We start from the raw sequence: 144,179 nt of genomic DNA, 5'->3' as shown, positions 1-144,179 counted from the left end.
AAGAAATCATAGTTCCATTGAAATCAGCAGTTACACTCATTGTACTCCAGTGAGGACAGGATTTCAGAATGTGTATTGGTAAGGGCCTGTCCTTGGCTTCTCTTAAATGGTTCCTCTTGCAGAAATTGTCTTTTATGTCCTAGGTGGAGAGGATCTTAAACATAATTTCAGTTTATTATTGCTCAGTGTTCTGCTGGGGAGTAAATCTAACCAATTTATGTAATGACAAGGTCTCAAACACCAAAACATGATTGGAACACAATCTTCAAGAAGTTAAAGGAAAGAAAAACCGAGCATCTAGGAGGCTCAGTGATACAAATCCTTTTCCTGATACAGTTGAATACTGTGTAATCAGTGTCAGAACCAAAACTTTTGCCATTCACTTTTGTGAAAAACTGCAAAGGGCCCTGGGTTTTCTAGTGTTTCTCTTGCTGGAGCCCCGTGCTCCACATCCTGAGCCAGAATTTTGCTTGGCTCACCTGGAAGTCTCATGCCTAAATTGATCTACAGGCTCATTCTTCAGCAGGGTCTGGCTTTAGGGAACACGGCTCTCTCTGGGCAGCTTGGAAAATGACTGCGTCTCCTCCCTGCTTTTCACAGCTGGCACTAGATGGTGCTGCGGCACCGGGCTTCGCTTCGGAACACTCCGGCAGCGTCAGCCTGCTGCTCTCTCCAACGCATCCATCTCACACTGAAACATGGGGACAGCAGAAAGACCCTTTTCTAATTCTAAACATGAGCAGTTTTGTGCAGGGTCTGTTCCAAACCTGGACATCGTTCAGCCCAATCTACTTGTTTCCTTTTCTTTTGGAAATAGCTCTGCTCTTCCTGTAATTCCTTGGTCCATGTGGAGTATGTGACAGGCATCAGAGACCTGCGGTTACTGGTAACCACAGTATCCCATTAATCTGTTCCTGTAATTCCCCATCTCCCTCCCTGCTCCGTATATGCTCCCATTTCTTAACTTAAATTTTCAAAACCCCTTTAAACCTGCTTTAAACAGATCTGCTTAAAGCAATTTGCTGTATTTTTCAATTAAAAAATGGATTGGATAGGTTCAAAAGAAAGAAATCAATAATCTCCAGCACAGAAGACAATGAAGGCAGGCTTTTCAGTACAACACAGACAGTGCTGTACAAGGGCCATGTAGAGAGACTCTTGAAGCATCTCCCATTTTGCTGCCTAAGTGCTTGAGATTTGTCTTGAAATGCTTCTGCTGCTCTCTTCCCAAGTCTGCTTGGAGCCAATTCTGATGACCACATGAATGAGGGTAGAGGCCTTTATTTGAATCCCTTCTATTCCCTGCCTCCCACCATATGATTTCTGCTGGTGTGAAATACCAGGCTTCAACGTTGTAGTGAGATGCTGTTGTAGGAGAGATGTCGACTTGTGTTTGGTTCAGACCAACATGGTCATAGAGGTTTTCCTCATGCAGGTCGATGTGACCCTGGATCCAGCTGGTGAAGGAGGAGAGACATATTAAGGGTTTATGTGGTGCTGTTGTGAGCCTTCTGCTGGGAGCATGGCTAAACCTCTCCCCGATGATATCTGGCTCCTGGTCTGGCTCTGGGCATGGGGTTAGGCCAGCCTGTTCTCCCCAGGAGACTCCTGGAAGTAGGCAGTGGGCAGCTGTGGGGGAGGAAACAGCTGTTTGAGGTCTGGCAAGATCTCTCCAGTCTGTATCTCAGTAGACTTACTGCAGCTATGGATAAATTAAAGGATGATGATGCATAACAGAGTCTGAGAAGACCATTCTCTGCTCCTGTTCAATCCAAGGATGAGGTTGAGCCCTGGAGAAGGGGCTGTAGTATCCAATGTACCTAAGAATCTAAAGCAGTGGGTGACAAACCTGATCTTCAGCTGTCCGTTTGGGTTTCTTCAAGGCTTTGCTTTTGTGTGTGTAATCCAAATATGTCTATACCTCCAGCAAAAAAAGCATGCAGAATGAGAAATGTAGAGTTTAGGTGATTTGAATCTGTCTCTACTCCAGATCCAGGGGAAATGTGAAAGCTCAGCTGGAGATGAGAGGGATCTCTAGGCCCGATTCCTTCCTCCAAATTTGTTTCCTCAGTCCTTGAAATTTTACATCCATTTAGGGTGAAACTTTGCAAAACATAGTGTAGGTGTCTGTTGTAGCTCTAAAATATCAGTCAACATGAGAGTATTTTCTCATTACTCCTGACTGAGGTCCCACATGATGTTAGTTAAAATGGATAGAAAAGAGCCATTGAAATGGTCTCAGCACAGAAGTTTGGTAAAATGTATTGCACTATGACCATTATATTAAAGAGGAGGAAAAAAAATGGAAAATTTTCTATGACAGAGACTGTGTGTGAGCTTGAGGTGCCCCCAGAATTACTCAGGCAAAATTCAGCTGAACTGTATATTTCAAAACCTGAGACAGGAGAAAGAATGGCACAGATTAGTCTCTCATTTGTAGGAAAATAGTTAAAATGACAACAAAGACAAGAAAACCTACATTTCAATTTCAATACATCTGTTTGAATTATGGCTATTTGGTACTTTTGAGAATAAATTGCATTTGAAATGGAATCTTTCTAATGACTTGTCTTTCAGGCAGGTATTGTGCACACCTTTTTAATGCATCTTACATGTTTGGAGGGGGGAAGAAAAAAGATGAATTATGAAGAAGTTAAGAGGAAAATAATTTCAGGAGGTAATGGATGAGCTCTGTCTGGAAGATTAATCAAGGCAGTTGCAAGAGAGTGCCAAAAGCATAACTGAAGTAGAACTAAATATCTGATTGTAATTAAAACTTTAGCCTTCTAATGGCTCCATGAAAGATATTTTAATAAACGTGAAATGCACTTTCTAAATGGCACGCTAACTTTTAATGACTTGGGTGTTTTGTTTGATTAGTAACCTGGACTGTTAAATTAAAGCCAACTGCAAATGCATGATAAAATATTGATGGTTTCAGGCAAATGAATTGGGGGAGTTATGCTTGACAGATTTTTGGTATCATTAAGGATTTTAACTGGTGGAAAATATATATTGCTGGTGCTTAAAGATAGTTAAAGAGGATCTCATCATTTATATGCCCTAGTTTTAATTTTGCAGTAATAATGGGAAAAAAAATCTGAATTATTCACAGATGGTTGGTCAAGAGAGGTCACTTAATTTAAAAAGTGTTATTTTAATTACACCTGTTTCTCATTTCTGGCATAGAAAATTAAATATTTGGTGGTATTTGGTTATTTCTTTTATTCTTAGAGTGCCTGGCTCTTTCTTGAGGCTTCTGTGTGTTTTGTGTGTGTGTTAAAGAAGGGAGAGTGACATGGTAGAAAGAATTTTATTGTTTCCAGTATAAGCAGCTTTATTGGAAGTTAATTAAATTAAAAAAAACATAATGGTGTTTGCAGGTTCAGAAATAACACATGGGATTTCCAAAGGAAATGGGGATGATCCCAGAACTCAGCCTCTTTTAAAAACAGATTTATTGTATTATCAAATTTCAGCAGCCTTTCTGATATCTTCACATAACTGCAGAAGAGAGTTGGAGGATTGTGGGGAAACTGCTGGAAGTTTACCTGGCTCCTATTAGTTTGCATCAGCTACGAACAGGTTCTTACACCTGAGATGTGCTCTGCTTTTATTGTAACGCCTTAGACTTTACACAGACTTCATTTCTATGAACTCTGTGTTCAGGTACTGTACTCTACTCTTCATGCAAAGAACAGAGATCAAAATAAGGCACAGCACCCAGAGCAGGGTAAATAGAGCAGCTCTTCAGAGTAGTTCTAATAGGTGAGATTTTGCTGCAGAGGAAGGGAGCACAGTATCTTTTGCAGTCATGTGCCAGAGTGGCAACTGGAGTGAAATCATACTTCCTCTGAACTCAAAGGATGCCTGGTCAGGGATTTTCTTAGGACTGGGTGTTTCCTAAAGCTCTGCATCACTTTTACATCTTCTGGTCTCCTTCCCTCATTCTGGTTTCTGCTCCCCATGCACAGGCAGCTGCTGGCTGTGCTTTGGCTGTTTCCATGGCACTGTTCTTCTGGCCCTAGGAACCTCTCAGGCTCTATGGCAGAACCTCTACCTCATTTTCTGCTTCTGAGTTTCCTCTTATAGGCAGTGGCCTACAGCAAAGAAGCAGGAGGCAAAAGACAAGTCTTTGGATGGCTGAAAGTGGACCTAGAATCAAGAAAATATTAAGGGAGAGATTTGGTGAGACTTTGGCCAAATGTGAGTACCTCAGTGGGATCTCATGGAAGAGTAACTGTCCCTCTGGCTTCCCAGGGATCCCAGACCTGGGTTAGGACCAAATTCAGTCCCTGATGAGAGAGAGAGAAGGTGGGAACACAGCAGGTACTGTCCCCTTCTGAGGAGTGTTGGGGGTGTTGGGAAGACATTCAAAGAGAAATGGTGCTGCCATCTAAACCAGAATGTGCAGTCATGGGAGTATTTGAGATGTCTTAAAATGCTACATGGAAGTAGTGGGGAAATACCACAGCTGAGGTACTACTTGGAAGCTCCAGGGCTAAAATGTTTGAACCTACATGTGGGAAGCAGGAACTTGCCACAAACTTTAGGTAATGTCTAATGGCCACATAGTCCTAGGCAGAGCGCCATGAACTGGTTTGCAGTCTTTTGGCCAATATAGTTTGTCCTGTAGAGGAAGGACTTGTTAGTTACTGAGGGGAAAAAAGTCGTCATATACACTGAAAGAAAGCCTTGGAGACACTGACTGCTGCTGCGTATCTGATGACAGCTAGTTACCTGCTGCTGGTATCAGTTGCTATTAGAGAAGCCTCCAGACTGCAAAACCATGATGGTAGTTCTTCTGAATTTCATGTTATGTTCCACTTGCTTTGTATCTCCATGGACATTAGACATCACCCAATACACCAGACACCTCATATTAATTTTATGCCTGTGAATATTTCAACCAGAGCATTTCCAAAATTCAGTACCTTGGATTGCACACTCATCAGGCCCATCTTCTCATTGAATCATGTGCAATACTGAGCACACTATTGGTGCACAACTGACAAATTCTAAGTCCCTGGAAACTCCCATTTGTCAGAGAAAAATGTATCCCTGTTCAATAAAAGATTCCATCCCTCTTTTGCTGTTTGCGGCTCTCTCAGATTTATATATACAGCTGATGATGAGCCATTCAGTTTGATGGGTGTGATGTGTCTTTTCAGTTGGATGGGATGACCACAAATGTTATTAAATTCCACCAGTCTGCTGATGGAAGACAAAATCTGTTCCCATACAATATCAGTAGTACCAGTGTAGGAGATAATGCAATATTTATTTATGTACAGGAGGCCGTAGATAAATTTCCCATATTGTGAGCCTTGCAGAATGCTGAACGCTCATAAATGATGTACCAACTTTGTCCTGGCAGAACTGGCAGATATAAACATGATGATGTTTCTGACTGGCTCAGTTTTACTGTCGTCCAAATGGCTTAGTATATAATGTAAAAGCACGTCTGAGTCAGTGAATGCCCATTTTTGAGTGTAGCCAGATGGATTTCTACTGTGCAGGCCCTTGTTTGATGTCTAAATTTGTCTCCCACACACTCTCTGTATCAGCATGCTTGGAAGGAAACCTTGGTTTAAGCTGGTTATGGAGGCTCCATGCTTGCGTTTACAAATTTTCTGACGTTCAGCCAAAATTCTGGCTTTATTCCTCACCAGGTGGAGAGAAATACACTTTAAAATTTATTTCTCTAGAAAACACAGACTAAGTGGGGAGTGGAGTTTCTACTCTTTGGTTTCAGCTTGTAGGTGGTGTAGGCAGTGTGGCCTTCTCTTATTTCTTTGCATCAGGGAGGTGGGTTTCTCCAGCTCTTCTCTTTGAGTAGCTCATCTGGAATTTTTTAAAACTACCCATGCAACTTTTTTGTTACTAGGTATGTACCCACCTCCCTCTCAACGATGATGGAGACCCTTAGATCCAGTTGGGAGGAAGCTGAGATGTTTCAGGGTCAAGCAAGGATATCATCAGAGCAACCTTTGAGGAACTTTTGAACCTCTCAAGCTAAGGGAAATGAAATTCACAGATGGGATTATTAAACTCAGTGTTTTTTTCTAAAGTGCCATATTGAAATGTTGATAGGATTTAAAATCCATTATGTCTATCCTGAGTAGTTCTTGCCCTGTTCTTTTAGCCATACTTTTCTTTTTCTAGATCCCCCTGCCTTTCCTTTCACCCAATTATATTTTCTTTCCGTTTTCCTTTCTGTGCTAAATCCATTTGTTACGGATGAGGAAAAGAACATGGTAAAGTTACCTGTCCTGACTCATCCTCCTAAGCATTGGGTTTTCTTTTCTGCCTGGTCAGGAGTGTCTGTCCGCACTATCATGTATTTTTCTCAGTTTCTGGAAAAGCAGAAGGAAATAGGCCCTCATTCGGTCACATCATAATACACCTGAGATGGTTATAGGATATGGTGCCAGTATTGTTAATATTTTGCTTTGTTGAGTATTTCATTCAGTCTCCCACTTCACTATGGAATTTGTGTAAATTTCTGATTGTGATCTTTTATCCATTTTTCCTGTTTCTCTCACCTATTCCTAGCATATGTTTCTTTCCAGTTAGGTTTCTCTTCATTTTCAAATGGCTGAATATTTTCCCTTTTAGTTCTAATATTTTTTCACTTCTCCTTCTTTGGCTTTTCTCTTTCTCTTTCTTTTATTTCCTGTGTCCTGACTACTCTTTGCCAATGTGTTTCATCAGCTTGGCCTTGCTTGTTATCATATAGATGCTGCAGTTCACTCTTCCTGTTCTCCAAAGTCCTTCCACACTTACTTTGCTGCTGAATACATTTTCATTCCCTCTGCATCCTTGGCATAAGAGGATTTGATCAGGCCCTGCAGCCTTTATCTCAAAGATAAAGAAATGGCTGGAGCGGGGCTGAGTGGTAGGAGGTGAAGGTGGATCAAAGATCTCATCTGAGCCTGGGGGAGGTTTTGGGGAGTCCCAGCCTCTGTGAACAGGGACCTGCAAGGAGAGATGCCAGGATTGACTGTGCTGGGTATGACATGGGGAGCTGAATCCCCTGCCTTTCTTTAGCTCTTGCTGCCTAGGGACACCCAAGCATGCCAAAACAGGGCAAGAGTGCTGTATTTTAATATCATGTAAGTGATGGTGATGTGATAAGCATCACATCTGTTCATTTTGTTTTTCCCAGACTAGAAATTCTGCCAAGACTTAGAGCCAGGAACCCAAGTCTAAGTAGTGATGGGATCTTCCCTGTTAGTGCTTTTTAACCAACATAGTTTGGGTGTGTTAGCACAAATCGTCACTGTCCTTCCTGGGTTGCATTGATGCACTGATAGACCCTGTATTACTTTCCAGGCTAATCAGTGCCCAAGGTAATATAAATATTGTATAAATATAAATATTGGTGACTTGGTATACCTTATGAACCCTGTTTTGCAATCTGAGGCTACTCTTTTGCTTTCATTTGGTAGGACTGTGAAGCCTCAACTAAATAGCTCATCTCAAGTCTCTGCCAGAACCTTTTTGCATTACAAAGCCGAAGGGAAATTCACGAAACACATGAACAAAAGATGTTATAATGGTGGCTATTCTCATGGTGAGACTATTCCTAAGAGACAATATCATTCATCACATTTCCAAAATGGCCACCAAATTTTGATATGTACCACTGGGTTGTGAAGATTGAAATTAGAGGAGACCTGTTACCCACCTTGCCCAGTGGCAGCCACTTACCTACAGAAATTGAAGATTGCTTCTGCCAGTGAAAACATCTGGAGACAGTGAGAGGGCAATATCTGAGGCCAGAAAAGAGCCTATAATGACAGCTAATGAAGCCAGAAAGAGACTTCTTCAATGAGCTGTAACCTCCTGTCACCCCAGTCCATGTTGCGTGACTAGAACTAGAAAATATACTTTGGTATCTTGTCAAAACTGCTCTGTAATGTTTGGACTGAAGCTGCTTTGAAGGTGCGATCCTTTGTGGGATTTTTTTTGTTAAAATAGAATGAAAAATGTTCTGTCACGTTCCAGGTTACAAACTGTAGCTGGAGTAATAAAAGGTCACTTTGCCATTCAGCATCCATTTCCTATTCCTTTGAAGTCCAGCATTTACTAGCAAGTAAACCACGATACTTCAAAAGTTTCACAGCAGTGTGGTGAGGCAGAGACATAAGTACATGAGTAAAATAACTGATTATCTGGTACTGCTTTTGCTGCTAAGCTAAATAGAGCCTACCCTGGTTTTCTCCACATCTGTGCTCTGTGCACTCTTCAAAGTTGTCTCTGGCTGCCTGCACTGTATCTTTTAAACAAGGGTAAGTATCTTTGAAGTGTGTGGAGAGGGAAAAAGCACCTTCTTTCGACATCTCCTTTGCTCTGCTGTTTCATTTGCTTGGGGGAATTAGAAAATATTTTAACACCTATTCTTTGTCTCCTTCCTCTTTTCCCCTCTCTTTCCACAACTTTTCATATTGTGAAAAGAGAGGAAATACCTAGGAAAAGGTGTTCGCTGTCCACAAGCAGAAGAAAAGGCTACATGAGACTGTAGTGTTTCTTAAAAGGTAATTTCTTTTGCCAAGCTCCCCTTGCAATCAAATAGAATCATATGGAAACAAACAAGCAAACCAGCTTTCTGTGGTTACAGCCAGGAAGGAAAATGTTATTAAAATGATTGCAGAGCCTTTTCTCGGGGATTAATTTTATGCACCGTGCCATAATGTGAGGCCAGCCCTGTGCTGAGGACGATGCAACCCGTGGGCTGCAGGGGGCAATACAGCACAACTCAAGCTGGTCTGTCAGCCCTTTAAATAACTGTTCCTGACAACAAAGGCCAAAATTGTGCACACGGTTTGGGGACTGTCAGGCTATATTCTAGCGGAAGGATCAGTCTCCTTTGTGCTCTGATTATGTATTGTGCAAAACCCCCTTCATCAGCTGCTCCTGCGTGTCCTTTGGGTGCACTGGAGTTGCCTGTTTTCTCACCAGCAGTTTGTTATTTGGGTGGAGAACTTGTACTGGTGCCGACGTGCTGCTTTAGAGACTGTCTGTCCTGCCGAGCTCCTGGCCAGTGCTCCCGTGCCGTGTCATCAGGAGGCTTGGTTGTCTGGGATTTTGTTTCCTCTAGTCACAGCCGAAATGGAAGGTATTTGGCAAATGAACTTACAGTAAGCACAATTGCTCGAAACAGTTGTGTTGGGTCCCAAAGAGTGGTCAAAGCCTATTGGTACAGTGGGACACTGGTGCAAGGGTAAAGGTGTGAGAACTGGTGAGGAGAAGTGGGGGAGCAGCTCTGACAGCATTTGGTTTTTCTGTTTTAGCCCCTGCCACACTTGATGCAAGACAGTGGAGAAGTGTCTTCTCCAGTTTTGCAATGGGATGATTTAGTAGTGCTCTGCGACAAAGTGGCTGTGTCAAAGGCAGGGCAGCCATCTGTGCTAGTTTCAGATGGGGTGGAGTTAACTTTCTTCACAGTGGCTGGTATGGGGCTGTGTTTTGGATTTGTGCTGAACACAGGGTTGATAATATAGAGATGTTTTTGTTTTTGCTAAGCAGGGCTTACACAGAGCCAAGGCCTTTTCTGCCATGCTGGCAAGGGGGCTGGGGGTACATGGCAGGCTGGGAGGAGACACAGCTGGGACAGGTGACACAAACTGACCAAATGGATATTCCAAAACATAAAACATCATGCTCACTATATAAAATGAGGGGAAGAAGGAGGAAGGGAGAGACATTTGGAGTGACGCGATTTGGCTTCCCAAGTCACCGTTATGTGTGATGGGGCCCTGCTCTCCTGGAGATGGCTGAACATCTGCCTGCCCACACCTGTGGGAAGTAGTGAATAAATTCCTTGTTTTCCTTTGCTTGTCTGCATAGTTTTTAGTCTTCTGTTAAACTGTCTTTATCTCAATCCACAAGTTTCCTAGCTTTTACCCTGCCAATTCTCTCCCCAGTCTTGCTGGCAGGGGAGTGAGAAGGTGGCTGCACAGGGCTTGGTTGCTGTATGGGGTTAAACCATGACACTATCCCAGTGCTCTCCAGAGACTGAAATAGAATTAGGGCAGGAGACTTGCTGAGATCCTCCTCATCTAATTCCCTTGTACAAGCTTGTTGAGAGCCTTCTCACTTGTTCAGTTTCTGCATCTGCATGAGGATTGCAGGCAGCTTTCTCCTGAGCTGTTGCCCATCTGCTGCCTCTGGGCCACCCTGCCTCTGATATCCACTGATCCCCATCTCCTTGTCAAAGGATGTTTGTTGTTGCAGGCCCTGGCTTACTGCTGCTTGGTTAATGTGCTGTACCATGTGAGCACTGCCAGTGGAAAAGCGTGGTGGTCATGCTGCTGCTTTCTCTCCTGCTCACAGCACAGAGCAGCCAGCAAGATGGTTTGGTGCCTGGCAGGATGCACAGGAAAGTCAGCAGTTCAGGGAGAGAGGGAAAGCTAAAAAAGGGACTTTGGACAGAGGCAGTAGGCTCATCCTGATGGCTCTGGCTCCTCAACCTCTGCAGCGTGGGTCACTGGGCCATGCTGGAGAGAGCCTGGCTGGGCTTTGGTCCTGAGTCATGGGCTGCTTTCCACAGAGGGACCACTGGGGTCGGCCACGATCGCCTGCAGCTGGCCTGTGCGATTTCCCCTGGCAGCATGGTCCTTGGGTTATTTGTTTCGCTTGCCTTTGCTCCTGAGTGCTGCAGATGTTTCTGGTGAGTGCTGGGCACACATCTCACCATCACTCCTGCTGGTGGACACAACCAAACGTGGTCAGATTTTAATTGTCCATAGAAGTCCCTGCCCAGTCTTTGTATTTCCTAACAGTGACATGTGAAAAGCCCTCCATGAGACTAAAAAGCCTTTCTGATGGCAGTGGAGAGAATGTTGGTAAATAGGATCTTCTGACCCTGAACAGGTTGGATGGTGAGAAGAGGAGGACTTGGTGCCTCCTGGGTGCTTCCCACCTGCACAGGGGGAGTAGAGTGGGACTCTCCATTGCAGTCCTTGTGTTGCGAGGTCAGTGAGCAGTGGAATTTGTTGCACTTCATTTGCATCTCATGGTGAGGCTCTATCCTGTCCAACGGAGTGCAGAGATTGATCAAAACTTGTCCTGTAGTTACAGCATGTATAAAATATCTCCAGTGTAGATTTTCTGACATCCAGTGATAGTTTTGTTCCCACTAGAAATTTGTTCTAGCAGAAGCAGTACGCTCTTGTCAGATTTGGTTAAAACTGGACAACAGGTTTGACATTACTGGAAGGAAGTAGAACTTGGAAATTCAGGCAGCACAGTCATATCAACTGCATCGCTTCAGGAAGTTGGATTAAAAATGAATAAGTGATGTTTTTATTAAGACCCTTAACATGCAATGCAACCGGAAATATTGGCAAAGATGAAACCTAATGTTCAAGGTGATAGGAGGCCAGTAGGTTTTTCTCTGGTTATTTGCGATAATCAAGCAATGCAGAAAAGTTAAGATTTGTGCTGGGTTTTTTTATGACAAAGAGCTTGTCTATTGAATAACAAAGAAACACTATTCTGTTTTTAAATAGGAGGAAATAGTTTTATCTGTTTCTTGTGTGTGGAAAGATAAAATCAAAAGAGAGATTGTTAGAACTAGAATAAACTAGAGTTTATCATCCTTAGGCAAGCCAGGCTGCACTGACACAATCTGTGAGGAGCCCAGTGTTCTCATCTAAAGTTTTCTCTAGTCTTTGGAAGTGCCTATAAAAGAGAAAGGATTAAATTTCCAGAGTTAGATTCAGTAATGAGACATTGATGTTACTGTAAACCTTCCAACTTAAAAAGAAAAGCAAAAAATAAGACAGGTTCTGTAATTTCAAACCCCTTGTGTTGGGAAGCATGTGGGACGTCTTGTCCAACTAAGTCCTCTCCTCACCCACCATCAGTGAGTGGCTCCGTACCCATCCCAGGACCAAGTGACGTCCGTGTCTCCCCTTGCTGCCCCTGCTCCATGCTGGGAGAAGCAGCTTGCCTGTCCAGCAGGATCCTGCCACACTCCTGGGAAGCAGTCACTTTGCCTCTGGTAGTGTTTCCGCTTCAGGTTTCATAAATTGCTACCATCCCTGCACAGGGCTGGCAAAGTGGAGCTTTTTGTTTTGTTTGCCCTAGATACAATTTTATTATTAATCACATCAAGGGAGACTCAGAGGTTTTTAGGGCTAGAAGAGACCATTACTGTAATCTAGTTTGGAAAACGTCTTCCACTATGGTTTTGGGTTTTGTCAAAAAGAAAAATGTTATTTGTTTTCCTTTGCCCTTAGGCCTTAAAGTGTAATTTAAGTTCTTATAAGCCAAACAGAATGATAATCATTATCATAGTATTTTTAAAGGTTTTTTTCATTTACTGAATAAATTTCTCAAAATTATTTTTAAGTATTGGAATAAAAATCTACCCTGGTTTTAAATGGAGGAAAACCCCGTACCCTTTCTGGTTAAAACACCGAAACACTGATGCCACAGGGAAGTCCAAGGATGGGGGCATGGACACAGCACAGCAGGATCTGTCCAGGGAAGCTGAGGAGAGTTTTATCTGTATGTGAATAACAAGCTGAAGTAGGCCATAGAGGAATTCTGTTCACATTTCTGACAGAAGCAAAACTTCCAGCTATTCTTGATGTTCAACTCTCAGGACTTGTTTAATATTCAACACTGGTTTCATCATCAAAGAAATTGAGGCAAAATTAAAAATTCTTTTCCTGGGTCTGTTATTTTCACAGCTTCTACTTCCTTTCAATTTTGATACTGCCATCCATTTTGATAAAAGAAAATGATATGTGAGGAACAAGGCAGGCAGGAAGAAGACAGAATGAGAAGTGCTTTTCAACACTGACTTCACCTCTGCAGAAGTTTATAATAAGGTGTCTGCAGATCACTCCCCGCTGAAAGCTTTCACAAATAACACCCTGTTACGGAAAGTGAATTTAACCAGTCCAGCTACGCATGACTGCTGGGGAGCACCATGGCACACTCTGATCTCCTCACAGTTGGTCTCTCTTGCCTAGTGCTGTGCAATTTCTTTCTGCTCTTTTCTGTTGAGCACGTATGACTTCTGTGTTGTTTTTGTGTGTGTCTTGTCTCCTCCCTTGCCGAAAGCCTTTTGTTGGAAGAAAAGGCTTCCAAAAGCTTGTTAGACTTATTGATCTGGATTGACTCCTGGGGCTGGCTCTTAGGATCCAGAAGAAAGCTCTTTTCAAGATGTCTGGTTTGGAAAACATCCTCTCTGCCATTTGTTCCCCAAATAAATGGGTGAAGGCAGAGCTTAGCCTGTGTGGGCACCTCAAAGGGCAGCATGAAGGTGGTCTAGGCCTTTGGGGGGTCCACCTGAAGCTCTGCATTAGGGTCAATCCTGGCCACGTCACTGCTTCTTAGTGTGACCTTGAACAAGTTATTTGGTCTGTTCCTGTGTGCTGTGGTCAGGAGCTGCACAAAGGATGTAACACCACTCTAAATTACACTCTCAGACAGCATTTGTGCTGCCATCACCAGGGAGACACCTCCATTGCACCAGCCTGGCCAATGCTGGTAGCAGCACAGCTGAACCATGATGTGCATGGATTTCTCTTTTGGAACAAGCAGAGTGGTGGTGATGGCCACATAGGCAAAGCCAGCAGAAGGGGGTGAAACTGGGAGATTTTCTGTGACAAAAGGAAAATTGAATGAATTTGTGCCAGTGCTCTAGACTTCAGTAGGCTGTTAAGTACAAAAATCAATGTTAATGTAACATTACAGCTGAGCTATTAAACCTGTTAGTTAACCTGTGGAGCTCAGCCTGTAATCTCACAGCCCCTTTTTGAACTGCACATAGGCCAATATCTAAAACACTACTTGCACAGAAAAATGGTAAGGTACTTTGCTTTTCTGTAATTCCAAAAGAGTTTTGCAAAACACGAAGTAAAGTCTGCCTAAGAACAAATTAAACATATGGGAAGTTTCACTTTAGGGACTAAAGTTTTCAAAAAGTTCCCACATGTTTTCCAGAATACATAAAGCAAGCCAACTCCTGTCTGTTAGGTGTTTGTTAACACTGGTATTTCTCAAAACACTCCAGCAGAAGAGGGTAGATCTCTGAATGTATCTTTGGATGAGATGCTGTTTAGATTAAGAATGTCCTTCTGTGGGCATACATGAATGGGGATGATGGGATGCTGGTCCCAGCCAGGCCTCAAGGCATCACTGCATTTGCTGGTGTTGCTGTTGGAGTCACTCCTGTTGCTGGCAGTTAAAAGTTGGTTCTGTAATTGTAGTGCGTGTTCATACTCCATATGACTCTCAGCAGTTTTGCAAATTCTGTTCTTTACATGGTGCCACTCTGTGCATAAGAAAAAATGCTTCAATTTACATAGTCTCCGGGGGAGTGGCAAACAAAACCTGTAGCCTGATTGTTTTTCCTGTCATTACCTATTTTTCTGAGAACTTCTTGTGTGTCACTTTGCTCGTATAACCCGATACTTTATTGCAATTAATAGACATGAATTTACTAGCAGCAGAACATAGTGGGCATTTGTTGTTCTAGTGACCCTTATCTTCTCTTCCCCTAATAGCTCATGCAACTCATTCAATCCCAGCTGAAGCTTTGGATTCTCTGAGACTGCAGATGAGATAAAAGGCTGTGTAGCAGCTCAGAAGGGTGTGCTACATCCCCTTTAATGTGATCCATTGTGGGAAAGGGCCCGGATGCACTTGCCTGTGGTTAAAACAAGGAAGTATTTTTAAAGCTGTGTAGACATTATCATAGCTCATATGTACAGAAGGGTCAGGCTAAAGTTGTCATGGGGATTGCATCTGAAATCCTGGTGGCACTGAAGTCTGCCAGAGCTTTGACAGCCCCATTAATTGAGTTTCTGTGGTTGGTAAGCCTTCTTTCCTAATGTTATTTTTAATTCCACACAGAAAAATCAGAATGCAGTGGAGTTTCCAGAAGGGGACTGAAATGTCAGTGCCCCCATGCCATTCGAACAGCTGTGATGGGGTGGGGAGAGAGGGTGAGGGGAGATTCTCCATCCTGGCTCTTAGCTGTCATGGGCTGGGAGGCTGCTGGCATTGCTCCAACCTGCCCAGTGCCATTGGGGAAGCTGCTGTGTGGGAGCTGGAGGTGGAGGCTGGATGTCATGGCCCCATTCTTCCCTTCACTGGGATGTGTGGGGATGCAGAGCCCTGAGGGGTGGAACCTGTCCTTCCTACTACAGTGGCTGTTTTTAGGGTGCTATAGTTTGGACTTCGACACGTGGACAATCTGTGCAGCCCTCGGGGTTAAGGACTACATTAGCTAGCTGGTGGGTACCCAAGGGGAGGCTCCACCTCTGAAGGGGATGTTGTACAGTGGCTTCCTGTTTCTTTCTTCCTCGAATTTAAACTCCTTAAAAACAAATCCCTTCATTTCTCAAATAAGCTCTTTACTTCTGCCTTTCAACCCTAAATAGCTTAGCATATAAGTAGCTTCTTTTGGGAAAAAAATAGTTGACGCTGTCTGTGTTGCTGTGATCAGATGCTCAGAATGAATTTCTGTCTAATCCTAGTTTTGAAATTGATTCAGCACAATGACCGTGGGCAAGTTACTTAACCTCTCAGTCACCCAGTTTTTCCTTTTGTAAAATAGAGAGCAGAATACCCTTGTGAGCTGGGTAAACACCTCCTGAAGCTTAATTTAGATATGCCTGTTTTAGAGGCCTTTGTGGTTGGAAGCACAATGGAAGAGCAAAGCATGCTTCTCGGTAGGGAGTTTAGTCTCCCAATGCACTCTGTGGGTCTGGTGCACAGGCCAGCCCAACCAGAGCCTTTCTGCAGCTGTTAAACATAATGTCAACAGGAGGTTCATGCTTGCTAGGAATGGTGCTAGAGCATCTTATTCCCACCTCTGCTGGGAGAGGCGGTGGAGCAGCCTTGCACTGCCCCAGCTGGGTGCTAGGTTAAGGAGGAACGGCTGAAGAGGAATGTCAGGTGTACTTGACCCTCCTGGTTTCCAGCCCTATTTGGTTTGAAACATGACATGTGCAGACTGGATGAATTCTGGAAGTGAAATGGAAGTGTTGGCATGCCCATTTGCATACTAATACAACCCGAATGCCATTATTTTTCCAGCTTCCACAGCTGTGTTATGACTGTACTAGAACTGAATTCTAACAACCAGGCAAAAGGTTTGTTTGCATGTATATGTGCACTGAGATTTTGCAAGCAAAACTGGAAAGCTTTCTAGTTGTTGCAGTTGTGTTTTTTTTTTAAACCCAGCACACTTTTGTGCTTACATTAAAAATTATGGATCAGCTGTATTTTAACAACTGTCTGTTCCCTGAATTTATGCAGTTGATGGCCTCAGAGCTCAGTTTGAAAGGTTTCCCCCTCTGTATTGCAACTGGGACTTCTTCCATAGATTTTTTTTTTAACAGAAACAGTGTTTTATCTTTGTATCTTTGTCTCATATAAAAGATAAAAATCTATAGTAATCCTTTCCTATGTAGACTGCTCTATTTTTCCCGTAAAACACTCTTGCAAATAAGTCTGCAGATCTTTCAACACAATGCCTAAAGCATCACACATGATAAATCCTTCCCTAGTCTCAGTTTTCTGTAACCTTCCTCATTCCTCACAATGACACACACTTTCTCTCATTCATCTTTTATTACAATTCAATATTGTACTTGAATATAATTAGGTTTTATGCAGTATACCCTTCCCCCCATCCTTGGGTGTTGTTTTTGAAAAAGGAAAAACTACTAGTTCTCATGCACATTTCATCTGGAAATTGACTTCACTGTTATAGGTTCCAATATATTTACACAACAGGTAGGGAAAGGTATCGGGAAAAAAAAGAAATATTTTTAACATCATAAACCTCTAGCAAAAATATGTATGTAATAGAATCTGGTACTGTGGTATTACACACATTACAACTGTCACTGTGACTTACAGCCTTAGTTTAGCTGAAAGAAAATCTATAACCCTAGAAATGCAACAATGTCCAAGTCACAGTTCAGAGTAATAAATGTTTTTCACAGAATAGTGTAATCCATATTTCCAAAGCTGATACAACAAAGGCATTTCTACTAGAAATCTTTCAATTTCATGGGCGGAGGCTCAGAGAGGGAGAGAGAATGGTTAGGAGAAATGATAAGCAATAAAACGCCTGTGTTCAGAAATATTGCCCCTTTGGCTACTGCCTTTGGTTGATCTTTCTTGCCCACAAATTGCATCTTAATAAAGTATCATCTGTCTTTTGATACCAGTACAAAAAATCAACTTTTAAAGTTCCTGCTGTCATTTCAGGGTGGCGAGGACATCGGGTTGCAGGCAGCTGTGCACGAGCACCTTGGTGTGCTCAGCATCATGGGAACTCTGTATGGTAAGCACTGGTCCCTCTGGGGCAGATGATGCAAAGTGTGCTTTAGTGATGAAATGGGCTATTTTGTCTGGCCAGGGCTCTTGGACATGCTCCTCTGTGTCTTGGTGCTGGGAGCTGCCAGCTGCTGTGCCCCTTTGGGGTGCCAGTAATGCAATCTCTCTGTGCACCCACTGCTGAGCCCTTCACCTCTGGTGCTGGGATGAACTGATGGCTTGATGGGTAGATTCAGATTCTTTGCTTGGGAACTTGAACTGTGAAGTCTTATCTCAAATATTAGTTTTTGAATCATCTCAGCTATCTTTTCTCTAGGAAAAGTGTTCTCAGCCAAAGGTAGTGAGAGCCTTGGAGTGTCCTTGTGCCTCTGGCTTTGGTTTGACTTTGTGTGTGGGGAGAGAACTTGACGATGTGCCAGAACAGTGATGATATCCTGGCAGGCCTTCCTGCCGGTGACAGCAAACAAATATATCACGCTACACATTTCCTCTCTCAGAAGGGTATAGTTTGAGTAGCTAAGTAGCTTGTGTTTTGGACTCCCAAGACTTTCATTTGTTTCTGCCTTCAAACTTCCTGGCAAGCTTGTTAATGTCTATTAATTTTCCAAAGTCCATGAAAGCAAAAAAAGAGCAAATTGCATTAAAGTAATCTGTAATCATTTGAGTTACAGTATGAGTGAAATACTCTCATAGCTGAGCAGTTAAAATGGAAATGCAGTATTGGGATGCTACATGTGCCATAGTTTATTGCCCACTATATGTGTTGCAGAGTGTCAGGTTCATTCCAGTCAAGGTTAGTAAGATGCTCATGTTTGGTTTCAAGTTAAAAAAAAAAAAAAAAAGGGCAAAAAGAAAAAAGCAAAGTAAGTGGTAAATGGAGACACTGGTAATAGGAAAAACAACTGCCTTCTCAGGCCCTTCATTTGTTTCTTCTATTTCCTGGTGGGGCTGAGAAGATACGCTGGCACCCAGGACTTCTGAATGTGGATGGCATGGAAAGGCCAGTAGGCTGGTCTGTGCTGAAGAACCAAGCTTTTAATCAGACGTGCAGAAGCTCAGCATATCTGGTTGTATTACCATCTTGAAGCAATGCAAGTGCTTGGTATAAACAGCACTAATATTGTCCCTACTATGCTGAGACATCATGCTTATTTTAATGCACAGTACTAAAAATTTCAACTTCACATAAATTAGCTTTATTAGCTACTTTACTTAGTCATCATTCCTATTACTGCTTCATTAGATAACTGATTCATAATCATTGACTTACGAAGAACAGATTGCAGAGTTTTCTCCTTTCCGTCTGCTCCTCACCTTCCCAGGCTTCAGTGTGCATTCAGACTAATGCAATAGTACAACTCATAATACCAATTCCTTTTGAATCTTGATGTGGGACAGCCTGAAATGCTCTGTCCTTGTAAAGTTGTGTTTCTCTCAGACCTACTGTAGCAGACTCTATAATCTTGATTGGAGTGTCTGACTCACAAGGATGAGCTAATTTTGTTGGCAAGTTCCTGCTTTCTTGAGCCAGTATAATCATATTTTTTCTGGTGTTCAGGTGGCTGTGATAGGAGTCTGAAATACTGCATGTGTGTAAAATAGTCAAGGCATAAAAATTCCTCACAAAGTGGTGAGGCTATGTACAGCTTATGTGCCCTTGGTGCACAGGACAGCAGACACTCCCAGGGCTTTTTTCTATCTCACCAAGGTGAAGAAACAGTTATCATCTGGCATTTGTGTCACGAGACTACATGGCTCTGAGACCAATTGTTACATCCACTGAGGCATGACCTTAAAGCTGGGTGCAGGATGTGGCCTTTCTGCTGAAACACAGCTACCAGGCAACTGGGTTCTCAAGAAAGGTTTATCATGCCTGTTCCTTTGGGTGTTACACTTCTCGTAGGCTTTGGGAGCAACTTAAAGCGTGAAGCTGGATGTTTTAAAAGGAGAAAGTAGGAATGTCTTTGTGAAATAAAACTGACCTTTCTTTATATTGCTTTTATTTGCTGCTATCCTTTGTTATTTGATTGTTCTGTTAGCCCTGTCTTCAAGTGCTACAGAGTTTCTGTAATGACCCCTAACTCCATGACAGCGTATGTGTCAAACCAGCAGTCCATGTGTTTCTTGCTTGGAAAGAGTGGGCTCTTACCAGTTCTTGCAAGGAAAGCTGTGCTTTTTCCTCAGAGTTCTTGGGAGGAATTTCCTCCATCATCAGGCTATTCTTCCACAGTGAAATGGGAAAGTTTGGCTAAAAGACTGTTGTATAGTATATATACAGAAAAGGATTCTGCTGCAGGGACATGAGCATTGCACAGCATTGCAACTCATCATGTCTCAGATGAGAGGCTCTGGCCTCATGAAAAGGTTCATGCTGGTTTCTCTTGCAGCAATGAAGAGAAAATTTGAAAATCCCAAATGCCTTGTAGAATTCCTATGACCTTTTGGTAACTTTTTAGACACATGTACTTGCTAAGCTCTAATATGCATGTGGTCACTGAACTGGCACTCCTCAAAATTAAATAGATCTAATGCAAATTACTAATAATCTGAGAAAGCTTTGTGCTAAAGAGGCTGTAGTAAAATTTCACAGGAGAATCCTCTTCTGCAGGCTACATTAAATGGCCTTGTTAGACATTTGAGTATTGAGTGTCATTATGTAGTGATTTGAGAAGGACAGAAAAAAATCATAAAACTGCTAGTAAGATTCTCACAGCAGATCTATTATGGCTAGTCTCACTCGTAATAATTTAGAGTTTTAATTTCCTCAAGCGTCCCACAGGTTTACTATATCCAGCCAAATGCTTCACGGACAAGTTGGCAGAATAGAAGTTTTTTATGATCTGTCCCCACTGGTGGCTTTTAAAGCTTCACCCCCTCTTCCTCCATATTTGTGTGCCACACTTATGCACATACACCCATGCACATGCACATCCACACAGACACACACAGAAGTCATCTCAGGGAGACATAGGAGTTTGTCAGTCCTGCACAGTTTTCAGCTTAATTCACACTGCTCAGAAATCATCAGCATCTTGATGCAAGGGCTCTTCTTCCCTTGGTTTTAAAACCAAGGGAAATATGAAAAACTGAAACCAAAGGCAGATTAACTGATACAGAAGCTCAAAGAGAGACAGTGGGTTCCTGATTTGAATAGTCTTCCTGAAGAACAGCGCCTCTGTCTCCAGGTTTTACTCATCAGTCAATATACATCTGTTTGAAAAGTGACGAACCTGCTAAAAAGCTGGTAAGACCCCTGGCAGAGAGTGTAAATACCCTGAACCTTGGGACTTATATCAGCAAGCAAGGGGAAAAACCACTTTTTTCTACCTAATTGGTACAATGCAGACTAAGTTATTCATACTGGGTGCTCATCGCAGATGATTTGGATCTGTTGCTGACAAATGGGGCCAGGAGAGTTCATGCCTTGGTGTCTTGGTTGTAGGGATGCATTTAGGTGATGCTCCTTGGGCTGTGGAGGAATGCTGGGGATTTCCCAACCCCTGCTGACCCCTCCCATGAGCAGAGCTGGCCGCAGGTGTGGAGAGACGGGAATCCTGAGCCGGAGATTTTAAATGGAAGTGTTGAAATTAGCTTCAACATCTGCAAAAACTCTTTGACAGAGCCTCTTGCAACAAAGTCCCCAGAACATGAATTTTGACAAGGAAAGAGCCCATTATTATCAGTGATGTTTCAACCATTATTTTATGAATATATTCAATGACAAGAACTAGCTTGTTTCCAAGACAACAAAATTCAAACCCGATCCATGATTGCTCTAAAGGAGGCCTCCTGTCATTTCGTTCCTTTGAAGAAACTCACAATTTGATGGGCAAAATGCCAGAAATAATTAGACAGAATAGCACCATAAACCCCAATGGAAGCAAAATATCTGCTGTAAGAATTTCCCACCAGAAATCTTGAAAATCAAATCAAAGCCTGGATAAGATCTTTTCTGTTGAGTATAAGAATGAAGGAAAAAAAAAAAGTGGGTGGGAGAAGACAATCCAGTTTTTTACCTCACCAAAGGGAATACTAAAAACTGTCTTTGTGACTTGCTTGTGTCTTCTTGTGAAATAATAAGTGGGCAGGGCAATCAAATTTAAAGCAGTATTCCCCAAAGCAAGGTCAAAACTGCTAGAAATGTTCATTTCATTTTTATTTGCTTTTCCTGCAAGGTACACACTGTGGCTATAATTTCCCATTCTTTATGGGGAGATCAAAAGATTTGTGCTGTGCCGTGTAGGAATCAATTCAGTCATCCTGGCAGCACGCCAATCTTTATTACATTATTTGTTAACCTGCATTATTGCAGAATGGAATAACTGTTCCCTGGGATAAACTAGGGAGTTCTCCGTGCTTCCTTGACCTTGATTTCCACACTCGCGCCTTGTCCTCTCAGCACCCACATGCAGATAATGATTGTCTGTGTTAGAGTGAATGAAATATCACTGCAGATCCTGTGCCGAAGCAAATCACTGAATTGGTGGCGTGTAAATGAACCAGAAGCCTTCATTGTCTGCCTCTGCTTTTGCAGCAAACGGAGTCTCAGGTATTTCTTACAGTGGGAGTCTCCTCACTTTACCAGCAGAAAAACCAGCCCATCTGACAAGAACTGTATTTGCTCTTTTCTTCCTGCTAGGCCATTCCTGTAATCTTCAAAGCTAAATGCATCAGTCAAGCCATCCTTCTTGAAATATTCCTGAATTCTTTTCAAGAATCTTTTCCATTAAGTTGGTGTGAGCAGTGATATATTTTGGTAGTTTTGGGGACATGCATTAGGGGCGTGCTAAACCTAAGTTTTTGAGTTCTGCCCAAGTAAGCATCACAGTTTCACATGTACCAGTTCTGCACTGGGAGTGTTTCACTACATTTTCTTAGCAGAAAAAAGTAGGCTTTGCACAGTCATGTTTTTTGTAGAGAAAATGGAGGGTAGGTTCTCTTTCGCATTGAACTGGTGTAATTCAACATGTACTTGATGTCAATCAAATTGTGTAGCTTTTGGATTGAATCAACATTCATCTGTGTCCTAAAAAGTGCTGCAATGACCACTGCTAGTGGAAGTTTGACTTTCTGACTGAAAGAGCTATGCTGGAAGTCATGGTTTTTGTGGTCATGCTGGGGCACAGAGCATGGTAGGGGAGAAGGAGCAGCCTGGAATGAGATTTTTAGGAATCTAAGACAGATCTGAGGCTTAATTTCAGTGAAGGGCAGGGAACACTGTTGATATGCAGCCTGCACTGTGAAATGTCAAACTGGGTTGAACTCCTCCCTGGCTGATGTAATTCAGTATAAAAAAATCAGATTTCAGTAAGGAAATATTAGTAAGGGAGAGAGAAGAGAAACAAAACTTGCAGATTTTTTCCCATAATGCTCTCCACTGCTAAAAATCAGATTTTTATTCCTATTTTGAAATAGAAACGTTTGTTGAAATCTTAGGATTTTTTATAAACAAGTATCCTCCATGACAACAAATCCCAGTCACTAAGTTGCAGACCAAAGTTGATGACATTAGTTGATTCCAAAAAAGTTCAAAACACACAAAAATGGAGAGTGTGGAGTGGACCAGGCTCTGAGATCAGGGTGTTAGTACATGCTCAGAAACAAAGAAGAAATAGCTTTTTTGAATAGTGTTTTGTTGTCCTTCCCCTAAGAGCCAGATGGTGGCTGGGGAGGTCTGGGAACCAGTTGCAGGGACAGCCAGAGAAGGCCAGGGTGCTGCTGGCCAGTGCTGCAAGTCTGGGCAGATGCAGTGGCAGCGTGTGGGACAAGAGCAGGGACAGGGCTCTAGAGACCTTTCAGGTTTTCTCCATTTGAGACTTGTCTTCAAGGCTCTGTGCTGGGTCAAGTACAGAAGTTGAAGGTCACCTACCTGCCTGTCAGGTCACCAGGGTGGTGCTCAGCTGGGCTGCCAGGTCATCCCCCTGACTGGATCCTGCAAACCTGCCAGAGGAGTCAGGCTGGAACTCAGGTGCTGTTTTCCATCATGACAGTCCCAGTCCCTTCCTGATGAGTTTGGGCTCTGCTGCTTGAACCGAGTGGAGCAGGGAATCCAGAAAACGTATTTAGCCAGACTTTGCGGTGGGAAGGACTGGGGGAAAAAAAGAATTTCTACCTTTGCTGAAATGCTCCATATGCTGCTTTGCAGAAGGATTTTTTTCTCCCATTCTGCTCTTCCATATTCTGATGGTATAATCTGAAAATACCTCTGCCTCACAGTCAGTTGAGACAAAGGTGTTTACAAAAGCACTAAGCCTGAGAATCCAGCCACTCAGCATCAAAATAGGAAACTTAAATTCATAAGCTCCCTCCTTTAAACTGATGGAAATGGATCCAAACAAAACAAACCAAAACAAAAGCAGTAGGTAAACATGTTGGAATGTACAGTGGATAATGGATATTGAGGGATGATCTAGTCATGCATGCTAAACAGATACATTTATGAGTTTAAATTTAATTAGCATGTGGAAATTAACAAGGCTAGAAAGAAGGGCAATGTGTTTTTAAGTGAAGGCGATGAATAGGTACTGTTAGGTGCATATAGATAAATGAGGATTTAATTTGTAAGACATAATGAGCCAGGTGCCTATAAAATAATTTGTGGGGGTTTTTTTCTGCTGGATATCACAGAAGATAATGGTGTAACACTTCAAGGTCAGTCTGTATCCCCCTGTTCATTTCTTTTTGGGGAAAATATTTTTAAGAATAACTAACTGAAATTGACTTCCTTTGTAGAAAACTGCTGGGTGTTTTGATTTTTTTTTTTCTTAATTATGCATAATTACTAATTTTACATTCAGAACCCAGCCGGCCTTTGTTGAAGAAGGCTTTGGTTGCTGCTCTGATTTTAATTTTTCAATCTGTACATTGACTGAGACAGGTTTCTGTGGAGAAATTCTAGTCCATGACTGTGTCCCTTACGTGTGCCATATGGGGATGCATTTCGGGAAGAAATGATATTTCACAGTGCTTGAATCTGAAAAGATTTTTTAAAAACCAAAGCATCGCTTTAAAAAGCGAAGCATTGTTTTTAAACCAGGACTTACTTAAAGAAAAACAGTTAAACTGAGTCCTGTATGATGCTACGAATTGCCTTTTCCCTGTCACCTATAGGATTTTCATCCATCTCCTTAAGCATTTCAGCAGAGACTACTACCACTTGAACTGAAAACTAATGATAGCAGGAGATCCTGTTATCCCAGTGATGGATAGGACTGTAAAAGTTACTTGTTGGATCTTGGTGATGTTCAGCAGAGTGAGGAAAGATTATGGCAGCCTTTTTTTCCTGTTTTTTCATATTTCTGGGAGTGCTTCTGCTGTCTCTGGGTGTTGGTGGGGTGTAAGCTACACAGACCATGTAGCTGGGTAACAGTCAGCCTCTTTGTCTCCCTTCTGCTTTTCCAAGTGCTGCAGCAATTTCTTGGATTTCCAGCAAAAAATTGTGCTGCTTGCTTGTTGCTTATGCACTTGCTTGTGGAGCTGCTATTCCTCAGAAAATGTAAGCCAGAGAAGAGAGGTTTTGCTTCTCAGCTGTTGGCCAAGCAAAGCACAAGTGAAATTTTATGAAAGAAAGTAAAGGCATTATTCTTCAAATCAAATGTCATAGGTCTACTGCGAGTAATAGCTGCATACAAATTTATTCAGGAAGAATGATTTCTCTCTCTCTTTCTGTCGCTCTCTTTTATAAGGAAAGGTGTTAAGTACCCTATATAGGCATTGCTCCCAGTATGTCATGCAATCAGTAACTAACTTTACCTTGAACAGGAATGAAAGGGATTCTGCCAGGAATGCAAAGGATTTGAGGAGGATTAGTATTTTGATCCATTTTTGAACATACTGTTTTGGATTAACACACCGGTGATGAAGTTATCTGCTTTAAATGGGCTTGTGGTGGATGGGGAAGACGGAGCACCCTCTTACTGACAGTTCTTTGCATTGTGATAAATTTAATATGGCAGTAAAGAAGGGTTTATGTTTGTATAAACGCCTTTTACAAACAACAGTTTCCATCCATTTAATAATGACCCTGCTTTTCTCACGAGAACAGCGCCATTACCAAGCTGTTGGTATGGCTTCTGCCGTGCCAGGCAGCTCTTCCCGCGGCACTTAATTGCCCGGCCCATCTGCGGAGCGTGGGGCTCGCTGGAAGACACCTGCTTCCTCAAATGTTGTTTTTAAGGATCAGACCCATTGCAGCTGATTGCATGAGGCCTGTTACTTTGGTTGTGTTTTAGGAGAAAGATGGGTAAGAGCCAGGCTTCCTACTAGGCATGCAACTTAGCAAAAACAGCCTCTAATGAAATACCCAAAAAGGTACATGCACCAAAAGTCTACATGCAAACATCTCTCTTTGCATAAAATATTTAAGTTCAGTAAAGGATTTGTCATAAATCGAAACTAATGGTTAATTTGATATTGCTTTATGCTCTTTTGGATACAAAGAATATCACCTAGACTTGCTAGGGTCAGTACAAGTGGGGAGGGGTTGGACATAGTCGGTAGCTTAGCCCATGAGAGATTTGCTTTATTTCACCTTTTTTCCCGTTGTTTGGGAAACCCACAGAGTTTCAGGACAGACTTAGGACTGGCAGACCAGTTCTTGTGTTTAGAAATGATTCATGGCTTAAGCTCTGTTAAACCAGTGTTGTTTTGCCATATCCTGCCAGTCGAGGAAGCCCACACCAGCCTCCTCCCAGCCCCCCAGGCACTGCTGGCCCATGCAAAGGCACATGGAGCTGCTGGCAGGCCCTGGAGCCCCTGCCTTCACATCTCCTGGCAAGGGGAATTTGCAAGGCCACCTGAGTTTTCCTCGCAGCTAATGAGCTACTCGCTCTCTTGTCATAAGGCTGGCTCCAAAGAAATGCTCTGGGGAGGGATTTGCCAGAAGACCTTCCCAGGCTTGTCTGCCTGTGGAAAAATCTGATTACAGGAAAAGGGAGAAATTTCTCAGGGTGGTGCTACAGGGTCTGGAATACTTTGTGTTTGCTCATCAAGGCAGTAACAGCAAATTTATTCAAGAGCCTGACCCAGGAAAAGAGTTTGTGGCCAAGAAATGGGAGTGGCTGTGGACTCCTCGTCCCAGTGTGCAGCCTCTGCCACACGGGTGGCATCCCCAGCAGCTACAGCATCACAGATGGCTGCTGATCCTGTTGGAAGATGCTGAGAGCTGAGCTGAAGGAGCATAACACCAGAATAGAATAAAACCCCAGAAAAAGTGTTTTATTAACGGCCGCATCAGCTGTGTTGCTTTCCTGCAAGTGTGATTCATTTCCTTACGCCTTATAGAGTGGGAGAGGGCAGGTTAGGTGCTGAGGTCTGCTTTGCACTTCCGTTACACTCTTGGAAAGGATATTGGAAGGCCAGAACTTTGCAAATTATCTCTGGGTTTTTTTCCCCCTTATAGTGGCATTGCCTCTAAACATGTGGCTAGCCAGAGGGGTTCCTGCACTCTGCTGTGGGGAGCAGAAACACTTCAGTCTGCCTTTTGCGAATAAACGTTGTAGAAAAGGTTTCATCTTACTCAGTGTTTATACCATCCTCACTGCTGTTTGAAGAATACCTACACCTCTAACCCCCAGCCCCCTCCCTTCTAAAAAAACCACTTTTATCTACAAGGTGTAGCTTACACAATTACGTGTGTGAATTGTTATGTGTGGTCCCGAACATTTTCATGCCTTCACATCTCCTGGCTAGGGACATTTGCAAGACACCTGAGTTTTCCTCACAGCTAATGAGCTACTCACTCCTTTGTCATAAGGTTGGCTGCTGAAACTACCTTTCATGGAAAAGGTAGCTTCTTGCTGCTAAGAATGAAGATTTTACTGACTTATGGAAACCTGGAGCAGAAAGTTAAAAGAAAATCTGAGAAAGAAGATTTGGATGCTCAGCTGATGGATTTTTTTTCACTTTCTGTTGGCTCAGATTGTGGGCAAAGCTTCAGGAACAGCGATGAATAGTCTGTGTAACATAAGGTCCTAAAGCAACACTGTGGCACAGACCAGTGCTCCCGCTGCAGAAGGCAAGGTAGGACCAGGCTGGTGGCACTGTCCCTCTACCAGACCCCACGTGATGGAGGGTCTGTCCCCTGCCGAGGTCTACCACCCAAAAAGGTTGTAACAACATAAATAGGTTCATCAATGAACCACATATGCAAGCATCTGATTAACTCCATTAAAAGAAAGTTTAGGGTTGACTTGTTTGTAGTTTACAAAACAAAATTGAAGTTAGCCAAATTCAAATCAAATTCATATAGGTTGCAGTGGGTTTCTCAGCAGTAGTAATTCTTAAAACCTAGATTGTATGTTTCTAAAAAGCTATTATTTAAATCAAATGCAATGCTGAGAAAGCCTGTGCTATTTTGGGAAATGACAAAAAAGAGGCCACATCTATAAATTTTAGCATCTGTGGTCTCAGATGAGTTGCTTGCTGGCTGGTCTTTGGCAAGCGGGAGAGATAGGAGCATGCTGAGTTTCGTCACTGTAGGAGAATACTAAATGCATTATTAATGAATATTTAATAGCTCTATAGGGAGGTAGAGGGGTGTAAATGGACACAAAGGAAACTAACAGTACCTTAGTCTATGAAAGAAGCAGTATGGTAATAGGAAATAAAGGGCTAGTAAATTGAACTTCAGTTGCAGTCAAGTTCCTAGAGATTTTGAGAGCGGAGGTCACAAAATACATGGGGAAGTGTGCTTTGATAAAAGTTACCAATGTGCCTTCAGAGGAAATAAGCCTTATATGGCAAGACTAGAAAAGTTATTTTGTGGAGCTCATTGAGAGGCAAAAAATGCGAAGGAAAGGAAAAGAAAGCAAATTTTGCATTAGATCAAATAAGTGTCTAGAGTTGAGAAAAGAGACCCATTTCTGAAGGTATGAGACCCATGTGATAACCACACAAAAATAGTAGAATAAGAGTGAGTAAAGAAGTTATCAGAGAAAGTAGAAGGATGATCATTAAAAAAGTAATTTTCTGTTTAGTGTGCTCAGGGTAGGTTCAAAAGTGCTTTGTGCTAGTTTGTCCTCTCCACACTGCTGGCAAGTGGAAGGTCATTGTTAAAGGAAATGCTGTCAGATCAACACTGAGAATCAACCTTTGGAAATTCTGTGAATTGTATCTGGATCCTGTGAACCGAAAACACATCACATTTTGCAAGAAACATGACTGTAACCTAGGAAAATGACAAGTAAGGAGGATTTAGATTAGCCTTCCTGTACAGGTATACTGAATATGCAGCAGGTGCAACTCTACCTTAAAAAAAATTCATTGTATCCCCTTCTCAAAAAACCCTCAAAACCAACCAAGAAAAGAACCCTCAAACAGAACTGCCGTGCAAAAGGTAATGGGTAGGACAAAATGGAGGGAATTATAGATTTATGAGACGTTTATCAGATGTCTGCTGAAACAAATTCCAGACTTCTATTTTCTGCTCAAAATTTACAAATAAATTAGAAGTAGTATGATTGAATAACATTATACTAAAGACACATCAACGTCTTTTACCTGACATTAGAGTTGCCATACACTAGAGCTGATCTGTGGAAACCAACAGAACTTACATGAATCCCCCTCCAAAATGTTGTGTCCTAGTACTAAATTCATCAGGTTGATTCCAATTATTGTGGTTTTCCAGTTTTCCATAGCAGAAGCTGTTTAAAACCAGGGATATTACTACAGACATTAATGTTCATGGTTACAAACTGAATCAAATTGCTGATGGACTTCAGATCTTATTCCTACCCATTTTATTTCTTTGTTTGTATCTCCATCCACAATCATGTTCATAACAAAGACCTGTTAGAAAGCATTGCGGAGGGAACTAGAGGGAGTCTGGATGTGACAGATTGATCTGCAAATTAATTGCAGTTCTGGACAGTGCATGCTTAGAGGCAGACAGATTAAATGTGTGTTGCCTGCAAACAACCTGCTTACAACTCTTCACATTCTCTTTCACACGAAGGCATTGCTGTGGAGAGAGAAACTTTCCACCCCACTCGTGGCCAGGACGTAACCAATCCCTCTCTGGCTTCTTGAGGCTGTTGGTAGACACTTTACCTGGGGTCTGGCAGCATGATCAATGCTGGAGTGGTGATAGGGAGACATTCAAACCAAATCACCTGATTTACTACAGTGAAATGGCTGTACACTGCACACACTCCCTGGAGCAATTATTCAGGATCCTAGTCATCTGCAGTGAGTATGTTAAACCTTTCTGAATTTTATTTGGACCATGTTTTACCAGTGGAAGCTCTCCATCACCGCTTTCATTGCCCATGCCTTACAGGGTCCGTGAATTTGTGTGTCTGTCATCTGTGCTCTGTGAAGCTGTGGTGGCATTTCTAAAGCACGCCTGTACTTTACACGCATCGGTGTGAATAAGAGACCTGTGTGAAGTATTATCTGCATTACCAAGTCACTAAAAAGAAGTAAGTACAGTCTCAGCCATAACATATAAAAGCTGATCAGGAAAGAGAGGATTAGTGATGGCATAGCAACTGTTATAGCTCTGCAACCAAATCAATGGTGTAGGAGCACATTGCATATGTATATGTATATGACTCCTTCTCTTATGGTTGTCTTTTATCTGTGGAGCAACATCCACACAAGTATAGCTGAAACCCAGCAGAATATGATGCTTGGCAAAGCTACCCAGCTGGGGAAAAGCAATGAGTAATACAGACTCTGTATTGGCATAAACACCACTGCCTCTCTTTCAAATTTGAACAGTATTTTGACCTTGTCATCACAGAACTTTCACTGACTTCCTTTATAGCTTTTTCTCCGATTTTTGTTACTTGAGTTACATGTGTGGCAAGATCAGAGCAGAACTGATGATAATGATTTGAACTGGAAATTAAAATGTTTTGAAGCATAAACATCTAAGTTGAATATGCAAATTGATTTTGCAAGCTGGGGCATTCATATCCCTATTAATTCTTTAGACAATCAGAAAACTAGTGTAATTCCATAGTTATATTTATGGCTATGTAATGGGTTATACACTTTCCCAATATGTCTAAAACATCATTAGGAAAGTCAACCTTTCTGTAGAGTAGAGAAAGATGAATGAGAAAGGAAATGTTCATGTAATTTAAGTTATGTGTTTATATTGGACTTGGTTTTTGGAGTTCATGGAGTTGTTTGAAGCCAATGGGACATGAAAGTGCTCAGCAGTGCTGTAGCTTCATTTGAGTAACCTGTCAACCTTTCAGCCAGGAAATAAAAGAAACTTCTTGTTTTGTACAGCTCCTAATTGAATTGTGCACTATTTTTTTAACCTGACTAGAAAACAAGGTTTTAAATGGGCTCAAAAAAAGATTAGGACACTCTTTTAGAGGGGTAGGTCAACTGCTGGTTGTCAAGTGCAGTGAGATTAATGCTGCTTCTGAGTGCAGAAGTTCCTCACTACCCATCCTCAGGAGCAGAGGTGGTAGTTGGGGATCCAGCAGCTGCCTGCCCCAGCCCCATCAGATCACTCCTGTCCTGAGGACCTACTGCTGTCAGTGGTGTTCATGTCTGCCTGCCCACTTCCCTCTGCTGCTGTGCTCAGCAGGTCATGGGGGCACGCGGATGAGGAGTGGCTATCGGTTCCCATCAGTCATAGCAGAATTCACCATGGAAAGGGCAGAGCTGAGGCAAGAAGTAAAAGCAGGCAGCTCCAGATTGCTTATTTAATCACTGTTGTAATAAATGCTGCAAACAGCTCTAAAGTTGGACTCTGCTGCTTGACCCAACATTACTGTTAACTCTGACAAAGAAAACTGTTGCTCATTTCTCTTATACTTGGTAATTAGCTCATACAAAAGCTTTTCAAAAAACAACTTTATCTTAAAATATCTCTGGATATGTTAGAAATTTACCTGAGAATTTTTTTAAGGGGGAAAAAAAGGGAAAGATTAAATGTTGAGCAAAGCCATAGAGAATATTTGCATTGGCATAGGTACTGCAAGTACTGAAAAATTAAACCTTGCCATTATCATTATCAGGGTTTTAAATTCTTTATGATAGCTTTACTGAAGGATATGTCTTTACAGACAAGAGATTGCCCCTCATATTTTGTCTAAAAAAAAGAAAAAAAATTTCTGTAAATCACAATTTTCATGTTGTTGCTATAAAATTCTGTACAGCTGTCATATTTTAATTTTTATTGACTTTTGACTTGATGAGACATCAAACCTCAAAATGGAAGATACTTTCTGGAGGTTGGTGTCTGAGGTGAGTTTATTGTGCAAATTGCATAAGTATCTACAGCATCTACGTTGAGCCAGAGTACCTTTGGTAGTATGTACATGCCCACACTTCAGTGTTCAAATAATTTGGAATGCTGTCCCCCAAAGTGCACACCCAGTCCACTGGACATTTGCTCCTCAGTACAGAAAAGTGGGATTTTAGTGGCACCGAGATGGTTTTTCATCTGCAGGTTATCTTACAGGGACACAGGGTTGGAGTGACCCAGCCACCTCGTGTTTAAAACCTGTGGAGCTGCAGCAGAGTGTGGGACTGGGGCAACCCTGTGCAGAAGGAGCCAGGTTTACTGTGGCACATTTGTGTCCCAGTCATCACATGCTTGCACGTGGCAGCCTGCTAGTGCACATTCCCATCCTCTGAAAGACACAGCTTGCTCATGAGTGTGCAGCTTCCACTGTGCAATTTTCTCCAAGTTTCTGTCTCAAGCTTTATCTCTGTTTATATGTCCATGGGCTTCAGAAACCAACTGGGCCTTTTCTTGTAGCAGCAAGCTCTGCTCCCTCTCCTGGGAATGCTTTTGGCTTCAAACTCAACCAGTTTGAGTCTGCCTTACAGCAGGGATGTTTTTCTAACTCTATGGGGGCTTGTCTTTAGCTTTTTTTTGCCTTCTCCAGCATTCAGAAATAATTAAGAAGTAATGAACAGAAAGTAAAAGGTCCTTGAGCAGCACAGCAGATGGGGTAGGCTACAGCACTTCTTTTCCTGGTTCTTCCTTTATTTTATGATCATGGGGGAGTTGTGCTGTCTCTTTCCCTCCCAGTCTTTGTCTGCCTTATTGTTCAGACACTGAATATCCCATGTTAGGACCTGTCTCTAATGCATCAACACATGTCTAGATCAAATGAGCTCCAATTTGTAATAGAGTTTTCAGGCTCTGCTGATGAATATACTGGATTCACAGGCTGCACCTGTGCTATCCTGAAAGAGTGATCTTGATGGAAGATGATCTTGGCAGAGCTGGCCAAGCAGACAGACATATTTCTAGTGTGCTTGTTCATGCAGAGGAGACATATGGCTTCCTGGCTTTCTTAGTACCTGATCTATTAACCCCTACACCACCTCTGAAATTCAATTGATAACAAGGAGCCAAACACCAGGGTCTTTTTGTGGACCTTTTGGTTGTGGAGAGAGTAACTAGTGTGGGATACTGTAAAAGGTAGGTGATCAACTGGTTGATGATTACATGGGTACATCTTCCTGAAAGCTGCTGATATTGCTGAGAACATTCTGAAAGGATGTTTGAAATATAAAGTTTTATGAAACAGAAAGTTCTACTATTTTGGTAGCAGAATGAGGGTTGCTGAAGTCCTGCTGAATGTCGGGATGGGCATTAGATCTGCAAGAGGTGAAGCTGGTTTTACTTACAGTTAGCTTTGACTCAGAGGACAAGAGAAAAGCAAATGTCTTAACTGTTTCTTGATACAAGGGGAAGCACCTGGGTATGTAAATCACTCTGCTCCCCTTTGCTTCAATTCTTACCTTGAGGGCCTAATCCTGCAACCCTTCACAACACGGATAACCTTTCTGTGTTGAAGTATCATCACATACACAGGATTTGCAGATGCACAGCCTTTGTTCACACCTAGAGCACTGTGAGGATTCCAGTCTTTTCATACCACTGGTGAGAAGAACATTGCTTTGATTCACCTGTCACCAGTTACGAGGTAGGCTGAAACACCTTGTCCCACAGGACAGCACTTCCATAGGACACAGGCTTTCTCCCTACTATGCTTAATTTTTTTCACATGCTCCTTCATTATATGGCTGCTGCACTCTTTTACCATCCACTGGAAGGATTTCTTCAGTGTGGTTTCTTGCTATCTACAGGTAAAAGACTTTCTCTTGAGCTGCATACAGTTCATTTTTAATAAGGAGTAACATATACTGAAAGCACTTATAAATGTTCCAAGCCTGTGATTCTTAATTGTGTTGTGTGTATTTTGTGAAGTATGCTATCCCTCACACCCTTTTTGCTTGCAGAGTTATAGTGTGTTATGTGGTAACAATAAATGTTAAATAACCTGCCTGCTACCCAACTGCACGTTGTGGCACTTGTATAATTATAAAGGCTTTCAGAAATCACCTTGTAAGGCTCTGATTTGCTGGCAACATGTGAACATTTCACTGTAAACAGTCTTTCATTACACAAGATTTCATTACCAGAGGTTTCTGCTCTAATATCCTCTTTCCTTTGAGAATCGGGGCCAACACTACAGTAACCACATTGTTAGCAAGAGCAACGTGAGATTAAGACTGTGGACTCCATTGATCTGAGAGCTTCAGAGTAAGGGTGCTAAATATACTTTAATAAGTGGGAGCTCATGTTGGCTCTGTGCATAATGACTGCACAGAAGCATTTGAGTTATGTTGCCTCGAGCATAGTAAAAAGAAAAAAAAGCACACTGTAAGATTGATATCAGATTATTTGCCATTTATTTATCCCTGTTATATGTGGGTAAGCTACTAATCTCCTGTGGGTGTCTTCCCTGCAGAGGCAGTGTGTGCTAGCTGGCGCTCTGCCTGTGTTTAGGGCTTCAACTGCCCAGCATCTTAGTGGGCTGAGTGTTACACTTCGAGCCAGTATTCAGGCTGAAAAACAAACACTTTTTACAGCTTGAAAGATGCAAATGTATGTCAAAGACCAGGCATACAACCACCTAGTGTGTGAAAAGCTACAGAACCCCATGGTCCCTGTGCACCTTGCAGGCAGTTTTACCAGGGAGCTGGGAGATGCAAACAGTGTCGAGTGCCAAAGTCAGATCTGCATGGGCTTTAGTGAAATGCTGTTTGCACCAGCCCAGTGTTGGGCCCACTGGGTGCTGGCTCTTTTATAAAGCTACCAAAACCAGATCGCTTGTCTACTAATGAAACTCTATTAGCATCCTTGTAACTCTAACATGTGCACCTTTGTAATTAACAGCTCACAGATGCCATATTTTTTTCATTGATGTTTCACTCCCTTCTATTTTTGCTTTGTTTCCTTTTGTGAGTGGTGAGGCAGTGCTGAGCTTGGTACTAGCTTCCCTTGACAGTAAGCATTAAACTGTTGCAAATGTCTCCCTCAGACTGTTAATTACCTTGGAATAATTCATTAGTGAATGCACTTGCTTTATGCCAGGTACATTTCATTGGTGAAACCCAGCCTGAGCTCACGTGCTCCCTTCCAGCCTGCCCATAGCACCAACCATCCATTCCATTTGGTGGAAGAAGTTGTTTTCCAGTTCATGTGCTGGAAAGAGTGTGATGCTCATGTGGGGCAGGACCAGCTGCTGGCCCCCCAAGCAGCAGGTGCTGGCTGCTGGGATGTTTTGAAGACAGGCTGGGGAGCACTCATTGCATTTTGCGTTCTCTGTGGCCGCATGTCCCAGGCACGCTGGGCATTGTGAGTGTCACAGCTGCCATGGCTTCGTTTCTGCCCTTCAACTGCTTCAGTAAGTTTGGGTATTTGACAATATTTGACAATACTTAAAGCAACTTGATTTTTGAATAGGGTTGAGTGAAAGCTACTGCTAATTCTGGATCAAGGCAGGCTGGAGTGCAGATTATCATGGGACTACGTTCCACTTTTAAGGGCTGAACTCCTGGGCTTTCTGGGTTTTGATCACAGCATCCTCTCTAACCTTTATACCCATTTCATAGTTTTCTTTTTTTTTTTTTTCCTTGAGGTCCTGATTCCACATCTCTAGAAGCTACTAAACTGAAACTGCCTGGAATTAATTTCAGATCTGTTGTATGGGAATCACTTTGAGGACCTGCTTGAGTCACTTAGAGAAGGAAGAGCTGTGGCAGGTGTCCTCTGAGAAAGAGAATAGGACAAAAAGTACAAAGAGGTTTGAGACTGTGACTCAGACTGCACAGATAGTCTTGCACAAAGCTTTGCAGTCACTGTCCCTTTAGAAACATATTTTGATTGTGCAAGGCTGTGGGGTGCAGCCTTCCCGCATCCTGCTCGTCTTTCTCCTCCCCTTCTTTCTCTACATCCTCCCAAGACACTGCCAATGACTCAACCTGGTTCCTGCAGCAGGGCTGCTTTCCTGCAAGTCAGAGGTGGGCAAGCAATCTGTTTCACTAGATGCCATACTGGCTTTTAAGGGAGCTTCTCTTTTCATCAGACTCCTCACAATCAGATGTGGTAGGTTCAAAAATTGTTTGTGATGTCTTGGGACCTCTCCCCTTCCTTCACCTCAGAGCCATGCAATCTTTCTGCAGCCTGCTATCAAACTGCAGTGCTACAAAGAGAGGGAAAAGGGTGGGATGTATTGTACAGACAACAACTGCAGTTCAGCTTTTATCCTATATATGTATATATTTTTTTCAAGTCCGTGTGAATGAGGAAGTTCTAACGAAACCTAAAAATACAAGGAGCATTGACCTTCAAGAGATGTTTCCTATTCTAGCCATTCAACTCAGTCTGTGGTTGCTGCTGCTTTTCCTGACTGCAGAGAGAGGCTGAAATGAGCAATCAGCTTGTTTATGGCAGGTTTTACTGCTTCACTACAATAATAAAAGAGGCTTTCGCAGAAGGGATTTGGTTCTCATGTACTTCAGTGTTTTATGCTCCATTTTGCTCCATAAAGCCCAGGCTCTTGTTTACAAGAATTAGCAGCTTCCCAAGGTTTCTGCTGATTTTGAGGAATCAACCCCTTGCAGTTATGTGACACCACCATGCAGCTCCCACTCCACCCGGTGCTTGCAGAATGACTGTTCCCTACGTGCGGTTGAGCACTTGGATTAAACACCTGCACAAAACAATTGGCACAACCCAAAGGGCTGTTAGAGGCTCCATATCCTGTTTGGGAATCACTTCAAGGGAAATTAATGATTCTTCTCTGCATGCAGACTTCTAAAAAAGAAATCTGTTTTTATATGTGCAATTAATCCGAAGTGGTTGGTGTGCACTCTGTGCTGTTACACATCAATAAGACAGCAACTTTATTACTTTTAATTCCATAAGATGTGTAGTATTCAAGACAACCACATTTAAGACAACAAAATCCTTGCACAGGTGGTAACTGTGACATGTGCATATCCCCCGTCCACTTACCTTTTCTCCATTTAGGAATAAGAGGGAGAATGCCATTTAAAAGGCATTTATGCATGTGGTCCCTACATGACACAGATATTAGAGCTAAATTATTTTCATGGCAGAGGTTCAAAGACTGGAAATTTCCAGTAGACTTTGTGTGCTGATTCACAAAGTGCTGCCAGCACTTGTGATGTTATCACAAGCCTTGTGATAGTTAATATTCTGTCCTAAAGCTTCAGGTTTTCTCTACATGTGATTGTTTGAATCTCAAGTTTCCTATCAAAAAAGAAAAGTCCATTTCTCTCCTAACTGCAGAGAACAGCTTGAAATACCATTTCCCCTCCCAAGAGCCAAAAAACATTAGGAGGAAGGTAAAATTTTCCCAGCCGTTTTTCCGCGCCCCCCGGCCCCCCCCCCCCGGCTTTGGAGTTTTTGATTCCCATTTAGCTTCCCATTTTGTTTGTATCTCACTTCTGGATTTTGAGGGACTGCATTTGGTGCCAGAAATGACCAATCTACATTGTGTTTGTGGTTTGATGCTTCAGATGAAGGCAGAAGCACTTTTTTACAGCAGATAAATTTTGCATGAAGAGATGCTATTTTACTACAAATAATTGCTGTCGTGGAGGTTTGCTTTACCACACCCCTCTTCACATGGAACCAGTGCTTATCCCAGGATCTTATAAATGCACAGCAGCAATTAAGTTTCTTTTGTTCTGTCATGTAATTTAGCAAATAATAGTCTCCAGAGATGAGCCAGGTTATGTCTTGTAGAGAGTTCTACCTGTGTCAAACAGCTAAGATAAGAATAAGGATCCTGGTGGATCAACTTTTCTTACTACTTTCACATATGTGCTCCTACATGGACAGTAGCATTTTAATCCTATACTACAGCAGTAAAAATCTATTGTTCAATTTTTAGCTGAAATCTGATTTCTGCATTTTTACTTTTCTCTCTTGCAGTTCTGGTTCAACTGTTCTACACAGAACTGTATAACTAAAATGCAATTTTAGTTGAATATTTAAAATAAAAGTGAATTGATTAACCCTACATGGTGCTTTAGAGCCAAGCAATTGAAATCCAAGGCCACTCACTAATTAGCTACTTCTTGTGAAGAAGCAAACCTGTCTGTCATCTGTTACCCAACTATTTTGTCAGCCCAGTCTAATGGCATTTTGACCCATCTACACTAAGCTGGACCGTGCAGTCTGTCACTGCACTAGACATGCTTCTGAAGCCACAAAATATTTATACACAGATAGTGAAACAACCTGTCTGAGGCAAGGTTTCCATCAGAAAAGGCCTGTAGATGGTGCTGTAATATAACTGAAAAAACCAGATTTACTATGAGGCTGGATGGAGTTGTCTTAGTCCTCAGAAGCTGAGCTCAGATCAATTTTGCTTAATTTCATACCTGCAGGATTTTGAGTTCTAAGTGACCACAGCAAACTCAGCTCATTGGAGATGAAGAGGTACAGGAACCTGCAGATGGACTCAGGTGCCCTGGCATACTACCTTCACCATCTTCCTCATACTTTGTACAGCCTGAGCCCCACCTCACCATGACTGGCACCATGAAGATTTTGGAGAAAATAGTGCCATTGACTGATCTGCATACTTACATCTTGGAAAGGGCTGAATGCCCTAAAAATCCAGGGCTCTTGCATAAGGAAAGACTTTCTCCAGGAGAAGGAAATGGGTAAAAGAACAGAGATAAAATTATTTGGGTTTTCCACTAGGCTCAATTTTTACCAACTTGGCCCTCCTAAGAAGCCTCCCGGCTCTAACCTACAGCTTACTTCGTGGTGGGTCAGCTGTGGGTGTCCTAACTGCAGGAGCTGGGGAGTGCCAACTTCAGCAATTAAGCAGATTTTAGAAGAAATAATTTTGCTGAAGAGTTGACTCTGTGTAGTTATGAGCTTCCCTCAGTAACTGCAGGCTTGGTGTCTCCCTCCCCAACTGTGAGTTATTATTGGATTCTTTACTCTCTTTCATAAACTGCTGATTGGTGGCAGATTGTTTAGCAGCTGCCACCTGCTATAGTGCTTGTTGAATAAATTTCCCTTTTTAGTTCTAGAATAGCCTTGGTCTGCTAACAGCTCTGGAAGCATTTCAGGAGGAAAGGGACAGAGATAATGTTGGTTGGTTGTTTTTTTGGCAGGGTTCAATACTGGTCCAGTGCAATTCTTCTGGGAATCTTGAACCCCAAAAAAGTAAAGCACTTTTAAGTGTGAATGACCTCGTCTCTGTCCAGGGGGGATTTAGACATGTACCTCAGTTCTGCCATTTTTCCAGGAGGTTAGTGCTTTCCTGACCTGCAGTTTTTGATCATCTGGAGCCAGGCTTGAGTGCTCCACTGAAACAGGACTTTTGTGAATCCTAAATGGCCATTAGAGGTTGTTCTGTGATTGTGATGATACTTGAATCCCAGAGAGACTATGTAATGCCTTGTAATTCAAGGAGAAACTGTAGGGAGAACACTTGTCTTTTGAGAATATTTATTTTGGGATAGTAATATTGTGGAATAGATGCCAGAAGGGATCACTGCTCTGCAGTCCCATCTTGGTACAGGGAGAATTCCTCTGAGCTGTGGTCTTCATGCTCATCTCAGTGGGCATAAACCTAATTACCATCTGTATCTGCAAAGTCCATTCCTCAGGAAAGACCCATGTAACTTAGAGTGCAGAGAGCAATAGGGAAGATGTAGCAGCACATGTGTTAAAAATGTTATGCCTACAGGAGAGTGGCAGGGGTATGGGATGGTTGAGGAGACACCCATTTTTTCCCCTGCATCTCTCAGTATGTCTTGGCCAACAGGGCCTTCCAGCAGGTTCAGCCCACTCAAAGCAGCTCTGGACACCCATCTTCCAAGAAAAATTAAAGCAGTTCAAGTAAAAAATTTGAATTTTTCCTGCATAAAGTCCAAGAGGAAGGAGAATATTAGCATGCAACTTTCCATGTGTAGGTGATTGGCCAGTTTCTTTGCTGTTTGTCTGTGGTAAGAATTGAGGATGTTTAAATCAAGTGTGTGGGCGGTGTGAGCAACTGATGGATTCCTCTCTTGTAACAGCTGTTGCTGCTTTTGTCAGGGAGCTTTTCTAAAAACAAGAATAGGAGGGGGTAGTGCCCATTGTTCTGGCCAGAATCCAATTTGGATAATTGCATTCTGCCTACCTAAAATTGCAATGGCATGTTATGCTTCCCATCTCCATAATGCCTGAGGAAGCTTTGCTTGAAACTTGTTGTTTAAATACGAAGTTATTAGTTGAGTCATCAACATTAATTTTATTCAGTATTTCAATCAACAAATAATGCTTCTTATTCAGGTAATACAGATCTTTCATAATACTATTTTAGTGGATCCACACAAATATTATATTTTAATGTTTGTAATATAATTTCAAGGCGAATGTCTCTAATGGCCTATTTTTCAAAGATGGGAACACCCACAGATGTAACTTGTAGTTATCACTGCATGGCAATCTGGAAATCAGGCCATTCACATCTAGGAGTTCAAAACCACCATGAAGTGTGGTACAACTGTCCCACATTTTCAGTTAAGCTGCTTTTTAAACCATACATATTGCAATTTACTGAGGAAGTATCACCTAAACAAACATCTAAATGGAATTTAATCGGTTATTCATGGAATTTATTTTGTTATATGCCTTGATCAAGATCACTGATTTTAAATCTCTCTGGACTTCCAGGACAGTGTATGGAGCCATGCTGAGACGCACAGATTGGTTAGTTTATATCAGATTTTAAACATAAATGAGGTTGCACTGAGCATATCTTCATTTTGATGTGGGTGTATGGAGGGAAATGCAAATGCAAATTTAGAGTTTGCAGGCAGATCTGATACTGATTTAAAACTTAAACCCAGAGCAATATATGGATCTTAGTTTTAACATGTCTTTCTAATACATCCTGTTGGGGGACTTGTTGGATGAACCATGCCTAGACTCGTCCTCCCAGAGCAGATTCAGGTTGGAAATCTCAATGAAACGCTCTTCAGAACGGCTTCTGTAGAAGATCATTCTTACACCCATTGAAGTCTCCACCAATCTGGGATGTCCCTGCTGGGCTCCTGCAGGTAAAGATTGCTTGGTGCACATCTTGTGGTGTGGCTCTGGGCTGTCACTCTTGGCACCTGGAGAGTCTGTCTTCTTGCATCTCTTGCCCTGTAGGGTCAGTGCTAGACACACACTCACATCCTTCTCCAAGGGTGGGCAGATTGCAGAGTGTGGAATTGTTCTTCCCAATCCATTTCCAGACTTTCAGCCTCCTCATGCTGGCTGAGATTCAGGCAGTTGGAAAACAATCTGCATAAAAGAGTGAGGAAGCCTTTTTAAACCTGTCATCCTCATTCATCGATCAAAGATTATGATCCTACTTTCTCATTGTTTTATGGAGAGCATTTGTTTGTTTACTACTTTGGCAGCTATCGGTACATAAGCAATGCATATACTATAAATATCCCCATTATCCAAAGGCCCAGCTCAGTGAGCACTGCCAGGCACTGTGCTCACTGCCATCAAGTTGATAGAAGCACTCCAAGCAATAAGCACTGAACTTGACAGGGTATTCAGATTTCCATCTTTTTCCAGCATGAAAGGCAAAAAGAGGAAATCTGTCCTACGCAGACACCTAAGAGAGAGGCCAGTCATCCACTGCTGAAACGTGTTGGTGAAGGACATGTGGAAGGCAGCGCCAAGCAAGGGCTGCTCAGGCGTGGACATCAGTGCACATGGCAGTGGCAGCAGTGGGTGGTGTAGGAAGGGGCCATTGGAGAAGTCAGTACCCTGAGTTGGAAAACAGACTGCGAGGAGCATGAAAAGAGCCAAAACAAAGCTCGGAAAGAAGGCAAGGAAGAGGGAAAGGACACTGGCAGAGAGATGCCTGCAGAGTTCGGTGAGAAAGGGAGTTAGGGCTGGCTGACAGTGGGGAAGGTATTTTGATGAGTGAGAGAGGAGGTGATGGGAGGAGGAAATTAACATCTAGTTCTTCTTTGTAGGGCTGTGCCCCATCCCAGGGAATGTGAAGTCTGGGGTCCTCACTGAGCAGTGGGCATAGTGGTGATGCCCCTTTCATGGTGGTGGGGGCTGCCAAGGCCAGTGCTGGATTCTTTGAAACCATTTAAACTCAGAAAAAACCTAGTTCTTTTTCCCACTTTGTATTCTTTGTCAGAGGGATTTTTCAGATGGACATTTTGTTGTTGCATGAAAGAGTAAAACCATGCATCGTGGCCACAAAGATTAGTAGTCAGACCTGTTTATGCACACAGCCATCCAACTGCTGTTATTTGCATCCATATAAACAGAAGCTATGCTAAATTCTGGCCAAAAATCAAACCCATTGTGAGCTGCCTAGAAGGCTTTAGCAGATGGGAGCCATATAAATAAAATGTGATGTCGTTATTAACTGGCCTAGCAGTTCAGTGTGTTTCTAGCAATGATTATTTGGAATGGCATGAAGACTGTTCTATCTTGAAGGATGAATTTATCTTATCTACCAGACTGAGGCATTTAAAAACAAAAAGTATAGCCCTTCCTCTTCAGGGCCATTGATGCTTTGAACCCCGTTGTTTCCCACAGTGTATGAAAAAGGGAATTGCTGCACAGTTTGAATTAACTTCAGTGCCAGTTATGTTAGAAAATTCATGTTACACCTCTGTACGGCTGCTTTAATTTACTTCCATCCTAGTTCAGCACCTACTCTCTCAGCCCTAGCCCCAGTAATGACAGACTGTTCTTTGCTCATTTGAGATAAAGATAGAGCTAATTTCAAATGAAGGAAACTTTAGTTGACAGTGATCTGCTTGACTCTTTACAGCAACACTATGTCCTATATCAAAACAAAATAAAGACTTGTACACACAGCGCACCAGCATTTGGTTGTGGAAAACCCAAGCTATATACCTGTGAACCCAGTGAGAAGAGAGAAATAATTCCATTTCCTCAGTGTGATCCATGTTTCCTGTCCAGTTCTAAAATCCCCAGTTAGGAAATACCTCATAGGCTCTTCCTGGAGTGGTGACCAGCCCTTTCAACGGGGCTGAGACAATGACTGATACCTCCCAAAGAGCTGTTTTCAGTTCTCTCATGTATCACAACTCCCTCTCCTTCAGTTCAGACTTTACATATTTCCCCCAGGCTTTCTCTTTCTTATTCATGAGGTGGTTGTTGCTCTCCACGTTCTCCTCTCCATCTCACTAGCAGGAAAGAGAGCAGTTTTCTAGGGTTTTAACCCATTTTATTGGCTGGACATACTTGTTCTTTGTGCTCCATTCCCATTTTTTACTGAAGGCAATGCTTCTCAGTGCTGATGAGACCCCTGGTTGTGCCAGGTGCCTGCTGCCCAATTCTACCATTTCAAGCAGCTGAATTGCCTTACTGGAAGATTTCACAGTTCACTTTTGTTGAGAGAATCGCCTTATCAAAGTACAGATTGAGAAAATCTATCAGGAATGGCCGGCTGTAGAGGGAGGCCAGTGTAGGGGCTAAGTTCCTCTTACCTTGTGGCCGCTGGTTCTCAGGGGTGGTTGTTGCTGTGTCTGGAAGTGTGGCACTTCCAGATTTTAAAAAGCCGTTTTGATTGCTAAAGTTAGACAATAACTGAGTCATACAGGTGTGCTCCCATGTTATGACTGAACTAAATGATAGCAACAAGTGAGCTCGGGAGAAAACACTGCTGGAGGTGGGTAAGGAAAGCGCCAACTGCAGGAGAACCACCTTGGGCTTTGCTGTTCTTGTGTCTTTTTAAAGAGTGATTGTCAGCTGGACAGAAAAACTCCTACCAGCTCTTGAACTACTGCCTTATCAGTCCAGTAATGAACTTCATCCAGTCATCTCTGTATACTCTTCATGTATTTACACATGCCTTTCTCATGCAGCTTGATGTACATAAAGGTCAAATACTGGGGGAGTGGGTGTGTAGGGACAGCAGGACCCAGTCTTGGAAGAGGCTGTGTATTGTGTAAATTGCCGTATCCTTTAGCCTGCAACTTAATTGGGTTTTATCTTTTTTCCAAAAGTGCTCCTTTGGTTATACGGAAATATAGCCAAAAGACTAGTGCTTCACTGCTAATAAGAAAGCGGGGCTGACTCACTACTACTAAAGGTGAGTTATGTAGAGTAATTAGATATTAGGAGATCTGTTTATGAGTTACTTTCCCAGACACAGAGATATTAAAGCTCATCCTCACAGGCCTGCCTGGTATCTCCTCCAAGGCTGTGGAAGGCATCCTGCCACACGGTTAGTATGACCACTGGCCTTGGTGCTGGGATAGTGGCCCGAGTGTGGGCACACACAAGCACACACACACATACACGGGCTAGAAAGGTGAAGAATATTTTTATGACATTATTTTTATGGTAATCTATTTCAATGGTTAATTTAGTTTAGGGCACTGATTTATAACAAGTTTATAGATCTTCTTTACTATTCTTTGTTGAATTATGGAGGTGGCATGTGTGAAATGGAAGTACTTGGCCTATTGTTCTGCTTCTCACGCAACCAGTATAGTTGAGACAATAAAAAGATCTATAAAATTAATATATACAGAGAGAAAGGGACAGAGACAGAGAGAATATGTAATGCTCCAGAGTCTGGTATCACATTTATCTCTCCCAGAGAGGTTAAGACTCAGAATTTACATGTAGAAATACCAGAAAGATCTTACCCTCTTGTGTGGAGAGAAATGACTTCTCAGCAACCAGGCTATCATCTCCTTTATTTATAAAGCCAGTTCTCAGGGTGCAATTTTTTAGTGGTTTTTTTTTCAGTTTAGAACCATACTGCTTTGCTTACAGCTTGGAGCTAGGCCATCTGTTGCTGAGGGCTCGCTGACCTGGAGCTATTAGGCAGGCTTTTAGGGAGACATAACCACACTAAGATTTCAACTCCCAATTTTCTTTCTACCAGTACATTATATCATATTTAAACATACCTGCATGTGAACACACACACGTTGTAATGGGAAAATATTTATACATCTCTCAACAAACCCTATATACTCACACTTATTAAATGTGATAATAGCATTTTTATCTGACCTATGCCAAACTGTGTTCAGTGTATACTACTGACTACCCAGAGGCATTTGACTCCATATTCTACCTCCTCTGAGGCTCTTTCTGCTATTTCAGGCCATTGAGAAGTGATTCATTTAAGATCTAGTATCTCAGGTATTTTATGACTTACTGGTTTTCCCTTCATATTTATAATAGTGTTTCCCAGTAACCTTACTTTTATATGTAATCGTATGAGTAGGGAATTGGGAAATTTTTACCTAATTTTTCTTTAGAGTTTTCTTTAGCTATTATCTTGTATGAGATGGTAAGGAGATGAAAGCAGGTATGAAATACACAAAATAGTACAAACCATATGTTTTGTATCATTAACACAGTTCCTCTGAATGACTGACTGTTGGTTTGCTCTTGTACCAGCAGCAGTAGCAGTGCTCCTTTTTCTCCCTTGGTCAGAGCTATGCTAAGATAATTCTTAATCAAAGCTTTAACACAACCTTGCAATGAAATATGACCAAACCAATTAATCCATATTAAGATGGTGAAATCACTTCAGAGCTGTGGTATCTTGTCCAAGGTGTACAAATCTCTCAGCTCTCCAATGATGTATTTGCTAACTGCTGCTATTTTAAACTCTCCTCTTTCCCCAATCTCTCCTCTTTGATTACTTCTCGGTATGTTAAATTGGGTAAACAAATAGGTAGTGGGTTGATAACTGTGAAACTGGTTGATGCCTTGTCCTTTTAAGTGCCTAAAGGACAGCAGCCTTCTTTAATAAACCTATTAATGTACCATCATTCCTTCTCCAGAGTATAAATATATGGTAATATGAGGTCTGTCTTCTTGTCACCACACATCACCACTTCTATTTGAAGAAAACAGAATAAATGCACCAAATGTAATATTACAGTCAAATGGAAAGAAAATTCCTGGTTTCTACTGTCAAAATGAAAAAGCAGAACAATAATTTGAATAGAATTGCAGTTTATCCTGTTTGGTGTTAAAGAATACCAATTTATTTTATAAACTGCAAGTCATTTAAAGATTTCAACAGTTTTAATGAAGTTTAACAATTCTGTGTAAGATGGGGTTTTTTTCCTCCATTTGGTGTATCCATCATCCTGTGCAATAGAAACCAGTGCTGTCCACACAGTCTAGGTTGAAGGCTACTGACTGACAAATTATCAAACTGCTTATTTTCTTTTTAATAAACAATCTCCTAGAGATTTTTCTCTCCAGAAACATAAATAATAAACCTGCAAGATCTGACAAAGCCAAAAAGTTGTAGAGAAGGACCAAAAAATGGAATCTGGCTTAGTGCCCAGCAAATTATTGGAGAAGACTATTTGGTAATAAAAAAGAAAATACCCTTGGGCTCTACATCATTCACAGATACAGATCGGAACAGCCAAGAATGGCTCTTTTTTTTTGAACGGGGGAGTGTTAACTAACAGTTCTCTAAGGATATTCACCATAGTGAGTACTGATGCAGACAACTAGAGCTAATAGTGGTACAAAAGAACTGCCTACAATTTTTTTTTTTACCCAAGTCAGCTTATTATTTCCATCAGACATTGAATTTCAAATATTTGCAGTAGTAACATCACAGACTACAGGTGTAAGTAAGGCAATATTCAGTTAATGCAAAGCTTTATCTGAGGGCAAATACCTGCAAGTAGCATCACATTGGTACAAAAAGCTTAGATTGGCTTTGCCCGGAATATTTCATTTTATTTGCAAACACCTGTCAACAGAACAGTTGTGGCTTACTTTTTGAACATGTTATGTCTCACACATTCAACAAAACATTTTCTTCTTTTTCAGAAGCTGCCAGTTGTTGAATGTGAAAACAAAGAGCTGCACTCTCACCATGTAAGGATACAGTTTCTCCTATATTCTGCATATATCAAGTTACAGCCTCTGGTAAGGCCTGCCAGGTGATGGTAGGAAATTTAAAGATACAGAACCCATTAGTTAAATGCCCCATCCAATCATTAGGTTTGTTGACCTTGCATCATGGCAATATGTTGGTGCAAGTGGCTGGAAGCTGGGCAGAATCACTCAATTATTAGAAGGCTGGAGACTCTCCCTGTTGCAGAGCCCATGGTAAGTAAAATAAGGGCCTTCTGTTCAGAGAATGGGCAGACTCTGAGCCTTCTGCATCCTGGCTGAAGTGGAGATGGGTTCCTACAATTCTGTGAAGCACTAATACATGCTAAACTTTTAAGAGTGCTCAAGCCTTCATAGGTGTGCTTGCAGTTGCTATGAGGGTCTGCAGTCTGCAGGGGATGTGTACCTTGGCAGCTGAGTTGTTTGTGTGTCTATGGAACCCACTCACCACAGGAATGGAACTCTAAACTGTGGCTTGAATCAGCTGTTGGAGGAAGAAGTCATCAGTGAAGGTGAATAGGCTCACTGTCAGCTGAGATCTTTGCACTAAGGTGTGTCTTTCAAAATGATATATACTTGTCTGTCCTCTCTTGCTTTTGTACCATTTTGCTTCTGAAAGTGGTAACAGCTATTATTTTATCTTCTGTAAAAGTTTTTGCATGTGCAGTGGGAAGAAGATGGCAAAAAATAAATTGGTTTCACTCTGTCAAGGAAAATGGATTAAAAATATGTATTAGGACTGAAGAGCACTTATCTGAGCCTCTTAGCCATTTCATCTTCTAAACAGCTTGATCCAGAAGGGCAACTGACGGGTCTTAATCAACTGTCTTCTGCAAACCCTTTACAGAGGAGCATGCAAAGGTTGTAGTAATTTTTGCTTTAGTTTTGGCATCTGTCCTTAACTGCCTTTGGTGTGGTGTCCCAGGTAGCTGTCTATCCTTACCTAGCCATGACAAGAGCTGCCAAAAGGCCTTCCCTCTGGCTAGGTCAGGAGCTTATTGCATTTAGAGTCTGTGTTATGCTAATTGTGTACTATGATAACAAACACTATGAGCAGTCCACTTAAGCAGAAAACAACATATTCTTCATACCTATCTGAATGATACCAGAGTGTTCCTTTCTTACCTGTTGCAACTTTCCTTTGCAGTAACAGATCCAAATGTCTTTCAGGCTGGATGAATGGTGCCCACAACGTGTTTCTTCCAACAGACAGTATTTGCAGCTGAAATTCATGCCCATTGTTTCAAATTTCTCCACAGTCTTCTCTGTAGAATTCTTTGCAGAAGCCTTTAGACAACAACTTTGGGCCTGCAAGGGGCAAATAATGTGAAACACGTTTCTAATGAGCAATAATTACAGGTTTAAATAGCTGGCACAATCAGTGTTCAGTGATTTCATTATTAGATGGCACCGTAATTTATGCTAATCCTGATAACGGTTCCGGATGAGAGAGGTCCAGACATAGGCGATTGCACTGCAATTATTTACACCCTGTATTTCTGAAACAATAGATATGGTAATTTGGAAATCAGATGACTATGATTTCATTTATTCTGGTAGGAAACACATGTAACAAGTTGTGTCAACAACAATAAAATTAAATAGGATTAATTGATTTCCAATTCTAGGTTTATTCCTTGTTAGCTTTCACTGCCCTAGACAACCCATGAATCAAAGGAAATTTATTTTTGGAGACCTGGAATTAAAAAATTTCCTACCCTTTTTAAAGTCTTGCATTTGGATGTATGTTCTCAGTGCAGGCGAAAGCAGGGGGTTGAACTTCATGAGTCTGCTTTCATGTAGCTACCACCTTTGTAACTGCTGCAAACAAAGCCAAACCTTTCAATCTTCTCCAGCCATTCCTCAGTGACTGGGGTACTCGCTTGTGCCTTTTAACGCCACTGGGCTCTTGTGCAAGTAAGCCATCAGTAAACTGAATGTTCAAATCAAATTGTGCCAATGTGGTGGGTGGCAGGACATCAGGGATTATATCACAGATGTTTTAGAGGGGAAAAGAAATGGAGGCTGGAGTGATTTCAGTATGCAGAGCAGTGAGAAAGCCTTTAGCAGGAGAACCTGTGCTTCAGTCTCAGGTTCATTCCTCAGCACCGCAGTTGTGCCAAACAAGTCAATTAGGCTGTTCATGTGTTTAAAGCCCATGCTATGTGCTTCATGTGACTGGAAGATCAGGTCTCTGGTGTAAATAAGTGAGGTAATAGTCTGTTGATTGTTGGAAGTTCCTGGAAAAATCAGGACTCTGGTCTTTCTGCCAAAGTATTATTCACTGTAATTAGGACAAAGAACATCACTAAAATTCTATTCATTGCACCTCTCATCTGTTCCTCTGGTGAACTTGTACAGTCTTTCTTAACACTTCAAATTTGAAAGTTGCTGTTGATATTAGTGAAATAGATGTGCATGTTTTAGGAAGGAATTTTTTTTATCCAAAATGTGGTCTGGATACTAATGACCAGCGTGTATAGATTGTATTTCTTTTCTGTGATTGCTGGGACTTTGCTGCAGGAGGGGGTAAGAGAAGGCATGCAAGTACTGTAGCTATTAATGAAGAAGAGGCAATGAATGCTGAAGAGCTCATCAATTTGCAGTATTTGTATCCTGGTGCATCTTAAATAGTCTCTACCATCAAGTCTTTTTTGTGATGTGATAGAAGGTCTGGGTTGGCCCCTGTCATACATAGGTGTTGGCAGTGCCACAAGAATGGGGGAGCATTGGGGTAGCTGTGCCAGCAGCTCAGCAGTGTCTGGGCTAACAGGAATCCTGCCTGTTACTGTCCGTCTGTCTGCTCCCTAGTGCTCTTGCTGGCTTGCTTTTGCTCACATCCAGGGCTGTTCAGGCCTCCTGGCACTGCCCTCCCCAACCTCCTTGGTCAAGTAGGAAGGTGAGGCTGGCCTGGGTGCCATACTTAGGAGGCTTGGCTACTCCTGGCAAGCTGAGGATTGCTTTTGGGAAAGCTGAATGTTCATATAACTGTAAACTCCCAGCAGAAAGGATGGAAAATGACTGCTGAACAAGCTAGTGTAATCCACATGGTTGAGAATGGACAGTTAGAGAAGCTTGGAAAATCATATCCAGAGGCTTTGGTAAACCTTATCTGAACTGCTCAAGGTGTTTAAGCTGAGACATCTCACAAGAAAGGCTTTTGCTGTGGTTTTGACACTTGCTACTTTCAGCATAGCTTGGATTTCTGATAAGACATTCTTTGTGGCATGTAATTTTCTATTTCTGACCATAGCTTGCCCTGGAAGGACAGAAGAACAGAAGCTGCAAAACAGACAGGTGAAGCTATAAACCCCTCTTTCTTACCCTAGCTTTTTATTTCTGCCAGCTTTATTCTTTTAGTGTTTTGGACAGGTGAAGCTACAGCTTAATTCCCTCTTTATATGAAGAAATTTCCTTATGTGTTTAGTAGAAATACAAACTGCTGGAGGAAGAGACCTGGTGGTGGAGTACAATGTGTTGTCAATGTTAGGATGGTAGCTGTTGAAAGCAGACTTCATTGTAATCAGCTTGTCTTAAGCTTTATATGCAACCCATTAACATTCCAGCTTTGATTTGTACAATACCGAACCATGTTTAGGAAAGGAACACTCCAGTGTCTTGATCTCTTCCAGGAATGTTTCTTCATTTACAAGCTTAATTTATAAATACAGAAGTTAGTTCCACAGAGCCACATCTTCATTTCACAGGATAACATTCTGTGTTTATGTGCTGAAACCAGTGAATATAAACCACTCCATGTTGGAGTGCATGCAACCTAGAGTAACAGGGTCTGCTTTTGTCATGGTTAAGATAAATAAAGACTTAACTGAAGGAAACATCTCCATTCTGGAGTTGTTTTATCTGGAAGTTACAAATCACTTTTTCGCTGTGTAATATAAATAGTTTTTCAAAATGCTGGTGTTGCTCTATTGATACTTAAGATCACCTCATTAATCATCTTGGCAAGTAACAAAGTTATCTAAGTTCATGGAGTCACTTCCTAAAGTGGATTATAATAAAGAGCAGAGAAGAACCAACATTTTAAAATACAATATTAGTAAACCTTTGGACAGGAGTAAAGATTAATTTGTACATAATAAAAAGGTTTCATAATGTTGAGGAAATGATCTGATCAGGGGTCAGGTGTGCAGTGTGGGGAACAGAGAAGAAACTTTATGAATGCAAGTGGTGGTAAGCGTCATGCAGAAAAATACTCTATGCTAAAATAGCAGTAGTAGATTATCTTATTTTTGCATTCATTTGGAGAACCAAGATGGAAAGCAGGATTAGGTTGGCCTCTTGAGCTATGAGTACAAATGTGAAAAGCAAATAATTTCCTTAGGAGGAAAGGTATAAATCTTACCCTTGCTGTCTCTGCAATTTATGTGAACTCTGTCAGGAAAGCAGCTCAAGGAGGTCTAAGCTTACTCAAGCTGAAGAAGACAAGGTAGTTGCCAGGATTAGAAAGAGGAGCTGATCTTGCTCACAGGGAAGCACAGCAGATAGTCAAGAGGCTGTGGAAGCACACAGAGATGTGGTGGGGAGAAGCAGTAATTTTTCAGTATTTGCCTTTGTCCCTCATGTCACGTAAAGGTGCCAAAATAAACGTGTTTGCCATACACAGTGGTCTAATTTTCCATGCGCATCAGCTTCACTTGGTGTAAGTGCAAACAGCTGTGATGGGGAACTGGGAGTAAATGTAGATAACTTAGGGATGTTCAAGAGCTTATGAGAAGGAGAAAGATAAAGTCTACATTAAGAATTGAATGAATTGTTTGCTTTTGACCCTGAGTACCATGCAATCTATGAAATTAGTAATATTGCATTATAATCTCATTACAAGGTTTCCTCAAAGATAAAGTAACAAAGATTACCAAGAGTAGTAATTCTGCCTTCAGAAATGAATAGCATTCAGCTGAAGCTAAAAGGCTTTTCTTAACCTCTGAAGCAGCGTCATGTAGTACATTTCTGGCTGTTTGAGTGATGTGAAAGATTCCTCTTTGTTCTCAGAGTATTTGGAAGTGAGTCAGGAAAATGCATAATGCATTTTATATGAACATTATATGAAAAAGAAATATAATATGAACTTTTAAATGAGTGCTCAGGTGTAGGTCATCAAAAATGCATATTTACATTTTTTGGGTGAATTTCATTAAAAAAAGACAGAATTGTTTGCTCAGGTGTCTTCTGCAATGGATGAAGTAGAAGGAAAAAGTGAAAATAAATATGTTGTCTCTCTTTTTACTGATCATTTTATGAGAGAAGAGCTGCTGTTTTGAAAGGATGTCTAAGTCTCCATGTTTCAAATGCACATCAGAACCTGACCTACTTCTGCTGTGGATAGCCCGAGGACTAGTTTGATTTATTTCTGATGGTTCTCTATGACTCAGATGCTGGGTTTGGCATTGGAAGAGATTGGACAAGATTTGAGGAAGGTTTGGCAAAAACCCTCTCTGCAATATGGTACATGGGCTTTTGGTGCAACTTAACCTGGCACTGCTTCAGTTTGCTTCCACTGACATCAGTTGCTGGTTTTCCTCATGCACAATGTATGCAAGAAGTGATCTGAGCTTTATGTTCAAGTTGTTTTGTTACCCAAATCCGTTTAGTTGAAGAGGAGATTGGACTATTGGGAGGGGAAAATCCACCACCCTGCTGCTTTGACCTTCCTGTGGACTGCATTTTCAGGACAAGAAATTGAAACAAAAGGATTGCTAATAATTCAGAGCAGAACTCTTGCATTCTCTTCTGTAGTGGACTTGAAAAATTATATAAAGTGGCAGAAATTGTTTGAGTTGACCTTTTCCCCCTGACTTTTCCAACTCTTTACAGTATTGCACGTTGTACTTCTCTCATCCCTTTGACTGAAGACAGCTCTGTTGGGGATTCTGGCTTCCTTACATCCAACTCTTTCTCCCATTACAGTCTTGCCTGGATGTAGACATTTTGAGGAAGGAACAACTTTTACTCATGTGCCCTTAAGTGTGTGTCACAATAGGATGCTTCCACCTGACAGGTATCCAGCAGCTACAACGGTGCAAATAAAATGTAGTAGCAGGAACCGCCATACTCATTTATCCATTGTTGCTACCTAAAGGAACTCTTGAAAATATGGCCAGGATGTACCAAATCCTCACCTTGGGCAACCCCAGGATACCATCATTGATGCCAGAACATTTTTCCTTTTGCACAGTGCAAAGGAAAGCTTAATACACGAGTCATCTGTCAGAAAGGAAGAAAGGGAGAATGAGAGGAAATGTTTATGACTGTTGTATAAATAAAAAGAAAAAATTAAGGTGGGGTACAGCATTAGAATAAGTAAATACATTGCTATATTTGTGCATCTTGTATAAACAAAAGTTATCAATTGATTCTACTTCGAGACTTTGACTTTTTATTTAAAGAGAGAACATTCATATGTTTTATGTTGTTTTAATCCCTGGTTTAGAGCAATTCAACAGGAACTCCACAAATGCATTTTTTATTATTTTTTTTTTAGAAAAATGTATTTCTCTTGCAATTTTTTCTCCTGCCCATCTTTAAGAACCCTGATAGAAGTTCAAAGCTGTAGACTGGCTCACAAGCAAGAGACCACTGCTGTTTTAAAAGCAATTTAGTATTAATACAACTTATTTTTGATGCAAGATGCACTGAATGGCTCAGAGAATTAGTAAAAAAAAAAATCTTTGAAGTCTTTAATTTCTTTATTTCAGTATCTAATAGGGGCCCGTTTTATAGAGACAGAGGTTTGTGTACTTCATTTAAAAAACCCCAAACCCTGTAATTAGCATTAATTATCCTTTCTGGAGCGGTCTTTGGAAAAAAGCCAAGGATTAACTGAAAAAAGGGACTGACATGCCTTCTCCTCAGGGGTTGCCCGAGTTCAGCTTGGAGAGATTCTGTTATGCAATGTGGGACCTTTACACTGGCCAGTCCCTGTAGGAGCTGGATCTTTCAGTAAAGCAGCTACATGTTAACATCTGGGCTTTTGTTTGTTTTTTTTCCCCTTTAAAATCAGCTAGACTGGAGTGTGGAGAACAGGCTTTCCTAACTTCTTCCAGTAAGGTATTCCTCCTTCTCTGTTGTGATGTGTATCTATAAAATTTCCTACATGAGCCTTACAGTATTTATTTAAAATTATATTTCCTGTGTATACTACTAACACAAGTCATATGAATGTGATGTAATTTTAAGGAGATAAATATTTAGAATTGTCTGCCGATGTGAAATGCATTTAACTAGATTCTTGCCCCTTAAAACACTTCTGTTAACTTTTAAAAGTGTTAATTACATTTATGCCTTCCACTCTATTAAGTTTCAGGTGTATTATGCAGCAGAAAACAAAAGCGTTCAGGATTGCACAGAAGAGTGCCCAAAGCAGAGCTGTGGCAGAAGCATTGAAGCAATCTACTTCAGGATTACTATGTGAAAAGTTATTTTGAATTATTTTTGGGATTCTTAAATTATGTGAGAGGGATTTGTATTGTCAGAAATCTTCTTAATGAAGAAAAGATTCCCCCTTGCTCTGTACTAGTAGTTCTATTCTAGAAACCTGGTGGCATTCTCACTCTGGCAGAGCAGCTCAGAGAAATTTTGAGGACTGAGAAATGAAACTTCTAAAGGTCTCTGTGTGTGTGTGTGTGTGTGTCTATCACCTGTGCTTAAGGGACCTGAAGTCTTGCACCTACTGTGTTTCTGAGCAAATAAATCACATTGAGTGACTGCATAGATCAAAAGTAGTTGTTTGCATGGCTTCTGCACCATATCCCCTCCAATCTGCATTCTCACTTGGTGAAGGAGAGGGACTGCCCTAAGCTCTAATGCAGTCCATGGCCGAAAATTAATTCCCTTTACCACTTTTATTCACATCACTTAATCAACCTTTGTAGCACAAATACTGTAGTGTAAACAATTCTCTAGATAATGAGTAGTCATTTTTTTTCCCTTCTCCCTGGAGGGGTATTTTGCTTTTGTTATTTAGGCAACTGTACCAACTTTTAAAGTGCAGAAACATTTAAACTTGGCTTCAAATGTAGTCATCCCTGTAAAATTGTCATGGTAAACCTACCCATGCTGTCTGTGTTGCCTCAATAAAATGCATCTAAAATAATGCTTTTGTGAGTGGGGAAAACATCTGCAAATCATTCTAGAAGAGGACTCAGAGGATTCAAGTGGAGACTTTAGGAATGGTCTCCCCAAACAAATTATTCTCCTGAGCTGAGAATTTTACTGCCTCTTAAAGTGATTTTTTACTTCTGATCACCTTCCTTAAGCATATGGAGTCTGTCTTTCCTTAACTTGTTCTTTGTTTTCTGTCTTGAGTCCCTGCTGTGAAAGGTCTAAAATAACAGCAGCTCCAAATGAGAAGGCATCTTTAAGACCTGTATTGAGAGACTTTGTAGGACAAAGCTCCAGTGATATCACTCCCCCAAATTTTTCATCTGAAGCTATTTGAGTAGTCATTTCCTTGTTGGTGGTTTGTTTGGTTTTGGTTTTTAAACTCTTCCTTCCTACCACCAGCACCTTTCTCCTCGCTTCTGCACACTTACTCTCATAAAATCAACGAGCAGCTCTATACTGTGGTGATCTGTTTACCCACTGTTTTTCCTATCCCACATTGTTCCCCCCTGGTTTTCCCCTGCCCCTAGCCCTGGCCACTCCCTCGGGCTCTCCCTACTGGTTCCTGTACCCCAGCTCCGCCCATGTACCACCCCTGAGCCCCTGAGAAAACTCCCCTGTGCCGGCATTACGATCGCCGGGGCAAGATGTAAGATTAGAGATCCTCTGAAACCGTCATGGAGGGACCCTTCTCGCCTCCTTTGCCATCACTGGTTGTAGCGCTGACAGCTGCTGGAGCAAAACTGCGGAGCCGTCCGAAATGGACGACGGGAGGGCGATAATGGTCACACTGCCCTCAGCAGCTCCGCTGAGCTCTCAGGGAAGGCTGCAGCTTGCTGAACTAAACCTAGCACTACAACACTATACCTCAGATATTTTCCAGACTCCTTTCTAACTAGATGTGCAAAAGTCTTTCTAACAGCTGGACAGAATGATGAAAGATAAATAGCTTCCATATGGAGACTTTAGGTATTGTGTATTCATCTGTAGTATTTTTTCCTTCTCTCAGGCTGTCATCTCATCCCACTAGATCCTTTACCACTTCCATGGCTTTCTTGAGGCATATTGGCTTCAGCCTGTAGGTGCTGTGGCATATTTTTATACACATTAATAAGATGATACGTGGCCATGCTATTATTAAATTTTATGTTTGTTAGATAAATATTATGAGAACATCACTGCTTCTGTGCCTGATACAAATATCTGGATATCCGTTTTGCTGTCAGTAACAAGATTACCTGTGGGGGTGGTTTCTCTTACCCAGCTGTGGGACTTTAACACTACTGGAATAGTTGGACTTGATGATTTTAGAGGTCTTTTCCAACCTGGATGATTCCGTAATTCTGTTCTATATTTACTGCTAAAAATAGGGGTTTCTGTTTACTATGACATCGGTGGGTACCTTTTTCTTTGATACCTATGCTAAATTTATAACTCTGTCTTAAAACACGCTGAAATTTGCACGAGGCACTTCTGAAAGCTTTGCTAGAGCTCAGTTTAGTTTGACCAAGAGAATGGATAATACTTACTTGGATTTTTCTTTACATGTATCTTAGTGGGTGCCATTCTGATTTCTCTCATCAAAGTACTGCATTTAAAAACTGGATTCCCATCCCATGTAGGAAGCTCTGATCTCACTAGGGAATTTTAGCTATTTTAATCAAGCCATTTTTTTTCCAGGGTGGATTTCTAATTGTGTAATGGCTCATAAATTGTCTTTTCTTAAGTAATGTTTATTTAGCAGCAAAGAAAATGGAGTAAGAATAATTGTTAAATGGTGAGTATCTGTGCCTGTGAGTTTGCCAAAAGGGGGGAGGCAGAAGAAGCATAAGGGTGTGAAAGCTAGTATATGCCTTCAAGCAGTTTTTTTAGTCTAACTGTGTAGGTTTCAGATGGTCTAGGTTTTTGTCTCACGGTTTTCTGTTATTGCAGTGGGTTAAAATTGTTCTAGCCCAGATTGTTTTGCTCCTAGAAAAGTGAATGTACTCATTGTGCTAGATGTAATCAGCACAGGGAAAAGTATCTGGAAAAAGGAATTACTCATGCTGGTAGTCCCATTTTTACTTGATTAAACTGGTTCTGAAACTGGCACAATGCAGCAAAGGATTCTATGTGTTGTGGCAACAGAAGGTGACAGGAGTGTTGCTCTGCTGTACTAAGGCTGCTTCTTGAGCTCATCCCTGGCTTCTTGCAGGTGCCACATCCTCATAATCTGAGCAGAGGGTTTGTGGCAAAAGGGTGTGATAAAGGCCTTGAGCTAACGTGAAGCCAAACTCTGTCAGTGTACGTGGTCTTCTGGAACTCAGTGTCAAGTAAGGATGGATGTAGCTGCAGTGTTGACAGACATGAGGGGTGGCAGGACACTGCCAAGATGAACACAGGTTCTCTGTGTAAGATGCTAGTTGTTACACACTCTTCACTAAATCTGGATTTGAAATTCCTCCAGCTGAATGCCTGTAAGGGTCTCCTGAGCAGACCTTTCATACTGGTCTATCTCCTGACAATGCCAGTGTGTCCTGACAGAGACTCCTTTAATTCCTGCCTGCACTGAAGTGCAAAACTATCCTGCAGTAGTTGAATACATAGATATTTACCTAAGGGTTACTGAAAAGTCCCAGTGTGGCACTGCTGGGAACTGGTGCATTTTCTATAGAGTGTGGACAGTGTCAGTACCAACTTCTTTGCTTCCTCTGTAGGAATGCCCTTGTTTTAGAGGTCTTGTTTAGATCAGCCCTCCAGATGGATCAGTCATCAGCCTGTTGAAGTTTCCATCGAGATAGGGAATTTCCTGACTGCTATTGTCACACCTATGTTCTTGTCCTGGCCTTTGTAACAGCTTCAGAGTGACTGAATTGGGCCTGAATAATTTACTTTGCTTCTTCTACCTCACAGAACAGCTTAGTGGTGTTTTTCTTCAAATAGGTGCTTATCTAACTCATGTATAAGGAGGAAGTTTCTTAAAGATCGTGTTTGTGTTGTGGCATGGAAGTCAAGTTTATAAATATTTCAACAGACGCTTACCTCCTTTGATGCTGTGCTGGTGGATGTGGCAAAGTTGGCCTATGGTTGCTATATGTGAAGCCTGAGGGAGGAAATCTTGTTTCTCAGGAAGGGTGAGAATGAAATTGGATGAGGTGTGACTCCAGGTAAATGGAATAGCTTTTGGTAAGGAGAACACTAGCATCAAATGTTCATATAGATTAAGTTAAGACATGTTAGGAAAAGCAGTGACATCTTTAAGGTGGTTTATGTCAAACCTCTGTAAAAACACACAATGAACCCAGCTACGTATGGTATGTATGGTATCACCTTTGACTGTCAGTTGCTTGCTGTCTATCCTGGGCACAATTCATATGTATAAATGTGCCAAAGTGCTAAATCCTGTGGTGATCTAAAAGCCAAGCTGTGAGATCTATCAGGATGCAGAATGTGTTTTTGGTAGCTTTTTCCCTCCAATGTTGTGCCTGGAGGTCGTAACACTTAGTATTTTGTTCGTTCCATATGTAAATCAAAAGGCCAAAGAGTAAAATAGGAGATATTGCCTGTCTCAAGGGGTCAGAAAACCTTTCCATGTTTGTCAAAATAACTGGCTTGCAGACTGGGCATCCTAGATAACTCTCTGGTTAAGTTGTGAAATGCTATTTTTCAAATACTGACTTCCACTTCTATGGCTCCTTTGGAGTATGAATTGTTGTGGTATATTTGAGGGGCATTTTTTGGTCTGAAATAAAATACAGCCAACATAATGAAGTAGTTATTTGTAGTGAATGTTATCTGCATGGCTGAAAGGTAGCAGATTAAGGCCTGAAGTTGCAGTTTACTTTTCTTTTTGAAGCTTGCTGCTTTGGTCTTTCACCCATATCCTGTGCGATTTCAGCTCTCAGGATGCTTTCAGAATCCAAGAACTTGCCATATAGCAGCTCTGCTTTCCTCCTTTGTGTCGTGGCATCAAAAATTTCAGTTTTAGTTTCATTATTGCTATATTGGCCTCTTCAGAAGGAATAAGCAGTGGTGTAGGTGCTCAATTGCTGAAATTAGTTCATCAATTTCCACCTAAAGATTAAATGGAGGTGAATGTCCATGTTTCCCAGGAGCACAAGATAATTTGGTCAATAGCCAGAGGGTTTGGCTAATAACTGAGCTTGTGGTGAACAGAAATAAACTATTGCAAGACGCCTTAGAGCTATGGAAGCTATAAAGCCAAAATTTCTGTTAGGTTTTCCTGCTGGATCATCAAATTCCCCTGAAGTGAAAACTGTTGCTCTTGAGACCCATCAGGAGAACTATGAATTAAGGTCTATATTTACTGCATGGCTCTGATGCAGGATTTGGGGAAATGGAAAGTATTAGCATTGTATTCATTACTACAATAGGAAAACAGTGAAAATATTCAGACAAAGCATGAAAAAAAAACCCGGGAGAAACTTGGTTTCAGCCATGGGTTTTCAGAAGTTGGTCATGGATGATAAAAAAATTCTTTAGCATATCAAACTGCGTTCTTGGCAACTGTTGGTCTTGAGAAATTCTGAATTTTCAAACAGTGCTGAAGATGCATCTGAGACCAACACTTCCTTTGAAGGGTCTCAGCTTCCTATGACTGTTGGAAGAAACCAAATATTTGGTTTCAGTAGCTTTAGTGCACTTTCTTCTGTGTGCACCAAGCACAGTCCCAGTTCCCTGAGCTGTAATTTGCTGGCAGCAACACTTTGATGTTTCCTCAGAAGAGGTAAGGAAAAGTTTGCCTAAAACTCACTTTTGTTCCTGGCAGACAGCAATGCAAATATCTGAGTATTTTACTTCCTGTCAAAAAATGTGGGCTGAATTGCAATAAATCAAGTCTGTATATCGTATCATAAAAAGAACAGCAGGAATTTTTGGCTCTTGGCACAAAGCCATGCAAAAGGCACCTGAATCTTTCTTTTACTTTAACTGCACTCATTCCATACCACTTGTTCAAGATAAACTCCCCATTTTTTTGTTGTTGGCCAAAAGTCTATCATTTGGTTTTCAGATTATGATTTATTGCCAAGCTCCTCTATTTATCTTTCAGTCTTATTTTCTTCAGTTATGCAGTAAACTTTTCATTACAACTCTCATTGAAAGTTTTCTGCTCGACTTTTGTCCTGGGTATCTGTGTGGAAGAACCCATGATAAATATTTTATGTAGTGTCTAGCACTGTGGTGCATTATCCATGTCATGTGCCTTACTCATTTCAGAAAGCCCACCTTTTCATTTGACTGTAATTCACATTTTCTAATATAGATTTTAATTTCATCATAGAAGTCCTTCATTTCCCAGGTATGCAGTTTGCTTGGCTTCTCTTCTCAGGTTATTCTCTGCTCACCCCAGTGTGGTTGAGGGTGGAAAAGAGCAATAGCCTCAGAATGTGGATGTGAGCTAGACTACCTGTTTTCTTAGTTATAAAGATAATTCTGATTGCTTTGGATATCTCTAGTATGTTTTAGCTTGTATCAATATAGACTCCAAAACACCAACTATAATGAAGTCCAAATCTAATGTACCATAGAAAATATTTTAATTACCTTTACCTAAGATTTCATCCTTCAGTTCCACACTGTTATCTGCTGAGGTTTTGTGGTAACTGGCTTCCTATTCTTCCCTCCCCTGCCTCTCACCTATCTTAATTTACAGAGAAATATTTTTTACCTTTATCTGTTTTGTAAAATTTCCCTATCCATTGTCTAAATATACTTTGGTTTTCCTTTTAAGATAATACCCTAATATATAAACTACTTTAAAAAAAAATATTCCTGCCACCATCGATTACATCAACTCCATCTTTACCTGTAGATATGTGCATATATGTGCATCTGTTCCCACCTGCACAAGATCAGATTGATGTTGTAAATCAGCAGACCTACATATCAGCTCTGGAGACAGGAGTGTCATTAGTTCAGGAGATTCAATTCTACAGCCTAAATGATGTTATGATTTCCATAAAGCTTTTGAAAATAATTATACAACTGTACTCTGATGTATTTTTCTTTCCCAAGATAATGAATGACCTTGTTTTATAATGACTGTTCTGATAAAGGATGTATTGTAAGTAATGCAGATAAATAAGCCATTTGATAGTGGGATGTGGGCTGCTGGTCAGTTAACTTTAGAAGTTGTAATGTTTTGTTTACATTAGTTGGAATAACCTAGATCTGGGATATAATATAATTTTCCTCTCAAAGCTTTGACATTATGGAGCTTTGGGGACACTCTGTGTGCTGTATGTTTCCATTAGGCACAGAGCAGGAATATTTTTATGTCAGTTTCTCTTTATTTTTAGGAGATGAGACAATGGAAGTAGTAATAATATGTGGAAGAAGGCCAGGTGACAAGAATAAAAGCCAGGGTCATGACAGAGTGTACCAGTTTGAAGCAGAAGCTAAATGTCATGTTTGGGACTAAACTACCCTCTTAACACTCCAGTAAGGAACAATGAACCCAATGAGAAAAGGACATGTTTTCTGAACCCCTCACCCCCAGCTGGCTCTTAGCTCACTTACACAAATTATCAGCTTCAGAAAATGCTTTTTAACTTGATGTCAGTGCCCGTTTTCCAGGTTGCTAACCAAACTGGAGAAAGATTACATGTGGTACCCCAAGGCTTTTTGCTAGTCTGGGAGTTTCTGGTTATTTGAATTTATCTGTTCTTTGTCCTGCTCACTTAGAGAAAGGTTCGTTCCTTCAGAGGGAAAACAACCGCCAGTGTAGGGGGATGAGGTGGCCAGCAGAAAAAATTCTCGTGCTTCTGTGTGGACACTTCGAAAGGCTGTCTATGTTTCCAGCTAAAAAAAAATCATGAGCTGAGTTCACGTTTAGATTTTCCTGAACCATAATGTGGTGCTGTTGTGATCTCTTCCTAATTTCCAACCAGTAAAATGTTTCCTGTTGTCTCTGTCCTCATCAGTGTGAACCATGATTTGTTTGGCTGCAGTTTGAAGATACTGAATTGGTGATTTTTCTTACACGTGTATCCTTCCTTCTGAGCCTTTACATTTGCATTCATTCTTAAACTGTTTCTTCCTAATTAAATCAGACCTATTCAAACTCTGAAGGAGAAGAGCAAAGGTCAAAAAATGTCAGACACCCTTAACAACCTCTATTAAATCTTGATAAACTGAAGGTGCTCTCACTTTCAGTCCAGAAATGGCATCTTAGATTGTAATAATTGATATGACCTCCAAATAGTTACATATTATCAAGAATTCCACTGAGCAAAAGAGGAAAGAATGGGATAAATGCGCTTAACAGAAATTGCTCCTTAGCCCAAGTCCCCATACAGCACTGGGAAGAGAAATATTTTATCACTCTGTGCAGATTTCAATGTAAAGAGTGGTAGAAATGAAGTCCACCAAATTTGCCAGATTTTCTCTGGGATTTATTTTTAAGCTGGAGAGAGAAAGCAAAAAGCACTGTGCTGCATTCAGTCAACATACCAAAATTGTGCTCTGTGTGTATGGAAGGGTTTGGTACTCTGTGAGGGGTGTCAAGCTGCTTGGGCCTGAAACGCAGCTAGTAGGAAACTCAGAGACTTCATTTAGTTTTAATTGGCATAGGCTGTCCTGTGTGTTAAAAACAGCAAGTTAGGCACATGGAAGGCTCTTGCATCAACATTTGGTATGGATACTTTCCTGGCAAGTCTGAGATTTGGGGTTCAAGTTGCTTTATAATTTAATATTTAGGGAGGGGAAGATCTTGCCTCTGGAAGCGGTGCCTGTGCCCATAAGGAACACAGAAGAATGGATAGAGTCTTCTGGCTGCTGGAACTTGAGGATGTACTTCAGTCAGGAATGCAATAAATAATCTGATTCTCTTTCTTTTACCCTCATTTCCTCAAGTCCTAAGGTATTTAGTGAGTTGGGGTAGAAGAGCATTTACACCTCCTGCTCTGTGACTGGGAGCATTCCCAGCTTCACTGACAGCTCCTATTGCTGGATGTCACTAGAAGCAGCAGAATTTGCAGGATTGCAGGATCAGAATAAGTCTCTAAACCCAAGTAAGGTGATTGCCATGTATGCATGAGCAGAGGCTCCAAGGCCCAGCCAGCTGAGTGAGAGCCGAAGAACGCCTTCCTTTGAGAGCACAAGAACTCATTTCATTTCCAAAACACACCCATAATAAACTCATATTTTCATTGTTTAACATGTTAATGACTGATGAGAACATGGAAATGACATAAGCAACACTGTGCTTGACAAACTCTAGTCTGCAAAATGAAGACCAAACACAAGTTATGGTTTGAAGCTGATAAGAGGTTTAGAAATTGAGACTTCAGGGACTTCTTTTTTGTTCTGTTTGGGTTTTTTTTTTCCTGGGATTTGACTAATAGACACTTTTACAGAGTTAGAATTATATTTCAATGATGTGAGTAGTGAAAATACAGAACTTAGATCATTTAGGCTTCAGAAAACAGTGGAACAAATGTTTCTGAAACAACTAATTTGCTCTCCAGATCTTTGAAGCTACAACATGGCACTAAGGCAGTAAATTCTTCGTGATTCTCAAGACTAGCAGGAAGAGTTAAAACATCTCTAGTGAATTCAGAAAGAGTGGTGATAAATTCAGGTGGCTTGTGGTACTTGTATCAACACCCTCCTTGGTGTTTCTACTAGATGGAGGTGATCTGGAGGAATCCCTAGGAATGTGCTAAAGTACCCAGATACTGGAATCTTCTTCCACTTGAAGTAGTAACAGCAGAGAAAGGAAAGACTGAATACATCTAAAAAAATAATTTTTAGCCCAAGCAGTCAGTGAGGTGTGAGAATGATTGGAGTAAAATAAAAATGTTTTCTGACAGGAAGGAACGGATTGGTTATGTGCAGAAGTAAATCAGCTGCATAGAAGTTGAGTATATGTTGAGAATCAGCTACGTGGAAAGCAGCACTCCCTAAATGACCTTTAGATCCTCATAGCTAAAGGTTCATCAGTTTGAAATTACTGTCTTGGATGAAAATGGCAAACTTAGCATGAGCCTCTGAAAATATAAGAGTATTTAAAAGTAGCTTTCTGAGCACTTGGATAGAGGGCTGTTAGTAAAGACAAAACCAGCTTGATAAAGGAGAAATGAAGCTGCCTCATCCAAGCATGTATAATAGCTATTGCCATTCAATACGGCTGAAAGGTTTTTCCTGCAGCTAATGGAAAATTCCGCTTCTAGGGTGTCACTAATTTTGATAGAGATTTCAGTGTCTTCAGTTGTCTCACACTGAAATGGGATGTGCAAATACTCTTTCATGGTCTCTTGTTTTCTTGTGTGTTAAATCCAAAATTACTGACCCTTGGTGCTAGGACCATGTTGCTGATAGTTGCTTAAAAGGTTGCCTGTGGAAAACCTAATTTCTATCTTGACTTCAGAGTCCCATCATGTAATTTAATGTCTTTTCCTCATATCGACATCCTTGGGAAAAGTAATCTTCATTCTGGGACCCTAGATTTTTTTAGTTAAAAGCAAACAAAAAGTCTAAACGAAAGCTACACAACTTATTGCCTTTTCTATTCTTCTCATCCTGCATTTTATGTAACATTTTCTTATATTCCATTTGGTTGTAAATGGGATTTTAGGTTCCATGTAGTAGTAACTGGCTAAGGCTCATTTGCACATGTGATTTCCACCCTTGTGTCTGAGGGTCCACTGAAATCAATAAAATTTCAGAAGTATTAGGAACTTTAATACTCTTAATCTGGACCTAAGTGTTCATGCGTTAAGAAGGACAACAAAGTCCAAATATTTATTACAGGGTGTCAAAACATGAATGTTGTGGGGTGCTTAGAACCAGTGTAACCTCCTCGAAGCCACTGGCATGATTCTAACTTTCATGTGGCTTATTACCCAATACTTGCAAAGACAGGGCTATGTCAATCGACTTCCAACCCCTTTTTAATACTTCTATTTGAACTCTGCACTATGGAGAAGTGTGGGGTTTATTTTAAATTTTTGACTCAATTATCTTTTATTTGTGCACTTCAGATACAGCATTAATATGAAATGCTTGTTACTTCATGCATGCTGAGCACACTCTTAGATTATTGCATGCATTGTAAAGTTCAGTATTGTTGAGAAGCTCTGCTCCACTTGCTTTTTTACTTTAACCAAAAAGCAGAGCTAACTCAATCAAGAGCTGTTTCCTAAATTAAAAAAGACAATGCACAAGATTCATCTTTCTCTGGAGCCTGGAGTGGGATTCCTGGAAACGTTAGACCAATTATTTCTTAGTGACTTAAGAACAGAAACTGTGGGCAGCATCATTTAGCTCTTAGCCTTTTCTATTCAGAAGTTTTATGCAAGTTCTCAACTCAGGCTGTGAGTATAAAGAACCAGCACAGGTGTGATGTATTCTGGAGCACAATGATCAAAGCTTTAGTTAGACATGGAACTGCTAAGAGTAGGAACAAGGTGACTTTTTTGCCTCCTGCTAAGTAGAGGAGCTCTGCATAGGGGCAGCTGAGGGGGAACCAGAGAAGCTCAAAATAATCAGTGCCCCATAAATATCTTACAGTGACCCTTGTTGCAAAACAAGTATCATATCTGTTCCTGCTGCAGGGTGTGACTTCATTGCCCCAGTTTCGTTGATGTATTTATTATCTGCTTTTAAACAAGACCTAATGGCTTTTCTGGATCTTCCTCTACCTGGTTTTTTTGTTTTTTTTTTTTTTTTCCTTTGCCTGCTTTTCTAGACCAGGATGCAGACTGGTTGTCTGTTTTACATGCTGCAGGGGACAGTGCTGCCATTGCTCATTGGTAAGCATTTTTGTCCATAATTCTCTTGATGACAGTTTTCTTTGTTAGGGGTCTCAATGAGGGGTAAGCCTATTATAGGAGGTGAATGTAAACTTACCTTGTGATGTAGCAAGAATCTGATAGCCCTGTCAGCTGCAAGGATTGTAAAGTCACCAAGGAGTGCTGTTTTCTTTGCTTCTGAAGAAAACTGCTTTCACATCCTTCTGAAGTGCCAGAGACCTTGTGTTAAAGCAAAGTATGTTCTGCAGCTTGCATGAGTTGCATGCATTCACAAGTTTTTAAATGTGCACTTAATCTGCACAATAAATATTGAAGTTCCTCATAACTGGGTTACTGGGTTTTAAATTGCACGTCTCAAAATTGCAAACTGGTTCTTTAGATAACTGCACTTTTATTGTCTTGTTATGCAAAGAAAAAGATAGCAAGATTTGTTATTTGCCCCTGACTGTCTAGGAAGTCTGTGAGTTGATGGGCTTGATATCCCTGATTTTGTTCAGACAGTTCTCTTGCAATTCAAATAATTACATTGCCCAATAAAACCAGAGAGAAAAACAATTTTCAGAAACAACAATCTGAGTCGGCCAAAGGGTAACTACTTTCATTATACACAGGGGAAACATGAAACCTGCTTGTATTCTAGGAAAAGAAAGGGATCAGAGTATTCTGTCATATAGATGTAATACTAAGAAAACAAACCTGGCCTCAGTTTTCTTAGAGGTCAGCACAGGATTTTTCCTGCATAAATGTAATGAATGAGACTCTACATAGTCACAAAAAAAGATTTAATATTTGTCAGTATGTTCTAGAGGCAAAGAGGGAAAGCTTCTTAGTATTGAGGATAGTAAGATATGCTGTTCATCCTGTGTTGTACTGGGATGAATGCCATCTGCTTGTCTGCAAGGAAATTTGAGAACTAGTGTTTCAGATTTGGCAATGGAGTAAACCTCAGTTTTCCACAGTGTAGAGCCAAAGTCACCTGGGTCTAGTTTGTTTGGAGACTTAACCTGCTCTACCTCTTGAAACAGGCCTCTCCAAAGTTTTAATTGTCATGGTGAGAGGCTTTTTCCTGCAAAGTGGCAGCTGAGAAAAACACCAGACTTCTTTGCAGCAGATCTAATATTGGTGTACTCTTTGATGGATTATTTGTGAATGGTAACCTTAAGAAATCAGGAGGAATTATCCTTCATTGTCAGCATGATCCTCATGGTGTCAGTGATTGTTCTTGGAAATATCCCACATGGGTTGACCTGACAACTATACACGGTGTGGTGCAGTTCTTGCTTCAAAGACATTACATTTCTGATTAATGACATTGTACAGGTTTTGGGAGGAAAAAAGCTATGTGATTGTGGCCATGTTTTCTTCTGTGATAGCTCTATGCATAAAGTAGCCTTCTATCTTCCTGACTGCTCCAAGTAGGAATGACATGTTCACAACTGAAGACCATTAAGAAAGAAAACTAGCAGAAGGACAGAGTAATGAGGTTGGGGATGACATAATTGATGCAATGATGAAAGGAAATGATTTTGGTAGCTGGTGTTTCCGGCAGCATTGACAAGTGGGTGTAAAGTTACAATGATGATGTAGTTTTAATATCTTGGCAACAGCTCTGGCAGGCTGGCCTAAAGGGGTATGCAGAAAGGGGTCCCTCGAAGTGGAAAAGGGAAGCAAAAAATGTTTGCAATTTGACTGGAAGGATTCTTTCAGTTTCAGCTGACCCTGGAGGTAGAGTCAGAAAAGACATATCACTGAGGTTGGAAAAGACTTCCAAGATCTCGGAGACCAACCTTTGACCAAACGCCACCACACCAACTAAACCATGGCACTAAGTGCTATGTCCAGTCATTTCTTGAACCCTTGCAGGGATGGTGACTCCACTTCCCTGGGCAGCCCATTCCAATGTCTGTCCAGCCCTTCAGTAAAGAAGTTCTTCCTAATGTCCAACCTGAAGCTCTCCTGTCACAGCAGGAGGCCATTTCCTCTTGTCCTGTCACTGGTTGCCTGGGAGAAGAGCCCAAGCCCCACCTGGCTACACCATCCTTTCAGGTACTTGTGGAGAGTGATAAGGTCACCCCTGAGCCTCCTTTTCTCCTGGCTAAACAACCCCAGATCCCTCATCTGCTCCTTATATGACTCACAAGAAGTGGGACTATACAGAGAGAGATAAATAGCTCAGTAGAAGTGAGGTACATTTGCAACTCCTTGGCACGCACTGCACAATGGCTGCAGAGGGACTTGGACAGCAGACTTAAAGGGAGGTATTTGGCAGAGGGGAAGAGGCTGGACCCTCATTCCATACCCAGGGGAGACAGTCTGGGCGACCTAGATTTGACTGATCTGAACACAAAAAGAGCCAAACATTCCAGTGTCGGATTCTCCCCTTCATTTTTTAAAATGAAATTACAGGCATTGAACCCAGCAGCTGAAATGTCCGCTGAATGAGTTTCTTTGTAGATAGAAGGAAAAATCTGTAGTCTGAAAAAAAACCATTATACGTGACATCTTTGACAGAGGGCTCATGAAATCACAGGGAACATGAACAGAATATAGCACTTGGGTTATCCTGTCAGCCCACCTTCATTTTGTTACCACTAACTGCCTTATTCCTGGCCAGCCACTATGCAGAATCACAAAAAATCCCCCCAACCCCGGCCCCCCCCCCAACAAAAAACTCCATATAAAGATTTTCTGCTAGGTGAACTTTGTATAGAAAAGCCTAGAAATATCACACTTGATTACCTGAAACTGCTTATGCTGCCTGCAGCTGAAGAGAGTGGCTGTCATCTTGCAGCATGTGATTTGAGGTAGGATTAGATCTGCTGTAGATCAGCAGCCACTAGGCTGACCGTAATTCCATAGTATGTGGATGTTACAATAGTGAATTGCCACATGCTTGGCAGTCCTGGGCAGTGGTAATGGATCTGCCTGGAATACAATCATCTTGTGGTTAGATCGGTTTCCTCAGAAGAAAACTAAATAGAGGGTGAGAGTAACAGAAAACTGCCTTTGAAATAACCTCTGACAGTCTGCGGATTTCTGTGACATCCTTATGTTCCCACTGCACAATAAAGGATGTACTTTATAGTTATTAATGTGGGAGGAACTATTGTTAAGGGTTTTAGCTCTTGTTCTGTGATGCAGCAGATGCTTAAGGTGCGGGTATCTGTATATTGTTTGTTCCCACTTCTCTGGCATAAGGAAATGCTGCTATCATGCTCCTGGGGAGAGCTGGGCCAGGAGATGTGGAGGAACAGGAAATCTCAAGTGTGGCAAGAGCCCAGCTGCAGTCCCTGGCTGGAGAGGGTCCAGCACACATGCAAGGCACTGCTTCCCTGCGGTATTTCTGGTTGCCATACACTGAGCACTCTCTCCTGCAGAATTTCTGCAAAATGTCTTAGGCAACAGAGGGGTCTACTTCTTGCTTCAGGCTCTTCTCCCAAGAAGAAGAATAACATGTTCAAGATACCACCATCCTTCCTTTAAATGCAAATCAAGGTGGTTAATGTAGTTGCATAGAAGATGTCCACCTAGTTAATCAGACATCAAGGTGTTGATCAAGTGAAGCATTTTCTAGGAACTTGGCTTTGAGATGAAATAGATAATTGTAGCTGACCTTCAAGCAGGAAAAAAAATGGTAATGCTCTCCAAATTAGTACCACATATTGGTCTCCTTTTAGGGATCAAGTAGCAGCCTCAAGTTATTACAAAGATGATGGACTTGACTAACAATTGATCAGTGCATTCCTTCAGTTAGTCACCTGTAAGACTCTGTGGGGAAGCATCGACAATTTCCTATTACTTCTACTTTGCATGACCTAATAATAACCTGACCAGTTCTCCTTAGCCTCCCCATCAGTAGAAGTCATAACCTGTGTCCTCTTGGACAGGTAAGTTGTGATGAAGATACACCAAATCACTTGTAATAATGCTAACATCCATTATTGATTTTTTGTTTTCCATTGATTCATGGATACACTTTTGCATAGGAAATCTCAGCAGAAGAAAAAAAAGATGGTTTGCACAGAGTAACTCTCAGGTTTCACTTGAATTTGAAAACTGAAATTGGGAAACCCTGATGCCACCAACTGGCTGGAAATATGTTGGTGATGCTTTTCAGACAAGAGTGCAGTAGCTTTGAATCTTTGAACTAAGGAGCACAGGTAAGTCAAAGGAAATACTGAAAATTTCGAGTAGACTGGACTCAGTGTTTCCTTACTAGACTCACTTAAGAATACGCTATAAGCTATTGATCTGAGGCACCTCTAGCATTTTAATAATAGCAACTGTGGGCAATATAAAAAAGCATTGTTTAATATTTTTTAAATATTAGTCTCTCTCCTTGGACATATTACTGATGATATCTAAAATATTTACTTAAGTGAATAGCATGAATACTTTTTACTGGAAAAAAATCTAGTACAGTAAATCCCTGTATGTGAAACTTAGTGGATAATCTGACAGAGGAGAAAACCCACTGCATGATTTTTCAAAACATCTTTGCATTCAAGTCAGTCAAATTCAGGTGAATACATCTGTCAACATTTGGTCTTGGTCATCTTTTCTCTTACTTCATTATTTCCTGGGCTCAAGCCCTGACAATATTTAAAGTGGAAAGGGCAGCTAGAGATTTCTGGTCAGTTATGAAGAACAAGATGATCCTGCCAAATGTAATACCTGGCTAATTCTTTTTTTTTCCAAGGCTAGCTGGGAGCTTAAATGTCTCTCTTACTTCATAAGTCGTCTGATGAAAAGAAGCCTTTCCTCACCAGGACAGAAATAGTTGTACCTAATAGTCCAGATATAGAAAAAGTCCTTCCACCCACTATGTCATTACGTGTAGGTATGCTAAGAAGGTGAATATACTATAAAAAGTCCACTTTTGAGGAACTCTGCATAATAGTCTGCTTTAAGTCAAAATTCAGAGAAATCTGACAGGCTATAAAGTACAATTAAAACTGAGTACCTCAGTAATAAGGAGCCACAAAGCATGCATAATCATGAGATAAATGACCTCAATGGACAGATGATGATGAGCCAAGGAGAAGACAAGGTCAATTATCAGAACTTCTAATTTTAATGCTATAATTAATAATGAATATTTCAACAAAGAATGTTTAAAGAATAATTGTATTCTGGTATTAAAACCTGTTAAACGTTAAACTTATGCAATTTATGCAAATGAATCTGATAAGAAGAGACAATTAAGGTTTATAATTAACAGATAAATACAAATGATCCAGTGATGAAGGTCTTGGTTTCTCCTCTGTCTTATGAGACAATGTAATTGATTTTTATAAATGCTAATTTATATGCGCTGCTAACCATTAATACATTGAAGAGATCATTTATTAAATTAAAGATGAATAGTGCTGTATGCAAAGATAGTACCTGAGTTTTCAACATCCTAAAGATGAAAAGGAAGCAGAAAAAACCCAAAGCTTTGAATGATTTTGCTTTGGTTTTTTTTTCCTGCCAAACAACTTTTGACATGCCAAGTACGAGGTATAGGAAAAAAAGTTTAATGGAGACAAACAGTCTTTGTTCATTAAGTCTTTACGTGACAGTAAGAGGGACTTTTGGCACAACTCTTGCCTTTTAACATTTGTTCTCATGGACTAGAAGTAATGTGCATTCTTATTTTGCTTTGCTGTGCTCTTTCTTTGTGTTCTTGTATGAGAAGATGGCACGTTCACCCTGGAATGAAGCTGTTTTTAGCAGGGCAGGGGGAGTTTTTCAGGACAAGTGTGCTAACTTGGCATTCTCTCACAAACAGTCACCTCCTTGTTTTCTGAGGTGTTACGTTGACTCCGTGCTTTTTTAAGTGTTTCTGACTTCTCCTTTTAAAATATATGATGGCATTTTGCCAGCTCCTGTACTAACGAGTATGTATAGTAAGTTTCTCTCCTTTCTTTCATTTGAATCTCAGTATCAGTGGGAATTTTGAACCAGCTATAAAAAGGGATGCATTTTACATTATATTTTGTATCCACCCTCAGAACAGTAATGCTATTTAGCTTTGCAGGAGCAGCTGCAAACAATAGTTACAATTAAGTGTAGCTTTATCTTTGACAGCTCTTCCCTTCTGCTCCTTTATTTTTCAAGGGTGAGGTTGTTGGCTGAACTGCAGCAAAGCAGGTGCTTGCAAGGCAGCTCCAGGAAAGTGGCTCCCAATGGCCCAAAGAAAGTCCTAAAGGGTCAAGGAAAGGGAAATGAAGAAACTATGCTGTAGCAGATTTGATTACTGCTACAGTTAAATTTCAAACAAAAATATAAGAGATCTTTGCAATATCTAAATATAACTGCAGTCTATTTTAAAGCATGCTCAGTAATTTTTCTCCCTGCTTTTCTCCCAACTTCTGACTTCTGTCCTTGGCATTGTAGTCTACTGAATTGCACTCTGTGGAACTGGCTCAGGAGGTCAGCACTACAGGAGCTTCAAAATGTATGGAGACTTTTGCAGGAATAGGCAAAATTTACACCTATTGATGCAATCAGTGGAAAATCCATGGTCTTCCACTTCCACTGGGGAGTGATGTGGTCTGCTGGATTCAGCGGGGCTTCTTGATCTAAATCCGTGCAGAATTGGACTTAAAAAGTCATGCATTTGTTTTCTGCCCCCCAGCAGCTGTGGTACAGCCCAGGGTATTCTTCTGAACTCATTTCCGGTGCTGTCATAGCCAAGTAAGGAAAAGCACGCTTATCTTGTCTTCTCACACAGATCATCTTCTGACACAGATTAGCTGTGTCAGAATTATTGCCCTCTGCTTCTAGACATCAGTATGCTTCTCCCAGTTTCTGATTTCCTTGAACAAAAAGCACTGTTGACTGTTTGTGATAGTTCTGCAGTATTTAGCATGGTACTGACACAGGCATTATAGAAAAAGTGCATCTAATTTCAGTGGTACATTGAAGAAATATCTGTTCCCTAGTTGTTGGACAAGAAACCCAAGTGGTAAGGCAGAGTTTTTTCAGTCACATGCTGATCTTCCCTCCCGTGGGAGTTCCATATTTTAGTCATATTTTAGCCCCCTCTGCAAAGTGTGGTGATGGCAAACAGTAGCCCCCCTGTTGCCAGCTCATCAAGTACATCAATACTTGGAATAAGAGAGTGGCAAGCTACTTTTACTACATTTTTTGCATTGCTTTTTAATCCTAGGTAGCCAAATACATGGACAGAAAGCATGATTAGGAGGGAGTATTGTCAGAGTTGGACTCACTTGAAGCTCTTGGGCTTCCTAAACCCCTGGTGTGGCCAGAGCCAGCTGAAGCAAGTGTCAGATGGAGGAAGGAGGTGTCTCTGTGCTGGGTGCTGGAGCAGCCTGGCAGGTGGTGGGCTGCAGCCTTTTAGGTTCTGCCACGTTTCAGAATGGCTGTTGTTGCTGTTGCAGTGATTCAGCACTTTGCAGTGAAACCCCCTTTCACTGGGAAGTTGCAGATTGATTCTAGCAACAAGTGTCAGTAAAGGTCTAGAGAATAATTATCTTGGGAATTTTGAGCATACAGCCTTTTTTTTTTGTTTCCCAAGTCTTTAATGAGCCTTAATATAATTAATAGATTTGTAGTGAAAAAGCTTGTTACCTTTGATTCTGGAGATGAAAGTCCAGATATTTCTGAAACATTTAATTATACAACAGATGCTTCCCTTGTATTAAGATTCAAGAATGTGGCTTTGATTAAAAAAAAAAAAAAAAGGCAATTTCAGGACATTTTCTGAATGACCTACTATGTTTTCTGTTATTTCCTCTGCTCCCCCAAAAAGGTACTGGTTTATAACTACCCGTATTCAACTGTGATCACTCTTACAAACAGCCTCTAGAGCTCATAGACTCTTCTAGAGGCCGAGTACTCCCTGAAAACAATCAAGCAAAGACCAGGCTGAAGTTCCTTTCCTTCCCTAATGATACAGGTTCCAGCCACACTGAGGATGTCTTTTCCATTTCTACTTTTAATAATAATAAGGACTGTCTTTAAAATTATTCTTCCATAAAAATAAGCCTATAAGATCAAGGGCTTTTTATTTACCTGAACTGCTGTAGAGCAATATATGATTATACACCAATAGTCATAACGAAAACATCCTAATAATTTGAAATACATTTTCTGAACCTGTTGAATCCTTACATGTATATTGCACTTACCAGTCCTTTACATGTTTTGTCATAGATTTTAGTTACATGATGGGAATTAAAATTAGAGGTGTTTAAATTTGGAAAACATTGGCATTTTGGAATTTGTCATGTTAAGTAAAAGCAATATTTCAGAAATTTCCCGGGAAGTTGGAAATTGATTTAAATGTTTTTGGAAAACTTCTGTTTGAAATTCTGTGAGGTACTAGCAATTGTTCATGCCATTTCAGTTTTATAGTTTACATAATCCATTTGGAGAAAACATCCTCTTTCTTCATTTCAGCCACCAGGAGACACTTGCTGTATATAAGCAATAAGGTGTTTTAGTTAATATAAAGGAAAAACTGACCAGAATAATTTGAGGAATAAAGTACAGCTGACAGCATTGAAATTGTTATAATGGGCTGTATTTTAGCCACCAAGTAAGCTGGAGGGAACTTGCAGAGGTCGTTTAAGTCTGACACACTGCTCAAAGCACAGCTAACATCATGAGTAGCTCAGATTGCTCAGCCTGCACTGATCAAGCACGAACATCTATGCAGAGGGAGATCCCACAGCCTCGCCAGGCAGCCTTTTCCAATGTGTTACTGCTTCTATTGATGTTCTTTCCACCCTTATACCCCACTGGTATTTCTCTTGTTGCAGCTTGTGACCTTTGCCTCAAGTCTGTTGCTGTGCAGCTCTGTGGAGCAATCGGCTCTGTCTTCTTGAGCTGCTGTAGGTAATGGAAGCAGCTAGAGTGCTGCTTTAGCATGCCAGGAAGAAATGTCAGCTGGTAGTCCTTGAGTGCAACCAACAGGAGGGCTTCCCTAGGGTAACATTTTCAATGAGAATTTCCATTTCCAAAACAATCTTTAAATTTGAATTCTATTTAAAAAAATTATGAGAGGGAATCTCAGCATTTCTGAATTTTTCCTTGAATTAAAAATAAGAACTTTTAAACATTTTGAAAACTACTTCTTCACATGTCTGAAAACCCCAGTATTTTTCAGATTAGGTACAGACTGTTTTCTACTAAGGGTGGTAAATGGATGCAGGGCAGCTTATTGTGCCTTTTATTTATTCTTCTTTATCACCTTACCAAGGGTCTGCAGCTACAGCACAGAGCTAGACCAGCACTAGCTGGGACAAGAGCAGGATGGCTATGCCCCGATAGAGCAGTGCTTGGCCACAGTACTGATAGTTCCAGTTGTCAGCCAGGGCTAATGAGCTGGATCCAGCTCCACATTAATGCAGCTGTAATGTTTCTGGCAGCTGAGCCAGTATCTCTGTGTGGTGTGTGCTTGAGGGTGCACGTGGCCTGTTCATAGGCAGCAGAGCTGTTTGTGCAAAGAGGACACCTGAAGCTCTGTCAGAAGCTCTGTGTTCTGTACAAGGGATTCAGCTTTTGGGGGGAAGGCCAGGAATTGCTTTTTCCTGCCCAGTTGGTGGCTAGGCTTTATTCCTTTACGCATCTCCCTACCAGCTATTGTCATGCTGTTCCTCTGCTCATGCCAGGGACACGTGTGAAGAAACACACTGAGGTGAAAGTGTTGGGCTGCTCTCTGCAGGGCATTGGGGTTGACTGTGAGAGTCTGGCATTGAGGAGGGTTGAGAGGTCTGAGCCTGGACCAGAACCTGCAGGGGAAAGTTAGAGAGGGGAAAACCGTAAAATCTTTACCCAAAAGATGACTTTTGCTCAAACAGACTTTGAAGCAAGTTTTGCTGGTGTTTTCTGTGAACTTCCAAAAGGCCTTTCGCTTTCTGAATGACAGCCAGAGGTTCATTGCAAGCTAGCTATTTAAAAAGTAGCATTGAGAGATGTTCCCTGTGTGGCACAGAAAAGTGAAAATATATCTACTTACATACAGGCAATAACACTTCCACAGTGAATGCTTCACTCTGGTTGGGGGAGGATCTTCAGAGCATGTTTATATTTGTGTTTCTGTCTAAGCATCGTGGTTTTGCCTGCAAAGAGATTTTGTTCTCTTTTTGGCATGAATGCACCAGGTTATTGAGCTTCAAGCAGTTTTGCTGAGCTGCAGCACAGGTTTGACTGACTCTTTCCTCCTACAGCATGGCTGTAAATCACTGTGAGATGCTACTAAAGGCACGTCAGCAGTGCAGAGGGCAAGTTCTGCATGGAGAGGGGGGAGAGGAGTTCTCTTTGATCAGTCTGGCTTCAAAACCTGAACGTGGCTTCAGCTGGGAGGCCACAGCCATGTGAAGGGGGAAGTTCAAATCCCTCCTTCCAGGGGATTGCTCTTGTAGCTGCTTCATGAATGTTCAGTGTTCAGTTGTTAAAAATTTTACCTGCTGCAGCACTGCATAATTTGGGATTTCACTGGAGATCCTAAATGTCCTGTTAATTTAGGTAACAGCGAGCACAGTGCTGTTATGTTAAATTCAGAATGAAAACATGAATGGAAACATGAACCCTTGAGATCAGCATGAATCAGATGGGCAATAAAAAGAGGATTTGATTTGTTCCAAGAGATTTTATGAATTGGACTACATCTGGTGCTGATGATATAATCCAATACCTTATTAGTTTTTCAGTGAATTAAGTAGCCAGTTTTAAAGAAATGAATGTCTAAAGAGGAACATTGCTTGCTAAGAGACTGATACCTAAGTGAGCTAATTAGTAACTTGGTAAGGATTTGACATGATTTTTTTTGTATTTAGCAGGGGACAAAAATAGGGCCAATTCCTCATATGATCTTCAGCTCCATTACAACACTTTATGTCTTAAGATTTCAAGCAGTTCTTGCATGGGCTGGTTGTTTGCTGTCAGCCAGTCAAAACTCAGGTGTATTTATTTATTTATAGTGTTTTAGCAGTCAAGAAACATCACAGTGCGGAGGCAGAACTTTTGAAAAATACTCCTAAGTTTCAGAACCTAACACACTGAAAAACCTGGTTTCCTTTTCTCTCCTACAATTAGATGACCAGCAGAGATGCAGAAACATCCATCAGGAAGTTTGTAGCTCCAGTCACATCCCATTGTTACTCTCCCTGTTGTCTTTCAAACAACTGGCCTTTGCAGTGGACCAGGAAAGACAATAAGGGCAGAAGATGTGGAAGTGCAATTTTTCACTTGTGTGAAGAAACTAGGAAACGTCAAATAAATCTGACATTCAAGTACTTGTCTGTCAAACAAGTCTGACTTGTTTGTGTTTAGAAGCAGATACCTTCCCCTCTGTTCCAGCCCCACCTTCACACTGTGATATGCAGGTCTCCGAATCTTCAACGCTGTGCCATGTTCTTATAAGGGCAGTTTCTAAAGCCTAGCACTTAATACCTTAAAATGATCGACCTTTGCACATTCTGTTCCCAGTTTCCACAAGATGTCCATTCCTTATTTATCTGTTTGTTTTTTTTTCCTTGGCATACAACCCATTGACTTTCTTCCAGGTTGGTTTTAATTGGGTTGTTTGATAGCCAGGACTATTTAGCTTCAAGTACTTGAGCAGATTATTGGATTCTTTAAAGGTTAAAGAATCCTATTTGTTCCCTTCCACAATAGATTTAAATCTTTACTCTTCTTTACATAACCAAGAAATTGTTTTCTAAAAAGCAGTCTGTGGAAAGCATTATTAATACTCACCAGGTGCAAAGCTTGTGGTGATGGCTTTGTTCTTTTAGATATATGTAGATGCTTAAATAATTTATATTACAAATGAAAGCATCAGTACTGGCCTTTAGGTTTTCAGCTTGTCATTTTAGAATGCCTAAGAGAAATAAAAACAAGACAAGGAAATCTTTCAGTGGGAAAAGTTAGAGACCTCTCTTAATTTTGGCTCAGCACTTCCAAAAAGATTTTTTAATCAAGGAACTAACTGCTTGCTTTAACATCCCCTGCAATTCTTTTTGGAATTTTCAGGAGGGGAAGATAGTGTTCTTAAGTGGTGGTGTTAGGCCAGTGGCTTGATGCTGACATCTGTAGCAGCGTGTATTTTGCATATTCTGCAAAGTCTTGAAAGGGTGCTGAGCTCCTGCAGGGATCCAACATACATATTCCATGTGTGCTTGTCTGCAGGAGCTCAAGGCAAAAGCAGGCATTTAGGAGGAGCTAGAAGACAAGCATCTGAAGCTCCTCAGACAGCCAAGTCGAGATATTTTAATATATGAGAAGGGAATTAAATTAAAGACTGGGGGAAAAGATTTCTTTTTAAGCAAAGCATTCTAGTCCATTAGAGCAAAGGGAGTGGCTGTTTATTTTGCAGTTCTGCTTTTTTTCCCCTAAAAGTACTTTGTGCACAGGGCTCTCACTTGAGGGTAATCTTTGTCATAACTCATTAGTTCTTATCTAAAATCAAACTACTATACTTGATTTTACATGTGTAATGCCCTGCTTTTAATATTGTTACATGGTTTCATTGGTCCAGAGAGCTGGAGAGCAGGAAAGAGGAGATGGTGAGAACGGAGCTGTGTGAGTGCCTCCACACACAGGCAGAGGGAGGAGCCAAGTCAGAACTGGGGTGTCATTTTATTTCCTGTGAGATGTAGGGGTCAGTCCTGGATTATTTATTGATTATTTATTTATTTAAAAAGAAACATACTGGAAGACAGGACTGTGAATGGGCTGGAGCCATGCTTGGATGTGGAAGAAGTTTTGAAAACCGAATCTGACTTTGCTATTCATGCAGAACTAAGATATGCTTGCTGAATTGCTTGCTTGAATGCTTGCTGGCATGGTTGTGTGTAGGTACAGGCTTTGGGTCTATCTCTGCAGTCACTGGGAACTGCCAGTGTTCTCCAGGACTTCCATATTGAAGGGCTTTTACTGGAAAAGTGTGCAAATTGCATGAAATTGCTGAGATCCCATTTTTCTCATGTGCAAGACAGCACAATTACGCAGTTCACATATTAGAATATAGCTAAAAAGATATGTCTCATTAATGAGATTGTAATGGCAGTGTTTTTCTGGCTTAGGACAGAAAAATAACAAAAAAAAAAAGTGAGGATATAGCAATACCAAAAAGAGTCAGTATGAGAAATACCTTTTGAAAAAACTTCCTGTTTAAAAGTTGCCCATACTATTCCAAATACTACTCACTATATTGTATGTTGTTTAACAAGAAGGTGTGGGTTTTAAATTGTACTGAGAAGCAGAAACACTTCCTTCCCTATGTATTATGTACAACGGCTTTGAATTCTAACCTGAGGAAAACCAGCCCAAGTGGTCTGGAAAGCCAGAACTTTGGTCTGCATTGCAGCTGGGAGGCACATGAAGACGTGGTAATATTTACACACAATATTATTCAATATCTAGTTATGTAACATGTATTAATCAGCACTCAAATCCTTCTTACCTGTTTCTGGACTCACCTGAATGCCTCCATAGCTTATGCTTAACTAGACTTGTTTGGCTTCCTTCCTTGGCTCTAGATTTTGAGGCATCTAGAAATGAGCCCCCTTTTTGCTGGAATGCTGATCATGATGAGTTGTCACCTGAGCAAATCTGGGGAAGATTTCTAAAGTTTGCACTGTTAATGCTGCTTCTAGATGCAGCATATATTTGTAAGTGAAGATATCCTTATGCTATGGCACTGCCTGCTGGAGCCCTGTGTGTGGTTTCCAGAATGAGAACAGCACCCTAAGTAAGGAGTGGACACAGTTGCCTTGTCTGTGATCCTGGAGGAAATATGTTTGAGGTGCTCAAAAAAAAAGGTAAGTTTAAAACTGAGATATGTAGGAGATGAGAGGCACCTGAGGTGGGAGTTAGGGATGCTAAAGTCCCATTTTGGGTCTCAGACTGAAAAGTCATTTTCCTGTGTTCTCTTTACAAAACCTGGGAAGCGATGTCTTTCATGAAGCATCAAATCTGCTGAGCTAACTGTTTGGAAGGTATACAGTATATAAATCTTACATTATTCTTGTGTGTTCTATAGGGGTGTTAGTACTGTTTGCCATGAGCTGTTCATCCAGTCAGCGCTGCTGTTTTATGTTTTCTTCTGGTAAGTTGCTGATAGAGGCTCAGAACAAATGGCTGCTGTGCAGGGAGCTACACAACGTATGGGGGAAACAAATCTGTTCAGCCACTCCTGTAAATGCTAATGAGTTCAGCTAGATAATACTTTTGTTTTTAATTCAGACGTACTGCTATATGCTGGTTCCCTGAGCACTACTTGTACAAATTTTATCTGTCTTGGTAATAAAACAGACAGTAAAATGGGTGTTCTACTGGCTAAATTGCTACAACTGCTGCTGTACCAACTGAATTGCAGCAGGTACAAATGTGCTGGCATGGCTACTCAAGCTTTAGAACTCTCTCAGACACAGAGGCAAGGTGCCAGACAGCCAGTGTTTGCATCTACTTCTGCAGACTGTACATAAAGTACCAGATACACTCTTGTTATGTAAAATAGAAGTACAATAACGTATTAAAAGGGTTATTGAAATTTGGCACCGAAATAATTGACCTTGGAAAACCATTACTTATCCCTCCATATACATAATTTTGAATGGAACCTGTATTGTGCCATGCTCCTCATGTGAGGCTGGGAAGTGTCATCCTCCCCCACCCCTTTGTGCTGCAAAACCTCAACATTAGAAATAAATCAGGGCAAGGCAAAGAAGACCAGAACAATTCCTAAATCTGTCTTAACATAGGCAAATTGTTTAAGTCAATGTTCCTGCTAGCTGTGAATATTTTGGTGCTTAATTGTCCAGCCAGAGATGTCTACAGTGTTGCTAACAGCAGCAGTTTGACATTCTCTTTCTTTCCCATTACACAAAGAAAAGATTGAAGTGACTTAAATTAGCTGACTTATTTTGTGTGCATGTGTGTAAGTTTATTCTCTGAAAGATAATGTCTTTGGTCATTATAGATTGAGGATGAAATTGCCAAATTGTAATTTCAGTTTAATTAATTTTTTTTCTGTGAGATGAGAGAAATGAATTTTCACTTGCAGCTGTTCAGTGGTTTCAGCCTTTGGGCAGAAAGGGAAGCCTCTGGCTCCATTCCTGGCCATGGCACCTAACCTCTGTTTGTCCTTGGGAGTGATGGGAGGAGGATGCACTGTGGTGGGGCTCTCCCACATGACAGGCGCTGCTTTCTGGCAAGAAAAGCTGTCAGATGTCTTGGGTGGCAGCGTTGTGGCTTCAGTAAGGGGCAGCCCTGGCCTTCTGGACTGCACACCCTCTGGTCCACTCCACTACGTGGCCACTTGAATATGTCTGTGTGTTCAACTAGAGGGTGACAAGTTTCCTCTGCGTGTGGGTGCTGGGACTGGTGCACAAAGTCAGGCATCTGCAAAGAGGAGGGCTCAGAGGAGCAAGAGGACAGGGAGCAGTGATCAGGGGAGGGGTCATGTCCACCCCTGTCAATCCAAGAGTGTGGGGTGGTTCGTGGAAGGAGAGGTGGCTTCATGGCTTCTTCACTGACCTTTTCTCTTTCCTTGAGTGCAGCTATCAGTTTCTATTGCACTATTTCAAGTGGATCTAGTATTCTCCATTTTTAATTGAAAGAAAGATTGAATTCAACCCCCCAATTTATTTAATTTTTTATTTCAGCAAGAAAAAGGGAGGCGGGGGTGTTGTGTGGTTTTTGGGTTTGTGGCTTGATACACAGCAGCTTCTCCCCACTGTCCCTCTTTCACACGCTTACTTGATGAAGTAACAAAATAATTCTCTGTACATAAATGCAAAGCATCTTCCAGCTCCACTTGCTTTCAGCTGGAGTGCTCTGCACCTCTGGAGTACTGATGTGTAGGAATCCCAGTCTGGAGTGATTCTCGAATTCTTAGTAAGTGCATCTCACAGTGAGCCTTCACAGCTGTTCCTCAGTTTCCCTACCCATAAAATGAAGATAAGGTATCTTAAAGATGGAAGAGTGTTTTTGACAGCTTCAAACAGAAAGCATTCATAATAGCAGTGTTTCCTACCTTTATTTTCTTCTGCTGACTAAATCAGAGGGACTTGTTTTTGAACTCGTTACCTAACTTTGTTTCAGCAATTTTTACACTTCTCAGCCATTTTAGTCTGAGCATGGAAGAGACAGGCATAACAACCTGTCTAAAGTACTTTCATAACCATATGAGAAATAATGTTGAAAATTATTAAAATTAAGGACACACATTGTATACCCAGCTGCCAGGTCAAGGCCAGAGCTACAGGAAACTTTAACATAAATATTAATATAGCATGCACTTTAATTAGCTGTGCCCTTCAATCACTTGTTATTTGCCCCCTTGGTCTCCATCTTGAGCCTTCATAGAATAGGATGACCCCTACTTGTCAAGTCAGATTTCGTTCAATTTATCTAATTACTTTTGGGACCCTTTTAACACATGCTCCACGGAGTGCTAAGATTGCCCAGCTCTGCCTCTCTTCCTGGACTCAAATATATAATACAGGATGCAAAATGCACATCAGAACTCCTGCTTAACATATGCACAGCCTGCTTTAAACTGCACCTCTTATTAGTGATTCCTTGCTTCCAATCAGCTGAAATAGCTGGGAGCAACTGTACTTCATTTTTCTCATGCTAATGCTTTGCCTTTTAATTTCTGTCTTTTTCCCTTCAAGGCTGTTTTTACTCCAAAGTTAATAGAAGGAGGACTGAAAAAACTGTCTGACAGCACACCACAGAAGTGTAACCTTTAGGGAGGTGTTGGTACTGGTGCAGAACCACTTTTGTAGATCTTGTCACACAGCAGTAATTCCCCCATCATGAGCTACAGTCACAGTCCCGTTGGTGGTCTCTTCCAGCTTGTGGTTGCCTTGCTGGTCTCAAGTAGCAGTGCACATTTCAGGTCAAAAGAAAAATATTTTTTTTTTCTTATCTGTTGGACAAATTCCTTAGGAGTAGTACACAGACCTCAAGATCTATGCAAATTGTGTGTTGAGTCTGATCTCCTATAAAGTTAAGTACTAGGGCCTTGTGTAACCTTCCGGTTTAAAACACCATTCTGTGATTTAGTCCTGGATAAAAATTGATTGGACTCATATGTTGAGTTTTAACAAGTACCATCCAAACACACCTGGCTTTTAATAGACAGTTGACAGACACACCTTTGACTGTTTTCTAATCTTCCTCCTTACTAGGTTAGAGCTGTTTTTAAGATAAGCCTAGTGTGAAAGGGAGAGGTAGAGATAGTGGCAAGGTAAGTGAGTCAGATTTACCACAAGGATTAAAAAAAAGTAAACCTTGAAAGCAAGGGTGATGTGACATGCAAGATTTATTTTTTTTTTTAAATCCAAAACCTCTTGTTTCTAAAAATAAAAAGTATTGGAAAGAGAACAATTTGCTTGCTATGAGGGGAAATGGGCCAGCTGCTTAACAGGACACAGCAATTCTAAACAGTCCTCCTCAGGAGGGGAAGCAGAATGTGCTACTCAGTTGAAGTTCAAGGGCAATTTATAGAGGCAGAAAATAGTATCTATTACTCCAGACAGAACATGACTAAATTAAAAAGGATTATATTTTGCATATGTGAAAAAAAAATTCAGTAGAATTACTGGAACCTGGTGGTAACCGGCTGGAAACCCATAGCTTTTTTCTGGATCATTTTGCATTTAATATTTTAAATTGTAAATTTGGAGTGTTCATCTGCATTGGGCAATATCCTTGGGATGCTGGGCTTACTTGGGCCAATGAAACCTGCGGAGGTTTCTGCAACCTGTTGCAGGCCTATGTAATTAGTAAGATTGGATATCTTCACCTCTCTGGGCATTTTGATTGCAGTCATATTTTTTACTGTAATTAAGAGGAAACTGCAATGCTTTACTACATTTATGGGTCCTTTCCTTTCCAAAAAGTTTTGCTTTTTGGCTCCTTCCCCATTTTTCTCCCAGTCACCCACCCCACACACTCACAGAACATAACCACAAATCTCAGCACTTATTTTCTTAGCAGCTCAGGGAAGTGGTTGAGCATGCCGAAACTGAAACTCAAAGGGTACAAATTCCTGCAGGTGAGGCACAGACATTTACAAAATGTATGAACTGTGATCTAAGAAATCTCTGGCAACAAAGACATGCTCTATCAAACATGGTATTACTTAAGGTTTCTTTTGATACTTTATATTACTTTAATGCGTTTTCTAATGTATTAGTGGAGTAGAAGAAACAGAGCAACATCTAGGAATAAACTGTCTTCAACCGTCTTTTCAGTTTCTAGTTATGCATAATGTGTTTCTGCTGTGAAGATACTATTTTATTTTTGTGATATTTAGGTCGGTTTCTTAAGTATGAGTATTTTGCAGAGAGCATATTTGAATGTATGCATGTTTATTAAGAATGTCAACATTTCATGAACTAGTTTTGATATTACATTCTGCATTCAGACAGTCTTGCTGGGTTTTCTAAGGGCAAATGGGGAGGTGGGAGGGGGGTGGAGGCATTATTATGTTACCTCTATGGAGAAATTATCGGATGGATGGATGGATGGATGGATGGATGGATGGATGGTCTGCAGCTGAAATTTCTTGAGATATATATGAACTGAGTAAAGATGGTCAAATGTTCTTTTAAACAAAAGAATTGTTTCCCAAGGATCTGGTTAACCTCCCCCTCCCCCATTTGTTTTCTCCAAGAACCTAGAAATATTGCTATGTTATCTTATGGTGTTTTTTGAACTTCTGTTTTGTCCTCTGTGAGTCAGTGCCTCCTCTCGTGTCTGCAGCTCTTGCTTTACTGTGGTGTGAGAGTTTCCAAGTGGAAGGTGCTGTCAGCTCAGTTAACAGGGAGGATCACAGAATGCAGACTTGTCATCTGAAAGATGAAGGGAACAAAGAAGTATTTGAATTGATCACTGAGGTAGTATTTCCACACCTCCTTTTTTTCTGTTTGCATGTGTTAATTTTCAGCCTAAAACTGAGAATATTTTTGAGGGATGGAAACTGAATGTCCAAATGCCCAATGGTAGACTCATTTATGCTCCTATCAGAGCAGTGGTGAAACCTTTGGACCTTACTGAGAGGCAGGTTTGGTAGGGTCTGATTCAGTTTATTTTGGAGGAGCTGAGTCAGGCCCTTAATTAAAAGCATTGAGAGAATTTTTAGTGCTAAGGAGACCAGTTTCCTGCAAAGAGCTTGCAATTATGCTCCAAATGTATCCTGCACGAAGGCATATTTTGCCTTTGCTTCAATGTTGCAAGTCAAACCATCACATTCCAGTCACAAACAGTTTCAAAATTATCCATCCTCCTTTGCCATTTTATGGAGTGCTGCTAATATGATGGAATGGGCACAAGAAGACTTCCCTGTGCCAATTTGAACAAAAAGGTTTTGGCTGCCTTTCAGACTGAAAATAGTAGGTGCTTACATTTTTAATCACAGCATGAGCAAGAGCTCACGTACACACATACACGCACACAACACACTTGCTCTGACGTGTGAATGCGGGTCTGGAGGATTGTTGTTGACAGCAGGGTCACATTCAACAGTGGCTGTCCGATTAAACAAAAGTAGGCTACAGCATGGCAAACAAATTGTGCTCTGGGTTTCTGATCTATCAGGAGCCTTGCCAAAATGCCAGCTAGCTGAAAAGGAGATTTCATTGTTTCTAATGAAACATGCTGTGCTCACTTGTCTAGTGTGTGCTTTAGGAAGCAAATGCGCAGTTCCCCCTGCACTGCCAGCTCCTGCTCCTCACACATTAAACAACTGCATTAGATCTTTCCCAGCAGCTTTATGTATAGTTTAATATTTACATGTGGGGAAATAACTTCTCTATCTTACAGATGTGCTGATTTCTGTGCAATTTGCGGTTACAGAAAAGCTACACTTTTGAGAAGAGAGAAATCTAAAAAGAAGCATTGTATCCTCCTAAGTAGCCTCATTATTATCTTAAAAACAATTCCTTGCACACATAGACATAAATCTATGTGTATGGGCTTAAAGTCTTAAGATTCTTGAGTAGTATAGGATGTATACAGAAGGTTATTGTGGGAATTTTTTTTGTTGTTGCCTAACTGCAAATGAAATAGTGGCACTTCCTGCTACCGTAATGTACAACTCCCTGCCAACACCTGTTGTAGACCAAAACTCTTATGCTTAATACAGTAAATGAGAATCTCGTTAATTGAAATGATTCTTATTTAACTGTGGAGTACATCAGCTAACATTAAAAAAGCATGATCAGATTTCCCTGTGGCCTCCAAGCTCAGTTGACTTATTTTTAAACTCTGAAAATTCTAGATGGGGAAGTAGATAAGGAGAAAGCATTCATGAACAGAAGATGATACCAAAAGATCTCGCAAGCAGGGTCTGTCCCTGTGTGTGTTGAACAAATGATGCTTGTGGGGCATGGTCAACAGTGACTAAAGAAGGACAGCAAGAACTTTCAGAGGTTTAGTAACCATGATTTATGTGGAAATCTTGGAAGAACTGAGTCTATCTAATCTAAAGAAATGAGTAACAGCCTTAAGATAGATCCAACATGGTACGAGTGCAGAGGGGAAGGACCTGCATGTATCCCTACCTGCTGCAGCAGTTTGATTAAAACACAGCAAGGGGGTCTTATACTAAACAGTAAAGCTGCTTTTCAAGCTATGTATAGTCAACTACTGGAATGGATTCTGTGCAGTCCCTGTCACTGGAGGTTTTACACTTTTAGACTCCCATGGAGAAATGGATTGATTATTCTGGAGGAGAGAAAAGAGTATGGACTAAGCGTCCTCTTGAGAAGCTCCTGGTTGTGAACAGGGGTGTGATTTATACCTGGTGTTCATGTGACTGCCACAGCTGTTGCTACCACAGCAAAAGGATCAAAGTCAATTTGCTGTCCCAGTTGTACCATAGATGTGTTTCCACGTCAAAGAGCATCTTTAACACTTTCCTTCAGAAGAATAACAAATACTGCTCAAAGTGACAGCCTGTAGCAGATGGTAGGTTTCTAGAGGTGACTGCAGCAAAGATCAATTTCTGTCTTTAGTGGAGGGGCTTTAACAGTTACAAACAAATCAATTCCTAGTAAACATTGGAAATGTGATGTGGAAAATGTACATATCGAGGGATCGCCTTTCAGAATTGTTTTACTCCAGCAGGTGGGCATCTTTTTAAGAAACCTTCTAGTGCCTAGCTAAATTCACAGTGACAGCAAAATACAACACTCTTCTAGCTATTTACTTTATTGATGCTGGCTTCAGCCGATGCTCTTGAAAACTCTTCCTGTGATTTGTTATAGGACCAGGTAGACCTTATCAGGATAATTGCAAAGCACTGTGCTATTTTGTTAAATGCAGCATGTTCCTCAGGAGTATATTTGTTTTAATAAGGCTGGAGAGATGAATACTTTGACTTTTTCTTGTGCTTTATGGTTAAGTCATGAAGTCACTGGCCCGCGATGAGACCATTTTGTCGGAATGAGCTGCTGAGACATGAAGTTGGCTTAGCAACTTTACAAGTCAGTCTCCTAAGCAGATATATTCCTCTGTGTTTTTTCTCTGGGTGAAAAAGACATCCAAAATACTTTCTGTTTCTGCAAAAGGCTGTCAGCTGTGGTTGGTTTTTTTTTTTCCAAGGAAGAGAGGGGGGGAAAAAGAGAAAACCTTGAAAATTACTGCAAAAGAGAGGGAAATTTTTTTATTTAACAGCATGTGAAGTACCCGAAATGCTTGCTGCTTTCCCATGACACTGTATTGCATTGCTCCTAATGCTTTGTTAATGTGTTTCTTTGTCCTTTATCTTTACCCAGGTCTGAAAAGAGACAGTGTTTTAACCTTCAGGGTTGTGCAAGGCATATAAAGTTACTGTTATGCTTTTCCTGGGTTGCAAGTCAGATAGACTCTCCTGACTGATACCTATAATATAATGTAAATTAGCACTTTGCTGTAGGGAGAAACTGATCATCCCTTTTATTCTTCTAGTAATTTGTATTAGGCTGTTGGCCCATCTTAAACCCAGATCTTAACCTTTTTCTGGACTCTCCCATTTCTACCCTCTAACCCCTACTTGTCTATTTACTGTTCTTGGATTATAAACAGTAAGGGCCTCTTTATTCAGTAGGTGTGGTGGCCCACTGGTTTACAGCATAGTTATATCAGCTTCCACACTGCAGCTTGGCTAAAAGCACGTGGGGACGGGAATAGGACAGGGTTCCCCGTCCGTCCTTGCCTCCCATCCCACGTGTGACTTATGCAGTAGGCTGTCAGAGTACCTGTTCCTAATGCTCCCATAGCTGGACTGCATTGCAGTCTGGACTACATACTCCACAACATACTTTAATAACACATCCTAGATTTCTGTTTAATTAGGATACATATTTTAATACAATTTTTTTTCCTGCCTGTATGTGAGAGATACTCAGTGGCTGTATGGTTGGGATGTACTTTGGCACGTGACACAGCTCAACAGCATATCTGAAACTGGAGGTGAGAAGGAATAGCAATCATGCTACTCTTTGGCACAACTTTCTAAACTCCCTCCTAAGTGAGGGTTTAGACCACTACCTTTCTGCCTATATCAAGCAGGAAGCAATCTGCTTCTTACCTTTATTCCCTGCTGATCTTGTTTCTAAGCTGTGGCTGTTTTGGAAAATGGAAACTTCTTTACAGTGTAGAAAGACCAGACATTATATATTGTACTCTTTCTCTGTGTGTGTGCATGTAAAACTATTCAATTGTGTCGTAACTTGGAATTCTGAATAGTATTCCTTCATTAATATGTTTAGAGAGCTTATGTTTCACACTGTGTTGTAGTGTACTGCCACAGGAAGGGTTTTATTATTTATTGAATTTCTTCCTGAATAAACATAAAAATCCAACAGAGGAAGTATTAATGTTCAGATAGGCAAGTGGTGTTCATAATAACTATACTCACTTCAGGTCACCATTCAGGTCACTATTTTAATGTTATTTTTTTCCTGACTTCAGGAATAAAAGATTATTTCAAGAAGCTTTTAAAATAATTTTCTTCATTTCTTTCTCTTATCACATAGGGCTAGTCTACACACAAGTTGATACCAAGAGCATTGAAAGTATTTTGGTGTTAAGTCTGCTTATAGATTGGTATTTCCACTTAACTTTGAAGTCTTGACTATCCAAAGAAAATTACTACTGATGGCCTGTGAGCAATGTATGAAGTTGAGCTGGTAATGGACATAACTGGTCTGCAAGTATAAACCAGGATAAACCATAAACCATGTTTTACTCCTTGCAGGAATTGTGGCTGAAATACAGTTAAACACAGAGATTTCTTAGTACAGACTTTAAAGCTTTGTTTTCTAACTGCAGACATTTGAGGGTGCTCTGCTTTCCCCACGAGTGTTGCCTTCTACTTCCTCTCGTGTTGTGTGAGAAGTGTAGCGGTCTCCAAAGCCCTTGGGTCTTTGCAATGCTGCACCAATGGCAGACTGGGATGGGAGGTGATGCTCTTGGCTCCACAGGCGGACATCCCACAGCTGATAAGAACCGTGTTCCCTTGAGACTGCACACACGTTGTTCGGGTGATCCATTTTCTAAGGTTGCTCTGGCAACCCAGGTATGCATGAACAAAAAATATGGTTATTTCTTGTTAGACATATTTGGTTGCCTTGGTAACAAGAGAATAATTCATCTGAAATGCAACTGGATAGGATAATTGATATATTTTGAGGGATGCCTACAGGCAATAATAGGGATTTGTCTGCCACCAACTGTTCCAGACTTCAGAAAAAATAAGGTTAGGCTCTGAAACAGGAACAAGTATGTTTTCTATGAGTCTGGATGTAAAGGTAATACTGTTCTTCCTTGTGCCTCTGAGGGATCCTTGATGGACTTCTCTGCAACTTTAGTGCAGATCAAACTGCATCTATGATTTCTTTTGAATATTTATTTTACACAATCCAAAGAGTTTAGAAAACCTCTGAAGTAATGAGCTCCCACTATTGTTTGGTTTCTTTGTTCTATGAATGAAATGCCTTGCAGCAATCTTGGAGGCTCCTGTACAGGAAATTCATATTGACACTGATGACCCATTATTACAGATACTAATGACTGACTACCAGGCCTGAAAGGCATTAAAGCCCCTGGTTGCTAAGCTGGCTCACTGTACTCCAGTCTTCATTGAAAATGTATGAATTTTGATCGTCCAGTATTTGATGTTTACTTAAACGGCCTCATGTTTTCAACACCTTGTTAACTTTCTTCCAAACCCTGGGCAGGACACAGTAAGACCTACTCCCCAGTGAATGAGAGGTTAAAATCTGATCCGTGTTCATCTCCTTCTGCACAAAGGCTGACAGGGAGGGGTGTAAGAATGGCATGGGAAAACAGATGGGAAAAGTGCCTGTGGGAAGACTGAACAGATGACCCTGGGGTCCTGAGACTTGCTGGGTACATGCTGGAGCACAGCTCTATTTGACTTCATAGCTAGTTAATTCTCTTCTTGTAACACTAACCTTTTCAGCCATGATTTTCCTGCTAAAGCTGTTCTGCCCTAGGCTTTTTTCTCTCACCTGAGTCAAGAGTCTGTCCTTCCATGACTGGTGTCTTGTCTTCTCCCAGTAACAACTTCTGCTCGCAAACAAGATATAAAGCTGGCAACTAACTTAAACAAGGAATGTTCAGACTGGCTTTAAGGCTGTTTATGTGAATTCATCAGAAGCTTGACAGTTTAATAACATTTCTGGAATATAATATCAATTATCCCTGACATTTTATTAATTTCACCTTTTTCATTCGGGATATGGAATCTGATACCAAGAAAACTCTCTATTCATTTTAAACTAGCTCTGAATCAGGTAGAGCTCACAAGGATATCTGTTTTCCTGGAAAGGAAAATTATAACTTTTCAAAGTTTCCCAGGAATATAAATTCCAGCAGTGACAGATCACAAGGTCAATATGATTAGAAAAAGGAAATATTTACTATATTATGGCAAGGCACCAAATGGTGTATGCTTTCACCTTGAGGACCCTAGAAGGAAAATGTTTCCAGAAAAAGAAAGTTAGAACCCTAATGAAAGCAGAAATACTTTTCATTCCCTCAAGACACTGTTTATTGTGTTAGTATACAATCCATCAATGCAGTAAATAGAGTCAATAAATAAGGTAGTCATCTAACATCAAGATTTTGTGCTAAGGGAAATATGGTTCTCTTTCTAGCACAAGACAAGATCTTTCTTTAGTCACAGACAAGGACAGCCTGAATGGATAATGTCTGTACTTGAATCCTTATAATGAAATTTGCAACTGTCCAGCCATTGAAAATCCTTCTAAATTTATCTGTGCAGCACTATAAACTACATGAGCCTGCACACTTGTGACTTTTAGAATTCACAAGTAACTTTTCAAGCCATGCAAATAGGTAATATTTCTTTATCAAGGAAAATGTTCAGTTCACTCTTCAGTTGAACAATTATGAGTATTAAATCTGTAAACAAAAGTAATAAAAAAGAGTATCTCCAGTGAGGAATTCTAATACTAATGCAGTAGATGGTGTTATGTTAGTTCTTGTTAACCTCTTTATTATTGTGTCTGATCTATTGCAATCTATTTTCCTGCAATAAATAAGCATCTTAGACTTCAATTTTCCTGCAGAAAAAAAAAAAAGTACTTTTTTTTTAGTTGACATAATGATCTCAACCTAAAAATACTCAGGGTTTTCCTTGTTTTATCTGGCCATGGGCAATCTCTATGGAAGTTTACCTTGACTATTTGCATGGGAATGAAAACTGGAGCATCTTATCATACAGAAATCATACCCTGAGAAACTACATCGTGCTTGCCTGTTGTATAAAGCTGAAAAGTACTGTTCTTCCTCCCTCCCTTGGTAATTTCAGAAGAGTTCCTGACATCCACACAGCTGTCCAGCTAACACAGGGCAGAATCATTTAAAGCTAAGTAGCAGTAAACCAAGTTTCAGTTCTCTTAGAAAACATTTGACATACTGTTGCAGGCTGTTATGGTCTCCTTCACTACATGTTTCATAAATTTTAATTTACAAATGGACAGTTCTAACACTACTCTCAATTTATTCTTTCTCTAAAGGAGCATGTAATTGATAATGCTGAGACGTAGGGTAGGCTAAGTTATAACAACATACCTGTTATTTTGTCATTATCTTCCCCATCCGATATATTTGAGAATGATTACAAATTTCTGTAACAGCCTCTTACATAGAATGGAGTTTCCTGGGAAGTTGGTAAGGCTACAGCTTACAGAAACTTACAGCTTCTTCAAAGGTGAATAGTAAACCAGTTATTTTGAAGTTTGGTTGTACTGTCTGCCTTTCTTATCTCTCACAGTGGAAAAAGCCCCTGACATTCTATGGGGATTCTCTTCAAAGAAAGTGGAACATGATCCACACATGAAATTGTAGCCTTCATTGAATTATTAAAAGTCTGCTGCTTTCTGGCAGCAGGGTCAGAAATCTTCAGTCCTACTCCATATTTTACCTTTCTAGGCTTTCTCTCTCTTACTACAAAATCTGCAGCTGACAAAATTCAATATAGTCTCTAAAAGGACCCCTGAGCACTGTTATAATTGTATTGTTTTCTTTGATTGCTTTGGAGATGTTGTAAAAGGTGGAACAGGAACAAAATTAAAAAAATTACTAAAACAGAGTCAAAGGTGGCAATTTGAAATGAGAAACTCCTTGACTCATTTCCAACTGCCCTTCAGTGTTTCCATCTTCCCTCTATAGTTTCCCACTCTGCAGAAGCTGTACATTTTTTTAGGATCAAGAGAATGGTCTCCATTATTTCATGGGAACTAGTTTCTGTGCATAAGAGATAGAAGGAATTCATTCACACTATAAGGATTTCTTCTACAACACTGCAGAGCAAGAACTGTAGAAAACATCCTGCCCGTGGTTTTCCTACTTCTGGAAGTTGAGCTCTGTTTAAAAAGAATATACAGTGTGATGAAATTAGACCCATACTAGCCATATAATTAGGAATGTTGCTGTGGAGGGGAAGTTCTGAATCACTGGAAATGCTATAGCCAGTCAACCAGGTCACGTAAACTCTTCCAAGAGCTCATTGAGTTCTGTTTGAATCTAGCTTTTCTTTGTAGTTTTGTATTCCTGCTGAAAGGCTGTGCTGGGGCCTTCCTGCTTTTAAGGCTAGAAGGATGATCCTCTATCCCAGCTGACCTCTTAAGTGTTCTTTTGAAATTTATTGCTAGTTTATTCAGCTTGTTTTTGTGCTAATATTTTCTTTTTTTCATGGCTTCTTTTCCTTTGTTTTTTTTCTCTTTTACCCCTGCTGCCTGACTGTGTTTTATAGTGTACCTCTCGGTCATCAAGCTGTTAGGCAATAAAAAATCATCTCTCTTAGGTAAAATGTATGCTACTCCATAGGATATCTGCTGTGTATTTCTGTTCTCTGTTCAAACTGGGGAGCCAGTTGCAGTATGTCATGGCTTCCTTCTATCTCTCATCTAAGTTGCCTTCCCATGGAAACTGGGGCATAAAGGAGGAAGAAGGAAGCAAGGCCTAATATGGCCTTGTCCTCATGTGGAACTGGGACATAGAGGGGAAGAGCTTACAAGCTAAAGACATGAAGCATGCTTTAAGGTCCTGCAGTACAGCTACAGCTTGATTTTCTTTGAATGATAAGGGGATGGTGAAACTAATACATAGCACCCACTGTATCTGGAGTTCATGTTCTTCAGACACAGAATGGATCAGCTAGATCTCCCTAGTGCTTCGTAAGTAATTTTAATAGTTTTTTGCATCTCCCCAAAAATCTTGCCTAATAGAATCCTCCTCTACAGTCTGACTCTTTCACATCTGAATTATATCGGTATTTCATCATAGTTCAGGAGCCTCCATCCATCTCAGGTTTTCCCCATCTTTGGTTGTTACCAATAGATATATTTATAGCAAGAATGCTTGACCCACATGTTTAACCTTGTGCTTGGTACAAAGGACTTTTTCATCCCATATGTCTCACACCAGCTTTTAATGTCCTTCAGGTTTTTTTCAGCGATCTTTCTCTGTGTTGGAACCCTTATGTTCTGACACAACAGCAACTTTTATTGCTGCAAACACATTTTTGCACCATATTCATTAAAAAAAATATGAATCAAACTTATTCTAAGAAAAAGTAATGAGACATTACCTATTAATTACCCTTCATCTCTAGGCTTCTAATTTTGCTGTAATCTCCTGTTTAGCTAGTTCTTCTCCTAATTTATAATCTAATATTATATTAATCTTTAGTTTCTGACTTAATGAATCCTCTCTCATGCCACATCATTAAGTATTTTTACCAATGTCCCAGTAGATTGAATCAGCTGCCTCTCCTCAGTCTTAATAATTATTTACTTTCATGTTTAGTCTTGCTTGTTCTACTTTTAGTAAACCTGTGCAGCATTTCTTTCCACTTCCTTCCATGTCTTTAATTATTCTTTCCATCAAAGTTTGTTGTAAAAAATTGTGTCCAGTTGTGGTCAGACTAATGATCCTCTGTTATGTTTCTTCCTCTTTGCTGTTCTCTGGCTATATGACCTCTTGGAAGATTTGACAATGAATTCTATGGAGCAGACTTGCAACTACAGAAGCTATTTCTTTTTGAGGCTTGAAAGTAACCCAGACTTTTGCAAATTGGAATGTATGGAGGCCTTCAGCCTCCTCCTGCTCTAACACAGTACTTGTGGTTCTTATTTTTGTTCTGTTTAGCCATTCTTCCTGTACATCCCCACTCAGCATTTCCAATATACTTGAGTTAACTGACATAAAAGCACTTGGGTTTTGGTCTAAACTGTAGTTGTCTTTAATATCTATCCTATTCCACCACAATTTCAGTTCCCATCTGTACTTTACTTTTATTAATATTCTTGAGCATTTCATTGCTGCCTTTTGGAATGTCTCTGCATGGTCTAATTCTGTTTGACTTCCAATAAAATTGCTAGCAAAATTATTCCCATAAGGTTTTGTCATCAGTAATTTTCAGATTTTACCTCTTAAAATGCCTGTCAAAAGAAAGAACATGGCATCAAAACAGCACTTGTTTGTTTCTGGTCAAAAAGATACCACATCAGATTGCTGAGTTTTATCTTCTTGGATGTTGTGTTGGAAGTGGTAATACGTTGAGTGTTTCTCTTCCCTTCCCTGAACTTTTGGAGAATTCTTTGCACAGCTCATAGATATTTTCAGAGTGTTCTCCAGCATTTTGGTAAAGGGATAGAGAGGAAGAAAATGTAATAAACAGGATTTTTTTTTTTTGGGGGGGGGGGGCCCCCCGTGTGTGTTTCTTTGCCTAGTATCAATTGTGGCACAAATCACAAATCTTTAAACAATAAGGAAGAAAAAATTAGTCAACTTTGTTGGTAGATTTTTGCTATATTTATTCTGGTTCACTATATATTCAAATGATTTTCCAGGTAACTGTATCCTTATTTTTAATGCAAAACCAACTAAGCAAAGGAGAAAAATTAAGAGCATGATTTTTTTCTTAAATCACAGCTAAAGCAAGATTGACACATTAGTCATTGTCTGAGATGGAGAGAACAGGAGGAAGAAAGGCATGACAGTCGTAAGGCTACTTGAACAGTTTGGGAACAAAAGCTTTTACTTGGTCTCAATCCATCTTGCTCCAGTTTGGGACTTTGAAGGCTATGAAATGGCAAAGTTTTCCCAGGATAAGAAAATTTTCTGCTCAGTTCCAGTTATTTGCACCCCTATCCAAGCCTCAGAATTGACCCTGAGTTAATGTTGAGGCTACGGTTCCTTGTTTTATGTCTATTACCTAAGAACATATGCTGGTTTTGGTTGAGGTTGAGTTAATTTTCTTCACGGTACCGGTGTGGGGCTGTGCTTTGGATTTGTGCTGGAACTAATGTTGGTAGTTCAGGGATGTTTTTGTTATTGCTCAACAGTGCTTACACAGAGTCAAGGCCTTTTCTGCTTCTCACACCACCCAGCAGTGAGAAGAGTGGGGTGCACAAAAGGTTGGGAGGTGATGCAGCCGGGACAGCTGACCTCAACTGGCCTCAGGGATATTCCATACCATATGGCCTCATGCTTGGCAATAGAACTGTGGGGGGAAGGTTGTCTGGAGGCCACTGCTCAGGGACTGGGTGCACATTGGTTGGTGGTGAGCAGTTGTTTTCATTTGCATTACTTGTCTGTCTTGGGTTTTATTTCTCTCTTTGTTATTTTCTTTTTTGTGACAATTTTGAGTTATTATTTTTTAAAATTTTATTTCAATTATTAAACTGTTCTTAATCACAATGCATGAGATTTTTCACTTTAACCCTTCCAATTCTCTTCCCCCCATCCCAGTGGGGGAGCGGCTTTATAGTGCTCAGCTGCCAGCTGGGGTTAGAACATGTCAGCCCTTGGCACAGTCCAGAGGGACCTGTGAAGACACAGGAGGAGAAAGAAGAAATCCTTACCCAAAGACCTCAGGAATGATTGAGGGAAGAAATCTTGAGTAATGTGTTTAAATGCAGTTTTGAGACAGATATACAGACACACATGTTGGAGAGGTGCATAAATTATCACAAAAGTTTTCTTTCTGCAAAAGGGCAGATTTTAATTTACATCAATAACAATCAGTCAAATAGCTGGTGAAATGAATGTCAGTTTTTTGAGCTGAGTTTTCCCAAAATGATATAAACGTGCCAAGGTGCTGTGGGGCCAGCAGTAGCGGGGCTCACCACGATGGGGTGACAGAGCAGGGACAGGCAGCCAGGATCTGTCCCACTGCCCAGCCCTGGACACTGGGTACATCCCTGGGGATGGGCAGAGGCCTGACTGGGATGTGAGCTGGGCTTGGTAGGGCCCTGACCTGGCAAGGCTGAGAGGAGCTGGAGATCAGCAGATTCTGGCAGCCCCAAGGGGCTGATATGGGGTTCTGAGCCATGGATGGAGTGTGGGGAGCCCCAGGAGCTGGGCAGGGACAGTCAGGCTCATTAGTGCCCTCAGGGCTGTGAGGGACATTGATCCTGCTTGTGTGACCACCCTAGGCATGCTTATCTGAATATAGCATTCAGACAGGTACTGTATATTTGAAATAAAATTGGGTCAATTCAGCCCTATAAATGTAATTTATGTAGTTTAGCCATCAGAATTTGGTGTAGTTTCCTGACCTCAGAGTGATATAGCACTAAGACTCATCTAGGTTCAGAAACTCACATGAAAAGACTCTGATCTGTGGTAAAAGCTATTAACAATTTAAATGAAATGTAATCAGGATTTGGACACGATGTCATGGAAGTATCAGTGAGACAGAAGCTCCCATTACAGAAGCCTGTATTTAATGTTGTAAGGGACTTAGAAATATGTTATTCTAAAACTGAACATAAGAGCCATATAGTTCAAACAAAATTATTTTCCTAGCTTATAAGGATCCCAAATTTCATGAAATTCAGGCCTATCTTATTGTAGTTTTTGATCTTTCAAGAAAAAAGTGAAGAGAATTAGAATTCCTTTGCTTCCTCTTCTTGATACACTTTATCTTGCTTGGCTTTGAGTTAAAACTGTGACATTCAATTAGGTGCTGAAAATGTACTCATTGATTTGACACAGAAAGAAAAAAATATTAATAATGTCACATAAAAATACAATTTCTGCAGAATTTCAAGTCCCCACTTAATACTATAAAGCAGTCTTTTTTCTTTTGTCCCTCTCCTGAAAAGATTTTGATGGGAAAATTCCCATATTAATACCTATAAATACAGGTATTAAACATAGCCAGAGGAGGGAGCCTCTAATTGTCCTATGAACACAATGAAAACCTGTTGGGAATTACAGCAAAGTGAGAAACTTTTCAATTAAAGAAAAAAGCAAGCAATCAGAGGCCTTTGTTGATTCCTATAGCTTTTAATGGAAAAGCCCTCCATCTAAGCACATTTATTGTAATTATTTTTTTCAGTGACTCAGTGCCATGTCTCCATGAAATCCAATCCATGAAATACTTGCAGCTGGTGCTGCAAATGCTGCCTGTACTGCCAAAAACCTCTTCCTGCCTTCAGTCCAGGGCCTCCCTCCTTCCCATGTCACCGCAGAATAGTGCTGGTCCTTTTCAACTCAGGTTTGCTTTGCTTCTCCCCTCCTTTTGTCTTTCTTCCTGCCTTTTTCCTTCTTCCAGGCCTGTCCTGATCACAACTCCTGATGCCTACTTTATATGGCAGCAGGTTGGGGTGGGGAGCCTGGCACTGGGTGCTGTGCAAGGGAGAGTAGTGAGATGGAGGCAATGTTTGTATCAGCCCAGATAAACATCCATGGAAGCAATTCACGGGAGGATTGTGGTCATCTAAGTCAGTTCACTCTGCTTTGAAGAGCGCAGACACAGTGTTCTCTTCACATCCTGAAAATGATCTAATCTATAGCTGATGAGCAGTCACTGCAGATTTTGATTCCTCTTTGAGGCTTTACCCAGTCTCCCTACATGCTCCTAAATATAATATTTGAGCAAAATATTACTTAAAATTACAAACACCAGAGTAATTCAGAGTGTATGTATATTTTCTGACTATTATAGCATTCTGAATCTTCAAATTGCTACACCTATACAACCCTACATCACATTTCTTTCTCCTTCAGCTTCCTGAGTCTGGGTAGAAAACTCACAAAACTATACAAAATAAAAAAGTTAGAAAAATCTGAAATCTTAGAATTGTCTGAAATCTTTCAGAACAGTCTGAAAAGATTGCCTGTAGGTTTAAAATTGTTCCTCTCTGCATATGGCTTGCAGTGGTTAAATGCTTAAAACCTGTCTATTTCTTGTTTTGTTAAACAAACCATCCATAATTACCTTAATGTATACAATCATGATTCACTGAGCAGGAAATGAACAGAAGCCTTCTACAAACTGGCTAAAAGGAGTCCTTCAGTCCTTCCTCACCACACATGAATGACTTCCAGCAAGAATGAGCAATTACAGTTTAAACTAAGGAGTAAGACACTGTTGTCCAAAGATGCAGCAACTATTATTAAGGGACTGGCATGGAAGGGGGATTATAATCTTTACCAGTGAAGTCACTTTTTTGCCTTCATTTTGCTCTGCAGTTCCCACAATGATGAGTTGTTTTAATAGCAATTTGTATTTGATTACTGCCTGAGTCTGGTCAAAACCTTAGCATGCAGTGAAAATTTTGTGCAAAGATTCCCTCCATCTGCCCCTGAACACTTTCCATTTTCTATTTGACTGGCAATATTTTCCAGGGTTTCTTCTTGCATGTGAGAGATGTGATAGAAAAAACAGCTCCCAAAACTTCCAGAGGAAGCATTCATTTAACACTTGTTCATTTTCAGACTACAGGTGCCTGTTTAACTTCCACCACATGTGGTTTTAGTTTCCTTTAGTTTAACTTGTTTTAAGGGATATATCCAAGACATAATGCTCAAATCCGATACTGGATCTTTCCAGAAATTGCAGCTCAATGTTTTGCTTTATTCCATTGCTGAAACACAATACTGTTTTCCTGAGTAACATGTGAGTAAGGGCCCTAAGAAATAGATATCAAATCGATAGCTTCAAAAGTATGCAGTACAACTAAGTGGTAGTTTTACTTCATTATAATTTTTTTCCTTTCTTTCATTTTTTAGCATTATATCTCAAATAAGCAGGTATGAACTGGTTCTCAAATGCAAATCTCTTCTAGCTGTTGTAGATAATCAGGCTTCGGATAAAATCATGGCACTTCTCATTCTTATCCTGTGAATCTGTCATCTGATCTTCATATGCTTAAAATTCAAAATTCAGCTCCTTCCAAAGGTCCAGTTAGATGTTCTCAGTCTGTTGCAAGTGTTGCAAGCCTTTCACTGTAGGTTGATTATGACCATTTTGCTCAGCTGGTGGCAAATATCAATTAGTGCCTGCTTTTCCCTAGATGATATGCCTCTTGAATGTAAATGACAGGAAGAAAATAGGCATTAAAATTTCACTCTTTCCTCTTCTGAAAGCACTGTATGAACATGTTTGTGTCAGGCAGGCATGAACTGCCACTGTCTGTTTCTCAAAACTCACTAGAATTATCTTAGCATGCTGTACTGCAGACAAAGCTTTTCAGTGTTCAGTTCTCACTGAAGCGTTTTCCTGCCTTGGCCCCCAGACACAGATTAATAGCCTGTAAGCAAGCTTGCTCTCAAAAATGTCAAATTTAATTGAAAAAGGAAATCAGAAAATAAAAAGTAGTCTGGCATGGCTCCTCTAGGTCCCACTCTTAATAACTTTGCAGGTTTCTCTGTTTCATTGACCAGCTCAGGAAAGCTAGGCCCTCATTGTCCCCACTGCAGCTTCTACCTGGAGTGCCTGGGGCACGATCCAGCCATGGTGACATCAGAGGAACACAACGAGGTTCACTTCTGGCTCACAGGCTGCACAGAGCAATAACAGGCCTTCTGTCACCTCCTTCCCCTCCCTGCATTGGCAATAAGCTGAAGAAAAGCAATAGCATGAACTATCATCTGGCTAAGGACAATGGGCTGCCATAGGCACCTTGCTATTTCTACGCCCAACACCGTGCATCCCACGGGGGGGGGGGGGTTGGAATGGAAGGTGCAGAGCTCTTAAAGGAGACTGGATAAGTGGGCCAAAAGTTTTTCCTAATAAAGAATTAAGCAGGAAGCATTTGGTTTAGAGCCTTCTGGTTCGCTGTGCTTTGTGTGAATCAAAGGGAATTGTGAAAGAGCTGGATGTCTGTCATGGCACGCTAGGAATCTGAGAAGGTGATGACCCCAGCTCACCACATAACTCTAGAACTGAGAGCTGGGAGGTGCCAGTCCCCTGGTCTACAGAATTGCCTGCTTGGTCAGTTTTACTATGTGCCTCTGAAACTGGTAGGAATGTCTCAACCACAATCCCATTCTTGTGTGAATTTACTGAAAAGCAGAACACTGAGGTTTTGGCTCAAGCTCATGCTGAGAAAAAACTGTTGAAGCAAAGCATCCTGTCTAGGAAGCAGCTGTTTGTAGCTGTTGTGAATGTGCACCCATCCCAAACAGCCCGTGTTTGATAGATAACATATGCCCTCAGTTTTCAAAGCTTCCCAACGCTTTTCTTTGGTTTTGAGTCTGGCAGACTAAAGAAATCTTGTATCTTACAGGAAGAAAATTTGTGGTTATAGGAACTTGGTGTTATGGAAATAGTACCTTGAGAAGAGAGTGCCACCCTGTCCTGGGAGGGTCTCTTCAGGTGGGCATTCATCTGGCTGCTGTATTTGGATGCCAGCAGAATCCAAGTGATCCCCATTTCTGGCCTACAGGTAGAAAACTGTTTTGATCTAGAAAGCAGCATAGTGTTGATGATTATCCATTCAGAGGGTGCACACACACAAGGCATTTCAGTGTTGGGTCTTTGCCTGTGACATCTGAAAGAATTCTTACCATTTCCCTTCTGTGTTTCATCTTGGAGGGAGGTAAAATGCAGCAGAGAAACAGCTGCAGCCAAGTTAAAAAACAGAGTTCTCAGTCCAGTGCCGGTGTGCAGTGGAGTCCTCAGTATTCATGTGTCATAGACTTTTTCTTGCCTTCACACTGTGCTACAAAATTGCAGAAGACAAATTTATTGCAGGAGCCATTATTAGAACTTATTACTTGCCTGTTTACTGTTGAGTATGTTGTGCAGTACAAATAAACTGCTAAAACTTGTGCATGTGGGGAATTATTAAGAAAAGTGTTGATTTCCTTAGAATACATTTTTAAGGATCTATTTTTTTTGCGGCTCCATAATCTGATAGCTGTTCTCTGTAAAGAGATAAAAACACTTGGTACAGACAAATGAGGTCACTCTTAAGTAAAGCAGTCAGAGATGCAGTCTAAATTTTCCTCATGATTTCCATGGTTTGGCTCTGTTCCAGACAGACTCTTCCCCAGGCAGGCCTGTGGGAGAGTGAAAGACTATTTGTATTGAGAACCAAAACTGGAGACGTAGGGAGGGTCCTCAGCAAGTAGCCTTAGGACTTTCTCCAGTGCTGTCTATAGCAAGACTTGCCTTGACAGGAAACAGGGGTTGTAGGACATTTTTGGTAGATGGAAGAGTGCCACAAGAGAAATAAGGTGCTCACCCACGTTCTGTGTTCTCATCCCTCCATACATCTGTATGATGGAGGGCTAGGCTGCTCCTCCCAAAATACCCTCTTTCTTTAGGACTGGAGGCTGTGCTGATTAGTGACTAGAATAAGAATAGGGATAATGAAGGTCTCTTCACAACTCTTGTCATTCAGCCCAGTCAGCACAACTACCTTGGGCTAATTGCCTCACCTTCCTTCATCCTGAATTTCCTAAGCTGTAAATTGTGAACAGTCGTATCTGTGACTTTACATAGTTAAGCAATAAAAACTGAATAATATCCATGAGACTAGTCTAGAACTGCCATCCTGTAGACGGGCAGCGTTTTCCCCAAGCATGCCAAACAGCTGCAGCCTGTAATGGATTGCTTTTTTTTGTTCAGTTCCGTGTGTAACATTTCTTCAAGAAGAAGTAGGTTTGCAATGTTCACTTTTGTTTAGCTCTGAATGTTCAAGCGTCTGTAGGTGTTACTCCTCTCTGACTCAAGCGTAGTATGCTGAGTGTTGCTAGGAAAATCAGGTTTCTGCTTTTTATTTTGTCATAACAGTTTAAGGCAGTTGGTCTCCAGGTTTCTTTGGTGAGAACAGGAATCAGACTGCACCAGCAACACTTGTGATGCAACACTTTTTCATAGACGGAGAGAACCTGGTGCAGACTCCCAAGCAGTTGTCATTCATGGAAAGCTTTGCATTTCCAATCACTTCTAAGAAATTCTGTATTCCCATCAAAGCAAACAATGCAGCCAACGTTCAGCCTTAGTCTCCTCATATTGGGGGGAATCTTGAGTCTACATTAACAAAATTAGGATCACTTTTACAGAGGTTTGTTGGAAAGGGTGGGAATACTATCTGCAGTAAAATAATCATCCATCTTAAAGTAGAACTAGATAGAAATTGGAAAACAGCACACAAATGCTACAAAGGACGTAAAACCAGGCTCCTGGAGAATACAATGTATTTTCAAAGTTACGCTGAAGGGAATTTACTGCTTACAGATAATTTTCAATTTGAATGATTTCATAAAGGCCATGAGAACAATATTCAGACATTTATAGAGAAAAACCAGTATGCAATCTCCACAGATTGGGGGAATGACTACATGAAATTAATTTACATGACCTACCGCCAAAATTCTTTAAATGTTAAGTAGCCTAAAATTAATTTGCAGTCCAGCTCAACATTGGCTTTGTAAAGAATCTGTGATTGATTCTAAATGGATGAAAGTAGTTACCTGAAACTAGCAATGGTTTCCTAATGGATGGGGAACGCAGCTGACTGAGACAGTGGGGGATCTCCCTAGTGTTAACCAGCTGGCAGCTGTAGAAACAGATGCAGTTTCAAGGTATCATTTCAAGAGATAATACAGTTATGAGTCAGGGCAACATTTTCTGGTCAGCAAGTGCACCAATACATCTGTGTCTTTGGGACTGTGGGACAGTGTGAAATCGACCTCTGAAGAAGCAGGTCTGAGTCATTACATGTTGCTGAGGATATGAGTTGTAAGGAGCATTTTAGTTTGAGCCCTCTCGATTATCAAGCAAAAATCTCCTAAGAGATCAGTGTATCCTTCAAGTTGCAATTAATATTGGTTTTCATCAGTATGTTGGATACATAAGGATTTGAAATCTCTTTCAAAATTGCTGGTTACAGTAATAGCTACTTTCTTTATTAATTATTGGAGAAATAACAAATTAACTTCTCTTGCAGCTCTTTAATAAGGAAGTACAAGCTGTCTTTGAAGTACTAGCAGCCCTGTTGTTCCTGTGTTATTCTGGCACATGTAATTATCTCTCTCCAAGACTTTAAGCCATCATGTTTATCAAGCAAATCAGCAAATAAGTCAAAGTACAACTCTAAAACTGAAGCAGCCTTGTCTGCAATGCAGGAAATAGAATGCTGCTGCTATTTTATGGCACACGGGGCCATCCAAAATCAACCTTCATCCAAATCAGGCAAGTTTTACCAATAGCTCAAGTAATAGTAAATTATGGACAAAGGTAAATATACATGAAAGTAGAGGAAGAAGTCCCAGATTTCAAATCTAACGTGCTTCTGCTGTAACATGTTCCAATCTGAAAAAAAAGTTTGCCAGAAGAACTGAATGAAAACAAATCTACCACATTGCTCTACAACCCAAATGGAAACGGTATTTACAAATCTTCAGGTATTCATAGGGGAGAAAGTGTTCTTCCTACTAAAGTTGAATAATGAAAGAAAACAAGGATAAACTATGTTCTTCAAAAAACTCTGAATCCTTGTCTATGTGGAATGGTTTTGCCTTTTTTTTTTTTTTAATTACATTAATGCCCTTTTTTCCTGTGATGACATTAGTAGCTTTAAAGGGTCTGTCCACTTTGTTTACATTGGGTTAGTTCCCAAAGAATAAGAGAGAGATCCATAGAGTCCTAGACTTTCTCAAAATACTTGCGTACCATTCTGGTTGCAACATCCCTCCAATTTTGCATTCTGGGACATTTTCCGTTCTTGGTTTTCAACTAGAATCTGCTTTATTTATCAATCTCATGCTCAAATTCAAAGGTTCTGTGATTCCTCTGATATCATCTCATTGTGCATGTGGTTTTAATGATTTCACCACCACTTTCATGTTGCTTGCAGGCACCACTGACCACTGCAAATCAGATAGCTATTACTACAAACCGGGTAAGCATTCATACTCCTGCAGGATGGGTGATGGTCCTTCCAACAAAGTATCCTTTCCCAGCATTCTAAAAGGTTTTCATACTCATACATTCTTTCTTCTTTTGCTCAAGTAATATGGATGATGAACACAGGGCACAGGACTGCCTGCAAAATGGCAGTAACCTGCAGAGGCTGTGGAACAGCAGGATCTGGAAGGCCCTTTGGCTGAGTGCAGGTCATCCGCGAGTGTCTGTAGCACAAGGCCAACTCTGGTTCCATTTCAGTAGAGGGGATTGTCTGTCATCACCTAAGTGTTGCTCCTGAGATCTATTTGCTGGTTTTCAGACCAGTTTAGTGTTATTTTTTTTAAGTGTGAGAGCTGTAGTAACTGGTGGTAATGCTATTTAAAATAGTCCTCTGCCCTCATTTTTCTAATACCAAGTGTTACAAAGGAGATGAAGTGACAGATTTGCAGGACTGTGATTCCTGTGAAACACAGAGGTCACGGGTGGGACCTGGTTACAGACCCTCCAATGTATTCAAGTGCTTAACTCCCACTGAAGTTGTCTGTTTATTTGTTCTTACAAAATTCCAGAGCATAATCTAAAATTAAACTTCTGATTTTGTCTGTAGGGGAAGTTAATTAGCAAATCTCAACTTGCCCACTAATATCACTTTCATTTGGTGTTAAGAGCAAGTTTAGCACTCAAGTCTCTTGTTGTTTTTTCATAGCAAACAGTCTCTGCTTATTATCATATTAAAGGAATGCCACTGGTTAAATCAAGCAATGAATATAAATAGCTGAATTACTGCCATCAGGCATCAGTGTTTATTTAGTGGATGTGAATCATGCGTGCCTCTTTGATCTGGCTTTGACTAAGCCAGTGCTGTATTCATACAAAAAAGGTTATTTGCAAACACTGCAAGAGTATGTATATATTAAACATGGAACTAATCAATATGGAAGGACCTTTGCTACTTTGACAACCCTGTGTGTTGCCACGGTATCTTTAAGTGTTTTGAATTTCTCTGAGAGTACCTGGGTCCCTGAAGACACTGGCAGCTCTTTTCTTTGGACTAGAGAAGATGAAGATTGAAATCTGGGTCCCACTGAAATCAGTGGCCATATCACTCTCAGGTCCCTGTGAAGGGCACGTATCTGGTAGCAGGAAGGACAAAAATAATCAAGGACAACATTAATTTTTGTGGACTGGTTTGATTACAGTGTATGCTGGAGAGTATTTGAAAGAGAAATTTGTTTGTGCACAATCAGATAAGCAGATAGACCTACTTGTGCTCATTACACTGAACTTTTTATTGCTTTTTGCTAAAGCAAAGCTCTTGAATTTTAAAACTGAACCCACATACCTTCCCTTCAACAAACTGTATGCAGACTATTGTGTGCATTGGAACAGCAAATGATAACCCATAGGTACTGCCAAAGTAATGTTATCGCAGTCATTGTGATAAACAACTTAGAATGAGACTCATTCTGATGCCAAACATTAACCTGGGCAAAATAGCTGACAGGAATGGTGTTTATTCAATCATGGGTCATGACTGACCTCAAATGCTCTCTGCTGAGGGAACTGGGGATGACAAATAAGTGGAAAATTTGTAGAAGTACCCAAACTGTTAGGTGATTTCTGAGTCCAAAATGTGCATCCATCCCTCCCTCACTTTGTTACTTCTACTATAATGTGAGGTCATACATAAGTTTTAGGATTAAAAGGAAAGCTGGATCTCAAGGGTTTGGGCAAATTTGGTCTACGCTCCTAAATTTGTAGCAAATTTGGATTAGTTTTGCATCATTTGGGATTTCTTTTTTATGACAATGTCATTTTGAATGTTAATCTTCCCTACGTTTATAGGGTGCTTGCATAATAGGTGTTGCAGAAAATGAGTTTTAAAATAATTTGTAATTATTACTGTACTAGGAAAGCATAGTGGACCAGTGAAATTTACCTTTCAGTCTTGATATTTTGTAATCAAGTGAATTACAGTTTATCTAAACTAAGGAAATGGGTGAGAATTTTAAAGATGAAATGGTGATCATTTTGAACAGTGAAAAAGGAGAGTTTTGGTGTGTTCTTTCATAAAGATCATATGCTCTTCATGGTAATGTTATGATGTTCTCTTGACTGACTGTGCATTATTACATCAGAGATTTTGTCAAAGAGATCCAGCCTGAAAGGAATGACCCCAATAACACAGAGAAAAGTCCTTGAAGGAGAAGCAGAGATACAATTATGGGGGAATACCTTCCATCTGGCCTCTTCAGATTGGATTAATTTATTCTTCGAGTTGTTAGAGTGAGTCCAGAGAAGAGCAACAAAGCTGGTGAAGGCTCTGGAGCACATGTGCTGTAAAGAGAGGCTGAGGGAGCTGGGAGTGTTCAGCTTGGAGAAAAGGAGGCTCAGGGGGTGACCTTATCACTCTCTACAATCACCTGAAAGGAGGCTGTAAACAGGTGGGGGTCAGTCTCTTCTCCCAGGAAGTGACAGGACAAGAGGAAATGGCCTCAAGCTGTGCCAGGGGAGGTTCAGGTTGGACATCAGGAAGAATTTCTTCACTGAAAGGGTGGTCAGACATTGGAATGGGCTGTCTAAGGAGGTGGTGGAGTCACCAGCCAGTTCAAGAAACAACTGGATGTGGCACTTACTGCTATGGTTTAGTTGACAAGGTCAAAGTCAAAGCTTGGAGGTCTTTTCCAACCTAAATGATTCAGTGATTTTAGTCCAGAAATGAGAGATACCAAGGCTTGAGGTGAATAGAGTCACCAGATATCACTTATTTTAAGGGATGTTCTTAATTTCATTCACTGTTACATGAGTAAAGGGAAGGTGGATCAATCAACCCTTTGTTTTATTGACCCAATCAAAGTAATGTAAGTATTGATTGAAGCTGGTTTTCTCTGCACAATTTAGCCTGAAGAAATGTAATATTTTAACACCAACTTAGCCAAAGCTTTAAGGTATGCATGGAACTGCATAACTTAAATGAGAATCATGGCTGTGACTTCATGGTGGACATTTAGCCTGTTCATATATATATATGACCTTACCTCAGGCTTCTGCTTCTTGCATCTTTACCTAGCTAAGAAAAAGGCGTGCATGGAAGAACATTCCTAAAAAAATGTTGAATTAATAAATTTATAGTTTGTTATCCCTGTTAGTGAACTCTTTCACTCACTGTAGAGATTACAGTGTCTCAAATTGTGTAAATACCTCCTCACCCTGATAATAGTCTACTGCTGTGCCTTGCAACTGGGTGTGCAGGCAGTACTATATGTGTACTATAGTATACCATACTATATTGCTGTACTATATGTGAGAAAGAGGTTCTACAGAGTCAATCTATTTCTCAAGACCTTTTGACATCAAAAGATCTATCTACAGTTTGTTCACTTAGTCAAAAGCTTTTTCTGTTGAAGAAAAAAAAGTATTCAGTTCTGAGTATTTTTTTCAGTCCTCATTATGGTGGATTTCTTCCAGAGCTTCCCACCACAGTACTGAAGTTCAGAGTACTGTCCTAATGAACACTTTAACAAGTGAAGCTCTTACAAAAGGTACCCTGAGTAACAGCCTTTTCCCTGCATTAGTCTCAATGAACAAACCGGTGATATTGTGAAAGATATCTTCAGCCTTTGCCCCCTGCACTGCTGACAGCCCCTCCATGTGCTTTGGCAGCAGCTTAAGCAGGATCTCAACTCAGAGAAACTGTGGGGTATGTGATGCAATGAGAGCACATTTGTACTTGGGCAATGAGCCTGCTCACCTTGCCCCAGTTCAGGTGCAGAGCCAAGTATTCTATAACATCATTAAACAAACAGCAGAAACTGTTGGACACACAGAGAAATATTTGCTAAATTACAGAATCTTATCAGAGGGAATGTGTTCTTGATGTTTGTTGGTGGGACTTTCCAGGAACTGGAGATACATAGGGTCAGAAATTCCTGGCAGCTTCAGCGCAGCTGAGTGCACCCTCAGTGTCTATCTGAAACCACAGATCACATGCTCTCTTGCTCTCTCTCTCCATTCTGTTTCACTTCTCTATCAACTCTAAGCTGTGGAAAAGATACATAACTTTCATTTCGATCCATGCCTAATGTTTTTTGGCAATTTAAAGAAAAATACATTATGCCTTGTCTCATGATGGCCAGTAGAAGTCATCCCGATCCTGTTGAAGATTAGGTCCTCTTTACAAAACATTTCCAATCCTCTCAAGAGGACTGGATTATTTAGATGGGAATGTAGATAATATGGATTACCAGGGCCCCAGCACTACAACATATAATGTGCAAGGAAATAGCTATCTCTAATTGTGTCTTAGAATCTACAGACAGCAATCCCTTCAGGAATTAACAACTTTGTTTGACTTTTTTTTTTTTTTTTTTAGTAGAATTAGCCTAGTTTTCTAACATGAGAATACTCAGTAGATTTTGAACTGGCTAGCCACTTTGAATGGAGAAGTGTAGAACTTTTAAGATTATTAGAGTCCAAGTGAGTCTTACTGATACCCCTTCAGGAGAAAAGACTGCAGTATCAGTTTAACAGTATTCTACACCAAAGAATTCACTGATATGGAGGATTTGATGAGTACTCAGGGCAAAATCTGAAGGCAAATATTAGACACGATGAACTTGAGTCAGGAGCGTCTGCATCACAGGAATCCAAACCCCACCTTTTGTGCAGCTTGTAGAGCTCCTTGTCATTACACATGTAATGAGTAAATATGATAGGAAGCTTGTGTGTCACTTATGTGTTATGTCTCCTCATTACCAGACCATTTCATTTCCTGGTAAGTGAACTGCTTGGTTAAAGAAGAGTTTAAAAAAACTGTATTTCAAGCTGAGCACACACCACAGTCATTAAATTTGCACTCAGGTCCCATCCCATAAAAAATTTCTGAATCGATGGGTCTCTACACACATACATAGCTCTGTCTTGCCATTCCTTATTGAAGGGTTACAATCTAACCAGGTAACTAGGCCCTGTCTAAGGAGTCTATTGAGCCAGTGAAAGTTTCAGATAATGCAATATTATCATATTTTATTTGGGTAGCTGAATATGGAATCAATTAGTGTTGTGCAGGGTAGTTCTGTTATAAGGGTTTCTATCACTAAACCATTTGGTTCTGCTATTGCATTAATTCTCCTTAATAACCAGTGTTTTCATTATTTATTTCTGAGTGCTTTAGGTACAGTTTTCAAGAAACAATTTAATGAAAATGTCTTGTTGTATGCAAGTATTTAATAAAAGAAAAACCAGAATGATTTCTCATTCGATTGTTTTTTAAAAGGTGCGTCTTTTGTTTTTTACTTTGCTGTTGCAAGTTAAATTCTTTGTGCTTTCAGCATAAATGTGAATGTCTCTTAAATATTTAGCATGTGTTTTCTCATGGCTTTTTGATCATCTGATTTCCTTGTATCAGCCTCTACTCGCTTCCATGGCTTGGGTCTGGCCCCAGACTGAGGAACATTCAGAAATCTCATGATGCCTCACACTAGTAGTTAATCTCCTGTGATGGATATAGTTCTAGGATTGTTTCTATCTGGTTTCTGCTCCAGTGAAGAAAGACCAGTCTTTATTTCAAGAAATTATTCATATGGGAGTAGCCTCAATCTGCAGTTATTCAAACTTTCCTGGAGTGGTTTGCTGATACTCTATGGAAGAAAGTGCTGGAATGCTACTGACTGTAAGCAGTCTTGCTGTTACAGATTTTAGCACAATAATTCTGATACTAAATTAACCCTTTTACCTTAATTAGACCTCAGGACTGCTCAAAATACATACCATGTTTTAAGGGATGTTCTTGCTACAACTAGCAGAGACATCCCCAAAGCCTCATCTGCTTTTGCAGGAAGAAAGCAGGGATAGGCTCTGTGTAACTGTGAAGCTGCCTGCCTGCCTGCCAGGGTCTTCCATTGTTCTGGAACTTCCCACACTCTCCCCCACAAGTACAGTCTAACCCAAAAAGGCAACAATTGTCAGAGTTCTGAAGTCATGGCTATTTGCCTCAGCACAATTTATATGTTTTAATCTTGCAGCTGGTTCTCATGTTCATGAGCTTGAGGTCCTGAAGTCCAACTCTTTGGCTGTTGTGTCTTGGTATTTAGCAACTGTTGGGTATGTTATATAGATGCATCTGGGTTTGGATGGATATGGGTGCTATTGATAGTGATGAGAATTGTTCTGTCATGAGGTGTGAGGGGGAGAGAGATGCAGATAGAGTTGTCTGTTACTTCCTGGTTTTGTCACACATTGTGTCTCCTGATGTTGCAATGAGTAAAAAAGGGAAAAAACCCCAAACCAACCTGATATTCAGTTCTGCAGAATCATTATGCAAAATCTACAGGAAAATCTGTGAATGAATGAATGAATGAACACATGAATGAATGAATGAGTTTATTTGCTGGCTTTATTGTTGTGAGGAATTGAGCTGTATTTTGTGGCCTGAGATGCCTACAGGTGTAAATCGATCTAGACCAGAGTCTGCATGGTGAATATTTAGTGGAAATGAAGGGTCACACATGGATTGGAGGTTGGAGTTGAAGGGTAAAATTTGGGTTATGTACACAACACTCTTTCTATTTTAAATGGCTGTTTTCCTTGGGAAATAAAATTCCATTTATTTCACCATGAGATATTCTGGGAGACAAACATGACCAAAAAAAAAAGTAATGGGTAAAATATTTTATCTACTTCTCATTCTTTTTTTCTTCCTAATGTTTATTATCTTTTTTTCTGCTTCTTTCCTCTTGCCCTTCTTTTTCTTGTGAGGCCCAGTTTGTTAATTTCCATTAACATTTCCTTTGACTGATTTTCCTTTTTTTAAACTGAAGTTACATGTCAATCCCCTCACAGTAGCATGTCCTTTTCCAGGCTCTGGCCTCCCTTTCTTTCATCCTGAAAGTCCATTTCATTCTACTCTCTTTCTACCTTTCTCTCTCATTTACTACTATTCCATCTTTTGATTAAAATTCCAACACTTACGTTTCATGCCCTTGCTCTAACAGCCCTCCAGTGCTCTTCTCCCTGATTCCCCCATTCTTTCTTACATCTCTGTTTTCTTCAGAGCAGCATGTTCTTTTTCTCTTTCCTTTGCATCTAGGAAAAAAAAAAAAAAAATACAGGCAGATGCCAATTGGCGTCTTGGCCACTCACTCCTTCCTACCTGCCTTGAGGTTTCACACCAAGACAGACACAGGGAGCTGTGTGGTCTCCCGAGAGAATCAGAGATGGGAGTAGCCCATCCTATGTGTGGATCTCCTATTCAAATGCCAAAGAAATTTTACACTTGCTTGAAATACATTGTTTTGGTCAAGAACTTAGCTTTTTCATAAACTATTTGCTGTGAAGTAAACTGAATTCTGTATCCAGCATTACTCAGCTGGAACAGGAATATAGAATCTTGGAATCAACTTCCTTCCTGAGAAACTGCCCAGTAATAAGAGCAGTATGATAAATTTTGGAAGTTTAGTTCTAAGTGAATAAACATGTTCCTGAGAGACAGGGAGAGGAGGGAGATACTTATTTTCTCACGTCTCATGAAGGCACTGAAGGGAGGTAAATATCTCATGATAACCACACCCCTTGTCATACTCTTATTAGTCACATCATACACTTCCTGAGCACAACACTTCTCTATATTCCCCTGACATTTTGCACGTCTCACAAGTACAGTGAGTAGTTATCATCCCCAGGCTGAGCACCCGTTAAATACAGTTCAGTGAGCCTTTACTGGAACCTCTCATTGTCTATGCACAGTATGCTGGGCTTCACAGAGGCTGCATTTACTCTTTCCAGAGAGAAAATGCGATTGGATAAGATGTGATTGGTATGTTTTGACTTTAAAGATTTTAAAGTTGTGCTATGTGAGTCAAAAAGGAGCAGGAAACCTTTTCTGCCTTTTACTACAAACCTTGAGGATTGCATGCTGTGGTTCTGCCAAGTGGGACATGGAGCAGGTCTGCAGGGTAGCATGAAGGTGGCCTTCTCCTAACTGCTGCTCCTCGCATGCTGTGGGCCCATAGGACATTGGTCCTTCCAGAGTCCCGAAAAAGGACTTCCCAGGTGGTGCATTCAGGGGTTCTAAGGTAATAGGGTAGCTGTTGGCTGGAGGAAAATTCCATCTATGGGCATCCTTGTCTGCAAAAGATGATGGCAGCCTATACAGCTCTGCAGTAATTTTGTTAACCAGGAGCTACTTTAGCTCGTTCATTCTGTCTCTTCTCCTTTAAAGCCACTGTAGGTAGGGGAAGCAAAGGGAATTAGACACTAAAATCCCTTTGGTTTGCTCTGTGAGTTAGCAGGATTCAGTAGCCATGATGCCCTACCTTTTCTTTGTCCTCAGGATTTGTATATCTGGTATGACAGCACTATATTGTGATCTTGTTGGATCAGGATAAAAAAAGATATGACACAAAATATTTTCAGTGTGAGGGCCTGGCCTGGAACATCAAATAAGTGAGTTTTTGTTAATTTTTATGTACTGCCACATTATGGATGAAGATGCACAGAGAAACTGGGGTAGGTTAGGTGGTCAGAGCACTATGACTCTAGTCCATCCTTCATATAATGTGGATAAAGTACTGAAATCTTCCTCAAAAATTGCTCTTCCTCTTTGATGGGCTTGAGTTAAAAACAGTGAGTTAGAAAGGGCAACTGCTGCATATGAGAAACAGAACCAAAAGCAGTTGTGGTTCAAGACCTGAACAAAAACATTATGTCCATGCATAAGCCAAATACCTTTTCCTGGAATATAGGATGCTTCCCTTTGTGTGTTGGGCTCTGACCACTGAGTCACTTCCTGTGGGTTTGCATTGTGTAGATTAGCAGGTGCAATTCTAAGCACGTATAGAAACTTCCTTTCTTACTCCTCTCTCAAGGGTTGTTCTTGGCTTCCTCTGAAGTTCAAACTTCTCTACTTCCTTACCCACACTACATTTCTCTTCATCTCTGTCTCTGCCCCTGCCTGTCCCTGCTATGTGCCCAGGCTTTCTTCCTGACAGCTTCTTTCATTTCTTTCTTCTCTTTGGACAGCAGTGTTAGAGAAAATAGCCAAGTTAGTGTGTGGAGTAGTAAGGCTAATTCTTTACAAGAAGTGTTTATTCTGTGTTTTAGCAAATACAGCCTGCCTGCAAAATCTGGAATTCCTCTGGAATTGCATTTGGTGTGTAGGCTTTTGCAAAGGAAAGAACATGGGTGGGAGAGGTTGTTGAAGATTATACAGTCATGGAACTACAATGGTTCAGGATTCCTACTTCTCCCAAATCTTGAACTGCAGCTATGGACTTCATGTCTTCATACCAGAGTAACTATTTCAGCTGAACCATTGAGGTTTTCATCAAAACTACTAAGCCACTAAAAGTGACTGTGATTTTACATGTCCTGCTCCACTTTTGTTTTGTTCTGCTGCCTGCATGGGAGTAGCTATGTTGGGATGTTGTTTTAACTATATTAGAATTGGTTTTTAATTTAACATTTGTGTGCACATGACCTCTCTTATGTCTACTTACCTTAAGAATGAGTAAGGGTGTCCTTAACCTGGGTTGTTTGTCAGAAAAGAAAAACAAAAGTAAAGGACATATGTCATTCTTCAGACACAAATTCATCCATTCTTTATTCCTCTTTCATGTTAAATTCTGTAACTTAACCACCATGGGCAGCTTTTTTTAAGTGTCTCTAGCACCTGTTTTCTTTCTGTCTACTTCACACAACTTTTGGAAGGACTCCTCTACATATAAAAAAATCGAGCATACAGTCAAAACATAAAGTCAGGGTGTGGGGAAAACTTTCCCTTTTGAAGACACATGTTATTTTTAAGGACTGGATGTCTAATAATCTTCCAGATAAACATGAGAACATGGTGATACATTTGTTGAATGAAAGTGTGACAAATAGAAGGCAGGAACCTATTTCAAAGAATGGTGCTGGGATTTTGATGATATTCTAGAACTACAAATGTTTAAAAGTACAGTGGCAGAAGCAAATGGTTTTGAACTTTGCCAATATAATGAGCATAGGGTAGAAACTGAGAACAATTGTGCCTGTGTTCTTCACATTTTCCTGAGCTTGCCTCTGGCTAGGGTTGGGTGAGGGATGAGAAAGAAGGAAGGACCTAGACTGAGAAGTGTGCTGAATGTTTGTTTGTTTTTTTGGAGGAAAAGAAGTGGTTGAGATGATGGTGCTTCACATCCCAGAGGGAGTTTCGCTTCACAGATAAGCACCCTGAGTCATGACCTGAATACGTGCCAGAATGTTTCAATGGTACAAGTAAATCCTATCAAAGTTTGCTGTTGTGGTTGGACGTGCTGACTCAAAGCACTCACTACGTGAGCTACCAGGGAGAAATGTGGCTGGTAGTTTCCACATGGAGGCAGAAATTATTCTTTACATGAACGAGAAACAATCTTGGTATGTGAGAAAGCAAACTGTTTGTTTCAATGAAGAGGCTGGGTTTGGCTTTACTCCACGTAGTTATTTGAAGGCTATTGAGAAATGCAAATCACGATTTATTTTTACTGTGCTATGTGATGAGACTCATACTTCAGAGGCAGAGAGATAAGTTTCTGGACTCTGTCCAGAAATTAGCCAAAACAATAAAAGACTCGCACAACTTACACAGTTTATTTAATATGATTATGAAAACTTGAAAAAAAAGTCAAGGTGATTCACAAAGGACAAAAGCAGGTAATTGTCCAAGGGGCTTGCTGCAGAAGGGGATACATTTTGGTCTAGTGGCCAAAGGACATTGGTTTTCTGGGGGCTTTAGACTTTTTCATTAATTCAATTTGTCCCTTTAGGGGTTTTCTGTTCCTCCTGTCTTGTGTTAACTTATTGAGGTAAAACATGCTCAATGTACATATGTTTTACTCTTAGCTGCCAGACACCTCACAGTCTTTTGTATTCCATCTGTGAAAAGGGTTGGCACAATTTTTGAGAGACAGCATGGAAGGTTTTTACAAATTACTTTTGGAGTCTAGGTTGCTAGCTATATCCTGGTCCATGGAGAAATGCTTTTAAATTATCCTAAACCATTTATTCTGCTGAGGTACAAAGAGTTGTACTTAGCTAATAAATTAAAATATTCTCTTACTTACTAGAAGAGGATGACAAACATATTTATAGGATCATTCTGCTGTTTAATACATTTTCCTTCCTTTTTATTCTAATAAACCTGAACAGTTGAGAATTGAGACAAACTGGTTTGAAGACAGAATTTATAAAATCTCACAAAATCTGTGTCTGTCGTGTGATCTAATCTCCTCATTAAAGCAGGTCAACTTTAAATAGAAATATTTTAACCTTGCTGCCCTCTCATAATGGCTTCCATATTGACACACCTGCCTTTTCTTTGCAGTTTCAAAGACCTTAAGCGCTAATGCTAATGATGTTCCTCTTTGAAATGTGTTAGACAGAAATATTCTTGCCTGAGTGCAGCAGGAAATTGAAATGGTGTGATGCCAGAAGCTGAAGAAGGCGCATGTTTGCACAGCACTGGGAAATGCAGAGGCTTTGCTTGCAAAAGTTCCCTTTGGGATTTTCCCTCCTACTTTCTCTCAGCAAGGGCAGATGCACAGGTCTGAGTTTCAGTCCAACGCTCTCTGTGAGAACAAACCACTATTTTCAGAGGACAAACACAACTGGAGCTATCAGACCACCCCTGAATTGGCCTAGGATCCTTCACAACACAGGCCTCCAGGTACAAGATTGGCTGCTTCTGGGACGTTGCCATTACCTGCTGATCTGTGGATATGCCCATATTTTCCAAGAAGAGTAGACAAATAGCAATATTCCATGCTTAATATTGGCATTAAACAGCTGGTACAAGTCTGTAGGTCTGCTAAAAATAAGCACTGCTGCTTTATACCAGCTGCCCTAGTGATCCTATTTTCCTAAAGTCCTTTTTAGAAAAAGATTCCATAGTGAAGGAGTGGCAAAAGAGAGCTTGAAGAAGTTGCCCATGCAAGTGTTATGATCGGTACTTCTGGCCTTCTTCCAAAACTGTGAGTTCTTCGCATGAATTAGAAAGTGCCACTAATAATCAAGTGAGGGTTCCTAAAGTCAAGGGAGAGAAGGCGGAGGCTCGAGCAGCTTATTGGTATGTGACCCTTAATCATATCCTGGGCACCTAGATGTTCTCATTAGGGGTGAACTAGGAATGCTTAATAGCAAGATCATTTACTGTTGACTACTCCCAATGATCTCCTCTATTCTCTGGGAAAGCCAGTAATGAGCAGTTCAGACGCTATGTGGGGCAGCAAGACCACTCAGTCCAGACTGTAGGCACATTCAATTTAGCAGTGAGTTGGCAGCTGGCTGGTGCACACCACAAAATATGCTGTATTTCCTTATCAAATCAACAATAAGTGTTTGTGTTTGTTCTGGTCTGTGTGCAAGAGCTCACGTATGCCTGCATACCTCGTAACTCTGCCGGAGCAATTACATCCCATACTTCCCTTTTCTGTATTGCTGTATTAAGAGTTACAACATTACATAGCTATACAGAGATTAAACCTATCAAAATACATATCAATATACAGCATTTCCTTTCCCACTTACGCAGGAGCTCCAAAGCAATAAATTCTTTCTTATTCTCTTTTCTTTGCTCTTTTTCTTCTTTTTAAATCAACTTTGTAGCATCTTCATCTGTCTTTGCAGTTGTGCCTTTGCCCTGTCTGTTTGCATTCTGCCACTTGACTTTGAACTCTTCTCTGTCTTATTGCAAGATCAACAGTTAATGGTGGAGAGTTAAAAAGCCTTATAATAAAAAAAGAAACAGAAGAAAGGAGTGAACAGAAGCAAGAGTAAGTACTACCTGATAAGCCTGGTAGGTGTGTTGGGGTTAATACTGAAATGTCTAAAAGTCAGTCCTCACCGTTACTGTCATGGCGCCTTAGAAAACAAGGATAGAAATATTGCTTTTACTGGTTCTAATGACATCCTGTTTTTAAACGCAGACTACAATTTGTTTAGCTCCATCTCATCCTTGCAATACTGCTGCATGTTTATTGTGCTGTTCTTAAAAGTCAGTTGACATCTCCTTTCTGTTCTTACCCACCTTTCTGTTGTTGCACCAGAAAAGATCTTCTCTCATAGTTGTCCTTGTTAGCCATATGACTTCTCAAATTTACTCTGTGGGAATTTTCTGTAACCCTATAATTATCTCTATTTATGTAATGGAAGTCTTTTTGCATGTCCTATTTAGCATTTGCTAACTGCTGTTTGTGCTTGCCTCTCCCTACTAACAATGGACTTCGGATTTTTTTTTTTTTCTGTATGATTAGGACTTTTTTAACTCTTGCATAGTTGGACTGAACTACTTAGCAAGTACTGAACGTGATTATCTTTCCAAGGCACCTCTTCAAGAATGCTATTTGAGAGCATTAACTAAGACTGGCCTTGAAATTATAGGCACGACTGAAATCTAAGGCTAATTTTAAGTGATGTGAAATCATACTGTGCAAAACTTTTCTCTCCTTTATATCCATGCCAAATGGAAAATTTGTTGAATCTTCTTTGTCCAAATCATGCCAAACTTGTTTGCAATAGGAGCAGCTGTTGTTACTGCAGCAGTGGATGCAGCTTCAGTATTGCTGAGATGGCTGTACAGTGGTGCATATTCTTCCCTACCAACTGATTTGGGGTGTTTTCAACACCAAATAGGTGAGCTGGGATTGCGAGGATGAAAAGGGGAATTATATTCTTGATGAAGTCCAGTGCTGGAGTATGTAGAAATCAAAGAGGTTAAATACCCTATAAAGATGGGTATTTAGGCAGGGTAATAATAATAAAAGTAGTCAGATCCACATGGCCCCAAACATGACAATTAATCTTAAATATGTTCTGTAACGTGTTCTGGGTTATTGTGATTAATTAACATTCAAAGGACCTGACTGAAATACAGTTGATTAAAACAAGCAGGCAGTTCACATGGGGGACGATCAGTGTGGTATTTTCTCCTTTCAGATTTGACCACTAAGAATAATTAATCTAGGTGTGAATAGCCTGGAAAGTGCATTCATACTTAGCTCCAGCCAAGAGGGAACTTCAGTTCCGATGTGGGAACTGCAGTGGGATTTAGGCTGTGCCGGTCACCAGTAGCTATGGCCACACTAGCTCTTATTGCTTTCTTTTTGGATTGTTAAATCCCTGTCTACCTGAGGTGGCTCTAGAGATTTCTGTTACCTTGAGAGAGAGTTTTCACTTTGGATAGCCAGGTCTTGGGGAGATTTCATGGATAGGAACAGCAGGGATAGGGCTTAGCTGGTGCTCTCTCAGTGACATTCAACAACATTTACATTAAATCAGTGTGGTTGACTGGAGCAAGTCTTATCTAAACAGTGTTTAATGAGCACATGCACAGTATTTTATCAACATATTAGAAGGAATGTTTGTAAAAAAGATACATTTCTCTAAAGTATAGAAAGTTCCTGAAGCTCATTCTGAAACTGCGTGGAAAGCATTTCAGAGGTTTTTCTGCATCCTTGAGCCACTTTCCATACCTGTTTGGGAAAACATATGTTCAAACTCAGTTCCATTGTTTCCTGTAGACCAGACTACAAAGTGAACATGGTTGTTTTTAAGATCTCCAAATTAGATGGTGTAATGACTCAGCATGAAAACCAGTCACAGACAGTGAACATTCCTCCTCCAAGATTGTTGTACTGCTAGGTTTAGTTCAGCAAGCTGCAGCTTTCCCTGAGAGCTCAGCGGAGCTGCTTAGGGCAGGGCAGCCATTCTGTCCTCCCGCAGTCCTTTTTGGATGGCTCTGCATTCTTGCTCTGGCCAGCTATCAGCTCTACAGCACAGTGAGGCGAAGGAGGCGAGAAGGGTCCCTCCACGAGGGTTTTAGAGGATCTTTAATCTTACATCTTGTCCTGATGACCCCCAGAGGCAGAGAGATCCCAGTGCAAGGGGGTTTTGTCGTGGGCTCAGGGGCTGTACATGGGCGGAGTTGGGGTACAGGAACCAATAGGGAGAACTCGAGGGAGTGGCCAGGGCTAGGGGCAGGGGAAAGCGGTGGAGGGGGCGCCCCCCCCCCCCCCCCCACAATATGGGATAGGAAAAACAATGGGTAAACAGATCACCACACAAGGTGAGTGTTTCTAAGAAGCAATTAAAATGAAATGAGACAAGCAAAGAGAAGAAACTGATCGAGCTCTCACTTCATACAGATTTGGATTCTTCCTCTAGTATTTTTATTACATTTTTTTCCCCTTCAAGTACCTGATAATATAAGAGGATGTTAACTTTTTTTTCCCTGCAAAACTAGGATAGAAGACACTTTAAAGTTGTTTCTGTTTTTAACGAGGACAAATATTTTGTCTATATTAAAAAGGCCAGTCATGCTGATTCTTAAATATAAGAGTCATCTTCTACTTCCAGTGAAGCATTAAGTAACTCAAATATCTGTAGAGGTATTGGGTTAGCTGAAAAAATAGGTTTCCTATGGCAACCTGCTGAATAGTTCTTAATTATATCAATGGTCATAGATTTCTTAAAAAAAACCCCCAAAACCCAAAAAGGAACAATCCAAAACTTTTAACATTTGCAAATGAATGACTGGAGTTCTGAAGTTTTATTAAGGTTGAATTGCCTTGAGTTGCAGCAGAACATTAGAGAATATGCTGTGTATTATATTTTTTAAAATGCGTTCATGATTTTCTTGCTATGTTGTTTTCATTTGAAATAACAGATGAAATAAGAGCATAATCCTGCATCCCTTCTTCTCATTTAGGCTAGCATCCTACTTTTTGCTAACAAATAAAAAGCATTCAGATATATTCTGTTGAAAACAATGCTGGGAGACTGCAAATGTGATTTGGTTCAGTAATGGTATTGCTGCTACTTGTTACTGTGACAACAGAGCTACAGTGCTCTCTGAATGGTAGTAAATAACCTTATTTTGAGTATTTAGAAACTGGATACCATTGGGCTCTTTACTGGTTGTATCAGGAGTCCAGGTGAATGCTTTCTCCGTGTGAATCTTTTCCCAGCTGCGTGTCATGGTAATAAGATGTCATTGTGCAATTATATGGAGCCTTTCATCCCAGTGCATTGTGAGCAAAATCTTCAAGGTATAAAGTCAGCCACTGAGGTTCAGTGTGTGTAGGATGGAAAGCTTCAGGAGCCCCCCTTACTCTAGAACTAAACAGTACAATGGTTGCTTACTCAGACTCTCTGTTTCAGGATGGAAGGAGCTGCTCATGATGCTTCTTGAAAGAGACAGTATCAGTGATTAATGATCCTCCATTTGATTTATGCAACATCTAAGATCTAAAGATAGACCTTCACATACATGGGAGTCACTCAGAAAGGACGAAATCTTGTATATGTCTTAGCTTTTTCTTAGTGGTATGCATATAGTTCAACATATCTCTTTGGCACAAAGCAGAGTTTTTAAACTTAGTAGCATATCTCACCAAGGAGATGTGAATTTCTTAAGTTTTCCCTGCCTTTATGTGCTATTGTAGTCACACCTTTTGAGTGTGGGAATCATTTACCTCAAAATAGGGAACAGGTTACTCCTGACTGTCTCTGGTGTCTACTCACTAATGCAACAGAACTCTACAAGCTTCATCTACAGACAAGAAACCATCAATTTGCTTTTTGAAACTGGAGCAAATGCTTCTAGGTCAACTGTTGACCCCACTTAAGCCAAAAGCAAAGTATTGGTTAACCTCAGTCAACAGCATTTAATCCAGGGGTCAATTTTTTTTTCATGTTAAGTCATTAGGACTTATTTCTGTTTCTTATAATACTGCTTTTCTTGTTTTAGCATGGAAGGTACCAATTTACTTTGTCTAGGTATGAAATGTAAGACAATATTAGACCTGAGACCTTTAAAAAGAAGAGCACTTCAGTGTATTCTGTTCCAGCCAAAGCAGGATCCAGTCCAACAACGCTGGTATGTTGCTGTAGTTTTGGTTGGAATTCAATAAACAGAAACCTCACACACATCATTTTCATAGAGCTACGGGCACTCTTTTTACATTAAAGTCTTTTTATATTAAAGACTCCAGTGTTTAGCATTTGTAAACTTGATAACAAACATGGCTAAATTAACAACACATAATGTAAAATGTTCTCTAAACCCACATCCCTCTCTATTCAACTGTATACAGAAGCAAAGAAGGAGACATATGAAGACTCCTGACTTCAGAGATGTTTTAACAAAATGCTGGTTAGCATGGTATCCCTCCAGATGTGAAGTGCATTAGGAGGAGCAGATTACAGAAGGACGGCTGTTAAATGCAAAATTTCACCTGCTTGATATAGTTTCCCGCTGCTCCACTTACAGCAGTCTAGAATATAAAATGTTTGATCAAAGCCTTGCTCAAATGCAATTTCCACTTAAGTCAGCAGGAATTTTTGCTTGAACAAGAACTGCAGGATTTAGTACACAGGATTTCATACAAACTGTTTATTTTAGTGGGAAGTTTAGTAGTAAGTGCAATGACAGAAAAAGGGGAAAAAGCTTGGGATAAGGGATTTGTAAGAAAGTTCCTGTGTATGCATAAAAATTATCTCAGATACTTTTAAATGTTTTTTTTTTTTTTCCCTCTTGTAACACCTGTGTTGTAAAAATCAAAAACAATGTTGCATTTTAAAGTTGGCTCCTTTAAATTTTTTTTCTTCCCCCATTACTCACATTTCTTTTCCGGTTTTTATTATCCTGCCCCAATGGGGATTTTCTTTTAACTTTGTTATATTATAATAGTTAGCGTGTGTACATGAAAAAACCACTGACCTTTTAGTGACTTGTGAGTCACAGGATTAATAGCTGTGCATATGACCTTTTGAAAATAGGAAAAAATTTCCCTTAACCTAGTTTTCAGGTGAACAAAATGTAAAATTCCTACTCTGTATTTTCTCCACATTTATTGCAATAGATTTCTTCTCTTTTATAATTGTCTTAGATTTTCAAGTTGTATATTTTGATTACTAATCTACAGAGTTAAACAGATAATAGTATAGGTGATAAAATAGTTATACATTCTATGTTGGTTTTAAAATGCAGGTATTTTGTGCATTTTGGAGCATGTAGCTTCCATAATTGAAGATATTTTGAATTAGTTGGTTAAGGTCAATCTCTAAGCTCATCCTTATCTTCACTCATGTGAGTAGTTTCAGAGAAATACCGTAGGAAATCCAGAGCCAGTCATTCCAGTGGTCATGCTGCTGGAAGCATAACAGAATGAGGGAGAGAGTCTTGCAATTATGGAGGAACAAGGAGGTTATGGCTTTCCTCTGTAATTCACCCAACAAATGCCAAGACCAGCATTAGGACTTGGGATTTGCCTCACACAGTGACCTTTGGGGTAAAGAAGATTAGTGAAAATTTTCAGAAATAATTCCTAATTTTAGAAGTTATGACTACCAGTAGCTTTCTCTGAAATTCATGGGAACAAAACTTGGGTAAGTTCTGGCCTTAACCCCTGTGTCTCTAAAACCATTCTGTGTGACAAGTAGAGGTTATGAAAAGTGAGAGGGATAGGGAGATATCGTGGGAGAAAGATACTTGGCACTGGCATTTGCTGCAGAGAAAAAAAAAAGGAAAAGAAAAAGGGACACAAATAGCAAGGAGCTGTTTGGGCTCAATAGAAGGGGAGCAGAGCAGTAAAAACATCATTTTGCAAATGGAACAAAATCCAGTCTGTCTCAACATAAATTTTCCAGGTACATTATGCAGCCTATAGAGAGCACTCTTATGGTAGAGCACCCTACATACTGTCTGGAGTGTAAAGTAATATTTAATTTGCATGCTATTTTATTTTACTTCATTTTTGACCCTTATATTGTTTTCATTAGTGTAGGGCTTTCATTATTTACTGAAAACCAGACTTCTTGTGAGTCAGACTTGCTGAGAGCATGGGAGTATGTATACCAAGGAAGTGTATCCCTTAGCAACAGAATGCAAGTTAGGGTTCTTCAAAACTTCTCTATTCATGTTTTCTTGCATTGTTGATAGGTCTTTTACAGAGAAATTGGCTCAGTCTTCATTTGGAGTGCTTTAGACCCAAATGTTAGTCAGGTTTAATGAGACAATTTTGGGAGTTTCATTTGCTGCCAGACAGTGAAAAACATGAACAGGGTTACATCAGTTGTTCCAAAGGCAGAGATCTTCTCAGGAAAAAGGTAAGGGGAAAGAATTATGTCACTATTTCTGTAGGTACGAGCTAATCTACTTAACAAACATATGAACTGTAGACACAGTACATTTTAATCTAGTTTGTCTTCATATTGTTTGCCTTAGTCAGGCTTTAGGCATTACGGAACAGGTTGCCCTATCAGATGTATCAGTTAAGTGATTTTACCCAGGAAGAATTTTAACATTACAGGAGTTAGACTTACAGCAAGTGGGTGTACTATCTTTCTGTTCCAGTGCCTCTTTTACTTCAAGCATACAGTGGCACGCAGATGGCAGTCAGAAGCAGGCATGCCATGAGCTCTCAGGTCTTACATCCTGACGTCCTGTGTGCCTTTCTTTAGGTGACCCACTGCGCTTGGCTCTCCATGGTTGTCACCACCACCATTCCACCATTCCTGAAGCTGATGGATCCTGGCAGCAAAGAACAAGAGACTGACTTTCCACTGGTGCCCATCTCCCAGAAAGTGGCCCAAGGCAAGTCAGAGCATTCCCACACATTTCCTGTGCAAGGCAGCAGTTGTTAGCATCCAGAACGCATACCTCAAGCTGCCCGGCTTTTGACATTGTGTGTTTCCACATTGATGATGGCTGATGAACCCCAGACCACAGCCTCCTATCCATATTTATTGCATCCATAAACCAGACTCTTAGGTACATGTTTAGTGAAAAATCCCCAGACAACTAGAAGGTAAGGATTGACTTTATTGTCCTCTGTGTATAATAAATCATGTCACAAAATCACTAAAGGCTAAACTGGCCAAGTAGTGCTGATAAGAATGAGAAAATTTGGAGAGGAAATATATTTCTCATAAATGGAAATAAAATTATTATTTTGTGTGCCTTTTCTTGTTGGTGGCATAATTCACTCCACTGGTTAATCATTTTCATTCTAAATAAACCCATTAAATTTTAAATGATAAAAAGCAATCCTAGTAAGCTAAAGAAGAACTGGTCTTTATCTAAGTATATTGCTTAGTTAAATGAAGTATGTTGCATTTTCTGACTTCAGAGCTTTCTTTAAGTGTCTTTTCTGTGTTGTTGACTCCGTGAATACTTAATTTATTTTCTGGCAGTGTTCCTGAAAGGAAAGTCAAGGAGCATCATCTCAATAAATAATTGTAGTTTGTTTTGGCAATATATTGTAGCAGCTCAAGTGGTCAGGTATTTTATTTTTTAACTGAAGCATCCTATAATCTTGGAGCCTCACCCAGAGCTTTCTGCCACTTTATATAATTTACCTGTTTCACTCTACTACCTGACCGTCTTTTGTAAATAATGCAGAGGACTTTTAGCTGAATGTTGCTGTTTCTGGTTTAAGATGTCTGTCTTAAAAGCCAGAAACCTAGCAGTAGAGTCATAGGATGGTTTGGCTTGGAAGGGATCGCAGAGATCATCTGGTTCTAACACCCTGGATTAGGAATATGTTTTTGTGGTACCCTGAGGAATGTGGCTCCTATACTCACAGGCATTATCTTTCTGGCATATCCGTAAGTGATTTCTGTGAAAAAACATATAAAAGTAATAAGAAAAGGAATGAACCTACAATCCCATGTATTCAGGTAGTTTTCTGTAAAAGAATCCTCCAAAAAATATCAGATTTGAGTAAGTCTTGAGCCAAAATACTGATTTGTAAATTTATTGCACCTACACTTGGAAAGAAATGTTTCCAGCAAAAATCACAAATCTTTTCTCTATCAAAACCCAGGTTTTTTTAATTGAAAAGTTTTCATTTAAAAAAGTAAGTATACTTTTTGGCTTATACTTGTGTCACTGTCATAATTACCTTTACAAGTAGGATATTTATTTTGGCGGCTGGGCCTGGGTTGCATTTTCGATTTTTTTCAAATCCCTGAGTTGGGAAACTGAATCTTATTTTTCCTGGAATACAGGGGGGAGGGTGGCAACAAGAATCAGTGTGTTAAGCCATTAGCCACCAACTGCTAGAGGACAAATATTGACAAGTGCAAAGGTTTGGTGGTCTTGCTTTTCTGCATGAATATCAGCGATCTATCACACAAAGCCTGCCTGTACTTCCAGGAGGTCCGTCCCTGCATAACATGATTATTGCAGTGTAGTAGGGAGGTAAATGTTAGACATGGGTAGTACAGCTTCCACTGAACCTTCGTTAGCCAACGTCCGCTTATATGGAGCTTTGCCTTGCAACACAAATATCCTACATAAACTTTATGGTTCTAAAATCAGCAAACTGCTCTCCTGAATAATACTTCCTCAGAAGGACAATCTTGTAAGTTCATATCTGATAATTTGATTGTGGATCTTAGGTCTCTCCTTTAAAAGATCACGTGCTCTGAGGGATGTCCCCCAGGAAGAATGCTGTAACTATTTTGTTCATATGCTAGGAATAGAATAACTGTGGGAACTGAGAAATTTTCAAAACTGAAGCACCCTGCAGTGAGATCTGTGAAATGGATGGTCATTGGGGTCTGAACTGGGATCTGTGAGCAGAGAAGTAGATGGTGGCCTCAAAAATCTTGTCTGAGAAAAGAAAAAAAATTGAAAACTTTCCACTGTTGTTCAGCCTGGCTAAGCTCCCTGAGCTTGCAACACTGAATCATTATATAAGATGAATCACTGGATACCATAGGCAGCTTCAAATCCTTATTGATGAGACCTGCTCAGAGCAAGGCTAGAAGCCCTGGTGTTGGAGATATCTGAAACCTGCGAGACAGGTACAGCCAAGGAAAGAAGTGTAATCTTGGTCCATCACACTGTATATCCTCAGCCAAATTGCATACTCGTAGGTTTTTTTCCTTGCTACACAGTGGGTTGAAGATCAAAATTTCTAAAAGACCCTGTATATTTACCTTGAAATGTGCCATTACACTTCAGATCTGTGCCCCTTCTGGTTATTCTAAATCTGTTCCACACTTTCAGGCTTGTCTCCCTGGGATTGCCCTTAGTTCACTGTTGGTTGTATCATGTGAGCACATTGCAGCAGGTTAGTTCCACCCAAAGGGGGATAAAAAACCCTACAAAACCTTCACAAGGTTTTAAACTGTAAAGCTTGCTAATGCTATTCCATCAGAAAAAAGCACAAGGACAAGGTTTCTCAGGTGGTGTGCTGGGATTATTTCTGAGACCCTCTGAGCAACGGTGATAGAGCAGTTTACTCATTGTCAGATGTCCCCTTTCTGAAGCAAAGACAGTAATACTTTTCTACCTCATCTATAACCCTAAGAGAGGGGCAATCTCAAGGATGAAATCTGAGACTTGCTGGCAAAATTCCTGCTCAGTGAGTAGAGTTTTGCTCCCCTGCTCTGGTTTTGCAGTGGATAAATTCTTAGAGTTGCACACATGTTCCTACAATTACATGCATGCCTTGCCATAGCAATGTTACCAATACCTGGCAGTATGAAGATGATACATTCCTCAGGAACAAAACCAGCATATGGATAAGTAGTGTATTGCTAGAAAAGAGACCACCAGCACTGAGATCACTTCATTATCCAAGTCACATTCTCCCAGTGGAATTCCCGCTGTACAAAATGATTTTCAAGGAAAGCTCTGTGCAGCCTCAGCAAACTTCATTTTCAAAATGACACTTGTGACTGAGCGGTTTGCAAATGAAAGCAAGCAGAAAACTAAGTCTCACTCACTTTGCTTACCTGTTACATTACAGTCAGTTTTGCCCTTTTTCCTTCATTTTCTGTTGGGCAATCAGTTTCTTGGGAAGTTTTGTGATTTTTTAAAGACATGATACCATGTCTTGCTATTTATAACTGCTCTGGCTTGTGAAAGCAGAGGATTTATCTGAGAACACAGAGACTGATGAAACTATTTGTTGATCATAGGGTGGTTATAGGGACAGTGGAAATGTCCTTCTTTCCACTGCAATGTGTAGATTTCCAGACCTGCAGAGGACACAGGGCATTGTGAAAGGAGACTGTAAGAGCACGGAATGAAAAGAGCTGTATAGACAATGCACAGTATGGATCACATAATCTATTCAGGTTAAAGCAGCTATAAACAGATCAGATCTTGAAGCTAAGGTAAACAGCCACCAGCAGCTATTGGTTGGACGTGGGTCAGATGGTAACAGCTAGGGAGAGCTTGGATCTGTTTAGCCATGGTTTAGCTCTTTGGCTCTGCCCTGCAGCAGGGAGAGGCAATGGGTGATCTCCTGAGGTCCTTCCCTGCCCTTGTTTCTGTGATTCCAAAAGCTACATGTAAATAGTTCATGCTGAACTCAAAAAGCCATCAGGAGAAAGATAATGGCTATGACAAGACCATTCATAGCTCATATACTTGTTTTTATTAGCATAACTACACCAAAGATAAAATAGAGTCAATGATGCAGAGCTGTATTTGAAAGTCTCACAATTATTTGCTGTGTTAGTGAGATGATGGGATAAACACAGAAATGGATGCACTTACATAAAAGATATGAAATAGAAAGATACTGAAATGAAAAACTGCCATCTTGTTAGTTTAGCTGCTTTCCATACCAGTATCAAAATGACCTATAAAAGCAGCACTACTAATCCCTTCACTGCTTGGGCTCTCAAGTTCCACAAAATAAGCTTGTCATGAAGTAGTTATTACCTGTTACTGCTCTTGTATCATTGTGGAAAACAGCAGTCACGTTGAACTAAAATGTGAGTAGAAATGCTGGTTGCTGTAATGCCCATTCGAGTAATGGTATATGACAGAACAAGGAATTCTTGTTATTTGCTGACTTTTATGCGTCAATAAATATTAAGACAACTGGCACCCAGTGCTATGCCCCATAGCATATCTTACCAAAAGTGGACAACACAGAACATATATCTGCAAAACAAGGTGTCTTATGAATATAAGGCACACCTCTAATGCTGAACAGGGCTTGACTGGACTAGTACCTGCATGGAAAATCCATTAAAACTTCTGTGTACAGGAATATTTGTCTACTCTGAACGAGACTCCCAGGTGTAGTGGTTGAACATTATTTATCCTACTGCATGGATACTCTACTCAGAATGAAAGTAAGTTAATACAATTTCTTCTCTTAGGGCCAGATTCAAGTAGGGGTTTAGGAGTAGCCTGAGTTATCCCAAGATCTGTGACCCGAGTGTAAGGAGCATTACTTGCTAGGCAGAGATATCTTTCATTTCACATGTAGGACAAAAAAGGTTTGGACTCCTCGTAATTTTAGCCATTTGTTTTACAAGTAGTTGCCCTGGCAAAATTCCAATTAGCAGTAAAGGTGAACTTAAGGAAGAGGGAAAGGGGACTTGGAAGACATGAAGGATGCCCTCTTGTGAAGACTGTAGATATCTTGAATTTAATTCTCTGCTTAACATAGCTTCCCTTTGTCACCTTGGCATATCGGAGTTTCTGTTTTCTTTCCCTGGATTTTAAAGAAAAAAGAAGGATTGGTGACTGGGGGTGGGGAATAAATCTACTTTTCAGAGAGCAATCCTCTAAAGGCATCTTCAAGAATGCCAGATTTTTGGAGGTTCTGTTGTGAGAAAGATGGTAGTGCAGAGATGATAGTGGAAGTGGAAAGAAAACAAATGACTAATGGAGCAGTGTGGCTAGATAACTCTATGAACTGTATTAAGGATAGAGATAAAAAGTCTACAGAGAAGAGACTATAGAATTTGACAGCTGACTGCTTGAGGTCCTAAATGATAGTAGAGTTCATATCATAGAGTTCAGTGAGCATGCTGGATCTGTCTCTTCCTCTGCCTTTCATAGCTCTGGAACTAATTTTACATATTAAATGAAGTACTTTGTTGACCCAGTATGTCTGGCACAGAATTTGTAAATTCATCCTTTTTATTTCAGTCAGGTGTGACTGGGTGAACAACCTCTATAACTTATAAAAGAAATGACATGAATAATTCTTCCTTGGAATAAGGTCAATGTTATCCTCATGTGACTTGAGCTATGTGGAACGAACAAAGACCTACATCAACCAGGTGCTACTAGCAACTCTGGGTGCAGACATATTTTGTCTTAAGTCTCAGCTAATAATTAAAGAGTCATTATGATTATCTCATTTTTTTCAAGAAAACAATATTCTTCAAAGAAATGTCTTTCAGCATCAAATTCACCGTTGGGTGAAAGAAATTTTGTCATTACAAAGCAACTTTCACATTATGCCCTAGTGCACATTTACTAAAAAGTTTCTATTATTCATATTCTGCTTGGTCTTTGTCACCATAAGCCTAATCTTTTCTTGTCATATTGAAATGCAGTTTATGGAATTTTTGTTTGTTTTCTGTTTCTTTATGTAAATCTGACTTACCATTTCAGTATATAACATAACTGATTTACTATTGTCAACTACCTTTGCTATACATACAATATTTTCAATGTAAAAAAAGTGGTAATAGTGGATGCAGCCTGCTGCTGTTTTCAGAGAGCATCAGAAGGGAATGTTTTGGGTTTTTTAAATATACAATCTCAATCTAGTTTAATTTATGTGGAAAGCTTATTTTGTCCTTACCACAAAAAGAAATGGACAATTCTGTAGAAGATTTTTTCTACAGGACGGTGGAATAGCACCAGTGGCCATAAAATAGCAAAATGCAGTACATCCTGCTAGTAGAAAATGACAGTATCTTTAACAAAATGAACTTGCATAGATTTTTCTTTGATTGTTGAAAGTATCCTGCCTTAAACAGGAGGCAATCTCTTTGGAAATGCTTAAGTCACCAGTTTCACTGCCATTTTATACTTCTGCTTACTGTCAATAGGAGTTCACATTCTGCACCATGTCTATCTAAATCTGCTTAGAGAAAGGAATGATAAGTCAGGTGTATTGCATTGGAAAAGCTACATTATTTTCTTCTGCTTTTCCTTACTTAACTGTAACTGTTCTCAGCACAAATTAAATAGCAGTGGTAGGAAAACTTGTCTTTTTCATATACACTGATTTATCAGTTCTATGTATAATATTAAATCCATGCTACACAATTTTATAAACATGCCACCAGCTTCATAAACACAGGCCTTTAAAAATTGCTTGTGGAAAACTTATGATCTGCTACTGAATGACATTCAAAGGTTCTGCTAGGTAAGTATAAGGCATCACGAGGCTTTGCATGAAAGAGCAGGAAACAGTATTCTATAGGTTTGTGAACCTTCTCAGGTTACCCAAGAGAAGCCATCTAAAATACTGGCTGGTCTGGAAAAGGTGTGGAGTAATTGGTACTGCTGTGTTATGGGAACCACTTTCTATAACTCCCAGATTGCCTTCATATCATCATACTTGATTATTCTGTGTGATTACAAAGACTGGGTAAAAGAAAGCAGGTGAAGATGTGGGTTGCTCATGTCACAATATTTGTTGTTAAACTGTTCTCATAATTGGAATCTGGCACAGGTCATAGAAGAATGTATTTGAGTAATCTTTTTTATTTATTATTAATTTACTTGTCTTTTGCCCTGGTTATGTAAATACAACTAAAATCAATTCTTTTTAAATTCTGTCTCCCAGTGGTGGGCTGCTATTTCCGGTGACAGTAATGAATTTATTTTTATTTTAAGTCTAGCAGATTGCACAGCTCTGGTTTTACTTAACAGTCTTTATAAGCATAGCTACAGCCATTAACAGCAGATTTCTGCCCTTGTATTTTAAAGGCACGGAATTCTGGCCAAACTCAGCAGTCATAGCATCAAGAAATCATACAAGTAGTTTGGCTGGAAAAGACCTTTAAGATCCCTTCAGTGATGTGGGAATATGACTAAAAGTCAATTTCTTTTCCATTGAAAATAGGTCAGGAGATTAAAAAGGGTTGAACAAGAAAGATATTGACATGGGTTGAAAAGAAAATTCTAGATATAATAATTTATAAAACTGAAGTGGGATACATTTGATTTTAGGGAACTGCAGTGAACTAGATCCTTTGAACATTTTAATTTGTATAAGACAGTTTGTATAAACTGACTCCTTTGAAGATGTGGGAATTAAATTTACGCATAAGCTCTGTTTTTCTGATGAATTCAATCAATGTATTTTCCTTAAAGCCAGTGATCTTTTTTAACACTTCTCCTTCTGGTGACAGAAAATATTTTAATGATTGGAGAATTAGAAATGAAAAACTGACTTAATGTCTTTTTCTTTCCTAGCGAAGCTACTGCTCTCCTAAATAAACTGGTCTGCATTTTCCAGGGTCCTGCCTCCACAGTCCAGTGGCAGGCAGTAAAAATGGAACTTCCACACCCTAACTCTATTTAGACTGGTTTTCCAGAAAAGCAACTTAGTCTGATCTCTGAATTTAACCTCACATCTAAGCAATGCAGCATACTGAAACCATTGGCTCTTTAGCTCTAAACTTAGTGATCAGAAATTCTCTAGATTATTTTTGCATTCCAGGGCTGCTGCCACACAAGGTTCATGGGGATGTGAGGAAGATTCAAGATGCTAGACAAACATATATATATATATATATATATATGTAAATTAAATTATTCCCCAAACTATCTGGTGAACTAACATTTTCTTCTAACATCACTAATTAGGTCTTGAAAAAATTCTGTGGTGTCACAGATGTTACTGCAGAGGAAACCATGCTGGCAAGCAAGGAGGAAATAGTAAGAGTGCTTTTGTTAATTTAACAGAATAGAAGGCTTAACCCTTTTAGTGTTAGAAGAGGGGCAGGATACGGTGTTTTATATGAAATATTTTCATCCATTTAAAGGTGCTAGTGCTTTTACCCTGGAAAGAGTTTTGGCACAGACTAACTGGGCAATTCACATATGCTTCCTTTCATTATGTTCCCAGGTATAAATGGCACTGTACCATAAAGATTAATTTTTGATTAGCAGAAGGACAACATATCAGAGGTTCTTTGGAGTAATCTGGCTTCAGTCTGTACTGATAAAATGCAGAGGGAAGTCTAGCTCCACAGACCATAGAGAAAAAAATACCTTTGATACAAGTAAAAAATAGTAATGGAATGTCATTTTCAAAAGAATATGCAAGCAATTCTGATGGCTACCCAGCCAGTCTTGTCTGTTCTCAGAAACGCTGAACAGCAGAAGGCCTGAGGATGAAATGGACCTCTGAAGGTCATGTGGCCCAACCCTCTGCTCAAGCAGGGCCACCTAGTGCTGGTTGCCCCAGACCATGTCCAGTCAGGGTTTGAATATCTCCAAGGATGGAGACTCTGCAACCTCTCTGGGTAACCTGTGCCAATGCTCAATCACCATCACAGTATAAAAAGTTCCCTTATGTTCAGATGGACCCTCCTGTGTTTCATTTTGTGCCCATTGCATCTGCTTCTGTCACTTGGCACCACTGAAAGGAGTCTGGCTCTGTCCTCTTTACACCATCCCTCCAGGTATTTGTGCACATTGATGAGATGCACCCAAGCCTTATCTTCTTCAGGCCTAACAGCCACAGCTCTTTCAGCATTTCCTCTGGAGAGATGCTCCAGTTCCTTCATCATCTTTGTGGCCCTTCACTGGACTGTCTCCAGTATGTTCATGTCTCTCTGATACCGGGCAGTCCAAAACTGGATCCAGTATTCCAGGTGCCTCATCAGTCCTGAGTAGAGGGGAAGGATCACCTCCCATTGCCTTTCTCTTCTGTTTTCTTTCTCAGACTAGGATCAAGGGCAAAGTACTTTCCAACATCTTACCCAAAATAGGTAAAAGATACTTATAAAACTTCTTTTCAAACTCCTGGGGAAATAAAAAATTTAATAACTGTAGATTATAACTGGAGTAGCCCTTGGGAAGTATCATCTGCCCATAGGCATAGCAGAAACCATTGAACTTTCACAGTGGTCCTTCCTAGTTTAATCCCTAGTTTGGGTCAAGATAGAGGATGTTGGAATGTTTCTGATGGTCGCTTCAAATGGTGAAAATTTTGTTTCTGCATTGAGTAAGTTATTCCCTTTGCTGTGCCCCTTACTGGTAATCTGAAATTGAAGCTTTGGCTTCTAGCCATTGGATTGTTCTCTATGTTTGTATACCAAAGTAAAGACTTGTCTCCCTGTGAAGTAATACAGTCTCCTTGGGCTCCATATAAAGCAGGTGTTTTTCCATTCCTATGATTCTCTTTAGGAACCTTTCCATTTTTCTTTTACATTTTCTTTAGGAATGACCTAAATAGGAATAGGACACTGGACTGTACAATTCCAGTCATGGTCTGTCTGCTGTGGTGTGTGGTGGCATCAGATACACCTGTATTAGTACAAGCCAGATATTAATGCGTCTTTCAGAATTTGCACATAAGTTAGCTAAAAATGCAACTATTGAGGCACAAGGTGGTTGATTTTGCTCACCCAAAAAGTGTTAACGGTGGAGTGGCTGACTCTGAGCCCTGTTATGTCCCAGGTCTGCTCTCTACATGGCAGTGTGGAAGTTCACCACATGTGAATAACTAATGTCCTTGATCTTGCTGCAGCTGTGTCCATTAGAGAGGTCAGCAGTGTGGCCACTCTGGGCATCAGGGTCCTGGGAGCAGCTGGGAGCAGGCAGGGCAGGACACCCCAGACAGGGCCATCCCACTGTCCCCAGCCAGGGTCTGGGACAGGCTGGGAAGCAAAGGGGACAGGGCTGTGGCCAGGCTGAGATGTCACCCTGTGGATGGGGGCCAGGATTAAGCCTAGTGAGGGGAACCAGTGTTGGGGAAGATGAAACAGGAAAGCCTTATAAATATGATTGCCTGACAAAAGATTTTGGGAATATGAAAAATATAAGCGACATTGAAATGAAAGCCGCTTTTGAAATACCAAGTCTTAGTTACTGAACAACTGGAAAACAATGGTATGGCCGACTGAAGGTAATCCCCTCTTGATTGAACAATACCCTCTGCTTGCAGGCAGGTCCAAGGGTCAGAGCAGACCCTACTAGCTCAGCAGAAGGAGTCCAAAGAGTAGTTTTTAGAAGTTAAGATGTAACACTCTATGGTAATATAAGAACTCTTATAGGCTGTATGTAAATGCTATAGGATTTGTATCTTGTATTAGATTGGTTAGTGACAATTAGAATATTCAGTATAGAAGATGATTTATTGTATTGTAACCAGGACTTCAGTATTCCACTCTTACACACTCTTACTACTTCTTCTTCACTCTCATTCCTCTCTTACTCTTCGCACACTCTTACACTCTCTCTGTCTTACTCTTACTCTCTCTCTCTCTCTCTCCTTACTTACTCGCTTACTCTCTTGCTCTCTTGGGCCTGCTCAGAGCTGCCAGCTGCAGCTCTAAGCAGTGCCCCTATACCCACGCCCTTTGCAATAAACCGCATGTTCCAAGATCTGCTTATAGAGATCTCTCGTCACCGACCGTCTGTCTTCGTCTACGCCCGGTCCAGACTGAACCCAAAGCTCTTACAAACCAGGATCAGACAGCCCTGGTATGGTCAGGCTCAGGTGGGAAGCAAATGGTAGAGACTTGGCTCAAAGCAACTCCCACGGAAAGGGAGGTCAGCCCTTGCTGAAGTTCCCAGGAGTGCTGCCTGGCCCCACAGCCGCCAAAGGGACCCTGCACCCTGCAGCCAGTCCTCTGGGAGCAGGGATGGTCTTGAGGCCCTGTCAGTATACCAGCTCTCCTCATAATAGGGGGAGGTGAGGTTCAAACACTGGCTTTTGCTTTGTTTAAGCTATTATTTGTCTCATTCCTGAGCCAATCACCACCTGCATGGATGAAGGCTGAATAGGTAAGTACTTTCCTATTGTTAGATCAGCATACATGCTGCTGTAATGGGAAGGACTCTGGAAGTTTTTATGGCCAAGTGTGGAGAACGTGCCTGAGAGGAATAAAGCATAACTGCTTGTGAGTGCTGTGTTTTCAAGGCAGATGAACAATTTGGTGAATCTGGTTATTATATGAATGAAACGCAATAAAATGAAAAACGCCGGGTGCATAATGTCCTTGGAGCTGTAGATTTTCAGCAAGAAAATGTAAGGGGAGACCAGAGTTCCCACAAGCACTCATTCCAAGTTCCCCATTGATTGTGGGTGCTGTTTTCAGACATCCTCACCCACCTGCCAGGGAGATAACCAGGAGCTAGTTAGCAGGTTACTGGGAATGCCTCAGTACCATCAGCCTGGGGTGGAAAAGAGCATTAGGCAATTCAGGAAGCATTTGACAGAGCTATTAGTAAGGACTTTTCCCTCCCCTAATCACCTAGTTGATATTCATGATACTAATCAAGATACAGCTGTCCCTGCTTGTCTCTCTTCCAGTCTGATGAAATGCAGTGCTCTCTTCCTGCTAAGGGAGACAAGTAGCAGGTGATCACAGAGGGTGTGGAGCTGCTCTGCAAAAAGTCAACAGGCAAGTGGATATGGCTTGTAATATGGCTTAAGTTCAACAAGGAAAATACACGAGACTACCTCCCCTGTTTAGTTTTTGGTACATAAAATTTGTGAAGTTCGCTTTCGGCATGTGGGTGTACTGCCATTTTGGGTGGTGATGGGGAATGCAGCACTAATTTGGGAGTAGGTGATCATGATATAAAAGTGATTGTAAGGCTGCACCCTGGTGCTTATCTCTACTCTATTGTTCATCTCCTATCTATTGTTATGGTTATCACCTACAATAAAAGGGCATTGATTTACAAAACACTTGAACTTTATTAACAAGACATTGTTGTAAGATGATGAAGTCAATTGAGAGTTCCACAGAAGTAGGAGGAGGTGACTTGGTAGAGTGTGATGTATGTATTTGCTGTTAGCAGTGACTTGCATGTCTGGCTCTTACAGGTCTGGGCTTATATTTCCTGCTGTTGCCAGCGTATTCCCTACTGTAGATTTCAGTAGTTCTGTCTTGTGTTTCCTTGTCCAGATTGCATCCAGATGCATGTCTTTCAGTATTTTTTTGCCATTCCAGCTGGATGGCCATACTAGATTGGAGAAGAAATCCAGTTACTTACCACTGTCCTTGTGAAGCACTAGATACTGTAGGATTTACCACTTCTGTTGGTGTTTTGTTGGCCTCTGGACATAAGATTACAAAACATATACTCACCACTCTTTTTTCCCCCCTCTCCTGTGGTTCCAATTCTGGTCAATTTCTTGACCAGAAATTTTTCAGAGGGGTAGTAAGAGATTGCAGAAATTTACTTCTTGAGGTCATGGGTGAACTGGAAAAACAAAGAACAGATAATTGTTCCTAGTTGTTTTATTTTCCCACTTAAGAACATGTATTTAAACCTTTATTAGAGTCTTGAAGCAAACACTCCATTTAAGGCCTTGGGTGTTGAGTATTTTTTTATTTACTGTGCAAGATCAGCATATTGTAAAACTCCTGGGAACACAGATCTAAGGGGACAGGGAAGGGTAAGCAGAAGTATTTAGTGAAGGATGTTAAACTATTCCAGACAGAATCCTTGAGGGAATATCTTTCAAGAAAATCCCTAAGTGGCAAGACACAAGCTGGGAAAATATTAACCCAATATATTTTACCGCCATCTGAGAAGAGCTGATGGAATAATACAAGGAACATCTTCCTTTCTTGCCACATTCAGTTTCCTCCTGTGTGCAGTGCTGACAAAATGTTAAGTGTCTGATGAAATAGTGCCTTTACATGAGTGCTAACAGGTTTCCATAGCTATAAATTACAGGGCTGAGTGTGGCTACCTTCAGTGAGTTGTTAGAGGCTTCTGCCAAGTGGCTTCTGTAGCTCCCTCCCCTCTCCCTCTCCAGTAGTGTGGTTCATCACCCTGTGTCTGCACTGGGGGATCAGAGCAGACCCCCAGTGGCTGAGAAGCTCCTTAGAGCACTGTAACATTATCCAGTAGATGATGCCGCTACTTCCCATGCCCTACATAAATACTGCCTTTGCAGTACTTCTATCGTGTGCTAAGACAGACAGAGTGTGACCTGAAACATGCATGGCACAATCCACTACTAAGTCTGTGTCTGAGCAAAACAGGGGGGGTTTCTGATGCACACACAAGACAAGTTTACTTATCTGTGACTGAGTTTATAGTAGAAAAAAAAATCCTGTTCTACTTAAAAACCATGTATATTATCTGGGAAATAATGTAAGGGAATTTCTGTAAGCTCTCTTAGATGTTTTCTCCCTTATCTGCTTAAATGTGTGCACCACATTTCACACCACATGTAACATAGTAAGTGTGGTTTGTATGCATCTATCATATAATTTATTCCTCTACTTTTCTATATGATGGCATTATAGAAAATTAGTTTTGTCGTAAAAATACTATATAATACACGTCATGTGATTTAAATATTTTTCATTAATTGATTGAATCACATGCTTTTAAAAAGATCAACAAATTATTGTGTACTATATCACTGAGGTGAAAATCCTGCCCTCCCCAAGCACTGCCTTTTGCTCTTACATTCAGCTTTTGGCAATAATTAGCTGCCTTTAGGTGTTATGTGAGGGTAGAGGAGACCACTCATTGGAAATTACTGAACTACTATAAAAGACTATTTTAGTGAGTTTGAGGAAACTTATGATCTATTTTCATGAAAATCTTTGAGGTTTTGGAGGTTGTTTATTTGTTTTGGATAGTGGAGAATCAGAAAAAAAAATCTTGCCAGAGAGGAAATGGAAGATAATTTGAAAGCATGTGAATGAGATGGAAGAAAGATAGGATTCCCACATTTTCACTCATACCTGTTTTCATCAGCTAGGAAGGTAGGGACAGAGATGCTTACTCAAAATTCCAGTGCAGTAAGCATTACTTTGAATTCAAAGTTATTCTTCAGGAATTTGACAGAGAGTATGAGTACCAAATGTTTAGCTGAGTTTTGTTTCTTGTGGAGTAATAAAAGTTCAGGCATCTGAGTGAGATTTTGGGCTCTGTCTCTGTGTTAGGGCTGGACATTGACCAGTGCTGGGCTTTCAGTCAATTTATTGTACTTTGCCTTTCTGTCCAAGACAATCCATGACTTCCTCTCTGCACCTTATTGACCATGTAGTTCATGTTCATTGACAGGGAATAGAAATGGGAATGTAGCATCTCATAATATAAAAAGTCTTTTAATATCACTTTGTCTTTGAATTATGGATAGCAGCATGCAAAACATTTACCAGACACTTGACTGTGGGATGTGAGAAGACCTGACCTGAGATGGCTTTATCAGTGTCAGTCACCATTTCCACTGCTCTGATGTGGCCCACTGGGAGGGGTTTGCATGACCAGAAAAGAGTGTGCCAAAGTGTCAGCAGGATGTGTCAGTGCCAGGTAGATATGGGCAGGATGCCCATTTTTACTAGAGTGAAGTAAATTCTCATAGCATAATTTCTGTGCTCAGATGAACAATTCTATTGTGATTGCATCACTTTCTTGGCCACGACCCTGCAAAGCAAACTTATTTTCCCTGACCTTTAAGGCCTTTTGAAAATCACTGTGGATCCCAGAGCATAAAATAGTATACAGTTTAGCTATTATACATCTAAATATACATGCACACAGAGGCCTAGATCTTATCTCTGTTCTTTGCTTCTTAGTGCATAGTTCATTTGCACTAAAATATGTGTTGGTGATACTAGACAGATTAATGGGACGATCCAGTTTTCTCTCTAAAATCAACCTCTCCTTATCACAGATGGTGTATCTACTCCTGGTCACATATTTAATAATACACATACACTCAGCTTGTTGATGAAACAGCAGCTTACTTTAAAGACTATCTTTAAAATGTTGATTTATCTTTTCTGTATTTCATGGGAAAGGCAGAAGTTTATAACAAAAATGCCAAGAAAAAAGATGACCATGAATCAATCCACTCTAGGATCAATACACTATAACCTATTGATAATCTGGCCTCTATAAAAGCAATAAATCTGCTAGAAGAAATCTTTTTTTTCCCCCAAGACTTGACTGAGGTCACAGGCAAGATTTCAATGGACTTTTCATCAGGCAGTTTGTTCTTACTTATAAAGGCAGAGTAGATCTTGGGATATAACAGGACCTTAAGAACACTCTCCTGGGACCGCAGGATAGACTCATGCCTAGATCAAGCCTAAGCAAATAGTGTAATCAACCTCTAAAATTAAAATGCAATGTAGCACATATCTCTTCAGGTGATTCCTCACCCCCGAGCTAGAGGGCATCCTCAGTAATTCCTAGTTAAGTATGGGTGCAGTCATTTGCCAAAAACCTTTCTTTGCAAAACATAAAACCTCTTTCTTCCTTAGGGAAGGGAGAAAAGGGAACAATTTTAAAGATGGGATTTTTTCTTCAGATCACACTATCTGATCATTCAGAGAACAGCAGTGCAGATAAGATCCCAGATGAAGTTTCCATTCACAACCACACAATGGGGAGACAAGTTTAGTCATGGGTATTCTCTGTTTATATTTCTTCCATACACCCCGAAAAATATATATTTTTCTCAGAAAATTGCTAAAGAATGAATCATGTAAAGGCTTATTTACCGTAGACATAAAGCCTTGAACTAGTGCCTGGCTGCTTCATGCTCTGGATATGGCAACTACCTGTATCTGCTCAAATTATTTTAATCTAGGTAAATCTCCACTGAAGATACTATCTGCTCCTCTCTGGCTTGAGCACCTGCATTCCCAAAGGTGGTGTTGCTCTGTGATGTCCTGGCTTGACTTCCTTGAGGTTGATATTGGACCTCCATTAGGTTTTTGGCAGTAAATAGCTACTTACCCTCTGACTTGGAAATCCCCAGAAAGGCAATGAAGGAACTGCAAAGTGAGATTGATCTGTTTATTAAGTAAGAATGACATTTTGAACTGAGTCTAATTACTGCAATGTCTGTTCAGGAAAGGCAGCTCAAAAAATCCCTCATAAAAAAAGATTTTGGTGACAAAATGTTCCTCTTCGAAGGAGAGATTATGGTCGCAATATCCAAGGGTTCTATTTGAACCTACTAGCATCCTGACATGCTAACATTTCATAGTCAAACAGACAGTGAAAAAACCATTAACATCAACTTCTATGGAGGAATGATGAAAAACATGAATTAAAGTCAATTAATCTACTCTGACAATAAATTAGGAGTAACTGGATCCTTGCTTTGAGTTGTTGGAACACTGGCTTGTCTACAAAATCAATGCTTTAGGTATATATGAATGAAATAAATGGTCAACTCCTTTAGTTATGATATTTTTCACTCCTTTTGCTTTTATAATGAATTAAGCAAGATAGTCATTACACAAGGCCTTTCTCCATTAAACCCCCTAATCTATCACTTAAGTCACCATCTTGTGCTTGTAAGACAAATTCCTTTTAAGTTTTCCTATAGGACACAAAAATAATTTCAACTCTTATGAAAAAAGATATGGACAGTATTTTTTCCACAATACTTCTAATTCCTTTAAGAGTCTTTTTTATGCACTACATGAAGGCTTGAATTTTCTTTTCTGCATTGCCTTTAGAAAGTTTTGCTGAGGGGAAATACTACTGGCTAGTTGGAAACAGCAAGGTATGTTTGAAAAGGCAGGTTTTAATTACAAGTATTGGTTTTTTCACTGAGGTGCAAGTGATTTGTGAAAGTGATGTCATTTGGCCAGCAAAGAGAGCTGGAGCCCCATGTCAGAGATGGTAAAGCCTTGTGCATACTGTTCAAACACCAGGACAAGGACTTTCAGGTTTAAGAGGAAAAGCATAGCATTTGGCTAACATGAGCTGAAAGCTGTGCAACTGTGATCAATAACTACGCAGACTTCTGCTGTTAACTCTTAATTTATGAAAATCACCCAATAGCACTGATTTTTGTTGCTATTACGGGGCTGGGTAGTTTGCTATCAGCGCTTGAGGCAGAAAAAAATTATAATAAGAAAAAATTGCTTATCAGAAAATCAAATGTGTGAACAAGAGGTAGCCACCCACAAGATCCTCAGAAATGCATGAATGTCAAGATTTTAGTTCAATTTTATTTACAAAAAAAAAGAAACTCATATTTTAAATAGATCAAAGCCTATGCCGTGCCATGAGGGCATTTAGAACTGTGTACAGGACAAACTAACTGCAGTTTTGTTATAAGGCAGGCACTGCAACTATTTATATGTATAAATTATCAATTTTATAACTTTATATGAATGTGTATTTTACATTTTATGCAGACAAAGTAAAACTTAGTCACTAATGCTCAGAGTAACATCTGGCAAATGTCCTACAAAATAGATGAGTTTTATTAGAAAAATTAATTTAAGAGAGGAAAACAAATCTTTTGGGTAAATTTTATTAGCAAGCCATTCAAAAGAGAATTTATGGAACAGTATTTTCATGGTTCTGTATTAGGAGGAAAAATTGCTTTAATTAGGTATGGTAAGTGATCAATTTTGCATGCTATGATTAGGAAGACAGCTCTAGTAATTATATATAGGGTAAGATGTCCAAGTCCTTGAACATCTGCTCCTAATCATCAAACTTACTATATAGAAAAAGCTTACATTTTTATTAATTTTGTATGACAGAAACTCAAATCCAAAATATTTTATTGTAATCTTTATGTAAAAATACTAATTCTATTTTTAATAGAATGATTATGCCTTTTATTTTATGGGGTTTATTCTCTTTCTGATGCAAAAAAAGTCTATATATTAGTATAAAGCACCTATACTTGTAAGATAGGAATAAAAGGGTAGAAACACACTGCTTTAATTATCTTAAGTAGTCTAGAAACATTTTAACTTCTCACTCAGGCACTTTAAAAAAATCTTGGCTTCTGTTTGTTTGTTTAACTTGTATCACATCTTAATCTAAAGACAAAGTGGAGGACCATAATTCTTGAGAGATAAGGCATGAGAGTTAAAATGTATGCTGACTAAGCTGCTTCAAAATTTTCCACTAGTAGGTAAGGACTTCCTAAATAAAAAGGCAAGAAGATGAAATAAGATAAAGCAAAATCACACTCCCCCACATTGAAGACTATTTTTGTGTTCATATTGATCTGAAACAGGTAAGAAGAATCAGAATTCTGATTTTCTTTCCTTATAAGGTTTTTTGTTGTCTCTGATTCAGCAATTTAAAAAAATAAAAAAAACCCCCAAACCACACACACACAAAACATCGAAAGAGAAAAGTCAACAACAACCCAACCCAAACAGCTCTACTATCTTACTGACATTTCAGTAACTGCTGAAAGTCAACCGTAATTTTTCTTGCCAGAGAGTTCTTAGAAATTCAACTTGCCCGTACTGACAGTTGCACAGTGGAGACTTTAATTATAAAACCCAGATAATAAATGACTACTCATTCATTAACTAATAGAACAGGAAAAGTGGAAAGCCTGATCCCTAAAATTTTCCATCTTCAAATATCCTCTTGTTTTGATTTTTGTTTACATCACATACTTATTTCTTGTTCTCCTTGGAAGCTGTGGGAAAACTAGAAATGTGAAAACTCAACAACTGCAAACCAGCAGGGAAGATAATTTTAACACTTTATTTCTGGCCTTCATCTACATTAATGATCAGTTAATGTCTTCGAGAAAGAAAAGACATAAAAAAGATTTTGAGATCTGGTTTTATCAGTAGAAATCTCTTTAATATTGAGAACTTTGATTTCTGGTCTGTCAAAATTTATGTTTCTCACTGTTATATTTCTCTGGCTTGAAATCCTTGGCAATGCAGTTAACACATCTATAGCTCCACTCTTCTGATCAAAGGATTGTGGATTATTGTTTTCCTGGACAGATTCTCTATTTTTTTACAATGCACTATTTGGGGCAGACTTATTTCTCTGTCACCGGGATTTACTGTTTAATTCCAGAAACACTAAGATTCACTTGGGAGGAAGGAGTATGGTTTCTGAAGAGGAACATCTACTTAAAAAGCAAGTAACTTTTAAGTTAATCATCTTGCTATCTATGGTAATTTTCTATTTTATTTCAAACATAAATACTTGCATTGGATATAGTTCTTAACTGATCACTCCAAATCAGAAAGGTAAGACAAACCTCTCTAAACATGGAAATATACATATGGATATCTGCACACTCAGATTCCTACAAAGATGTTAACAATTTAAAATTCATTGAAATGTTGTTTTACAAAAATATACTCTCAAAATTTGTTTTCCCTTCTTTGTGCTATTTACTTACCACGTTACTTGTTTACATAATAAAAGTCTCAATAGTTGCCTTTTTTCCCCTCATAGCCATACTTAATTCCAAGTTCTTGATAGTACGATACTTGATAGCCATAAAATTAACTGTCTAGTGCAATATTGTCAGACTGTGCATTAATTGCATTTACTAAACAACTTCGCTCTCCTTGCATTCTGCTCACTTGCTAACTCCCTTCAGGACAGTTTGGAACACCCCACGGCTCCTCAAGCGGCTAACAACATGCCACAAGCATCCATTGCTCTACAAGACATGCACCACAGGCCAGTAAAAGCTGCAAGTTTAAGATTTGGCATTCCTCAGGAGCTGCTGGAACAAGATAGGAGCACTTAATCCTATCAGGAACCTGGAAATCTCACTTCCCAAAGAACCATTTTTACACCTAGACTGCTTTAGGAAAACTTTGATAAAACACTTGATTGTGGCTGACAGCTAGCTGAGCTCCCTTAACCATAACAACACTTATAGTGTTGTTTTTTTCCAAGACAAGGATTTGGAAGATACTGGTGCATCAGATACTCAGCCCACTACAAACAAGGCAATCTTTGGCAGATGTTTAGACTAGTCAAAGCCTACCTGGGAGTTTTATCACACATTAACTCTGGAATCTCGTGCAGGCTGGATGGCTGGAAAGGAAGGGAAGATAGCAATGACAGCTGAGCTATCATATATGATAGAATGCCGTGGGTTGAAAGGCACCTTAAATATTGTCAAGTTCCAAACACCCTGTCCTGGGCAAGGATGCCACCCACTAAAGCAGCTTGCTCAGTGCCCCATCCAACCTAGCCTTGAACACTTCCAGGAATGGGCCATCCACAACTTCTCTGAGCAACCTGTTCCAGTGCCTCACCACCCTCACAGTAAAGAATTTCCTCCTAACATCCAATCTAAATCTCTTCTCTTTTAGTTTCAGTCATTCCCCCTTGTTCTATCACTGTCTGCCCATTTAAAAAGTTCCTCTCTTTTAAAAGCCCTTGTTAAGTACTGGAAAGCCACAGTGAGGTCTCCCTAGAGCCTTCTCCCAGCTC

At 40.4% G+C, this 144,179-nt stretch overlaps 1 long non-coding RNA gene across 1 annotated transcript; it reads left to right on the top strand.

The window, feature by feature from the left end:
* Positions 1 to 29,600: 29,600 nt before the first annotated feature.
* LOC121674027 lies at positions 29,601 to 127,158 on the top strand. The gene is made up of 3 exons (XR_006019409.1): positions 29,601 to 29,738; positions 46,442 to 46,540; positions 123,512 to 127,158. It is a non-coding gene; the product is annotated as an uncharacterized LOC121674027 (long non-coding RNA).
* The last annotated feature ends 17,021 nt before the right edge of the window (positions 127,159 to 144,179 follow it).

The sequence above is a fragment of the Corvus kubaryi genome, unplaced genomic scaffold, assembly GCF_017639235.1.
Source record: "Corvus kubaryi isolate FWS band 111438036 unplaced genomic scaffold, C.kubaryi_AGA036_p1.0 66, whole genome shotgun sequence".
NCBI lineage: Eukaryota > Metazoa > Chordata > Aves > Passeriformes > Corvidae > Corvus > Corvus kubaryi.
This window is presented reverse-complemented; position numbering and strand designations above follow the sequence as displayed.